Source organism: Sceloporus occidentalis, unplaced genomic scaffold (assembly GCF_023333645.1).
Source record: "Sceloporus occidentalis isolate IW3139 unplaced genomic scaffold, rSceOcc1.0.p SCAF_1, whole genome shotgun sequence".
NCBI classification, from domain to species: domain Eukaryota; kingdom Metazoa; phylum Chordata; class Lepidosauria; order Squamata; family Phrynosomatidae; genus Sceloporus; species Sceloporus occidentalis.
The window spans coordinates 209563335-209685230 of NW_028316981.1; the positions used below are offsets into that span (position 1 = coordinate 209563335).

Genomic DNA, 121896 nt, shown 5'->3' on the forward strand with positions numbered 1-121896 from the left:
TTAAAAATAAAAATTTCCCTTTAAAGTATTGCTTTAGAAAGATTTTTTTTGAAGTTGCCTTCAAAATTCAGTAATTAAATGCTACAAGCCATGTCAAGAAATCCAAAAATCTGTACTTTAAATGCAGATTTCCTGGCAGACCTGGGGGGTGAAATCTGCACTAAAATACAAGGCGGATTCAACATCCCACTGACATCGAAGCCATATCTTTGAAAAGGATCTTAGGTTTCAGGCAGATTGAGGCCTCATTCCCACTACATTTTAAATTGCTTTACAAGTCAATTTGAAGTGGGTTGAATGACCCTGGTTCGCACTTGAACTGAATTGCTGAAGTGATTCGGAGAGGGGGCCCATGCGCTAGACCCATCTAGCCTTCGTCTTTTTGATGCTGATGTCTTCTGCGTCTTTTTGGATGAATCGATTCTGCACAAGTGTGACCCAGATCTGGATTGGAATCAATTTCAAAAATCAAATTCATGAATCAATTCAATGTCAGTGTAAATAAGATGTGGATCACAGTCGATTTACTATAACATGATAACGGGTCGCCAAGTGGGGAAGCGGAAATTAACAACCTATGTCTGCCAACCCTTTGACCCTCCCAGAAGTATGTAAATGTGATTGCAATGACGGACACAGAGAAAAAAACCCCGCTGAAAACTTTAAATTGAACTGATTAATTTGCCATAGTTAACTGTTAACCACAGGAAATTGTTTAAATTTGAATCAATTCATTCGTCAATGAGAACCACATTGTTTATTTTGTTTTACAGCAAGAAAATGTGATTAGGGCAAATGTAGTGTGAACCATATGCTCCTGCCGAACCGATCCATTGATTCGGATCACATAGCAATTTATTTGTAAGTGGGAATGAGGCCCATGATGGAAAGAGAAGAGGCACAAGCTACATCTAAGATGGCCTTGCTGAGGGCAGATTTCATCTGTAGATTATGTGGGATTCATATGTCTGGAAAACTCTGACCCATGGAAGTAATAAAAATATTGTCTCTCCCATCCCATTGGCCTCATTGACATGGGGCAGGCTGCCTCTTGGACAGGGTGATCAGATGTCCTAACCACAAAGGAAGACAAGAGACTTCAAAATGTAGGACATCCAAGAAAAGCATAGGACATAACCAAATAAAAGCTAAAAACACTCAAATAAATGTAAAGTCATGCTTTTTAGTCATGCTAAGACATTTGGAATTCCTCCTGGACAAAAGGCTGAAATTGAGGACATGTCCTGGAAAAGGAGGACATTTGGTAACCCTGCTCTTGGGAGTTTTATTGGAATGGGCTGTGGACTCCACTTTGGTTCCATAATACATTTGGGCAGACCCAAACAGACTGTTTGCTCTCTCTGTCCAAACCTTTAGGAAAGGAATGATGAAGGTGCCACTCTTTCCAGCATGAGTACCATCTATATGTTGAGTCCTCATGTGAACTGGGTGATCTACAGCCACCAGAAGGGTCCAAGCATCCTCAGAGGCTAGAGAAAATAATTTGGACAACAGCACAACACCAGCTGGTGATAGCCGCCACAACAATTCTCTCTCTCTCCTTGCCTGTCCAAGCAGAAGCTGAAAAGCCTGTGACAACAGTGGTCCCTGAGGGATTGGCTTCGTCTGTGGCCGCCAACCTACCCACATGGCTTGAGGCACATCTTTAATGACACATTGTCTATCCTGTCAAGACTTCCATGATAAAGGTGCTGTCTGCCTGACGCTATCATTAATCAAGATGACATAAGAGGTTCAATAGGTTCAATACTTGGAGCTGACTGGCTATGCCTTGGGGCCTGTCATTTCTCATTCATTGAGTCAAGTTTTGGTTTCTGTTACTGAAGGGAACTGGAGAACACAAGATGTCATGATTTAAAAAAAGAAAGAAAAGGGATTTGTGGGAGAGAATGCCTATCATGCAAGGGGGAGTGCGGGGGGAACAGTGGTACTCATATATATATATATATATATATATATATATATATATTCCTATTCCTCTTGTTTCAATATGATTTAGTATAGGAGTTAGAGGTACTGTTCTACAGTGGCTCTGTTTGCTCCGTGGCTCCTTCCCACCTCAATCCAAGGAGGCTGTCCTGGTCCTAAACCAGTGTCTGTCTTCAGTAATGGACTGGATGAGGGCAAACAAGTTGACATTTAATCCAGACAAGACAGAGGTGTTCCTGGTCAATCATAAGGCAGATCAGGGAAAAAGGATACCGCCTATGTTAGATGGGTCACACTCCCCCTGAAGATGCAGGTTCTCAGTTTGGGGGTACTCTTGGACTCAGCTTTGAACTTGGAGGACCACGTCTCTGCTGTGACTAGAACTGCTTTCACACATTTAAATCTTGTGCTCCAGTTGCCCATTCTTTGATACGCCAGATCCGGCCATGGTTGTATATGCCTTGGTTACATCCCGTTTGGACTTCTGTAGTGGTCTCTACATGGGTTGCCTTTGAAGAGTGTTCAGAAAATTTAGCTGGTTAAAAGAGCTGCTGCCAGTGCATTATTTCCACAGGGAACAATGCACCCACTGTTACTCATTTAACACATCTAATTCCTACTTCTCAGTAATTCTTTCCCAGTCTCTTCTTAACCCTACCTGAACCTAACTAACTGTTGTAACTGACTAAACATAAATAGCAGTAGCAATAGCAAGTACATTTCCATATTACTAATTAGTAAACTAGCACTCCCAGAGTGGATTACAATGCATAAACCAATTTATTCCAACAAACTGGGTATTCATTTTACCGATCTGCAAAAGGATGGAAGGCTGAGTGGACTTTGGAGCCCTGCCAGGCATTGAACTCAAAACCTTGTGGCTGCAGTACTGGCATTTAACCTCTTCACCACCAGAGCTCCCTTAAACTCCTTCCCTTTACTGTCTCCTCTTTCACTCCCTTAAAAAAATCCCATCCAATAGTTCAGTCAGTCACCGGTCATTCTCAACAGTATATTCTCTCACCCCACTGTTACAGATCCTTACCTTATTATATGCAGCCATCCCTCCAGATTTGCTGACTTCCTGTTCAAGGTTTTGAATTTCCATGGATACGAAGCCAGGGGGAACAAAATGGTGCCAGCCCCACACATACAGGGCTGTGTGCAGGAGTGCATGGACATTAAAAACAACGGGGCTCTAATATTTGCAGTTTTTCCTATTCGTGAAGGGGGGGGGGAGGATCCGGACTAGATCCTCCGTGAATTGGAAGGGATGACTGTATACTAATCATCACATTCCTAGCCATTATTGTTGTTGTTGTTGTTGTTGTTGTTGTTGTGTGCCTTCAAGTTATTTCCAACTTATGGCAACTGTAAGACAAACCTTTCATGGGATTTTCTTGACAAGATTTGTTCAGAGAAGGTTTGCCATTGCCTTCTCCTGAGGCTGAAAGCATGTGACTTGCCCAAGATCATCCAGTGGGTTTTATGGCCAAGATGAGCATCAAACCTTGGTCTCCAGAGTCATAATCCAATGCTCAAACACTATGTCATGCTGACTCTCATTCGTAGACATACTTTACCTTAATTTCTCTAATAAACACACACACAAAAATTATATAAGTCCAAAACATCACAATAGCGCTTTCATTCATCACTCCTTAGCTGTACTAAGCAACAAATTCTATCTTGCCATGGGGTGGAGGTAGTTTTATTCTGTCTCATTTCTCCCCCATTCCTCTACAGCCATCCATCCTGACTCTGAAGCATGTTGTCCAGAGGACACAGCCTGCTTGCAAAATTCTCTTATTATAACACCATCCTGATCCAAGGGACTTGGGTTTATTCTGATTGGCCCTTAGCTCCTGCACATTTGAGCATATATATATATATATATATATATATATATATATATAGTGGGGGGAGGATTCTCATGCTACATGGAATAGGCAGGGCATCATGTTATTCTTTGCCTCAACTTGCAAAAATTGTCGAAGAGGCCCTGTGAGTGTGGCAGGATCAGTCCCTAGCAAAGTAACATGAACCAGACATATGAGAGGGGAGAGCCAAGGACCAAACGAAAAAAGTGATGGGTATCCATTCTCTCTATATAGAAGAAGAGAGAAGCTGTTTCCACAAGTTAATTTTAGGGTAGGCTTGAGCTATCATCCCCCATCTCATATAGCTCTAATTAAAGACAGTAATTTATTCTTGGGGATGATCTCCACCCCAGCCTATGCTGCTGAAGTTTATCTGTAGCTTTATAAAGAACATGAGTGATCTTGGGTTGCAAATAGCACAGTACAAAGTTCATGCTTTATTTACTCATTTCCTATAACAATTGCAGCACGGAGGAAACCCAAACCCCAAATTAGGAGCTCAACTAAGACTGCAGGGTGTTCTTTTTCAAATTTCACTTAGAATGGCAAGCAGAGCAAGTCCAAATTAGAGCTGTACACCAATCAAAAGATTTAGTTTGAGCTTCAACTTGACAATTCAAAGGTCAGCCTGATTTGACTCAGAAGCTATCCAATTTGACTCAGGTCTAAATGTGAATTTAGATCTAGAGTTATGCCTCCCATTGATTATCAGTGGAAATCCACAAATGCTATAACTGTTTTTAAAGTCTGACAGAATCTGCCAGTATTTGCAGAACTGACACCTGCCAAATGAACAAACAGATACAAAGAGTTTTTGTACTACACAAGTTTAAATGTTGTTTTTGCTTTGAAAGAAATGCCAATGACATTGTTTTCCAAAGAGAAGTGGATAAAATGTTCAGACAGTTGTCCTTTCTGACACGATCAACCCAACCCCCTTTACAAAGAAACATATGCAGGTACTTTTGTGCAAAAGTAGTATTTTGTCCAAACAGCAGTTGGTCTTTTTCCAAAAAGCCCTCTCTTTTATGGGCATTTGTTATGAAAATGATTTACAGCATAGAAGTGCCCTCAACCAAGAAATTTGCTAAATTTTAGTAATATAAGTGTGCTGTTTTTTCTGGAATGAAGGTGTACAACATTTTAAGCTGAGATAAGAAGTTATTTGTTTCCCATCCATCTATTTTCCCCAAGGGGTGGCAATTTGCATGAAAATGGCACATGCCATAGAAGAATTCCTCAGCTAAAAATCTGTGACATTTCAGAAATCTATGCAGGTGATTTGCAGGTATGACTAGTAATAGCAATTTAAGACCTCTTTGTTTCTGTTCAGTTGGCACCAAGTCACAGAAAGTAGAATAAGTCAGAAGAGGACAATAGATATGGAGCAGAAGGACACAGACATCCGGTATTTTCCAAAAAACAGTTAGTGAAATCTAAGGAGATTATTGCATCCAGACATCCTGCTGGGATAGATGCGGCATTGAAAAGTCAAAAGCAGGTGTTATTGCATGCAGCTGTGGTTGGGCAAGTGCAACTCATATGCAGTGTGGACCCCAGCCATGCTTATCCAGCTGCTTTTCAAAAATGGGAGCTTGCTATTTTTGAAAAGTCATTGGATAAGTGCGCCTAAGGTTTGGGCTGCATATGAGTTGCATTCGCCTGGCTCCAGCTGCATGAAATAACACCTGGTCTTAATTTTCCAATCTCGTGTCTATCCCAGCAGAATTCCTGTGTGCAATAATCTCCTAAAGAGATTGTTGCATTAGCTTCGCTGCCGCAATAGACCCAGGATGTAACTTTTTTAAGATGGATCTTATCACATTCACTGATCACCGAGCAGTATGCAGCCCATATGCAATCCGGGTTTCTCCAGGCTTGTCCCACATCTTTTTCAGGAAATCCCATTCCTGAAAAGCAAGAGAAGCCTGGGTTGCATACAGGCTGCATACTGCCCAGCAATGGCTGAATGCAATAATATCCATTTTAAGAAAGTTATACCCTGGGTCTATCCTGGTGTGGGCGGGGCTGGCGTTCCGGGCTGCATCAGGGCGGAGATTCCTTCCCTTAAATCAGGAACACGTGCGTCCAAAAAGAGGACATGGGTTTGCAATGCAACAAACTTAACTTTAATTGAACCAACCTTTCCTTCTCCAGGTAACAGTCAAAGAAAATACAACCACAAGTGGCTAAGGCCTAGGCCCTTTTTGCCCCAACTCCACGGTCCTGTCAATTTCACAGGGAAGAGCCCTCCCTTGGCGAACCAGGACCCCTGCGATGCTTCTCGAGGGGTTCCGTCTCCGCTTTCTCCCTACTTGGAGGCAAGGGCCCAACCTCCCAACGTTCTCCTCTAGGGTCCCACCACTCGTCCTCCAAGTCCGGTAGCTTGCGAGTAGTCCAAGCCTCCGCTTCTGGGAAAGGGAAGTCGCCCTCCTCACGTGGGTCCCGTAGTTGCACCTCTTCATGCAGACCTTGTCGCCAGCGCATCCCTTGGCACCTCAGTGATACCAGGGTTCCACTTCTCCCCAGACTCCGTCGTATCTGCCCTTTCCCTCTCTCGGCCGCAACTTCCCATCCAGCTCTTCCGCGTCCCAGCTTCCCCACACATTCTGGCCCTGCCTCTTTTATTCCCCCAGGGACTATCTCCGCCTCCCCTCCCAACTCCGCCTCCTCTCTCTCCATTCTCCAGCTGTCTCCTCCCTCCACCTGGTCCTCCTTAGCCTCCTCATCCCTCCCAGAAGCTATAACCTCACTACACCTGGCAGCCAAGCTAATGTGATAATCTCCTAAATTTGCTCAGAGAATATCTAGACTTGGTTGGGATTTTGCTACTTTCTGGTTCCTTTCTGGTATAAGAAAGTGCTTTAAAATATCTTGAGTGCCAGATTTTAGCAGGGAGTGATGCAACATCAAGGCAGCATATCCTGCTTCCTTATTGCTATTCTTTAAAAAGAATGCATCTGATTGCTTACTAGCTTTCCAATATTTATTTTTCTAAATATTTCTGCTTTTGAGAAAATGAGAATTTTCAGGATTGCAACTCTGGAACATTGTACTCCTTAGATAAGTAGGAAATCTGAAAAGTATTAACTCCAGAATCTGAGTCAAAGTTACTAAGAACCATCCCAAGACATTTTGCTACTTAAAACAGAAACAGCACATGTGCTCCCCACCTATGCACCAATGTCAAAATACATACTGTCCAAAGCCAACCAAATTATTTTGAAAAAGACACCCAGCACCCCTCCTCATACAAATAAAAAATACAATAATAAAAATGTAATAATTAACAACCCAATGACCCTTCATGGTACCCAAAATCTGCTGAGGTATTGCCTCACCTTTCCACATGGTGGGTCATGGTGTTTTAAAATGGTACAGGGGGTGGAGGAGTGATGGTGTTGGAGTCAAAGGCCTAGGTGTTGTTTCTACTGTAGTTCATTTGGTCTGGAATCTCAATGCTTGCAGAGGCCGCTCCCCTCTTCATCATATGCATTTCTATGGATTTCAGTGAATTTTCTGGTAAAACTGCAAAGCATTTTTTCCTGTGGAGTATAAGGGGTTTTTCAGGGGGGGGGGGGGGGGACTCCTGCAAATCTCATGTGGCCAGATTGCATTCTATTTGACTGGAATGAGGAGTATTTTAATGGTGTAGACATGTCCTCTGCCTTTTGTGAAGCCACAGATCCCTTTCTTAGGCAGACAACATCTAATTTCTCAAAATGTCTCTATACTGCTACATTTGGTAAAACTTTTAGGTGTTGTATGTAAACTCAGCCAATTATAGTCCCAAAAAAAAAAACGTTTTACCTTTGTTGGAGGTGGAAATCTCAAAGAGTTACATCCCCATCCTCATTTTGTTCTTGTCCCCCCCCCCCCCCCCCCCACTATATGATTTTTAAACATCTTTTTCCTGAGGAAGAACCAAGCGGAGCTTCAAAAACTTGCATGATGTGTGTTGTGCATTTTGGTTGGCCAATAAAGGTATCACTCGTGTGAATTTTGCATTTTGGTTTATTTTTTGGTATGGCCAGCAAAAAAAGATGTTTCCTCGTATGCAGAGTAATTTGGTCTTTGAGAGAATATTAGGAAGAATGTACATATTGCAAATTATCCTAATCGCCACTTGGTGTCAGCACCGTTCTTCAAAAGCAACAATGGCTCTTTCTGCATATGTGGGAAGAGATTAGCTATGAGCCCTTTCACACTACACAGTTATAGCAATTTGATTCCACTTTCACTGCAAAACCTACCTTCTATGGAATCTTGGAATTTACAGTTTGGGGAGTTGAGTTTAGAATTCTCAGCCACAGATCTCTAAAACCTCACTAAACTACAAATCCCAAGATTCCAACTGCAGGCTGTAGCCATGGTAGTTAAAGTGGTCTCAAAGTGCTATAATTGTGCAGTGTGGGTGGAAGGAGAGGATGGAAGGCATTACCTATCAAATCATTACCTGTAACCAAGTAATGATTTGATGAGCAGGAGACAAATGAGGAAATAATCGTCTTTTGCAAAATAATTTAACTACTAGTAATAGTGTTGTTTTTTAGGTGGCAAGTGTACTCATTATTTTTGAAACATTTTAGAAGTGTCCTTTGGGGACATTTTAATCTTTTAAAGTATAGTCTGGAAAAATAAAAAAATAAAAAGTAACACATTCTGAAAGTAATGTCTAACAAGTTGCTCTGATGAACTTATAAACCAGGACCAATTTGTTATTTTCTTGGGTGGGAGTGACAAGGTTGGGAAGTTTCCCACAATTTCCAGTAAAATGAAACATGATTCCATTGCTCTAAAATAGTCACAGGACTGAAAATAGGCCTTCCAGCCTTGGCATCAGAGTGACACATTCCAAGAGCCTTATGAGTCTGCCTTAGCAAAATCATCAAAAGAATCTTGGGGCACTAAAACTAAACCCACAATCTAGGATTGTGAGTCCTACAGCATTGTGCATTTCAGCACAGAAAAGGAAAGCATGCAGCTCCTGGGAAAACCGAAGTATGCATGACCACACCGCCCAAACATGATATGTGTGTCTATATCAAAAAGAAGTATCCGGACAGTTCTATGGGGCTTCATTTTCACAGTGCAGATGGAGATACACATCCAAATATGCACTTGTGAAGCTTGTTTCTGTACATGGGTTCCCTTTTCATGGTGTGGGCTGCATGAAAATGGATTGTGGTATATGGTTCTCAGGGAAGGAACACACTTCACTAGATGCATCGTCTGGTCTAGAAAGTTAGTAGGTACCTATACATGGGATAACAACATTCCCCAGAAAAGAAAGGTTTAGATGATAAAATCCAATAGCCAAGAAAATACAAAACACAAAGAATAGAAGCACACATGACTGGAAACATATGATAGTGACTGTCAAAAAGAAGAGGACCAGGAAGCAAGACTACAACTTCCAGGAGAGTTGATATAAGTTAAATGAACTTTCTAGCAATAAAAGAAGTTCAACATTGGGATTTGCTACAGTAAGGTCTGACTCTTCTTCACTGAAGATGTCCAGGCAAGGACAAAAGAGCCATCCATTGTGGATGGTCTCGCTCAGGGCTTTCTGCAATGAACAGGGGATTGGGATAGATAGGTTACAAATAATGCCCCTTAAATATTTTGAGTCTACAGCCAGAGCTACTGTAGTGTACAGTTAGAGCATGTCTGGGCAAACTGCAGACTACAGGCCATATGTGACCCCCCCCCCCCATGGCTGTTTCTGTGGCATCCTAAATCCTCCACGGGTAAAAAAAACACCCTCTTTTGCCCCCAAATGCCCCACCAAGACCCTATGGTGTGTTTAGGGGATATTATTGGCACATTTTGGAGGACCCAAGGCTATTTTAGGCCCAGGAAAGGCCATTCTAAGAGGGAGTGAACAGAAAATGAAAACAAGGTAAAAGAGAAGTAGAGAACCATGTCTTTCCAAGAAGAAAATGCAGGATATAAACAAAAATACAACGAATAATTAACAAACCTCACAAATATGTGAGGCTTGTTCCTACTAAATTCCAAGAAAAATTTTGAGGGAGATGAGCTGCTATACTCAGGAATCCTAGGCCTCATGCCTACGTATAAATAAATCAGTTTGCAATCCAAATCAGTGAATCGGTTCGACAGCGGAGCGTGGTTCACATTACATTTGCCCTGGTTGCATTTTCTTGTTATAAAATAACCCCCTTGTCATTCACATTGCCTAATGAATTGATTCAAAATAGACCTTCTTCAGCGGGTCGCTGATCACTGATCACATCATAGGAAATCGATTTTTCCAAACCGCATCTCAATCACACTTGCGCTGAATCGATTCATTGCAAAAGATGCATAAAAAAATGAGTGTCAAAAAAAAGCCCCCCCCCCCCCATTCACTTCAGCAATTCACCTCAAGTGCAAACAAGGGTCATGTAAAACACTTCAAACGAGTTAGCAAACCAGTTTATAACATAGTGGGAATGATGTAGTAGGCCCTTCTTGTTGTTGTTCTGTGCCTTCAGGTCACTCCCAACTTATGGCTACCCTAAGGCGAACCTATCACAGGGTTTTCTTGGCAAGATTTGTTCAGATGAATTTTGTCATTGCCTTCCCCTGACTGAGGGAGAGTGATGTGCAGAAAGACATGCATAAACACCTTAAAATTCTTGTAGGATTGTGCAATCCAGTACTGAAAAGAAGCATACTGGTCCTGTGTCCCTGTGCTGGACTGGTCAAATGTTACAGGCCCAAAAGAAAGCAAAAGATTCTGTTGCTAATCACTGTTAGGATTACAGACACTAATTAGTATCCATGGCTTTTGTACAACCACTTTCCACATTCTATTCAGGTCAGCAATCATCACAATACAGCTGCCAAGCAAAGGGTGGAATTACCCATTCCCACAAAACATGTTATGAGTTTAGCATTGACAAAATGTAATAAGTTACTAACTGATGATATCTGGATCTCCTGTGAGAAACAGGCCATTCAGTTGCACTCGCACATTTATTGCATTTTAAAAAAAACCTCATATCTCTCTTGTGAATATACTCAATATGAGACAGAAAGAATAAATAAGCAATTTTTAAAGCAGCAGACCATATTTCTGCAATCTAATCTCTTCCCATTTTGGACTACCCCTCCCTGAACACTGACTATGCTGGCTGGGCTTGATGTATTCCAATACAAGTGATGTATTCCAATACAAAACATGCAACTGGATGGCAGTAGATCAGTGAAGGTTACAATAGGTCTTACAACAACAGCTTGGCAAAATTCTCTGCAGGCCAGGGTTCCAATTCCTGCTAGGCCATGGAACACCACTGGGTCACCTTGGACAAGTCACACTCTCTCAGCCTCAGGGCATAGCAATCGCAAACTCCTTCTGAAGAAGCCTTCTGAGAAAACCCCGTGATAGGGTTACCTTAAAGTCACCATAAGTCACAAAGGACTTGAAGGCATGCAGCAACAACAAACCAAGAGAAACATCTATGGAATGTCAAAGGTTTTTGTATTTTTTTTTTAAAGAAGGCAATAAGAGAGCTTTCATCAGTCTGGTACCTCCCAGATATATTAGACTGCAACTCCCTTCCTTCCCTGACAGCACGATTGTGCAAGATAAGAATTGTACCTCAAAGGGCACAAAGAAAGCTCTGTGAAGACTATTAAACTTTGTCAGGTGTGTTCTGCATGCCCCTAGCCATGCAAACCTGTTATTTACACTCAAGAAATGCAAAACTCCATTTCAGTGTGAAAGTGTGGCCATTTACAGTATAAAGCTGCATCTTGAGAAGGGCTATCTTTTCAGCAGGCTGGGATATGAGAGGCAGGGTAGGGACGAAGGTTTTCTGCTTTGTATTTTTAATAGCATGTTTGAATGATGGCTTGCTTTTATATATTTAAAAAAATGCAGGCCCCAATTAAAGGCCAGGCTGTACTAAATGAAAATGCATTTAGAAAGATTATCATCCATTATTCTGAAGCAGGACACAGAACACAATGCCTGGCAGGCTGCCCCAGGAATGAGGCAGAAAGACAAAAACAATGGAAGATTTATCCAAGCCACTGAAAGTGTTTGTGGTTACACTCAGCCAAGCAGGTGTTTTTTAAAATTCACAGAGAATTTACCCATTCTGTGTTTCAATCTTTTGTGGGGGGTTTCTGTTTCAGTACTAAAGTAAAATCTGTCTTCTGTTTTAAAAACAATGTGTTCTGCTTGTAAGGCTAGCTAGTGGCATACATGTTGGTGGGGTACTGAATCTTCTCCATGTTTTAATCTAAAGAGAACTGACCAAAGTGTTGAACCCGAGCCCCAAAATAGCACCTAGGACAGCTTATTCAAAGTATGAATTAAAATATGGAAATAACCCCCACTATCTGTTCTTTTAGTACAGTTGTCTATTAGACATTTTATAAATATTTGGTATTTGGGTGGAGTGAGAGTCGCCCAGGATTAGTCCAGAGAAGATATGAGTTTTGACTGTTTTAGGGCCCTATAGAAGTTTGTCTTTTGGGTTACACACTGTCACACAATTTTCTTCATTATGGTAGTAAAAGAAAGCCATGCCCACATACTCACACACACCATGCTGTGGTTCTGATGAAAATACCCCACTTGGAGTATTTTAAGATTTAAAGAAAAACATAGCCTTAGAACTGCAGCTGATACTTTTAATATATACTGTACTTCAAAGATCTAATTTTAAGACAAAGGTACTTGATTTAATTGAGTTACCTAGTGCTAGGATGGTTGTATTAACAGCCACAGTTTGGTGCATGGCCGTACTTGAGAATGTAATTCTCACTGCTAGTGCTTTCTGCATTTAAGTTCCCTCTGGCTTCACTATCTACAATCACACCCCAGCAATGTGTCCTATATATAAAACCTAAAATGCTAGGTAACACTTCAGCATCTGAAGAAGGGTACCTCTCATCTACAAATGTTTATGCCACTACCTGCTTTATTGTTTCTGCAGCAACAGGCTAACATGCTATCCCTTTGGAGATCAGCACTACTCGTATGTTCATCTAACTTTCTGCCTCCATTAATTCAATGGCCACATTCATGTACCTCAGCAAGTCATTGTGCCACAAGTTGATTTGTTGTTGGCTTGTGTACACTGTAAACCATGCCGTGTTGTGATGTTTGAATCCACCACCATGGCTCGTCCCTACCTTGTTTCCCTTGAAATATAAGATAACAAAAGGGATGGGATAGAAATAAATCAGGAATGAGAAAACAAGCTCTGGTTTATGGAATTATCTGTCTTGCAATTCATGGCTTAAGTCAATGCAAAAAGTGTCTTATCAAAGCATGTACATTACTCCCATTTTGTGGCTCTGATATCAGTGGAGTAATGAATCCACTCTGGGTTTCATTCATCATTTTAAAGGATCTGTCCCAAGTACTGAACCATATCTCCTAAACAGGTTCAACACCTTGGGTAGTTTCTCTACAGTTCAGAGTAAAACCTGAAGTAGATTCACCATTCCCCACAGACAGCCCACCACCCAGTCTGTGAGTAACTGAAATCCAATTATTACTCCCAACTAGCACAGAGCCTATCATAGATCAATGGAACTTGCATAAGTGTTACCAAGTGACTGAGGGGCTCAACAGACCACCCCTTTCCTCACCAAAATGGGGCCATGGCAATTGCACACCGCAGCCTGGATCTGGCCTTTTCATGGTGCAAAAAGAAACCACAAAAAGCAGCTCCTTTTGGTGCTGCAGAAAGAGGGTCCTAGCTGCTGTGGCTTTTTGGTGCTTCTTTGGCACTGCGCATTTAAACACTGCACCAACAGGGTGCTGTGACTCCCCGCACCATGCAGTAGGGCGTGTGGCATGACCCTGGCATGGGGGTGGCCGGCATGCGTACACCAGACCTTCACATTGCCCCCCACACCAGTGTATAATGCCAATCTTTACAGGTTGTAAGTTACTACTATATTGTGTTATTAAGGAGGAAAACAGACCAGCATGAAAAGCCGGTTTCCAGCCGGCTTAGAAATGTGATGAACAGATGCCGCATGCCCCCAAAACACTTGGACATTGCGTCCAGACATGGTCTGGCGTCCAGGCACTCCTGCGGTGCAGAATTTAAACGCCGCATGCCATTGGAGCAGCTTGAAGCTGCCCAGGGGCCACAGCAGGATAGCAAAAGCCACCTTTTTGCCAGCCCCAAAAGGAGCAGCTTTGCCACTCCTTTGCCGCTCTTTTTTCAGCTGGCTGCAAGGCAGATTGGGTCCATGGCAAGCATTCGCTGCAGTCTCAATCTGCCCTCGGAAGGGCGGCTTCAAACCACCCCTTCAGGTCCATCTGTTTTAGCCCTAAGTTGCTAAGTAACAAATCTACAGATCAACCAATGCTAAAATCCAGCTATTAGCTCCTACTAGAGTAGAGCCTATCAAATATCAATGAAACTTACATAAATATTACTAAGTAACTAAGTTATTACATTACTAAGTTACAATGGTGCTATACATAATGGCTGATAGGGCGCCCTCGTCACATGCTAGGGGTTGGCTGAGGGCACACCACCCACACATGTCTCACCGCTAGCACGTGACGAGGGCGTCAAAATGGCAGCGCCCTGTACACATAGGCTCCACCCTTTTGACGCGATGATGGATGCTTAGCGTCTGCATGTCCCGGCACATTTTTGCTCCACGGGGAAGCCCCGCAGTCTGGAGGCTGTGGCTTCCGCATGCAGCAAACCAGAGAGGCAGGAGACCGTCCTTTTTGGGCTGTCTGTATCCCGCCTAAGTAACTGATCTGCAGCTCAGTTAATGCTGAAATCTCATTATTACTCCCAACTAGATTAGAGCCATTGGTTAAATGGAACTTACATAAGTATTACCAATTCAAGTGTCCTCTGGGTGAAAATAACAATTGGACTGAGGCAATACCTTGACACTATGAGATATTAAGGATTTGGAGCTGGAGGGGTGCACAATTGCCATTCGTTTTCTACAGGATGAGATCTAGATCTGCAGAACAACCCAGCTGTCACTGCTAAAACTGTACTTAAAGCTGCACATCATCCTCCCAGTTCAAAAATGTCAATCCCATATTTCTGAATATGCTTTGAAAGGAACAATTTGGAGAACTCTACTCCTTTCTCAAAGCAGGATTCTTCCCACAGTCATCTCTTGTTTACATTTGGGTTCTTTTACACAGGAAGCAGGATATGGTTTGGCATGGATCCTTTTGCATCATAGCTGATGAACTGAATAATCCTTCTATTTGAAAATGGCACAGATGAATGTGAAACCATTTCCTTGATCTCTGTTTCTTCCTTTCTTTCTTCCTCTCTCTCCCCTCAACCCTCAACTCTCTCTCTCTCTCTCTCTCTCTCTCACACACACACACACACACACACACATTTTTGAAAAGGTCATTGGCACCAGATGGCTCCTTGGCCCAGCCTAACCTACAATAAGATAAGAGCTTTATTGATTTTTGTTATTGACGTCAACAGTACTTTCAAGTCCCACTGGTTCCCAGCGGTGCCTAAAGAAACATCCACAGCCAACATTTTGCAAGCTGCAGTGGTGCTGCAGTCACAAATATGGTTGGATCAACCAGGAAAATGGCTGTAGCCCCTGCCGTTCATGACATTATGATTGTTATTAGGATTAATTTGTAGAGCACTTAAATTTTACTAAGCACTTTATGGTAAATTAAGAACAAATGGCAAATCCCTGCCTGAAGGCTTGCAATCAAAGCAGAACAAGCCACAAAAGAGATGATAAGGTACAGGAGGAAGAGAAATGAATGCTAGAAATACTATATTAAAAAGCAGTGTTGCCAAGCTGTTCTCATATTCAATGTGGTGGGATACACAAGTGAGTAAACCATTAAAGGTTATTATAAACCTGGGATACTCATTCTCATGGAGGAGGGCTACCCACTGTTGTTATTATGTGCCTTCAAGTAAACTCCGACTTATGATGGCTCTATTATGTGCCTTCAAGTAAACTCTGACTTATGATGACTCTATCACAGGGTTTTCTTGATAAGATTTATTCAGAGGGAGCCTTCCTAGGCTGAGAGTGTGGTTTGCTGAAGGTGATCCAGTAGGAATCAAAGGTTTTCATGGCCAGCATCCATAGTTTTTTGTGTTTTTTTTCACCAGCATCTGTGGCTGGCATCTTCAAAGAATGCTGGCATGGAAGAGAGTGGGGTATATATATACTGTGTGACCCCAGGTTGGGAGGAGTAATTTCCATGTTAATCTGTGTATTGTTCTGTTGTTGAATGGCAAGGCCTCAGGGTTGGAGAGGGTTGTGCAAAGAGGATTTGTGCCTGTCAGAACAATACACAGATTAACATGGAAATCACTCCTCCCAATCCAGGGTCACACTATATGTGTGTGTGTGTGTGTGCATGCGCACACACACACACACACACCACTAATTTCCATGCCAGCATTCTCTGAAGATGCCAGCCACAGATGCTGGTGAAACATGTCTATTGTTTATTGTACTGTTTTAACTTGCTGTAAACCGCCCTGATCTGTTGGAAGGGCGGTATATAAATAAAAATTTTATTTATTTTTTATTTAACATCAGGAACAAATTGTTCTAGCACATAGCCACAGAGCCCAAAAAACCCACAAACAACTATGTCATCCAGTAGGTTTCCATGGCTGAGCAGGGATTTGGACCTGTATTGTATTGTTTGTTGTATATTGACTATTGAGATGCCTAATAAAGGTTGATGGATGGATGGATGGACCCTGGCCTCCCAGAGTCCTAGTCCAGCTGTCCATCCACTAACCCATACTGGCTCCATGGGTAGGCCACCACATCATGTTCTGGCTTTATCCTCTGCCTGTCCCAATCCATTTATCAGGGCAATTCTCCACATACATTGTTGAACTTCCCAGTTAGAAATGATAGTGGCACGCAGAGAAATAGCAACAGTATACCTGATCACCTGAGTCTGAAAGTAATTTTTGGAATAGAAGAGCTTCTACTTTCAATCAGGGAAAAATATGTACATCAAGCTGTTTGAGAAGTCTGAGGAAACAGTGCGTGTGCCATCATAAAAGTGGGCGTAAATTGATACTGTTGTTTTGTCTTCAATAAAAAGCAGGTTTTTAAAAAAGAAAATCATGAAGAAAATCAGTCAGGGAGAAAAATAACATTTAACAAGTGATTGTTGTGAAGTCTTTTGATGAGGGGCAGGGAAGAAATATACCAAGGGGAAATTTTAGGCACTAGAAGAAGCAAACACATAGGGTGAAAGACAATGCAATCCAAGGAAAGGGAGAAGGACAATGCAATCTGGAATCAGCTATTTTGGGTTGCAAGACTACATCCACCTAACTAGGGAGTTTATCAGACAAGGGAAATTGGAAGTATAATCCAATGGCAATCTGAATGCAATAATGGGGTTTAATGTTATTGTGTGATAGACTACCACACGCAATTTCGTGCAATGGGAAGTCAGTCCGAATGCAATCATGGGGTTTCACATTGTTGCGTGAGAGGTGATCACATGCAATTTCGGGGAATGGCAAGTCAGTTCAGACACAATTCGAATTCACATAAATTCATTGAACTAGCGAATTCACGTGAATGCGTTCTGACCCCACTTTCTTTTCATTCGAAATTAGGAGAAATTCGTCCTGTGTGATAAACTCCTAGGAGTAAGCACCATTAAACTCAGTGAGGACTGATCCAAGTCAACTTGAACAAAGTTTTGCAGTGATTTCCTGCAATCCTGTCCACACAAGCCTATTGAACTTAGTGGGCCTTCTTGAAGGTGTACCGTAAGACAGCAGTTAAAAGGAGCTAAACAACAATTACCTCTCCATAGTCTAATTTGCTTTGGTGGCAGAGAAGAAAATTGGATTGGGAGGGGGAGTATTCCCACTGTAGTTTTACTCACTGTTCTTTGCATGTGGTTTTGAAACTGGTGGTCCAAATGCATTATTATTATTATTATTATTATTATTATTATTACGCTTTATTTATATAGCACTGTAGATTTACACAGCTGTACAAATGCAGGGATAGAAGAGGTAAGAGGCAGAATAGCAAAGGGACCAGTCCCGTCCCTTGGGAGCTTCCCATCTGATTCCAAACATACCAGCACAAAAGTTGTCCTTTGTGAATGCACATTAGCTACATTCTCCCAGACAACCCAAGTCACAGAAAAGGAACTCTTTAAGTCCTTTGAGAAAGTGTCCAGAGGAGGGTGACTAAAATGGTGAAAGATCTGGAAGACAGCAGCTTAGGGATATGTTTTGCCTGGGGAAGAGAAGGTTAAGAGGTAACATGATAGCCATGTTTAAATATTTGAAAGGAAGTCATACTGAGGATGAAGCAAGCTTGTTTTCTGCTGTTCCAGAGACTAGGACATGGACAATGGGTTCAAACTACAAGAGAGGAGATTCCACCTAAACATTAGGAAGAACTTCCTGGTGGTAAGAGCCGGTTGACAGTGGAAGATGCTTCCTTGGAGAGTGGTGGAGTCTCCTTCTTTGGAGGTTTTTAAGCAGAAGCTGGACGGCCATTTGGCGGGAGTGCTTTGATTATATCCTCCTGCTGGCATGGGGCTGAACTGGATGGCCCTTGTGGTCTCTTCTAATTCTTTGATTCTAAGTTATTCTTCTGGCCAAAGAGGCCCTATCAAAGTTCTATCTTTAAGCCATTTAGCTATTCAGCTTCATTAAACTATTTGCTCATTTGCACAGAGAGGTCAGCAGTTGAGGTACCAAAGGGAAAAGCTCTGACAGGGACTCTAATTGCTATTAGCATTAGGTCAAGTAGAATGGAGTTTAGAGAACAGAAAGTGGCTCTCTCAGAGCACCCAAGCCAAGACACCTAGTATATCTAGCTAAGGTATTCTGACATCCAAAACTGAAAATACGATAAGCATGATTGTAAAAAATACAGGCAGAAATTGTGTTCACAGTCCCAAGCAGAGTAGATCTACTGAAACAATTTGAACATATTAAGTCAATACTTATGTGAATTACATCGATTCAGTTGGTCTACTCTACTTGGGACTAAAAGTTGGGTCGATGCTACAATAATTACACAGTAGGTAACCTTCTGTCTGAGGTAGGGAGTTTTCTGATAAAATGATAGCGTGTCAAACCACATGTTTAACATTGGATAGCCTGCCCTAGAACTAGAAAAGTTACTTTTTAAAAAATAATGACTTACTATTACAGTTTCAAGCAGACACTCCAGCAGTTAATTACCAGTTATAGTTTTGTAAAAATTACTCTTTGCTTTTATCTTACTCAAAGGGGACTAAAATTGTAAACTTTGGGTTGAGTTTAATTTGGTTTAGGTTTTTTTTTAAAAAAATTGTCAAGAGTCTTCAGACCATAGCAGATGTTGACTTGTAGTTCAGTATATATGATGGCACACATGAATTGTAGCTATCAAGTAACTAAAACAGTTGCATTCCAAGATATAGCTGTGTTATTCTGGAATATCAGTATACAAAGGGAATTTGTAGCACCTTTGAGACTAACTGTGCAAAAGAAGCTGTAGTGTACGTTTTTGTAGACCTGGCATCTGAGGAAGTAGACCAAGTCTATGAAAACTTATGCTACGGCTTCTTTTACATATATAGTCTCAAAGATATTACAAGATCCCTCTTCATACTGATAAAACAGTAGAATTATATTGCAGAAATATTGAAATTATCTGTAGTCACGTTACAGTTGTAACATCACACCTTGACCGCTGCAAAAACGAATTGATTAAAACTAACTTGTTAGTATAGAGTTGCTGCCAAGCTCCAGCTTGGCCTTCAAGTTGCTGCAAGAATAACACAGTCTGGCCAATATTTTGGGACACCATAATAATTCTTACATCATATATTCCAGGGTTTTCTGGTAATGAAAAAAGCTGCCAAGAGACAGTCTAATACCGGAAACCCAGATTAATCCTCTGTTTACAATCTAGATTGGCAGGGATTCGAATCGCACTCTTTGGGACACTTCTCATATGGTATTCTTGCTCTGCACTTGCTCCAGTTTTTGGTAAGCTGTGACAAACTTACACAACCTGTCACCATTAACCAGGTTTCCACACAGACCAAATGGCATCCTTTCAACAAACCTGTTCATTCATTCATATTTGTCTCCTGGTGCCAAAATATATACAGGTCTTGCCAGATTCATACAAACCATGAGCCTAGATCAATGCTATTTTTATAACCTTTTTAAATATATATTTGTCAAGCAGCACAGACAATACTTCTTCCACAGGCTGAGGAGGGCTAACCTTTTCAGACAGTTGCACAGCTCTTCTATTCCATCAGCAGAACATGATCACATCAATTCATTGACCTTTGAATCTCATGTACTTTTAACAGGAAGTGAGGAATGTGTGTTGTTAAAAGTCTTTATCCATCAAACTCAAGTTGTCACTAAGGATGTCTGGAGACATTTTTCACATGTAGGGGAGGAGGGCAAAGCTACCTAGTGGTATGTGGCCATAATTCACAGGTGTAGCTTGCTCAGCTATAACACACCTGTGGATTCCATGCATATGCATGAGCTTTGATTCTTATCATCACTTTGCTGACATTTGTGTGTTGTTGGCCCTCAAGGTGTTCCCAGTTTACAGCAAGCTTAAGGCAAGCCTATCACAGGGTTTTCTTGGAAAGTTTCTTTAGTGGGGGTTTGCTATTCTCTGAGGCTGAGAGAGTGTGACGTGCCCAAGGTCACCCAGTAGGTTTTCATGGCTATCTGGGATACAATTGTAAGAGGAAAATCCTCAGCACTTAGAATTTGACAATACTAATGCAGAGGAGGGCTCAAACAACCTAAAGGCACCAGATCCCATCTGATCTTGGAAGCTAAGCAGGGTGAGCCCTGGTTAGCACTTAGATGGGGGACCCAAAATTAATCCTAGGTGCTCTAGGCTATATTTTAGAGGAAAGGACTGGAAAAACCACTCCTAAGTATTTGTTGCCCAGGAAACTCCTATGAAATTCATGGGGTTGCCATAGGGTGACTTGAAGGCACATATACACAATGCAGAAATCATAAAGTGAACACCAACAAAAATAATCCATGTAATATGCAAATCAAGAAGAAGAAGTGGGGTTAGTTGACCAAATACAATAGTTAAGACTATATTTGGTATTTTCTGCCACCATCACTCTTAACGTAACTCTGGCGCGTTACAGACCGCCTGAAAGCGGTGGTCTGCCATCGGCGCTGGTTGCTGCATCTGGGAACCACAGCGGCCAAACCACGCGGTTCCTGGACGCAGCAAAAAAGAAGCTCAAAAATGGTGCTTCTTTTTGCGCCCCAGAAGTGGCACCACGAGGCACTAGTCGCACACTCGCGGCATCACTTCCGCCGTACGACGTCGGGATGCTAGGCGTCTGCGATGTCAAAATGGCGGTGCCTGTGTAGAACGGGCGCCGCCATTTTGTACATACCCAGTATGTACTAGGGTTAGGGGTGTGCGTAAAGCATGCCCATTCCTAACCCTAGTACGTACTGGGTATGTACTTTACGCCCGTTTATAACGAGCCACTGACAACTTTACAAGACTTTAATGCAATTAGCAGCTAGGTAGCCTTCTATTGGAGCAACAGTCACTTTTACAGCCAATTGTCATTACCTTGTTGACAGATGAACAGTGCAATAATATAAATACAACCAGTTATAACATATTTAACAATATAAACACAATGTATATCTGTAAGGAAATAGTTCACATATAACTGCACAGTTTATCGAAGAATATGCCACCTCGTCTGTAACTATGTTGGTAGGTGATTATGGAATGAACCTTCAGTCAACAATGTTTTAAGGCATCCAAACCACTACATTGTGTTCATAATCATAACTGGTTATAATTACATTATTGCACTGTACATCTGTCAACAAGGTCATGGCAATTTGTTTTAAAATTAACTGTTGCTCCAATAGAAGGCTACCTGGTTCTTAATTGCATTATAGGGCCTGAACAGACAGGTCAAAATAAAGCTGCTTCAGGTCACTTTGGAGGTATGCTGTTTAAATGACACATGCATCTTAAGAGGTCAGAAGCTGCGCCAAAGCTGCACTTCAGTCTTTAGGACTGCCTCTTAGGAGGCATGTGTCATTTAAACAACACACTTCCAAAGTGGCCTGAAGCAGCTTGGCCTGTCTGTTCGGGCCCCTAGTTACCATATTCAGGGTATCCCTATATTTCTTTGTGCTCAACTTCACAAGATTTATCAGGAAAATGGTCCCCTTCATCTTGGACAGCCATGGTTTTCCCCATTTTACTCGTCTTGCTCATGTGCCTTTAGCAGCAACTCTGATACACCACAGTTAACAAATGAATCTTTTCTGATTAGTTATCTCTGGAATAGAAAAAATCTTCAACTCCAGCTAGGATTGCCAGGTTAAACAAAAATCAGGGCAAAGCCCCTATACCTTAAATAGTTGTATAAAAGAGGGGATTTCATTAAGTGCTGCTTCTCCTAAAGCTCCACCTACTGAAAACCCCTCTTGTAGATAACCCTTAAAGTTACAGGAGCCCTATCCTGTTCTTCATCTGGCAACCTTACCCTGCAGTCTACTTAGCCGGAAGCCTCAAAGTGTCCTCTATCCTTGATGCAATGTGTGGGGATCTGGTTTAAAAACAAAATGGATCCCCCACTGAAATTTCAATATCTCAACCAGGTCAAGAGGTACAGATTTGTGGTAAAGTATGTGAGAAGATAGCTATCTGTATATCCACCAGAACTAGCATAGTGTAGTGGTTTGAGCTTGGACTATGATTCTGGAGGCCAGAGTTTGAATCCCAACTTCACTCACTGGGGTGAGCTTGGGAAAGTCACATTCTCTCAGCCATAGAGGATGACATTGGCAAACCCACTCTGAAGAATTTAATAAGAAAACTTGATGATAGATTCACCTTAGGGTTGCCATAAGTCAGAAATGACTTGAAAGCACACGACAACATATCCATCTGGCTTAATAACAGAACATAACCAGTGTTAACAGAGCTATACTTCAGAGGGTTTTGTTCCATTTTTCTATATCACAATACCCCAAACAGACAAGAAATCTACAAAAAGATGCAACACGCACCAGCTTTTTACACTCCACTAACTGTAACCAAGACGACTGAATCACCAGTTAATATTTGGTGGTCTGGAAATTATTCTTACTTTCTACAGGCAGACAAGAGGTTATTTAAAAGCCTGAAATAAGCCTACCCACTGTAAATTGATATTTGCACACGTTCACAGTTGAACCCAGAAAACGATAAGTTATCTATTGAACAAATATTGGCACATAACTGTTGATTTAAAATGCTGGCAGGCTAAACCAGTTATCTATATATACAGCTGGTGCTTGTGCAGGGTACACAAAGAATCAGTTTAGGCATGCAGTACTAGAGGTGTGGTATAGTCTTCTCAGAGGACTGGAATTTTGCACACATAAAAAATCTTTTAAAATGACCCAATACCAGTGGCAGCTAGTGGCTTCAATATGGGGAGGGGGCACTCTTCTAGATTGTAAAGGTGTTATCGAAGTTATCTCTCCATACAGACATACTAGGGCCCTGACATACTCAGGAGAGGACCTTCTCACAGCTCTACCACCTTCACAGCTATGGCTGGTGGGCTTTCTGAGTGGCTGCCCCTAGACTCTGGAGCACCCTTCCTAGGGAGGACAGAACGGCCATCTTGTTGTCTTTGCATCAGCAGGCACAGATTTTTTTTTCCCATTCATTCCAATAGGCTTTTAGAATGGAAGATTATTAAAGAAAGGACTTTTAAGAAGGTGTTGGATTATTTTAGTTGCACTGTTTCATAAATTGATTTTTACAATCTGGCCTCCCTATCCACACATTTCGTATCCATGGATTCAACCATCCATGGCTTGAAAATATTTTTAAAATACATAAATTCCAAAAAAGGAATTTTGGGACCTTGATTTTACCGTTTTATATAATGACCATCATTTTATTATGCCATTGTATTTAATAGGCCTTAAACACCCACAGATTTTGGTATCCATGAGGCAGGTCCTGGAACCATATCCCAGCAGATACCAAGGGTCCACTGTGATGTTTTTAATTGTGTGTTTCAAATTGTTTTAATATGGTCAATAGTTTCATGATCTTGTGTATGTTTTTTGCTATATTTTGCTCATTTTCATCGATAAGCCTCCTTGAGTCCCAGTTTTGTAGGAAAGATAGGGGATAAATAAAGAGGGAGAGTAGCTGAGCAATTGAATTCAGCACCTTGGATAGCGCCATTAAAACTGGAATAAAACCCAGAGCAGATTGACTGCACCCAAAATGTAAGCCACCAGGTGCCATAGCACACCAAAGTCTCCCAGGACTTGCCACTTCATCACCTGTCTGCCTGCAATATGCCACAGACAAGAGGATTTTTGATGAGGATGTGCAAACAGTCCCCATGCAAATTATTTAGATGGCACAGCTCCAAGAAAAGACTGAATGAACTCTTTGTCCATCAACTCTTTGGTTAGTCCTAATTTGTTGCATTCTGTTCTTCTTGACACTTGGTGCAAGGTGGTCATCATCATGATTCAACTCTCCAACAGATATTTCTACAAAGTTTATCCAGAGCTTATTCAGCACCACAGGCCCAATACGTTGTCTAGCAAAATGAGGAAAGGAAGCACAGCTTGAAACACCATTCATACTCCTACTGAAGTAAGTATTTTGACCAAGATGCCAGGAGAGAGGGCATGGTTATAAATGATAACACTTGCTTTTCAGCTGAGTATGCTGCAGTTACGAAAAACTACTCCAAGGCATGACCATGTCTTGATTTTGTAGAGTTTCGTCAGAACTTGGGTTTAGATGAAGTCTTCTGTTGCAAAAGAAGAGCAATATAGCATTGGCTGCAATCAATCTGAAGAATGTACATTATTTTGTTCCTTTTATAAAAGAAAGAAAAATTGAGCACGTCTTCTCCTGTGATACTTAGCCAAAAGTTGCAAAGATCAAAAGTAATTCATTAAAAGTAAGAATGATTTATTTTATTTCAGTATCAAGAGACAGTGTTGTTTTAATGAAAATAAGGTAAAGGTGAAGAGTTTTGTATAAGGAGTAACATTTACTTTTATTTCTGAACACTGCTTTTTCTGCAGTTTCAAAATGGCTCAAAAGTACACTGTCCTGCTGTGGATTATTTTTGTCACACTACTAAACTGTAATAGCCTTTGGCTAAATGCTATAAAGTGATTGACTTACTAAATCTATGGTTTTTTTCTCCATGATGAAAGAATAGGCTTGGGTCTGTCATAGACTGCTCAGAGATACACCATGCAGGAAGGCTGAGAAGAACTTTACTGCTGCTGCTGAGTGCCTTCAAGCCATTTCCGATATCATGTTTTTTTCTTGGCAAGATGTGTTCACAGAAGAAGCTTGCCATTGCCTTCCCCTGAGGCTGAGAACATATGACTTGCCCAGGGTCACCCAGGGGTTTCATGGCTAGACTGGGAATTGAACTCTGTTTGCAGAGTTGTAGTCATGCCACGCTGGCTCTGCCTTTCTTATATAAGAACAAACGGATAATAGGAACCTTCTGACTGCATCCAAATTCAACAACGTCCAATGCCAGCTAGTGATCAAACCATATAATGATACAGTACTATCCATACAGTGCCCATTATTCACCCACAGTGTAATGCACAAGTAAAGTCATAAGAGGTGCCTTCCTCTTTCTCATATATATGAACACTCACTTAAATTGACCCATAATTTTATTTCATAGAGGAAAGGGGGATGTGACCCATTCTCCCATCTTACAAGAAGGATGTTTAGCCCAATAATATGAACAAGGCCTGAGAGATGTGGAAGGGAGTTATTTCTGTGAAGGGAATGGGAATCCCTAACAAATAACTAATATAGAACACTCATAAAATTGTAGTTTCTATAGTTTATTGTTTGGTTTCCAACTCAGCCGTTCACTGAAAAAAGCAGACATCACTGTTGCAGTTATGTAATTACTGTTCTCTCCACCTGCAACCTCTAAGGAAACCAGTATATCTTATTTCACCGTATTTCAAATGTGGTCAGCAATGTGATAAACCCCACTACATCCTCCTTTTCATCTTAATATGGGGTGAAGGGATCTGCTGCAAAACGCTACACAAGTGTGTGTATGTGTGCATGCCATATATACAAGATAGATAGATTTGTTGTTATGTGCCTTCAAGTATTTTCAGACTTATGGTGACCCTAAAGTAAGCCTATTGTGGGGTTCTTTTCGGCAAGGTTTGTTCAGAGGTGGTTTACCATTGCCTTCCCCTGAGGCTGAGAGCATGTGACTTGCCCACGGTCACCCAGTGAGTTTCATGGCAAACCTAGGAATAGAATCATTGGTTGTGGTCCAATACGCAAGTCGCTACACCACACTGGTTCTCTAGATATCTTGCAATTAATATATCAACTGAACTATTTGCCACTTTCATCCTTGAATTAAAATGTGTATGGTAAGAATAATACTTTTTCTAAAATTGTGTGTTAACAGTGCCATCTGGTGACTCTGAACATAATATTTCCATTCACTCTGTGTGTGTGTGTGTGCGCACGCGCGTGCGCATGAAGCACATGCAAAGAGGTTATCTGTGACTGTCGCTTGGTAACTGCTCTATGCTTGTCTCTGTTTCACATGAAGTATGCTCTCGCTTTCAAAAGGGTAGGGCACTTGAACGCTTACTGTTAAAATCCCATTAAAACCATGTACGCTGGGTATAGGTTGTCACCTTTCATTTGTTCTGCCAGAGCTCTTTTGCCTTTGGCTCTTCCAAGAGAAACAAGGAAGGAAGGAGGGAGGGAAGGAAATAAATAAATAAATAAAATAGTTTTGGGGGGGTGTGATGTGCCCATGCCTTTCACAGTCTCCCAACCATGATGTGCCAGAAAAGAGAAAATGTATCACCGAAAAAGAGAAGAAAAGGGACAGAAATGTTTGCGAAATATGCATAGGCTAATTAATATGTATACAGTGAATATAGAAATAATTGCTCGCATTGACATGGAAATAGAGCACATTGCAATATAGTGGAGAAGACTGTGACAAGGTGACCTATTGGCCTGCTGCCCAGGTACAAACTGCTGATAGGAAAGATCAAGTATTGGAAGGTGAAAACTTCCATGTTAGTGAAGTGATGAATTTGATAAGTATTTCAGTCCAGATATTAAAGGTCTCATATAACATATTGAACTTGAGCCCTCAAATAGGTCTGACACTTTGGCTAGCTCCCTTAAAGTTTAAATTGAAACTAAGAGAAGATTCACCGCTCAGCTGCTATGGGACAACCAGCTGCCACTGATATCCAGGTTTCAGCTGCTCATAACTGGTTCTTGATCTTTAAACCAATACTGAACTGAGCAGCCCTCAAACGCCCTCAAGTTGAGGCCTGACTGACAGCCCTTTAAATCAAGGACCACCCTTTGTAAAACAGGACACGTTGCTACCAACCTAGGGCATCCCAAGCGGGTTCATGGTTGCATTTGATCTGGGCCATGGCCTTGGAGAGACACACCTCTCATTTTACAACCGCAGAGCACAAAAACTGTTTAAGGCTCAGTTTGCCTTTCTTTTTGTTTTACTTTTGCCCACAGGTGTTTGAGCTATGTAGAAACAGGTAGTGGAGCGTTAGGGCTAGCTGTCTTTCAGAGAAACAGAAATGTGTACTTTGCAATGGCAACACATCATAGAGGTGAAATTTATTCAGTGGTCTAACAATTGCAGTTTTGCTTAAACGCCTTTTCCTTATCTTCACCTTCTGTCCCACTGAGGAGTGGCAAATAGCACTTCATCCCCAGCTGACTGCCTTCTTATTAAGCAAACTTTCCAGTGCTTTGTTTAGAGGCAGTTATGATCCAAGGAAAAAAATTGGGTGGCATTGAGAATACACATCCGGAATTGTGTGCCCAGCCTTGGACTTCTTTGTACTGCTTTAGGCTAATATTGGCTAGGTGGCTCTAAAGTCAGAGAAGGAGTAAATCCACTTTGTTGTTTTAGTCTAAACTAATCTGGGAATGAGGATATGATGCTCTGGACTGCTCTTTTAAAATCTAGGCTAAATGTTTCACTGGGTTCATCAGCCCACTGGCAAGGGAACCACCAGCTGCCATGGCTGTAATGATGAAATATAAAACACACCAATCCTTGTAGGATAAAGGATGCTAAGTCTGCTTTGCCCTCATCCAGCAAAACTTGTAACTAGGAGTTAGCAACTGGAAGCCTGAGAGCCATGTCCAGTCCTCAGGATCTACCCTCTTTCTTACTGCCAGGCATTACCTTTCCATTAGGTGGAATGGGAAGACCAAGAAATTATGTCAGGAACCTTACTCAGCAAAGGCCTCACTGTTATTCCAGAGGACCTCACTCTCCAGAGCTGTTTATGTGGCTTCAAGTCACCTGTCAACTTATGGTGACCCCATGAATTTCACAGAGTTTTCTTAATCAAGGAATACTCAGAGATGGTTTTGCCAGTTCCTTCCACTGAAAAGCATTGGAGGTCTCCCATTCGAGTATTAATCAGGACTGACTTTGCTTAGTTTCCAAGATCAGCCTTCATGGTTATCCCAAGTCCTAAAGACCTAGCTCTGAGGAGCCATGGAGCTATGAAAGATATTTTGGAAGGCCAGTTCTTAGAGGAAGACAGATGCTATGGGACTTTATGAGGGTGATAAAAAAGGATGATTAGTAGGTAATGGTGTGACAAAAGTGAGGTGGAGACAATGGGTGACAGAGTTTGCATCACATACTCCCATAAGAATTCCAACTTTCCAAATGAAATTGTCCTTCATTCCCAAATTTTTAGCACTGCAGAGTGAGGCACTGAAAACCATTCACACATAGAATGAATTCTTATATTAAAGTGTTCACATTCCCTTGGTCATTTTGCCTGCCCAGATGGACAGACTCAATTGGGGAGGTTGTGGTCATGAACCTACAAGATCCAGTTCGAGACTGCTTTAACTGCCCTGGCTCAATGCTATGGAATCCTGGGAATTGTAGTTTATTGCGTCACCAGAGCTCTCACAGAAAAAGCTCAATGTCCCACAAAACTACAGTTTCCAGAAATATTTAGAATTGAGCCAGGGCAGTTAAAGAAGTCTCAAACTGTATTATTTCTGCAGTATGTTTTGGGCCCAAGAGATTGCTCAGGGAAACCAGCGCTTGGGGCAGCAGGATCACTTCAACTTCAAACCCCAGACACTACAGTGAGAAAGCCTTGGAGCTGTGAAAATGACCTGAGACAAAAGTAAGGATCTGATGAGAATGGTGAAAGACCCATTTTAGCCACTCCTGTCAGTCTTGCTGTTGTACTAGTCCAACAAGAAAAACTATAATCTATTTGGAGGACATAAAAGCCACTTTCCCAGTCCCACTTCAGCCCTTAGCCACCTGGTTCTACTTTACTTCTAACCTGTCTCTAACCTCAGTTCATCAGATTTTTAAAGGATCCTCCCCTGATCTGCCAAATTTACCCCAAGTCCACACACAGGAGCTTTATTTTTGAAATGAAAAGTTGCAGTCCTAATTATGACTGTGATCTCTTTCCTTCTCATGAAGATTGAAAAATAGCAAGGTATCATCTTCCCAGGAATCCTTTATAGTCTAACCTTACCCTTTTCCCCTGACTTTGTAGTTCTTTGTTATTTGCCGTGATCTCCAACTTTTGTAACAGTTGTCTTATCTCACAGTTGCTGTTTCAGCCCCGTTTTTGCTCTACCTGCCAATCTGATTTATTTTGCCAATTGATTCTAATCCATCAGGTCCTGTCTGTCTGTCTGTCTGTCTGTCTGTCTCTCTCTCTCTTTCTTATTTATTTCAGTTACATATGTGACATCTTTTAGAATACAAATTTTTCCAAGGAACATTAAATGTCATATTCTTCTCACTGTGCCTGTGTCATACTGCAATGTCAGCTACATGACAGATCCAATCAATGTTTGCTAATGATGACATCACAAAGGCAGTTTCAAGTAATGGCAATATTTGCAGTTCTTAATTAGGGTTAGTGAATGTTTTCACCCTCGCTTATGGAGATGCTAACCCAAGACATCACCAAGCTGATCTTTGCAAAAGATAAAGTAAGTACTCCTGGAGAAGTCACTAGACTCATTAAGGCTCAGGTGTAACTACAGCTCCATCTTTTTCTTATTATGTGTTTAGAATTCAAAGACATAGCCATGTTAGTCTGAAAAATCAGTCTGCAAAGGGATCTTGTAACACCTTTGAAATTAACTGAAAGAAAGAAGGTAGCATGAGCTTTCATTGTCTTGAACCTACTTCTTCAGATGCATGTTAGAAATGGAGAATCCAGAGGCAGACCTAAATAGGTTGTTTCTGTGTGAGATTATAAATTTAAATTCAAAATCTTGTGCGTATGGAGATGCGGTGACCAGTTCAGTTTTAATTATGGTTAGAGAACAAAGGCAGGAGGAAGGTGCCGTTGACCAGTTCTTCACATCCCCTTCTCTGTTTCCCACACCACATTCCAATACTCATTCATATGGTTATCCACTCTCCTTGGCTTTATGCAACAGCCTTCCTCCTGCTTATATAGGTCTGTCCCACAATTGTCCACTCCAAACATGCATCAAAAGAAGTACGCTTAAGTCTAAGAAAGCTCATGCTACTTCTTTCTTTCAGTTAGTCTCAAAGGTGCCTTTGCATACTTATTGTGTATGTGTTTGTGTCCTTAAGTCACCTGTAGACTTAGGGGCTTAATAGACTGTCCCTAAGGGGTGGCTTGGAGACGCTCCTCTTAGCGCTGGATCAGGGCTGCAGCAACTACATGCTGGGCCCCCAATCTGGCCTTTCCATAGCGCAAAAGGAGCCGTAAAAAGTGGCCATAGAAAGGGCATCAAAGCCATCACCACTGCAGCTTTTCAACACTCCTTTCAGTGTTGGCTACCAGTCCCAAAGAATAGCAAAATGAAGACACAGCAAATGCAAATGGGAAACCACTCAGAGTTAGGGGCTTTCCCAGCAAATAATGATCACCAATTAGCAGACACTAATCCTCTTTTGCATTAGCCTCCCACCTGAGGCCTGCCATCAGCAACAGAACAATACACATGCAAATCACTCCTCCATTCCCAGGCTCACACAGTATATATATACCCAACTTTTTCCAGACAAGCATTCTCTGAAGATGCCAGCCACAGATGCTGGCGAAACGTCAGGAAGAAACTCTTCTAGAACATGGCCACATAGCCTGAAAAACCCACAAAAATTTTTGGTCATCTTTGCTTGACATTTATGCCCAAATGGTTTCTTGTTGCTTTATTATCTGCTGATTTGTTCTGTATAACTAAATCTTTGCACTTTTTAAATTTCTTACTCCACCACCATCTTCATGTCTTCTTTTAATAAGATTTTTGGGCAAAAGAAGTGCATTTCTGTTTTGTGCATGCTATAAGTGTGTTTCCTTGTCAACCAGCATCTTGATCTTCACTTCTGTCTTCTGTACTGTGTTGTATTTACAAGTAAAGAGTATGAAGGTTTCCCACTGTTGTTGATTCTGTCCAGTTAAGAAAAACAATGTGTACTGGTGTTCTGATTGGAGTTATTATGGAAAACATAATTCTGTGTTTCATTAACCATTGGGTAAAATAGGGAAAAGGAAAGGGGAGGGGAAGGTCACTGAAGGGAAAACTAAAACTCTTTTCATTTGTGGGCCTCTCCTTGGGTCCATTTGTCCTGCATTTATTTTCCCTTCTCAGAATATTCGAAACTATCTCCACCAACATCTGTCATATCTTTCTGAAGAACCAATTTTATTCCAAAGAAAGAAAGAAAGTGTAAGATATAGGTTGTTCTAGAGGTCTCAGGGCAAGGCCAAACCTAAGTTTAGACAACCGCCTGAGGTGACAGATGTTGGGATACAACATTGACAGCCCTGTACCTGTTGCTCCAGATTCTTCCCCTATCACTGTTCACTCAGGCCTCACCTGCACTGCAGAAATAATCCAGATTGCCACCACTTTAACTGTCACAGCTCCATGCTCTGGAATTCTGGGAATTGTAGTTGGTTGTGGCACCAGAGCTTTGCCAACTACAGTTCCCAAAACTCCACATCATGGAACCATAGCAGTTAAATTGGTGCCAAACTGGATTATTTCTGTAGTGCAGTGGATTATTTCTGTGCTCCATAAACTGTGTCCCATAAACTATTTTCTCAGATCGAGTGAGGATTCTGTTCTGTTGCCAATGATAAAGTATGATTTAACTGAGAATCCAGTTATTGTGTATATATGGAAGCAGGGGGTGCCATGTTTCTGATTCTCTTTACCCATGCAGCAAAATGTCTTCAGCCAGCCCTGTTAGAGGGACTGGGCAGTTGCTATGGTTTGCTTTCTTTTGTTATGTGCCTTCAAGTCATTTCCAACTTATCATAACCCTACGGTGAACCTATTGCAGGGTTTTCTGGGGCTGAGAGTGTTGCCAAGTCACCAAGTGGGTTTCCATGACTGAGCAAGGAATCAGTCTCTGGTCTCCAGGGTCATAGTCCAACACTCAAACCACTACGCCATGCTAGCTCTCCAGATGCTATGGTACAGTTGTTCCTCCTTATCCACAGATTTTTTTATCCACAGATTCAAGCATCCATGGCTTGAAAATATTTTTTAAAAGTATAAATTCCAAATAGCACACCTTGATTTTCCATTTTATATAAGGGACACCATTTTGCTCTGCCATTATATTTAATGGGATTTGAGCATCCACGAATTTTGTTATCCATGGGGGATCCTGGAACCAAACCCCAGCAGATAACAAGGTTCCACTGTACAAAGTGGCCAACCAGTTGGTGGACACCATCTTCTTGCTTTCAGTGCCTATGAACTGGCCAGACCTCGAACCACAAAAAACAACAGCCTAGATTCCTCTATAATATTACAGGGTTTTCCTCAGTTTGTGGGGAGTCATTCTCTGTCTGAGTAATTTCATTCATCAGTTTTTAACAGCTGTCTTCACCCACCCTACCCCTAAAGGGAAACTACGGATCCATATTGCCTCAGGGGAATTAACAGAGTGGAGATATAATTGTGTTTTCTAAATGTGTTCATATTTTAACTGTTTTTTATTATTATTTGATTTTTAAAAAATGGTCAGCTCTCCTTGAGAGCCATTCCTTGGAGAAAAGTGAGATTTAAATCCCAAACAAACAAACACGGAGGGCAGCAAATACAATTTAAAATCTGCAGTGATCAGTGAATGAAGAGAAGTCCCTATGGGCCTATTTTGGCATTTTTATACTGAAGATATACCCGCCCTGGCCTGTTTTTCTCCCCACCAGGGTAAAAGAAACAAGGTTTCCTAGAAACACTGTATTTGCACAAACAGATAAGAGAAAGGGCTAAGCAGCAGTCTCTTCCACTCATGATTATTACATTCCAAGGCTGTCTCTCTTTTTTCTTTCTATGTCATGCCTAGTTTGCTGCAAGCAGGCCATCACACAAAGAGTTCATGGTGTCTCCATCTAGTCATATGCTGGTGATACACATAAGTTGCTTTCTCTTTAAGTCATATGTCTTTGCTACTCGCCTCATATGCTCCTCAAGCCCATTTATTCATATGTGCCATCACTGCACTGGATTTTAACTTGTTTCTCTTTCATAGAGACTGACTTCTTCAAAGGCATTTTTATAAAAGCTCCTCCTGCCAAAACCAGGTAAGTACAGGTCTTGAGCAACAAAAGGGCCCTTCTACCTGAACCATCAACAGCCTCTGGAGTGGTTAAATAATGAGTACATTACATTTAACTAAATGTACATGTTGGGCACAAAAATCTGGAGTCTCTTGCTAGTCCCAACCAGAGTTAAATCAATAGAATTTACATAAAGTGTTAACATACTGAGTCCCCCTTGATTCAATTGGTCTACTCTAGTTTGGACTAACAGTTGGATTTAAGCCCAGATGTTGTGATATTTGGATACTTTAATATGTTCTGAGAGAAGGAGGGTTCTCCAACATGCAATTTTTCATGCATTCATAACTTCTAGGCCATTTTCTATGCAATGTATTTTATTTTGTTGTTGAGGACAGTTTGAAGAACCCACCTTGTGCAAAACACTGTAGTCTGTATTCAGAAAGAAATACTATGTTCCTGCTTATTGATGGCAACCCTAAGAGCAATGCATTAAAAGCAAAATTTGCAAAACTTTGAGAGGAGAGGTCTTCAGAATATTTCTTCAGTTTGATTCAACTTCCATGGTATTAATGCCTTTGCACGCACTGCTTTTAATAGCACATGGGACTTGTAGTCCAACCAAAGTAGGTTTTCTACTCTTTGCTTTGAACAGAGAAATTCAAAAGTACACCAGCTCTGTTTTAATTCTTTTGCAAACACAAATATTACTGCATGGAAGTTATAGTCAAACTGAAGAAATATTTCCAAGGCCCCTCCCCTCAAAGGTGTTAATACCAGAACTTGGAAAAGTTGTGGGGAGGGGTTTAATAAGAGAGCTTGTTGGAAAACTTTTGCAGACTGGGCTATAGTCTCCATGTGGTCATCATAGCAGTGCTCACAAAGTGGTTAAAAACAAAATGGGGGGAAGGATGAACTGGTTTTTCTTTGTTCAGTGCAGAACTTAGAAGGCTGAATTTCCAAACAGATAATTTTGTGTGCTTTATTTGAACAACATGCTCTGACCAACTGTGGCAGATGCTTAATATCTCATGTCTAATGTACTATGCTTAATGCCATCACAAGGAGTCACTCCCATGAGAATCCCAGGGACTGTTCTTTGGACTCAAATTTTGGCTCTAGGAGACTATTATGGTTATGGTTATGATTATGATTATTTCTTACCCACCTCTCCCTATAGATCTCTTGACTTGGAACCTTTACTATGCTAGCACATCATAATATTCCTCCCTCCTGTCCTTCACACACTGTCTACAAACCTGCTACACATATTTCCCTCACCCCAGCCCCTGACTATGGCAGCCTAACAGAAGGACTGTCACCCCGTCTGGTTCCATTTACAGGTCATCTACTGGATTCTGGCCTAGCTGGCCTTAGGAAAACTACTAGCGTTCTCCCCACCCCACCACAGTTTTTTCTCTGATAGTATGGGGAATACAGTGGGCCTTTTGTATCCACTGGGGTTTGTTTCCAGGATCCCCCATGGATACCAAAATCTGTGGATGCGCAAGTCCCATTAAATACAACGGCATAGTAAAATGGTGTCAATAATAATAATAATAATAATAATAATAATATAGTTTATTTGTATTTTCCCGCCCCTCCCATGTGGATCAAGGCGGGGTCACAATCAGTCAAAACACATACATCAATACAAAATACATTTAAAATACATCAATAAAATAGTGCAATTAATATATCACTGAGTCCTTGTGGAGTGGTAATGCAATAATTTGTCCAGTGGTGTAATGGTGGTATTACAAAAGGTCAGGTGGATAATCTTGCTGGAAGAGATCCGTCTTAAGTGCCTTCTTGAATGGCTCCAAGGAGGTAATAAGACGGATCTATATTATATAAAATGGCAAAATCAAGTTTGGTTTTTGGAATGTACATATTTTTAAAATATTTTCAAGCTGTGGATGCTTGAATCTGTGGATACAAAATCTGTGGATGTCAAGGGCTGACTGTATAATACTACCTTGCCTTATAGCGCTGTTGGGCCAGTTATGATGTGTTGTTATTGTGTGCCTTCAAGTCATTTTTGATTTATGGCAACCCTAGCATGGGGTTTTCTTGGCATGATTTGTTCAGAAGAGGTTTACTTTTGCCTTCCTCTGAAGCTGAGAGAATGTGACCTGCCCAAGGTCATCCAGTGTGTTTTATGGCTGAACTGGGAATTGAACCCTAGTCCCCAGAGATGTAGTCCAATTGATAGTGTGTATGAATCATCTCACAAAACTCAACAAGCATTACATAGGTGTTTATTATTATATTAGCAAAATGTTGGGATTACTACAGTGCAATATTATTACAGCTTTGAGGGGAAACCACCATCCTGTAAATAGGAAAGACCATAGTCTTGCTTTCTTGTTTACACCCCATTTCTTTTCTTTTTTTTAAATCCTAAAAAGTTTTAAGACACTCACATACATGCACACACAGAATAGGTTGGGGAAAATATGCCCTTCTCTCTCAATCTCACTGATTAAAATTTACCTATAGTAAATAACCAACCAACATCCCTTTCAGCAAAAAGGACAGGTATGCCAAATGAGGTTCATCACATGTCTTGATGCTCCCTCACATCTCCCTTGTGATGTTCATCCAGACCCTGTTACACCAGTTGGGTGCACATTGGGTGCTTGGGAGTGCTCCTGGACTCGTCGCTCCAGCTGTCATCTCAGGTGGATGCGGCGGTCAGGAGCGCTTGTTATCAGCTTCGGCTGATACGCCAGCTGCGACCCTGCCTGGACCGGAGGGACCTTGAAACTATAGTACCTGCTCTGGTAACCTCTCGATTGGATTTCTGCAATGCGCTCTACATGGGGCAACCCTTGTACCAAACCCGGAAGCTACAGTAAGTGCAAAATATGGCAGCGAGACTGGTCGCTGGGTGTTCCAGGTCAGACCACATAACACCTATCTTGAAAGATCTCCATTGGCTGCCAATTTGCTTCCGGGCGCAATACAAGGTGCTGGTAATGACCTATAAAGCCCTAAATGGCTTGGGCCCAGGGGACTTGGAGGACCGCCTATCCCCATATAATCTGACCCACACACTCAGGTCGGCAGGGAAGAACTTGCTGGAGGTCCCAACGGCACGTTATGTGAGGACCTCGCAACGGGCCTTTTCTATCTCAGCCCCTAGAATATGGAATAATCTCCCAGATGAGCTCCGCTCCACCACATCTTTAGATCTCTTTAAGAAGAATCTTAAGACTTTTTTCTTCTCCCAAGCCTTCCCCCCCCCCCCCCATGAGATGTCATGTTATGTTTTACTCCCTCTGTCGATGACCTTGCAATGTTATGGATTTCCCCCACTCAGCTGACCCTATTGTTGTTATTGTGATTGTTTTTAAATGCTGTTTAATTGTTTTATCTTGATGTATTTTTTATCTAAATCTGTACGCCGCTTTGATCAAAGTTGGAAAAATGGGATAAAAATAAACTATTATTATTATTATTATTATTATTATTATTATTTGAATTAGATGGGAATACATCTCTCCATCTTGACACACTAGCCATTACATATGAAAGCCATACAAGGCAAATGCTGGCTCGCGGCTTAAATCCATGGTTGGCTGATCTACCAATTAAAGCTTGATGTCCTAAAAATGAATGTGTCCCTTACAGTGAAATTATTTCTGTACCCAACCACTCCACAAGCCTTTTATGTGGGCAAACTTGCAGTTTGTTCCTGCTTGCCGTGTGCCTTGAATTCCAGCCAAGAGGAAGTAATTCATTGGAGGGAGCAAACAATCAATTAAAAAATTGTAAAACTTTATTGTAAAAACTGTCCTTACATTTATGAACCACCTTAAACTCCATTGCGTCAGATATTTCCAAGTATACCAGAGGTTCCAGTGTTGCCCAGATGTTTTCCCAAATAGCTGAGCAGTTTTCATCAGTTGTCTTGTCAGTTATGTACTGGATTAGCAGAATGTGCTCTCATAAGTGGCAGTGCAGTGTGTTACACACAGGCCTGATCAGCTTGTGCAAATGAGCCTCAAGGAACCTGAGATGAAAGAGCATTTCCTAATCCAGTCCATTATGTATGAATGAATTTGGATTTTCACTTGCCTCAAATGTCTGCAGGTTATAATGATGCAAGCTTTGCTTCAGCCCACATAGGAAAATGGCTGCTTCTTTTTATTATTATTATTTCAGGGTGTGGGGTTTTTTTGGCGGTGGAGTTGTTTTGGTCACAGCAAGGAGAAAAAAATAGCTGATGGGCTGAAAAACTGTGGCCTAAATCCAATCACTGGTCCCAACTAGAGTAGAGCCACTGAATCAATGGGATTTGCCTAAGTGTCCACTTTGTTGTTGTGTGCCTTCAGGTCGCTTCTGATTTACACCACCCTAAGGCATACTTACCATGAGGTTTTGCTTGGCAATATTTGTTAGGGAGGCGGGTAGCCTTTGCCTACCTCTGAGGCTGAGAGAGTGTGACTTGACCAAGGTTACCTCGTGAGTAGGGATTTTGACCCTGGTTTCCAGAATAATAGTCCAAAACTCAAACCATGCTATTCAGCAATTGAATCGGGAGATTTATGGTATTCTGATTGGGAATAGCAGATTGATTAAGGGCACTGGTCTTTACTTTAACAACCCACAAGAAGGAATGTTCTAGGCTAGGATGAGGAAAATCCTACCAATTCTAAAGGGGGATGTTGACTAGGAAGACTAGTAGATCCATATATCATGAAGATATACTGCAGGCAGCCTCCTGTAGGCAAAAGTCTGCTGGGCTCACAGAGTTTTCCATTGTTCAGTTAATCTGTTTCTGAGCAGAGTTATATTAGAACTCAGAGAAATGCTTCCATGCCATCATGAAGTTTCTTTTTCTTCCCAAACAAAGCTTTCACAAGTAAAAGTACTGAAGTATGTCTTTTGTTGAGGGGGGGGGGGGGGAGACTGAACCAACACAAATCTCAAACAGTATGATCCAGTGGTGGCAAGTGTATCTGCTATGGGTTTTCAATGAGTTCGAAGGAACTCTCCAGTGTGCAGAAATCTGTTCCTTAACTAGATCCAGCACCTTGGATAGCTCCTTCAAATCTATTCAAAACCTGGAGTGGGTTTATCACCCACTAACATGGGATCCACCAGCTGCCACCAGTGCAATCCAGTATATCATGGATGGGCAATCCTTTCAACTTGGGGCATAAATCCCAATTCTGAAATGGTCTCAAGAGTCACATTACAGATGTGAGGGATGTAAATGGAAAATGGCCAAAGAATATCTCATTATAGCCTTCTCCCGTGTAATTTATTAACATGCTAAAGTAAAAATGTACAGTCTGCTGGGCATAGCTTCCACCTCCCCTTCCAGCCACTGCTACCCTCCTCATCCAATGTCCACTGATGTCCATTAGTGCTAGAGTTGTATTCACTTGTCTTTTACGGACTTTGGGATTTTGGGGGTTGGGCTCAAACCTGATGCTTGTGGGTTTCCAATTCAGCTGTCTTGGGTCCTGAGAGAGCAGTTTTCACTTCCTCATGAAAAACAGCATGGCACCATTTTACCTCTTTTGTACTGGCTTCTCTTTAACCTAAAATATGATTGTATGTTTAACCCCTTCCTTCTGCTCTTGGTTGCACTCATCACTGCAATGTGTCTCCCTTCCCTGAGACCACCCATGAAAGAGGTTCTCCACCCTGGGACACTGGATTGAATAAAATTATACTTCCACTGTGACTCTGGAAACCAGGGTTCAAATTCCCACTCAGCTATGGAAACCCACTGGGTGACCATGGGAAAAGTCACACTTCCTCAACCTCAGTAGAAGGCAAAGGTAACCCCTCTCTCAACAAATCTTGCCAAGAAAACCCCATGATAGGTTCCCCACAGAGTTGCCATGAGTAGGAAAGGACTTGAAGGCACACAACAAAGTGCACAATGGGAGACAGCATTCCAGACCCTCCTCATACACTCCCAACCTTCCCTTTGGGTGGGAAAGATCTGCAAAGACGTAACTTGAAGCTGAGCATATTTGAAGAGCTTGATGTGATTGGGAACTCTGATAAGACTCATCTGAACATACCATACTTCAAGCGGTCTCCTTGGCAGCCTTTCTCCTCTGAACACATTCTGAAATTTGCATGGTTCATTTATTGCAAATGGCTTCTGGGCTTCAGTGAGTTAAAGTGGGTGGACACCGAGAGTCCAAGGGAGAAATCTAGCAAGCAATGTTAGGTGAGAAAGAAGGAACAAAAGGAGTATAACTGCAAACAAGAAAAACGAGTGTTCCAAGTTCTGTCCAAGTCAATGAAGGCATGTGACACCCTTTATGACCCCATTAAGGAAAAAAACACTCACTTTCCCCATCTTTCCCCAAAGCAAATAGATCTATATCAGACTCCAGAGGAAGTCAAAAGGTCACACACAGCTTTCTGCCTTACTGGTTTGGCTGTTCGGCAGCAAATCTTTTCATTCTTCAAGTCACGGATCACAAGATTGTCACATCCGAAGAGTCTTGGGTATGAAAAAGGGAGGAGAAAATTTCTCTCGCCTTCCTTCCTTGTTCTTTTACACTCTCCTTGACTCTGGGCCAAGGCTAAGATAAGAAGCACAACTTTTCAAAAAGTCACATCCTCTTGTCCTATGCTGCCCCACTTTACATGTAGGTATAAACTAACAGCTGCCATGCATGCTGATCATGCTGAATGTGATCAAAGCAGAACATAAACTGAGGTATTTACTTCATTTGAGAGAAAGAATCAAAGAAAAATATATCCCTGCCCTTCTGATTTCCTCCCTCTTTCTCTTTCCTCCTCCACTTCTTCCCCCCTGAGTATAATAGCATTACCAAGTCTCCCAGAAAGGGAAATGACAGGTCATTTTGCAAGTGTTCATTCAGTTTGGGCTGTATCCACAGACAGAGGAGGGAGGATTTCTTGGCCTTGTGTTATCAGCCCAAGCACCAAGGGACTTTGGGTCACATCCCCACCCTCCAGGAAGGGCACCAGGAAGGAAAGATCAGAAAATTCCATGTAGTTTATATTAAGTTAAAATATGTACATGTAAAATATGTAAAAACCTAATTCAGGGGTTGATGAAAAGGGTATTTTCACAGGATAGTTCCAATGACTCCTAGGTAGTATAAGGGGGTACCTTTCATGAAACAAAAAGTGACAGATGATGGTGCCCCCTTTTTTGAAGGATGTCCTTTAAGCCCAATCTCTCTGATTTTTGGGACTCGTGAGCAAGTCCTTTTCAGTCCCCACTCCTGATCTCCCTAGGTTTTGGATTCTGGGTTTCCAAGGGATTGCCCACAAGTCTGTGGGACACCCGACAGCCACCTTCCTGAAAACCAAATCCTCCGAAGAACGCTGCCAACTTTATTTGCACAAACCTTGGGTCTGGGGGTGGGTTGTCACCCATCTCAGAGCTCATCTCAGGACCTGTGATCACTAGGAACTGTTTCTGGGCCTATCACAATTTCCAGTGGCATGACAACTGGTGGAGACCATCTTTGTTGCACAAACCCAGGCTTCAGGGTGGCATGTGGCACCTCAAAGAGCATGACCCACAACCACTAGGAACAGGTTTAGTGTGATGAAACCATCTCCTTCTGTGTCCTCCTAGGATGTGTTTCTAAAGAAATGAGGACGGACTGCATGAGCTACAAGCCCCTTTATAACTTTGTGGTTCTATGACTGTATAAACTGCCCTTCCATTTATTAAACTAAGCAGGGTGAATTCATATCTACAGATTATAGAGGGACAGAGGTCCCCCTGAAGAGGAGAGGGATAACACTTTCAAGGGGGGAGGGAAGCTTTCTGTTTCAAATAAGGGTGCTTGGGTTGGAGGAATTTCATTTCAAGGGTTCTAGTCCAATTAACATTCCTAACTAGTTTAAGAATGCTGGTCTTGGGTATCACATGATTACTTGTGATCAGCCTCTCTTAATAATATCCCTCCCGTTAGCTGGGAGGGTAGGAACAGTGGATAAAGCCAACCTTAAGTAAGCAATAAGTATGATTTAATAAATTTTCATCTGGGACTAGGGCCTTCCAAAACTCTTTGTTTCAAACATGTATAGAAGACAACTCACAAGTGCAGTAGAATAGCAATGGGATTTTCTTGGCAAGCTTTGTTCAGAAGGGGTTTGCCTTTTCCTTCCCCTGAGGCAGAGAGAGTATAATTTGCCCAAAGTCACTCAGTGAGTTTCTATGGCTGTATAAGGACAGTTTAGGAAACACTTGGTCGCAAGAACTGTAGCATCCTCAAGGAAGATCAATACTGGGAATGCTACAGGAGTACACCAATATCTCATTGATAATGATTTTCATGAATGTCTACTTAGGGACCTGTAGACAATAATGAGAGATCCCAAGCATGACTAACTAGATAGGGCACAAACCTTGTAAATCAGCAAGCTGAATTTGGAGCTGGCACAAGCACACAACACATTATGACGGTGCCGCTCTTGTGCTCTGCTGTGCAGATGCTAAACGTAATCACAAGTGACTAGGAAGGTGAATGCCTTCAACATTATTCACCATTAGGAATAATACCCATTGAAAATTTTAACAAGCCTGTCTGCCCACACATATCACCTGTGACATACCAAAAATGTTAAGATCTTGTGCTGGGGCGCTATTCCATGTAACTTCCTTATCTGAAATGTATGTCTGATGTAATTATGAAGAAGAGAGCTTTTTCAGCAGTAGCTTTGAAAGGCCTTCTCTAGAAAGAAACAAGAAAAAAACTTTGTGGTGTGGCATGTTCTTCTTCTTACTTGTTGTTGTTCTTACTTACTTACTTGTTGTTGTTGTCATTGTTGATAACTTTCTTTATAACCTATCTTTCCCCCTAAACTGGGACTCAAGCTGGCTTACCAATTCAAATAGATATACTGTAATACAGTGAAAACATTCAAAAGATTGACATTAAAACAGAGTTACCTTAAAAACGATTTAAAACATACAACTAAAAATTGGGGGGGGGGGGGGGGAAGCAATTTAAAAAACAGTACTTGCTCCAGCCAAGAACTATGTGTGACATAAGGAAAACATGCCCATGTGCATGGATCACCATCACTTACCTTGCAGGGTTGTTGTCAGTATCACATTATGTAAAGCCCTCTTATTTTACTGTGCTAAACTAAGCGACGTATTTTAAGATGTGTGTAACAGGCAATAAAGTAAGGATTCAGAAGCAATTGCGGGGGAGGGACATGAAAGGAGTGGGTGAGAATGACACATTTTGACATTGAAAAGCTATGCCCGGGGCTTTGTACTTCCATGTGGGAAATAGACTTAGTCAACATCCCATTCAGTGGCACTCCTGGGGTTGACGTTACCCAGTGTGGTCCCCCATTGACCTCCTCCACATCATACAGAATCCTTAGTAATATTTATTGTACTCATGATTCTCATAAATTGTAATTCCCCGTATATCACTGATTTTAATGGAAATGACAGAAACAACTAGCAAAACCAGAATTATACCTTTAAATTATAATACCCTACGCACAGCCTACATGTATGTACAAGTACACCGTTTTGTTTGGTTAGAGTGAAAATTTGGCAAGATGAGATATTTTTAAAGAAAATTTTAAAAGAACAGTTGTAAAAAAAATGTTTTAATTTTCTGCCAAAAGGCAGATGTTTGGGGAGCAGTGGGGTCACCATCCTTAGGGTTTCACCCAGTGTGGTCCACACACCCCACATTCCCTAGTGACATCCCTGTCCAGACTGACATGGCTATGTCTCTGAGGGGTCATTCACACATTGTTCTTTTTAGCACGTCTATACAAATAATCTCACTCACGCATTCCAGTTTTGTTGTTCACACTTTGGAACCACATCTGGGCACACCTCTTGCTCACACATATCAGCACTTGAATAAAGATAGAGTCGATGGTGCAGATGTATTTGAAGCATGTTCACGGCATGCAGAGTTTTATGCCGGTTTATCCCAGGTCTATTCACATCAGTTACTCACAAAGCTGAGAATCCGACTCTTTGAGAAAAACATCCAACGTCTATCATCACGGTTTAGGTGGGGGTTCTGGTAGTGCCCCCCTTCCCATTTAATCCCATTTGAAATGCATGTGAACCACAAAGATTCGACCCGGATTCTACTTGGAGTATTTTCACCATCTGAATAATGCCTGAATTCCACCAACAGTGTTTCTAGTTATTCTCCCAGGAATATTAATTCTCCTTCCCACCTTTCTGGTTCTCTTTGAAGAAAATGCCATAGATACATTCACTCTTTAATCTGTCTCAGACTGACATTTTATTTTTCTCTGTTGCAGGTGTTATAAACTGGGTTTATGAAATAAAGATCTGTTGGCACTGGTATTTTGAAATAGCTGAAACAAATACATTTAAAAATCCAGGAGATTTTAGGCATAAAATTTGAATTAATGCCAGAAATTTATCTATTAAACATGTTGGATAAATTAGATTTTCAAACTGAAAGGAAGCATGAAAGAGTCCTTCTTTATATGATTACAGCTTCTCGACTAGTGCTGGCAGAGAAATGGAAAAAACAAGAAATCCCTACGATAGATGAGTGGTTACTTAAGCTTAACGGCATGACAGAGATGGACCGATTAACAACTATATTAAATCAAGGTGACATTGAGATGGTAAACAAAGAGTGGTCCCCGATTCAAAGATTTAGCAAAGAAAGATGGCAATAACCAGGCCGGCTAAACATAGATATGATAAAAGAAGTTTATTTAATCTTTTATGGAAATGTATGATAAATATGACTGACATAAGAGATACTTTAAATATTATTCAGTGAAAATAAGACTTTTCAACAATAACTGTTGAAAAATCAAGGCACTTATTATTGCAATAACAATGAAGCATGTTAACTTATGTGTGGTAAAATTGACAATATACTGTATTTACTCATGTATAAGTCTATACATTTTAGTCAAAAAATTGACCCCAAAAACAAAGGTTGACTTATCCATGGGTCAATGTTAGTACTTTTTAAAAAGGAACCATGCAATCTGTCCTGGAAGCACTAACCTTCCTCTATTCTCTCATCTATCCAGCTTTTAGGATGAGTATAAACAGTTATGCCTTCTGGAATTTTGTAAGTTCTTTGGCATTGCTTTGTTTTGCTTCATCCTTTAGATCCTTTCTTATGTGGCCCTAAGCTTTGCCTTCAACTTATCCATGGGGCATGGATAAGTCGAAGGCATACTTATAGTCGAGTATATAAGGTAGTCATTTGTAGTGAATGTGTTTTTTTATGTATTAATAAAAATAAATGAAATGAAATAGCTGAAATCTGTAGATCTCACCAGGGCTCCCTGGTCAGAGGAACCAATGATCAGATTTACAGAGGCACCATTTGAATTTCTTGCCAGGCTTATTCTACAGATGGTGAGGTTGTATCTTTAAGCCCCATGGACTTTTGCCAGATGCCAATGCAGTACTTTGTTGTGTGAAGTGGAAGGCTTTCATGGCCGGCATCCATAGTTTTTGTGGGTTTTGGGAGCTCTTCTAGAACACGGCCACTTAGCCTGAAAAACCCACAAAAAACTACTGTACTTTGTTGTCGATGTTGTTTTTATTGTTAGCTGCCCTTGAGTTAGCCCTGACTCACAGTGACCCTGTGGATGAGACACTTCAAAGCCTCCCTATCCTTCACTGCTCTACTTAAATCCTGTAGATTCAGACCCATTACTTCCCTGATTGAATCTACCCATCTGGCATGTGGTCTTCCTCTCTTTCTACTGCCCTCTACCTTCCCCAGCATCATTTGTCTTTACCAATGAATCATGCCTTCTCATGATGTGGCCAAAGTATGATAGCCTCAGTTTGGTCATCTCCGCTTCCAGGGAGCGTTCAGGCTTGATCTGTTCAAGGACTCATTTGCTTGTCTTTTTGACTGTCCATATTATCCTCAGCACTCTTCTCCAGCACCACAGCTCACATGAACTGATTTTTCTTCCTATCCGCTTTCTTCACTGTCCAGCTCTCACATCCGTACATGGTGATGGGGAATGCAATGGCTTGGACGGTTCTGATTTTGACGCACAGTTGTATGTCTTCCCTCTTTAGGATCTTGTCTAGTTCTTTCATCGCTGCCCTTCCCATTCCTAGTCTTCTGATTTCTTGGCTGAAATCCATTCTGATCGATGATGGCCCAAAACGTACTGCAGAAATAATCCACTTTGAGACCTCTTTGGCTCAGCGCTAGGCAATTCTGGGAATTGTTGTTTTGTGAAACATTTATTGCTCTGATGCCACAATAAACTACAATTCCTAGGATTCTCTAGGCAGTTAAAGCAGTCTCAAACTGGATGGTTCCTGCAGTGTGTTTTGGACCAATGTTTGATCCTAAGTAGGGAAACTCCTTAACTATTTCAAGGCAGTAGAGCAAACAAATTGCAAGGAATGCATCTGAGGAAGTAGACTGAAGTCTAGGAAAGTCCATGCTGCCAATTTTTTTCTTTCAGTGAGTCTCTGTCTTCTCTGAAGTCTTCTCTGAAGATGCCAGCCACAGATGCTGGCGAAACATCAGGAATAAACTCTTCTAGAACATGGCCACATAACCCAAAAAACCCACCAAAAAACTATGGATGACGGGCGTGAAAGCCTTCGACTTCACAAAACATAATTTATTTTGCTGCAGCGTTCCCAGAGGAAATATATCCAAATTATTGGGACCCTCGATCCCAAATTGAACCAAGCTTGTATAGTACTTTGAACAAAGAGAACTACAAATTCCATTTCATTGGTTACCTTTGAATTAAACATTTACACCCCTGTATATTCATTGGATACTCTAATATTACACCTAACATACGTCTCCCATCAATCAAACGATTATCTATATGTTTTTCTTTCACTGTCTCCAACTGTCCTGTATTGCATCCTTTTGTTTTGAATAACAACTTAACGCAGGAACCAATTCAGGGCCATGGCCTTCCAAAGGCAAGCATTTGACACGACCTGAAATAGCAACTTTTGCTCTCATTACATGTCGGCACTATAATTTTCAACTCTTGAGCATAAGTATACACTTGTCCCTCCATATTCGCTAGGGTTAGGGCCACAAGACTCCTGTGAATATGGAAAAACTGCAAATAACAAAAACATAATGTTTTTTACCTGAGAGGACACCTCTCTAGGAATCTCTAGGTCCTCCAGTGCAACTCTGGTCAACATCCGACAGACACTGACCATAGAACTGCACTGGAGGAGCTACAAATGCCTAGTAGAGTATTCTCTCTAGGAATCTCTAGGTCTTTCAGTGCAACTTTTAGTTAAAGTTGACCATAGAGTTGCACTGGAGGACCTAGAGATTCCTAGAGAACATATTAATCAAACCCGTGAATAATCAAAGCCTCAAATATCAAAGCCGCAAATATGGAAGGATGACTGTAATTCCAATTCAAATCTACCCTCTACAGTATGTGAGAAGGTCAGTCCAAAATCCTTTATGTATGGAAAAGAAGTAGCAATGCCAGTGTTAACAGTGGTTGTTAGTGAACAAAGACATTGGGGACTGTCCATTGGGTATGGAAATAATAATAATAATAATAATAATAATAATAATAATAATAATAAACTTTTATTTCTATCCTGCCTCTCCGTCAATGACAATCGAGGCGGCTTACAAGTTTAAAAATTCACATATGATCCCATATCCCCATAACCCACCCTCTCAGCTGTATGAAATGAAGAGGCAAGACCAGTTTGGCCATGGAAACTAGCCATCGGTGGGGAGAAGAGATGAGTGTAGGATGGGGTCAGATAGTGTTGAAATGTGCGTAGTGAGTAAGGAAGCCATTATCCCTGTTTGATCCATTGCGGAGGGAGTATAGTTTATGCATGAATTCCAATCCTACTGTTTCTCGCCTTCTCTCATAGAATCATAGAATCGGAAGAGACCACAAGGGCCATCCAGTCCAACCCCATTCTGCCATGCAGGAACTCTCAGTCAAAGCATCCCCAACAAGTGGCCATCCAGCCTCTGTGTAAAGACCTCCAAGGAGGGAGACTGCACCACTCTCCAAGGGAGCAATGTGTTCCACTGTCAAACAGCCCTTACTGTCAGGAGGTTCCTCCTAATGTTGAGGTGGAATCTCTTTTCCTGCAGCTTGCATCCATTGCTCCAGGTCCTAGTCTCTGGAGCAGCAGAAAACAAGCTTGCTCCCACCTCAGCATGGCACCCCTTCAAGTATTTAAACAGAGCTATCATATCACCTCTTAACCTTCTCTTCTCCAGGTTAAACACCCCCAGCTTCTCTGGAGTTCTTTAAGCAGAGGCTGGATGTCCATCTGTTGGGGCTGCTTTGATGGGGAATCCCTGCATGGCAGAAGGGGGTTGGGCTGGATGGCCCTTGGGGTCTCTTACATCTTTAGGATTCTATGATTCCTGTTGCAAAGGGACTTTCGGAGAGGGCAGGGCTGGAGGTGGAGCAAGGCAGCCAGGTGCCCCTGGACCAAGGCTCTCCGATCCAGAGTTGCTGGGTGCCTTGAAAGCTGGAAGAGGAGGAGGAGGAAGAAGAAGAAAGAAAGAGAGGAAGAAAGGAGCAGATCGCAGCAGTGCCACCAACCAGAGCCGGCTGGGCAGGAGGATGGGGAGCCCCGGGCATCTCCGCTCTTGGGGAAGGCAGCAGCAGCTCCAGCAGAGCCCTGGCGGTCCTCACGTAGGTTAAGCCGGATCTTTCCAACGCGAGGAAGGGGAAGAGGGGGAGCTTTTGGTTTCTGAAGCTGGAGGCTGGAGGGAAGCAGGGGGAAAGGACGTGAGAGGCAATGGAGGCAACAGGGGAAACGCCAGGCGTTGGTGAGTGGGTGGGTGGGCGGCTTTGTGGCCAAGGGGGGGGGGTCTTCTTGCTTTGGGCCACGAAACCCACCTTCCTCTCTGCCCTTGGGGTGGGTTGCCTGCCCCCCCCAAAAAAAAACCCTAGATTTGCGCTTTTGCTTGGTGCCACACCAATGCACACAAAAGCCTGTGTGGAGCAGCATGCCTTCTCTGCCTTCACACAAAGAGGGGCGATCTTGGAGCTTCTATGCTTCTCTGGCCATCCCACCTTTTCCCCATCAACAAAAATGCATTTTTAAGCCAGAGAGGAAAGGTTAGGAGCGATGTAGAGCCCTGCGCAGGGCAGGAGATTTAATCCGGGTTGGACCCCGTTACTTCCTCCTCCTCCTCCTCTTCGTCTTCTCCTCCCTCTTATTCTTCATCCACTTATTCTTCTTCCTCTTCCTCCTCCTCTTCTTCCTCTTCTTCTTCCTCCTCCTTCTTCCTCTTCTTCTCCTTCTTCCTCTTCTTCTTCCTCCTCTTCTTCTCCTTCTTCCTCTTCTTCTCCTTCTTCCTCTTATTCTTCCTCCTCTTCTTCCTCCTCCTCTTCTTCTCCTTCTTCCTCTTCTTCTTCTTCTTCCTATTCTTCCTCCTCCTCTTCTTCTCCTTCTTCCTCTTCTTCTCCTTCTTCCTCTTATTCTTCCTCCTCTTCTTCCTCCTCCTCTTCTTCTCCTTCTTTCTCTTATTCTCCTTCTTCCTCTTATTCTTCTTCTTCCTCTTATTCTTCCTCCTCTTCTTCCTCCTCCTTCTTCCTCTTCTTCATCCTCTTCTTCTTCCTCCTCTTCCTCTTCTCCTTTTGTTTTGTAGAGAGGGCAGAAATGGATCGGAAGGAAACTTCCTGGTTTGAGACCGCTTTAACTGCCCTCCTGGCTCAATGCTAAGGGGATCCTAGGGATTGTGGTTGCTTGGGGGGCACTGGAGCTCTTTGACAGAACAGGAGGCAACATGTCTCACGGAAGGACACTTTCCAGACTTCCCTGGCATCATTGAGCCAAGGCAGTTAAAGCGGTCTCAAACGGGAGAGAGAGAGAGAGAGAGAGAGCATCTGCTCAGGGGTACTCTTGTCTTTTGCACCAGAGAAGAAAACAGGGGGGATTTACCTTTGTTTCAAAGGGTGACACACACACATCCCAAGATCAGTTGCATTTCTGGTAAACCCTGACTTGGGGCTAGTTTCAGGGCCAGCTTTGTTGTCTGTTGGCCAAGGAGTCTTGGAGCAGCTGCGAGAGGGTGGGTAACCTTTAGTACCAAAAATACATTTTTATATTGATACTATCCAGACACGAGTGCATTAAAAGAACTTTTATTTGTAAGGCATATGGAAGAGCATGCACACTAAGATAACTCACTCTAACATTCAGTATCCACAGCTAACTGAAATGAAAAAATGAAAGGGGATTGTGGAGTCTGACGGTTGGATTGAGGGTAACATCTACCTGTCTCAAAGGGTATGGGAGGTTTAAGGGCAACAGTCACAGGCCATACCTGGCAGGTCAACTGTGACAAAGAGCCAAGGCTTTCCCAGTAATATTTATACTTTAAAACTAGCCTGAGGCTAAGGTGATTTCACAAGAAACAAAGACCAAAGCCACTGCACTACACTGGTTCCCTACTTTGATAGCAGCTCCTTTAAAGTTTATATTAAAACCCAGAATGGATATCCTGCTCCAATAACACAAATGCCACCAATCACCAGGTCAAGCTGAACCTTTCCTCCATTTGCCTCATTTCCTTTAGCTGTCCTTTTTCCAACTAAGAGCCTGTACAGACCAACATTATACGCTAGTGTGGGGGTGGTGTGGGGATGTGATGTATGCACACCAGCCGCCCCCATGCCGGCATTAAGCCGTGTGCCCAAACGCACGGTAGGGGCCTCACGGCACTCCGTTGGCCCAGTGTTTAAGCGTGCTGTGCCAAAGGAGCATCAAAAAGCTGTTGCCACTGTGGCTAAAGTGCCCTTTCCATGATGTGAAAAAGAGCCACTTTTTGCAGCTTCTTTTTGCGCCATGGAAAGGCCAGATCAGGGCTATGGCCCCGATCTGGCGAGGAAAGGGACGGCACAGAACCACCCCTTAGGAGTGGTCTGTTGAGCTCCTAAATTCTGATACTAGGTTAATCTAGTTGGGTGAGAGTAAAAATCCAAAAGGGATTTGCTTATTACCTCTCTCTCTCTCTCTCTCTCTCCCCCCTCCCTCCTCATACAGACACATGCTCACACGCACCACATCCCTCAGCTTGCATATGTATCAGCTAAAGACCTGTCATCAACTGTTGTATGTAATTCTACTCCAATTCTCTTTATTTGAAATGTGCTCCCACCCCCACCCGAATTCAATTCTATACAGCACTTACTGGTACTCCCTGAGCCAGAATCCTATGGCTTTGTAAAAATCCATGCTGAATCCTGTTCAGCATAAACCATACTTAGCATTGTATTTTGAGAAACTATTCAGACAAAACATTGAAGCATGCTGTTTTGAATTTGTGTTTTAACTTGTGTTTTATTTTTTTACATTGAGCTTTAGTTTAATTGTGTTTTAACTTTTGTACTAAGAGTTTTAACTCTATTGTTTTTTAATATTGTACACTGCTTTGAATCACATGCTATAGGAAAGATGGGATATTAAGTAAGTAAACAAACAAACAAATAAGGGTTGAGGTTACACAGGCAAAAAAATTCAAGCCTCAAGATCATAATCTTTTCCCTGTCCTTCTATGACTAGATTAAACACATGTGGTCACGCCTTCTGGCTAACCATAGTGTGCCATTTCATTCAAACATGGTAAACTAGGATTTGCACAATTCAAGATAGCAAATTATGTTGAAAATTTTATTCAGAAATATGGTTTGGATGAAATGGCAGGTTCTGTATCATGTTTAAGTGTGTGAGACCACATCTCATCTCTGTTCATTTTTTAAAAGACCATGGTGTGATGTTACAAGTAAAGACATTTACACTGTCAATGGTTGGGTTTGCTTGTCACCAACCTTTGGGAGGACCTTGTTTTATAATTTGCAGTAAAGGTGCTGATGCATGTTGCCTAATCGCCCGTTACAGTCAGGGATCCCTTAACAAACAAAATAAATACATCACACATATTCCATCCTTGGTAATCATTGTGATGCTCAACTCAAAATTCAACATGGAACATGACAAAGGAATAAACCAGCAGCACTTGTATAGACATTTCTTAGAGGGACAGTAGTCAGGACAGACTATACATCCGGCTTTGAAGGGGGATTGTTTCTTCCATTTTATTACCATTCAGACATTCTTGACTGTGAACCCTCTTACAAGTATAATGTCTATTTAGGAGTCCCCAGCTTATGTCCAGTATATTTTACTCTCATGAATATATACATAAGATAGAGTAAATGGAATCCTGGGCCTGTTACAGACTGCCAAAATAAAGCTGCTTTGGGTCTCTTTGGAGGTATGCTGTTTAAATGATGCATGCATCCTAAGTATCTGGAAGCTGCACCAAAGCTGCACTCTAGTCCTTAGGATTGGAGCGTGGCTTTGGTGCGACCTCCGGACTCTTAGGACCCATGCATCATTTAAACAGCATACCTCCAAAGAGACCTGAAGCAGCTTTATTTTGGCAGTCTGTAACAGGCCTTAGTTACTCATTCAAAGGCTCAACTATGATTACCGTCTGCCTGCTTGTCTGTCTATCTGTCTGTCTATCTTCCTTCCTTCCTTCCCTGAATTATTTCAGCCCCTCCTAGCCTAGTCTTATACAGGGATTGAGTCCCCACCCACACAATCCTGTTATGGGGTAAATGGGCCATTATCTCACTTCCATGATGTGTATTTTAAGAAGTGTATTTTAAGAAGTAATATTAGCAGGGGAAAGTTTCAGTCAGCCAGGTGCTTCCTCTTTCTATGTATGTTCAATCATGGTCTGCAGAACACAAGTCTAAGATCATCCTTTCATTTCAGAAAAAGCTGAAATAATAATATTCAATTTGTTTAATGTTTCCACCAATGTAAAAACACAGGAAAATGCAAAAAACAAAACCAAACCAAAAAAACCCTCCCAAATAAATGACCTTAAAACAGGAGTCCAGATTAACATTGCCTAGCTGTCTCAATATACATGAGCAAATACATTACGTAATCCAAAATTTGTTCCATGTAATCTAGGTCTGAAGCAATAAAACATGTACCAAAACCTTTCTGGTGCAGGCCGAATATGGGGGAGATGGAAATGTATTTTTTATTATTTTTCTCTTTTACATGCAACCAGCATTTTGGATTCCAATCATACTTTGAAAAACAATCTTCTTATAAAGCTTAGATAAATTCTTACAGAATATAGTACATAAATTCTTCCTTATGTGGAACAGAGAATAGCTTGAAGGGTAGTATTTTATAGGCAGGAATAGGCTGATGTGAGTGCTGGTGTAAGATCTTTGGATATAAGACAGAATTGTTATTTCAATAGCTGAGCAGGGATTTGAATCTTGGTCTCCAGAGCCATAGTCCAGTGCTCAAACCACTATGCCATGCTTGTTCTGTATACAGCAGGATATAAATTTTAATAAATAAAATAAGTAAATAAAAAGTTCTTTAGTCCTATAACCTGTTTAAAGTAATCTCACTGAAATTAATGGGAATTGTAGTCACAAGAATTTCCTTAACTGTTTCTCTGCACATCCCAATTTCATATTCATTTGACCTTAGTAACAATTTTTAAATGATTTTAATATCAACAGACTTTGTATTATGACTTTTTCCTTTACACTAAATCAGCATCAACATCAGACAGGAAAACCCATATTATGATCTCATAAATCCAGAAGATCATTCCTTATTTCTTTACTCTTCATTTGAACTTAACCCTTAGTTTCTTGCCAAAGCTTTGCATTTGTACAAACTGGGAGCCTCCCATCACATTACATAACACCGCTGGGGGAGAACAATCCTCCATAAAAAGTATTTCTGTTTATCTAATTTCTTTTTTCCTCATTCTTCTCTTTTTCCAAGAAACTAAGCAAAATCGAACCCCCACAGCCCAAAATCTTCTCTCTTCCACTCTGCACCATCTCCAATGTCACCAGCCTTCTCCCTGGTTCTTCCCAGACCACCTCCGATTCTCCAAAATCCTCTCAATCCAGCATCAGACCTCCATCCATAACTAACCCTTCACACTCTAAACTGGTTCCTCTGTCTTGATCTTCCATGCCTGGTTGCATTGCTTTTTCCATTCCCTCCTCTGCTTCCACCAGATCCTCAGCTTCCATTTTGCCAGTCCTTCAATCCAAAGTTTAACCTAAAGTTTAAAATAAAGTTCTTAAAGTCTTCTTTCATTGATGTATATTCCTCCAGTATCTGCCACATTGCTGAAATACAATCATCTTCTGTTGCATCTTCGCCATACTTTTATTATACAGTACCTGATCCTGGCATGCAAAGAGTTTCTCCACAGCAGCTCCTCCGATCACTGTAGCAATGACACAACCAGAGGTTTAACCTCCCTTATTATTCAGATTATTTTCACACACTGAGATACCTTTACTAGCCAAAACAGTTCCACTTTCTCAAAACAAACCAGTTCTTTTCGGTAATCCATTTTTCTTGCAAATTGTTCACAAAAACCACCAGTCTTCCAACTTTATCATTTTTCATCATTTCACAATACTGTATCTTTTATCCATGTAGAAACTTATATTTTCCCTTTTTCATAGTTTTATTAGACTTTCTTTTCTCAAATTGACAGTCTGAAAGCTTCTTAGTAATATACCTCAAGATCTCTCATATTAATATGAAAGGCAGGAAACTCACCTAGGCGTTGATGACACCGCTGGGCCAAAGATTTATTTTATCCAGTAAGTCCAATGTTTTTACAAAACTGAACACTTGTGTGAAGTGGGCTGAGCAGATGGAAATGTCCCTGCCCTCCCTCTTGCTCCCAAGAGGCAGTTACAGTCCCCAGGAGCTTGTCAGATTCTAGCTTGTAGGCACTCTCCAAGCCCTCCCCTTGTCTGGGGAGAGAAATCCCTGATCGGAACTTGCCTCTGAACTGATGATCATGCTGGTGTCACTCTCACCCTCGTGGAGCCCTGTGAGAGTAATGTCAGCTGGCCATTGCTGCACCCAGAAGTCCCTGGTCTGGAGGCAAGTTCTCTTGAAGGGGTTGGAGAATCCTCAAAATATTGTCTTGCCATGCCAAGATGATTCTCAAGAATCATCTCAGGAATGGTAGGATTTCATCATATCCCTTGTCCGACTTCTCCTTCCTTTTTAAGCCATTACTGCCTAGCTTTACACTTGGGACATGAAAGCAGCTAAGCCAATGACAGCCAGAGATTCTGAGTCCTCTGGAATTACAAGGGTAACATGGGGCTATTGTGACATTAAAGTCATAAATAATAAGGCGGCCAAGGAAGAGAGCATGAGAGAGAAAGAAAGGGGATGCCCCTAAACCAGCAGGACAGGCCTTTTACGATTCAGAAGAGCCAGCATGGTGTAGTGGTTTGAGTGCTGGACTTTGGCTACCAGGGTTCAGTTCTTGCCAGGCCATGAAACCCACTGGGTGACTTTGAACAAGTCACATGCCCTCAGCCTCAGGGAGGCTCCTCTGAACAAATCTTGCCAAGAAAACCCCATGATTCACCTTAGGTGCAAGCCATCATAAGTGACTTGAAGGCATACAACAACAACAACAATGTTGATATTGAGAGGACCTTAGTTAAGCAGAATCTAATGACAACTACTGAGGCCATATATAATTATATCCCTCTGGAAAAAACATTTTTTCAGTGTGTTCTTGCTTTTTGGATGCACTTTCTAAGCTTTCAGTTATGTGTCAATTGTGCAAATGTATTTATTTACACACCTGCCTCAAGTTAATATTTACAAAGATCCTTCCCTTTCTAAAGAATCAAGGCTCTTCAAATAAGTCAAAGTCCCATGACACAGATCCTTCTTGAATTTATCATTTTATATATTTACAGCTACAGATATTCCTGTATTGCCAAAACTTTCAGGAAGGCTATAATTTAATTCAAAATGTTTCAAGCAAGCAGAATCTAATGGCAACTAATGAGACCATAGATAACTGTATTCCCACGGAAAACATTCTTTCAGTCTGTGTAGCTGCTATTTGGATGCATGTACTTAAAACAAAATCACTATCTGACCTTTTGACCATGTATCAATTGTGCAGTTTATTTACACTTGTGCATACATGCCTCAAGTTAAGATTTACCAAGATCTTTCCCTTTCTAAGGAGTATAGGCTCCTAAAGTAACTCAAAGGATGCATCTGCAGTACTGCAGGATTAATACAGTATGACACTGCTTTAACAGCCATGACTCAATGCTACGGAATTCTGGGATTTGTTATTTGGTGATATATTTAGCCTTCTCTGTCAGAGAACTCTGGTGCCACAACAAACTACAAATCCCAGGATTTTATAGGATGGAACCATGTCAGTTAAAGCAGTGTCAAACTGGATTAATTCTGCAGTGTGGCAGCAGCCAAAGTCCCATGATACCAATCCTTCCTGGATTTGTTATTTTAAGAGTGTAGCTATCTGATATAAGTTAGCAATGCTGGGCCTGTTACAGACTGCCAAAATAAAGCTGCTTCGAGTCTCTTTGGAGGTATGCTATTTAAATGATGCATGGGTCCCAAGAGTCTGGAAGTCGCGCTAAAGCCACAATCCATTCCTAAGCACTGGAGAGCAGCATTGGTTCAGCTTCCGGATTCTTAGGATGCATGCATAATTTAAACAGCATACCTCCAAAGAGACCCGAAGCAGCTTGATTTTGGCAGTCTGTAACAGGCCCTGGTTTATAAACCTGATAAAAACTTTTGTAACTGTGTTTTTGTTTGTTTTTGGCCTTTTAAATGCACATCTAAACCTCTATTGCTGTTTGATGCCATGTATAAACCGCCCCCTTTGAAGGTTGGGGCATCTCCTGCTTGGTTTGATAATAATTAAATGTATATGAAGTATGAAATGTTGACAAGTAATGGAAAAGTGTAGGGAACTTTTGACAAGAAGTGGGGGAGAAATCTTGACTAAAAAAGAAAGGAGCTAAGAGATAGTCAGAAATGTCCTATAGTTTCAAGATAGTTACACTTCCTGTAAAATTTGCAGCTCCATAATGTATTGTGAGTGGAGTCTAACCAACAGTCATCCCAACATGTTTCCTTTCCCACAGGGCCTTAGTCTTTTGTGTCTACTTTGTACAGTCAGTTCATGCTACACACCCCACAAACACAAACCCTTTGACAGACATTTGGAGAGGTTATTTATTTATTTGCCCCAGAAAAGGAATTTAATTTTTTATATATATGGAGGGAAATTACAGTGCAGACAATTGTCTATAATACATAATTATAGCACTCTGATCCCGCTTTAAGTGCCGCAGTTCCTTCCTATGGGATCATGGAATTTGCAGTTGAGATCAGGTTAGAATTCTCAGCTGGGGTGTTCTAGTGCCTCACCAAACTACAAATCCCAGGATCCCATAAGATATAACCCTGGCAGTTAAAGCGGAATCATAGTGCTGTATAGTCGGCCCCCCACATTTTGATTTTTGTAGATATGATTGTTTGCGGGTTTGATTCATACATTCTCTAGGAATCTCTAAGTCCTCTAGCACATCTCTGCCAGAAGTTGACCATAGAGTTGTGCTGGAGAACCTACAGGTGCCTAAAGAAAACATTTCTCTAGGCCCCTGTAGGTCCTCCAGCGTGACTCTATGATCAACATCCGGCAGATGAGACTGGAGGACCTGGAAATTCCCAGAGAGGTGTTCTCTCACGTAAAAAGAATAGTGTTTTTTTGTTTGCAATTTTCCCACATTCATGGGGGTCCTTCACTCCTAACCCCAACAAATGTGGAGGCACCACTGCAACTGTGTAATGTGCAAGGGCTCACAGTGCAGCTAAGACTCATGCAGGTTAATACAGCAGTAAATGGGATTGTGCAAGTACTCACAATGCTACTACGCCCGTAGCAATCCAGTGCTAACTAGGTAAACCCAGCCGGAATGGGTGGGATATGCTTCCAAGTCAGTCCGAACGTAAGCATGTTACCAGTTTAATAGGGATCGCTCTCAAGGCCACCTATAAAATAAAATTGATTTATTAAATAGTGGGTGTGCCTCTTCTGAATGATGTAGCTGTGTAATTTATATCCACATACATGGGAGTAAACTTCTCTGAGCTTAAGAAGACTGCCTCCAGGGACTGGCACAGTGATTCCCGAAAGATGGTCCTTCCGGTGTTTTGGACTTCAGCTCCCAGAATTCCTGACTGTTGGCCTAGGTGGCTAGGGCTTCTGGGAGTTAAAGTCCAAAACTCTTAACACATGTAAGACCAGCAGCACTGGATGAAAATTGGACCATAGCTCTCTCAAATTCCTCATTCCTCCCTTTTGCTTCCCCAGCTACCAACCTTGGTAGAGTTATACCTAGTGCACACCAATATGTATATATATAGTAAAGCATGCTTTGTTCTTCCTACAAAGTAGTATCCACAGAGAATAGGCTGCATCCACACTGCAGAAATAATCCAGTTTAACTGTTCTGGTTCAGTGCTGTGGAATTCTAGGCATTGTACTTTGTTGTAGCACCAAAGCTTTCTGACAGACAAATGTCTAAATGTCTTATGAAATATCAGTTCCCAGTTTTGTAATACTGAGCCATGGCAGTTAAAGTGATGTGAAACTGGATTATTTCTGCAGTGCGGATGCAGCCGTACCCATGTTAGGCTGGCTCAGTATGCAAAGGGATCTTGGAGCAACCTTGAGACTGAGGCCTGTTACAGACTGCCAAAATAAAGCTGCTTGGGGTCTCTTTGGAGGTATGCTGTTTAAATGATGCATGCATCCTAAGAATCCAGAAGCTGTACCAAAGCTGCCCTCCAGTGCTTAGGAATGGAGTGTGGCTTTGGTGCGACCTCCGGACTCTTAGGACCCATGCATCATTTAAACAGCATACCTCCAAAGAGACCCAAAGCAGCTTTATTTTGGCAGTCTGTAACAGGCCTGAGAGCATAAGTTTTCTCTCTTTCTTCTTTTCTAGACTGGCTCTGCTTCCATCAGGTGCATCTGATGAAACATTTTGCATTTTTCCCCTCTAAAGATCCAACACACACTGCAGAAATAATCTGGTTTGAGACCGCTTTAACTGCCCAGACTGAATGCTAGGGGATTCTGGGAACTGTAGTTTTGTGAGACATAATGTGAAACAGCGCATGAGGAGATATAGGGTGCATGTACACTGTAGAAGCAATGCAGTTTGACACCACTTTTGACTGCCATGGTTTCAGTTTTATACACTCCTGGGATTTGTAGTTTGGTCCGGCACCAGCGCTCTTTGGCAGAGAAGGCCAAAGAGCTTGTAAAACCACAAATTTCATAGGATGGAGCGACGACACTTAAAGTGATGTCAAACTGCGTTATTTCTACAGTGCAGATGCACCCAAAAGGTTTCCCACCAATATCCTCCCCATGAATAGCCAGCAAAGGGCGAAAGGTGGTCAGTATTTGGGGAGGGAGAACTGGGCAAGTCACATTCTCTCAGCCTCAGAGGATGGCAGTGGCAAACCTCCTAAAACACTTGCCATGAAAAGGTTTGCCTTAGGGCAAAATGGAGGACAATTTGGAATTCCTCTTGGACACAAGGTGGAAATGGAGGACAAGGAGACCAGAGCTCCTCACTGCAAAGGAGGACAAGGCACCCTAAAATGTAAGACATTGAAGAAAAATGGAGGACATGTCCAAATAAAAGCTGAAAACACTCATAGAAATGCATTACTTTCATGCTTTTCAGTCATGCTGCCCAACATGGAGGACATTTGGACATGTCCTCCTGAACAGAAGGCTGAAATGGAGGACATGCCCAGGCTGTTCCAAAGCATAGAAATGGAGGACGTTCAAGAAAAAAATGTAGGACAGGCCCAAATAACAGCTGAAAACCCACGCTTCTTGGTCATGCTGCTCAAAATGGAGGGCATTTGGAAAATCCTCCTGGACAGCAGGTGGAAATGGAGGACATGTCCTGGCTCAGCACAAAATGGAGGAGGTTGGAGAAAAATGTAGGACCTGACTATATTAACGCTAAAAGAAAACCCTCACAGAAAGAAATGTAAATGCGTGCTTCTTCGGTCATGCTCAAAATGGAGGCGACTGGGATAATCCTCCTGGAGAGAAGGCTAAAATGGAGGACATGATGTGCTGGAAAAGGAGGACCCCTGGCCACCCTGGTCCTGGAAAAGGAGGACCTCGGTGATGGCAAGGGCAGGGACTTGCCAAAGGGTAGGAGTCACTACTGGGAGGGGAAGAAGAAGAAGAAGACTAGAGGCGGCGGGAAGAGGGAGGGAGAGAGGGAGGCCTGGTGGCGGCGCCGAGGAGGAGGAAAGCCCCGCTCTTGCGGCGTGGCACTGCCCTGGAGCCGCGTCAGCAGCCCGGGGAGCCCAGCACTGGGCCTACGCTGCAGGAGGAGGAGGTGGAGGTGGAGGGGGAAGTGGTGGCGGGCTTCTCCTGCCTTTCTCCTTCTCCTTCTCCCCGCCTTCGCCTGAAGGGAGCTGGGCTGCCAAGGTAAAGGACCTCTCCTTTTTGCAACCCTCCATCACTCCCTCCTCCTTCCCTCTCTCTCTCTCTCTCTCTCTCTCTCTCTCTCAGAGAGAGGCCTTATTCTGAGGCCTCCTGGTCAGTGTCATCATGGCCAGCCTCTTCCCATTTGCCCCCCATCCTCCTCCTCCCTCAGAGAGCAAGCAGTTGTGGTGGTTGGGGTGCGGGTGGTTGTGTGCCTTTTCTGACTTTATGCAGGGTGTCCAGATGCCTTCCACCGCCGCATCCTCTTCGCCTCCAAGGAGGACAAAATATATGTGTGTGTGTGTGTGTGTATAGGACATTCAAGACCATCTATCTATCTATTTAAATATATATGTGTGTGTATGTGTATTGTGTGTGTATAGAGGACTTTCAAAACTATGTGTGTGTGCATGTGTGTGTGTATATATATATATATATATATATATATATATATAGTGTATGTGTGTGCATATGCACACACACACACCTTTAGGATGTTCAAAACTATATATATAGTGTGTGTGTATATATATATGTATGTATATACAGGACTTTCAAGGCTCTATCTATCTTGATGTATGTATATATAGGACATTTAAGACAAAATATACATATTGTGTGTGTGTGTATATAGGCCATTCAAGACTATCTTTCTATCTATCTATCTATATATATATATATATAGTGCGTGTGTGTGTATAGAGGACTCAAGACTGTGTACATATCTATATCTATATCTATATCTATATATATATAACTTTCAAGTATATATATGTATATATATAGTGTTGACATTCAAGACAAAATATACATATTGTGTATATGTATGTGTGTGTGTGTGTGTGTATATATATATATATATATATATATGAATGACACTCCAGGCTATCTATCTATCTATCTATCTATCTATATTGTGTGTGTGATTTTGTGTGTGCGTGAGTGTGTGTGTGTATATATATATATATATATATGATCAAGGTAATATATATATATATATATATATATATATATATATAGTTTTGAATGTCCTATATATACATACACACTATATATAGTCATGAATATCCTATACACACACTCTCTCTCTCTCTATATATATATATACATACATACATATATATATATAACACAATGTCTTGAACATCCTATACACACACACACACACACACACACACATATATACTGGATTATTTCTGCAGTGTGTTTTGGCCCTAAGAAGCATAGATTTTACATTACATGGCCATGCCCTCATGCACGTATGTATGTATATACAGTATGTATGTGTGGGAGGACATGGTCACATAATATAGAATCTATGCTTCTTAGGGCCAAAACACATTGCAGAAATAATCCAGTCTGAGACTGGTTTTTGAACTGCCCTGTCGCAATGGTAGGAGTCCTGAGAATGGTAGTTTATTGTGGCACCAGAGCAGCTCCCAGATAGAGGAGGCTCAGTGTCTCACAAAACTACTGGTCCCAGAATTCTCTAGCACTGAGCCAGGACAGTTAAAGAGGTCTCAAACTGGATTGTTTCTGCAGTTTGTTTTGGACCTTAGTCCTGCTCAAAATGGAGGACCTTTTGTGATTCCTCCTGGAATGGAGGACATGTCTGGGGAAAGGAGGTCACCCTGAAACCTCTTAGGTGAATCTGTCATGGTTTTCTGGGCAGGTTTCTTGAGAGGGGGTTTGCCATGGTCATCCTCTGAGGCTGAGAGAGTGTGACTTGCCTAAATGTCACCCAGTGGATTTAAATGGCCCAGTTGGGCTTCGAACCCTGACCTCTCAGAGTCCTTCTTTGGCTACTCTGGACTGTCAATTCAGCTTCCCTTTTGGCCCTTCCCATCTGGACATGGACTGAATTACAGCATGGCGGGTAGACTCACAAACTGCCCACTGCAGCCTTTTTGTATTGAAAACACTGAGAATGCAGTGTGTTATACAGTTTGGCCTTTGTCCCGACTGAGGGTCCATCAACACTGCAGACATAATGCAGTTTGGCGCCCCTTTAAGTGCTGCGGCACCATCCTGTGGAACCCTGGGATCTGTAGTTTTACAGTATCTTTATCCTTTTCTGCCAATCCAAAAATTCTGCAGGAGAGAGCCATGGTGGTTAAAAGTGGTGTTATGGTGCATTATGCCTGCAGCGCGGATGCACCCCTAATGCCCTCCAGATGTGTGAGCTGTATGGCAACACCTGTCAAGTGTCAGTCAGGGAAGATGAGAGATGTAGTCCATGGTCCAAAACGCACTGTTGAAATAATCCAGTTTGAGACTGCTTTAACTGCCCTGACTCAATGCTAGGGAATTCAGGGAAGGGGAGTTTTGTGAGACATTGAGCCTTCTCTGTCAGAGAGCTCTGAGACCACAATAAACTATGATCCCCAGGATTCCCTAGCAATGAGGCAGGGCAGTTAAAGTGATCTCAAACTGGATTAATTCTGCAATGTGTTTTGGACCCAACCCATCCGGTGACTGCTGCTTTGTGCAACCAGCCTTCCTGTTCCACATGGCCTTCGGCTGTCCTCCACCTGCTGCAAGGCTGTCAATTCTTGACTCTGCAAAAGCTTAGCCTCACTTCTGTTACTTAAAGCAGTAAAGGTTGTGTCTCCCTTGTCCAAAATGCTTGGGACCAGAAGTGTTGTGGATTTTGAAATTGGAGATAGGACCTAGCTATAAACATGAAATTATCTCATGTTTTATGTACATCTTATACACACAGTTGTTGTTATCGTGTGCCTTCAAGTCATTTCCGACTTATGGCAGCGAACCTATTGTGGGGTTTTCTTGGCAAGATTTGTTCAGAGCAGGTGTGTCATTGCCTTCCCCTGAGACTGTGAGAGTGTGACTTGGCTAAGGTCACCCAGTGGGTTTCATAGGTACAAAACACACTGCTGAAATAATCCAGTTTGAGACTGCTTTAACAGACTGGCTCACTGCTAGGAAACTCTGGGAACTGTAGTTTTGTGAGGCACTTAGCCTTCTCTGTCAGAGTGCTCTGGTGCCACAATAAACTACAATTCCCAGGATTCCCTAGCACTGAGCCAGAGCAGTTAAAGCGGTCTCAAACTGGGTTATTTCTGCAATGTGGTTTGGACCATAGTGGTTAAAATGTTTTTAGATTTACATTTTTACTCAATGCCTTCTAGGGAATGCTAAATGTCATAAATAAAGAATACTATGGCCTGTTACAGACTGCCAAAATAAAGCTGCTTTGGGTCTCATTGGAGGTATGCTCTTTAAATGACGCATGGGTCCTAAGAGTCCGGAGGTCACGCCAAAGCCACACTCCATTCCTAAGCACTGGAGTGCAGCTTTGGTGCAGCTTCCGGATTCTTAGGATGCATGCATCATTTAAACACCATACCTCCAAAGAGACCCGAAGCAGCTTTATTTTGGCAGTCTGTAACAGGCCTTGGATAGTTTTATAAAGACATTTCTGTCCTATCTCTCAGCCCGACAGGGTCCCTCAAGGTGGTTTACAAACAAACAAAACAAAACAAACAAAAACCCATCAAACTAATTTAAGCAAGAAAATTAAAACAGGCCATTTAAATTGAGGTTCTCCAGCAATTTCAAATGAAAACTATTAAAAGATAGGTGGGATAAAAATGTTTTCACTGCCTGCCTAAAAGTCAACAGGGATGAGGCTAATCCAACTTCCTATGTAAGGAAATTCTGCGACTGCAGCAAAGGCACTATTCCACATTCCTGTTAACTGAACATCTTGTGGATATTGGGATATGCAAAAAGGTCTCAGGTAGTCAGTACATGTGGTCAGGCTGATATATGAAAGGGGGGTAATCTTTCAGCTATCCTGACCTCTAGCACCTGTGGTGCTGAAACAAAGCAGAAACCAATGCAGTGCAAGGCCACTGTAATATTATCCAAATGAAATATGCCGCAGAAAGAAAACTGCACCAGTTGCAGTTTCTGAATGCTTTAAGGACAGCTCAGCATAGAACAGGTTGCACAGTGATTGAGCCATGTGTCAACAGTGGGTAAAATCCATCTTTTCTAGGTAGGATGCAGCTGGTATTTCACCTGAACCTTGGCAAAAAGTACTCCTGGACACAGTAGTCAACTAAGCATCCTTAGCACTCCCAAACAGAGGGAATTCAACCCCATTTAGAATATGCATATTTTCTCATTTAATATCCTTAGTGGCCAACAGAGAGCCAGTCTGGTGTTGTGATTTGAGTGCTGGACTACAACTGGAGACTAGGGTTCAGTTCCCCACTCAGCCCTTAAGGTGACTTTCCTTGCTCTGGGGCCAAGTAGATTGGACATAGTAGTTTGAACTTCAACAATATCAGAGATTATCTGATAATTAATCTAGGCTAGCGGCATCCTAAAATTGTTTCTTTAATGATCTCACAGTTCTTCCTCCCCTCCTGTAACAAAGAATTATAATCTCCAGCACTAAGTTGGTGGTTGATTTCCTTCAAGGAACATGTCCGTTAGGCGGAACAAAATGATGTTCATTCATCAAAATCAACTAGCTGATGTGTTTGTCATTCTCACAGATTTTACCCTTAATTTGGAGTTCAGGTCAAAAGGATCACAGCGAGTCATTGATGCTGAACTTCACATTCTGTGGCCTAGGATGCATCAACTTGTTTAGTATTTGAAATAACTGCTGGATGACCCTATGCCAATTTTCTTTCCTTTTTGTGGGGTGGCCCTGTTTCAGGGCTGGGGAAAACTGTACTTTGTAGACAAAATCATTTTTTCCAAGCTCTGCCCTGCATGGGACATTTACTTTACTACTAGAAAGAAAGATACATAGGAAGCTACCAAGAGGGTTCTGGATCCAGTCAGTCGTGAGCTTTAAAAGGTAAACCAAATCAAGATAAGCATGCAATTGTTTACAGTAGTTAGATGTTTCAGCCTTTGCAGTTATCGGTAACACCGATGTTTAGATTTCAAAATGGACAGTGGGAGTTAAGGGAGTCAAAAGTCCTTGAAATGCTCAGGAAAGAGAGCATTCTCAAGAACATGACCTGATATTATGTATACTAGAAATGTTTTAGGGCAAGATTAAAAATACAGTATAGGAAAGTCTTTATATAATGTGCGCCAAATTGAAGCCACAGTGTTTTCAGTTTTCAGGATATACAGTTGGAAGTTGTCTTTTGCATTTGATGTCTCAGAAATTGACTCTCTGTTGGAAATATTTCTACGTCAGCTAAACTGAAATGTCAGAACGAGTTACCCAAGCCGTTTTGCTGTGACCATTAAGTCGCGTGTGTGTGTGTGTGTGTGTGTGTGTGCATTGGAAACTGTGTTTGTATAGCATACAATAAGTGTCCCTCCATAAGCGAATATAGAAGTACATTTATTGAGTGTCTGGAAAACGAATGTTAATATGATACAGATGAGAGCCAGCATGGTACAGTGGTTTGAGTCTTGGACTATGACTGGAGACCAAGGTTGAAATCCTTGCTCAGTGATGAAAACTGGGTGACTTTGGGCAAATTATATTCTCTCAGCCTCAGAGAATGGCAAGGGCAAACCTCCTCTGAAGAAACCAGCCAAGAAAACCTGTGATAGGTTACTACTACTACTAATAATAATATAATTTATTTATATTCCGCCTTTTCCCAAACGAATCAAGACAGATTACAACAAAAGTAAACAATAAAACAACCTAGGATTAAAAATTAGCAGTTATGAAGAAGAACCATCCCCCTTTCCCAACACTCCCCCCTTCAGTAAAAACATTAAGTAAAAACAATAAAAATAAGAATTAAACAGCAACGAAATTGAAAATAACAATGAAAATGTGCCAAAATATACTAAAATTTCAGATAAAGACGAGAACAGGTTCATTTTAGGATCGCCATAAATTGAAAACAACCTGAAACCAAACACCAACAGTGATGATACTGAAGACATATCACAGCAGTCCTGAATTTTCAGACATTCAAAAATGTGTGATTATCAACATTTTAGTAAAAATGTTGCAGAACAGGGTTTTCTGTTCACTTCAAGTCCTGCCAATGCCAAGTCCTGCAGTGGCTGGAACCCTTCCCTAATCCCATTGATCCTCTGTTGTAATTGCCAAGACAGTGATTAGTTAATTCCTCAAATGTTGAATTTTTGCTTGCCCCAGTGTTAAAGACCTTGCCCCCAAATTAAAAATTGAAACTGCATATTGAGTATTATTTAGGTGCAAATTAAACACCGTGGGCAAATAGCCTAGTAGGCCATTTTGATGTTTCCCCCTCTCCAAATGCAGTTGGATTGATAGCATTTGACATTTCAGATACGCAGAGAAATCTAGTTCTGGGGGACGAAAACTATTACTGTACAAGCTTAGAATTAGTCAAGTGCCCCAGTACAACAGTGTTAGCTGTTGTTAGCCACACTGTAAGATAATAAGAAAGGAAAGAGGTTATGATTGTGAATCCTGAAACCAATGAGGCAATTGAACGATATGCTTTCACGGCTTAAAAGAGTATCTCTTGTTCCTCAGGTGCCACAATAGTAATTGCATGTGTTTGTGCTCAGAAAGGAGTGCTATCAGTTTTTCACATTTGACTATGTTTTCAGGCAACCTTCATTTGCAGCGGTTTTGGTTCCTTCTTACTTGATGCTGCATTCCTTTGCTGTTTTGGCCTTTAAATTCCCCTAACCTTTTATCCTCATATTTCCCCTAAAGGGATTTTTAAAAACTTAATTATTTTGCATGCTTATTTCAACTGAGAGGGTATGACAATACTAGCGGGAGCAATTTATGAGTTAATCATTACTCATTGATCAATGTGGTGGAAGGGGAGGGTTGTGGAAAGGAACTCCTTGTTCAGTGGCGCAACTGTTGATAAAAGCTAATATTTCATCCTTCATTATGATGTACAAGAAATAAAAGGTATACGGATCCTTTGCACTAAAATGATATAGAATGATTGATAGCAGTGCCCAAAATAATACTTGTTACCATAGACTTAGATGTTACTAGAAAGGCAGTCTCCTAATTCTAAAACTCCAATGTTTTGTTGCATTTTAATATAAGGTAAATTTCCTTAGATTTTAAGAATTAATTTGTGGGAAAGCAGCACTTTGAGCAAAATAAAGTTGATCCAAACAGCTCATAGTCCCTGGAAAATCTGTTGTGGATAAAATTGAAGAAAACTATGTTTCTGAGTTTAAATATATATTAATATGAGTAAAATCTTGATACTTAATTATACAACTAATTTTGTCTGTTTAAACTGGATGAAAAATGTTCTTCCAGACTTTGCCCCCCGCTTTGTTTTTGTCTGTGTTTAAGTTAAAATAACTGTGTTGCCACTTTATTTCATTTGTAGCATACGAATTTTTCATTAGCAAGTTTGATCAATTGATGCCTTTGTCTTTGTTTCATGTTGATTACAGTATAAAGGACTGTCTTTTTTAGGCAGTTAATGTGAAGGAGAAAAAATCTCTTCCTTGTATGCTTGTAATTGGAACAGTAAGACAAAGGAGCTCGGTTTTTTGCTTCCTGGAAAATGTTTATGCATAGAGTGAAAAACTGCAGACAGAAACTAGTTAGTTAGTACAGGTCTGTTGTTGGTTCCCTACATAACAATGCAAAATTTAGGCATTTCTTACCTTGTAGAAGGAAATAGAGTCACCACAGTATAGTGATTCAAGCGTTGGACTATGACTCTGGAGACCAGAGACCACAATTTGAATCCCTGCTTGGCCCTGGAAACCCAATGGGTGACTCCGAAGCTCCTTTTGCTAAAAGGCAAAGCCAGTGTAGTATGAAGGTTTGAAGGCTGGGCTAGGGTCCAAAACACACTGCAGAAATAATCCAATCTGAGACCGCTTTAACTGCCCTAGCTCAGGGAATTCTGGGAACTGTAGTTTTGTGAGACATTTAGCCTTCTCTGTCTGAGAGCTCTGGAGTCCCAACTACAGTTCCCAGGGTTCCCTATGTGTGAGCCAGGGCTCAGTTTAAACGGTCTCAAACTGGATTATTTCTGTGGTGTGTTTTGGACCAAGTACTCATGGAGATCACCACCACCACCACCCTGGTGATCTTGGGTAATTCACACTCTCTCAGCCTAAGAGTCAAGCAATGGCAAACCTCCTCTGAATAAATATTGTCAAGAAAACCTTAGGATAAGTTCACCATAAGTCAGAATCTACTTTGAGAGAAGGCATATAACAACAATTGCAACACAGATTACATTTGAGAAGTTTAATGGTAATGTAAACTGTCCTCTCAGCTTCACACTAGAAACCAGGCTATAGTTCTGTTTTAGTTACATCTAACTCTTTATTTATTTATATCAAATTTATTTGATATAATTATATAATTAATAATGAAGTAAATATAAAGATGAGAAGCAAGATAAATACTTACAGAAAACCATGTATTCATATAACATTAACCCAAAATATGCCTAGTCTGAAAAGGGTATGAGAACAGTCCATCAACTACACAGGATCAAATAAAGAAAATGTACAGAGTTATTTAAGTTCAAAGGGTCCACAAATATCTTGACACTTCATCTACTAAATGTTGTTGTGATCCACAGGTCTCCAGAGTCATCCAGTGCTCAAACCACTATGCCATGCTGGTTCTCTTTAAAGCATAATTTTATGAAAACTAGTAGAACAATTACTCATATTTTTTACTGTGAATGACTATTGACAATACTCAGATTCTGAAATATTGGACAAATCTCCCTTCATGAAATAGATAAATTTCTGAATACACACCTTGTCTCTTACTTTAATAGAGATTTGGACAGCCCAGTCTACTACTTTGTTTAATCATGTTGTCATTGCTGTGTGCCATCAACTCATGTCTGACTTATGGTAACCCTAAGGTGAAGCTATCACACAGCTTTGTTGGCAGGATTTTTGTTCAGATTTTTTTTTGCCACTGCTTTGGAGTCCTAGTCCAAAACGTAAATCACTATACCTGGCTTTTCAACCAAGTATTTATTTGGATTTAACTTGAATCCTGCTTGTTATAATTGCTGTATCTCTGTTCATTCACTGCAGATGATAATTAAAAATACAGAGCCTGTTCAATTTATGATTAGTTTTTAAAACTCCACTTGATCTAGTTTTCATCTTCTGTAAACTGGAGGGAAAATGCCTTACTCAAATCCTTAGTGGAAAGAGAGGAGTTCTCCTCTTTTACCAAAGGTGTATGTCCGTGTCTAAGAACTTTATCCTGCAAAATATAGCCATCCTCTGAATTGCATTGGCATTGTGCAGAATTCCATTACAAAATGGTATTAGAGTATTTCATGTTCTTATCTAACAGGGGCATGTATCTAAAGCTTATGTTGTAAAGAATCTGCTTGATGCATGGAGCAATATTTATTTCACAGATTATTCAAGAACATGAGAAAATCAGATTCCATACAAACAGGCTGTCTCACATAACCCATTGTTCCTGTATATTTATTATGGGACACTATTGCTTGCATATCAATATACGGAGAAGCACAAGGCTAATGTCTTGGGCAGGAGGGAGGCCCTCTGGATTGCCAAATTGGAGAAGGGTCTGTCTGTCACCACCCTTCCTCCAAGGAGCTCCCTCCTCATCTTATCACAACAGCCCTTGAGGCCTGGGAGTGTGGATGATTGTGCCAGAATAACTGAGTGAACTTTGCATCTGAAAGGAGGATGAAACGCACTTCTTTCCAATCCCAAATCCAATTAGTTTTTTTAGTACACCACACTGGGACCAATGTGATAGTGTTGTTTCCTATCTTGTATTATTACAGGAACTATATTTCAAGAACCTGTCTAAGCAGAAACAAAAGCAAATAATGGAGAAGAATGGGAACAACCGGAAACTTCGGGTTTGTGTTGCTACTTGTAACCGAGCTGATTATTCCAAATTGGCACCAATCATGTTTGGAATTAAAGCAGAACCACAGTTCTTTGAGCTTGATGTGGTGGTTCTGGGATCCCACCTGATTGATGACTATGGGTAAGCGATATACTGTTGTTTCTTCCTGTCATACTGAATTGGGTGAGGGAAGAAATTCTTTAGATGGTTCTCTTTATCCCAGATTGATCCACAATAGATACTAATCCTTAAGGTATTTCAAACAGATATTACTGCAGTTCAGACTTCATTTGTGAAGTCCAGTAACTGTAAAAACACATTAATGTACACAGGATGTAAGAGCTTTGTTTTATTTCTTAACATATTTGTCTTCATCAAGAGTTAGGGTGGATTCCCCATCCATACCTCAGGTCAACAGGATCAGGCTCACATCTACTGAGCTTCGCAAACAGTACAATATCAGGTCCATCCAGACCATTCATTCAGTCATTATTCTTCCATTTATTGTTTAAAGGAGGAATACTTTTTCGAGCTACTTCAGTCATGCCTTGGGTCTATCATTGAAGCCTTATCATAACTTTGATTTATTAAACATAGCCACTTTATTAGTTGGGATAATGTGTTCTGATAGTCACTGACAGATAAGTGAACACTCTAGTATTATATTAAGTATGAGAGATTAGCAAGCCCATGATGATAACCCCATCAGCACAGCCTTAGTCCATTATATAAAAGATTGTATATTACACAGTGGTTAACCAATAATTCAAGTAATTCAGTTTATTTTTTCAAAGTAGGTGTATAGTCTAGTGCAGACTGTGTTTGCACATACTTTTAAGTTGGTATGAACTGAACAATCGTTTTGGTGCTGTTTTGCAACAGTTTGTTTAGTATTATGCAGTAGTAATGTAGTAGTAAACTGTTTCTTTAAATGAGGAAAACAAATACTAGCTTTCACCTTTCTGGCTAAAATAAAAGTGCAGTCCCTTTGTTGTATAGAATATTACTGTCTCCAGTGGCAACCCATGCTCTCTTTCTACCTGGGGCAGGAGGAGAAGCACTGCTTTCCCATCTTTACAGTAGTGGAAAACCCTTGAAATAAGTTTCTTCCTTTTTCTGAAGTATAGTTTAATTCCTTTTGATATCAGTGGATCTTTTCTAGGTATGACTAAGTCTTGGTCCAGCCCCTTGATCTATAGGTATGTGGCATTACAGTCTAAATATTTCTCCCCCTTTTCCTTTATAGTAACACTTACCGTATGATTGAGCAAGATGACTTTGACACCCACACCAGGCTACACACAATAGTGAGAGGAGAAGATGAGGCAGCCATGGTGGAGTCAGTTGGCCTTGCCTTGGTCAAGCTACCAGATGTCCTCAATCGCCTAAAGCCTGACATATTGATAGTCCATGGAGACAGGTTTGATGCCCTTGCGCTGGCGACATCTGCGGCCTTAATGAACATTCGAATTCTTCACATTGAAGGTGGGGAAGTCAGTGGGACCATAGATGACTCCATCAGGCATGCCATAACCAAGTTGGCCCATTACCATGTGTGTTGCACAAGAAACGCAGAACAGCATTTGATATCTATGTGTGAAGACCATGACCGGATCCTCCTGGCAGGTTGCCCTTCGTATGACAAGTTGCTGTCTGCCAAAAATAAAGACTACATGAGCATTATCCGCATGTGGTTAGGTAGGTGTGTTGCATGTATATACAGTGAGCAACATGTGACTCACCAAACTGTGCAGTCTGCCAATTTTTATGTGTTATCTTGCCAAATATTTGATCATTTAGTCCCAGGTAGTCACAAAAAATTGTTTATATAGTCCATAACGTGTCTGCCATCATGTTTGACAGGTTGCATTTAGTTTAGTGAGCCATAGGTTGTTCAGGCTTACTTTAGATTATGTATTATAAATGGGTGCTGTGCTCTTATGCAGATTAGAGAAGTAGACAAGAGGAAATGGGAAGTGAAGTCTATTAGTATTTGGAAGTGTATATAGAATATTATACTGCCTAAATATTTTAAAAGCATCTGATCTGTATAATCTTGGAATTTAAGTGGTGTCAGCCCTGGCTATTACTTGGCCAGAAGACCGCTAACGTATACCAGGTGCTGTAGGCTACATTTCAGAGGAAGGAACTGGCAAAACCACCTCTGAGTATTCCTTGCTTAAGAAAGCCCTATGCATTACACACAGTATAGTGAATATATAAGCAGTGCACTGTAATAAAAATGCAGCAGCATATATCACAAAGATTTCTAGCTTATTGTACTGATTCAGAAGAACTAAGTCCATCCTTTGGCATTTGACAGGAGATGTTTCTCCTGTATTTGGGGACCAAACTGGGAGCTTTCTCTTTAATTTTATTTTTAGGAAAATTTAAAGCATGTCCTTTTCTTCCTTTCTTTGCCCATTTCAGCATAGATAAACAGGATAACCAAATGTCTGTGTCTTTAACAGTAAATTAGGACACTTTAGTTTCTTCAGGTGACTTGTCAGGAATATGAACAGCTAGATGCAGGTATTAAAATAATGGATGGCCTCATTACACACCCTATTAAAATTTGATTATATCTTTCCTGTGGGTGGGTGGATAATGCAATAAATGGTCCAGTTTATTAATGACTTTGGAAGACTGCCTTACTTCATGGTGGAAGAAATCTTGGTTGATTTTCATAAATGAAATATTTTCAACATTAGTGTTATTGTTATTGCAGTTGTTTTCTTCTTCAGTCCAAGAGGAGTTCTGGTTTTTCTTTCATGTGGTGTGTTTTATTTTTACTTGGTTTTCACAGGTGAGGATGTAAAACCAAAGGATTATATAATAGCTTTACAGCACCCAGTGACCACAGACATTAAGCATTCCATAAAGATGTTTGAATTGACTTTGGATGCCCTCATCTCTTTTAACAAGAGGACACTGGTTTTATTCCCAAATATCGATGCAGGTGAGCGTGATGGATTTTTACTGAATGAGATTAAAATTTGGGATAGAAGCACTATAGCTTTTTTCTTGCCACATCTTTGTATTGCATATAATGGATTCTTGGCGTAGTACCAGCAGCTAAGTTTTAAAGTTGTAATTCATAGCTTTTTTCTAGAAAAGAACATATGACCTAGCAAAGTTAAGTCAAATCCAGCTTGTTTCATTTAGAAAAAAAGTTAAGCAAAGATTTAACTTGCAGATTGAAATGGTGGATATTAAAGGTGCTTACTGTACATAGTCAGCTATAGGTTGAGAAATTTATGCCCCCAAAATTGACCCTAAAAGCCAGGGTCAACTTATATATGGATCGATACACTAATACTGCTTAGAAAGGTCCTGAAACAAGCCCTGCCTGATGCCCTACTCTTCGCCACTCTTTGTGCCTCGAGGCAGGAGTTTGTGCATGTGTGTGTGAAGGAGTTTCCCAATCCAGTTTGAAAGCCTCTCTTCCCATCACAGAAACACCTCTTTTAGCTCCACTTCTTTGCCTTCCCAATCTGATTTGAAAGCTTTCTCTTCTCATCAAAGAAACACCCCATTTAACTCCACTTCTTTTCCTTCCCAATCTGATGTTAAAACCTCTCCTCCACCACCAGGGAAGATGGGGAGAGGTCCAGAGATGGAGGCACGGAAGTGGTGTTTTCCCCTTTCCATCTTCCCTTGAGTTATCCATGTGTCATATCAAAATCCATTATTTTTACTCTGAAAACTTTCTCAATTGATACATGAGGCCGACTTGTACATGAGTATTTATGTGTTGTTCTTTAATTACGGTACTAATGTTGGAAATATAACTGTTGTAGGGGCCAGTAGTTAAATTATATTGTAAAGCCTAGTTCTGTCTGATAGATCATTGTGTCTGCTGGGCTGTTTTACATCAATAATGGAGATGTTCTGATATTTAACAACAAAAATTAAGGTAACTGAATCCTATTAGTACTTCATGCCACTGATAAGGATCATCCAGCAGTTATGGAAGAGTTTGGGTGTAGTAGATTTGCTATTCATGTGTTTATATAATGCTGCTTGTACTAACAATGTTGGTAATAATAGTCATTCTATTAAGATACAGTTGATTCATTATATGATGTATGGTTGTTTTTACCACAGGGAGCAAAGAAATGGTTCGGGTAATGAGGAAGAAAGGTGTTGAGCACCACCCAAATTTCCGAGCCGTAAAGCATGTTCCTTTTGACCAGTTCATTCAGTTAGTGGCTCATGCTGGTTGTATGATTGGAAACAGCAGCTGTGGCGTTCGAGAAGTTGGGGCTTTTGGTACCCCAGTCATCAATCTTGGAACACGCCAGATAGGAAGAGAAACAGGTATCATATTAATGTGGGTTTTTTTTTTTAAATACCATGGGGCCCGAACAGGCAGGCCAAAATAAAGCTGCTTCGGGTCACTTTGGAGGTATGCTGTTTAAATGACGCACACATCTTAAGATGCCAGAAGCTGCACCAAAGCTGTGCTCCAGTCCTTAAGACTGGAGCATGGTTTTGGCGCAGCTTCCAGCCTCTTAACACACATGCAGCATTTAAACAGCATACCTCCAAAGTGATCCGAAGCAGCATTATTTTGGCCTATCTGTTCAGGCCCTTAGAGACTAACAATGTTGCTTTTCACAGACTATAGCCCCCATCTTCTGGAATGGGAAGTATTCTCCTCTGTTGACAACTAGATGTTTGTGCTCATAAAGCTGCCTTCCTATGTTAGTTTTTTAAAGTGTGCCCAGCTCTCTTAATAATTAGAAAGGCTATTGAACAAATGTATTTTACCTTGTTTTTATAAAGTAGCATCCTTTGTAGTAGTTTGCTCTTCAATGAGAGTGAGAAGAAATCTTTTTCATGCAGAAAGGTATTAACAGGCATGTTACAGACAGGCCCATGAGGCGCAGTCATTATGCACGAGGGGCGGCGCTTCCTGACCGCCTTGCCCCTCGCACGTAATGACTACATCAAAATGGCAGCAGCTGTTCCACACGGCTGCCGCCATTTTGACGTAGAGGACGCTTTGCGTCCTCATGTCGTGCCCCGGAAGTGACACACTGAGTGCGTGACTAGCGCCTCGCGGCGTCTTTTCCAGGACCCAGGATCGCACTCCTTCTCTGCAGTGTCCGGGAACCACGCTGTTTGGCTGCTGCGGTTCCCGGATGCTGCAACTGGCGGTGGCGGCAGACCGCCACTTCTCGGCGGTCTGTAACGGGCCACAGTAACATAAAATAGTCTTTGTATCTGCTGTCTGAGTTAAATCACCAGTTGAAGTGGAAACTGGACAGTAATGTTGCTAATGCCTTGAAAACTGGTTAATGTTCCCAGGCAGGACAAACATTTTAAAACGGGAAATGGGATTATTTCTTCTTTTTCCTCAAACAGAACCTGACAAGCAACATAAATAGGGTTTCTTCAGAGTTCTTGTATGTTGGGGACTACAGATATACACACATCCTAGTGGATGTAATAAGAAGAGACAGAGATAAAGGGGGATAGTCTTTCCCTACTGCTGAGATATGGGTCACTCAGAAGAGTTAAGGGCTGCCAGTGACATTCACGTTCAAATTATTTTTGTCTCATCAACTTACTCTGTATTGTGTGTACAAAATTACAATTTCTCTATTAGTTGTTGATTTGCTTGTGCTCTTTTTTTGATAGTTGTCTTGCTTCTACCCCATTTTCACTTTGGTTTGTTTTTAAAACTATTACCTCCCTTCATTATTGAAAAGGTCAGCTATGACAGCTTGTATGTGTGCATGGGGGTTTGTATTACCTTATTTGACTGGTATGTTTTATGATTCCAAAAAGGCTGAATGGGTAAGGGGCTTCTGGGAGCTAAGGGCAAAAGTAGTGTGCATAGTTGTTTGCACCTGGTGTATTTAACCTTCATAACCTATGTGTTCTCCACTATCATTAAACCAATACATGTTGTTGTTGTTTTTCCTGTTGTTGCTGACCATCAAGTCAATTTTATGTAAACCCTATGAATGAGAGCACTCCAGTCATCAACTGCCCTGCTCAGTACTTGCAAGATTGGGTCTGTGCCTTCTTTTATTGAGTCAATACATCTGTAATATGGTCTTCTTTTTCCTCCTGCCTTCCACTTTACCACTTTTACTGTAATTCAATGGTATTAAGGAACACAAGTTGACATATCATAATTTAAAGTTGCTGTTCAGAACTAGTTGTCCTAGAATGGGCCATCTACTGTGGCACCATTTGAACTTGCATTTCTTTAGAATGTCGCAAGTGCCATATGGGCATACTTAGTTATAATATTTTAGTGAAAGCAAAATGAGTTTTTATCATGTTTTCAAGAAAATATAGTATATTCAGCCCTGTGCTTCATCTTTGGTTCAGATATACTCACATTGCCATTGCCAACAGATATTAAAACATCAGCATAATTCTAAATAATTATATTAGTTTGCCTGCCTGCAATCCAGGTGCAATTTCTCTTCATTTTAACTGTAATGTCAGCATTTGTAGCTGTGGATTAGTGCAGGATCTTCCTGTACTAGGCATTTACATGCTGGAATAGCACTGATGGCATTCAAAAGGAAGTACTCTGTTTCAAATTCAGTTTCTTGTTACAATATCATTTTTGTGACTTCTTTTAAAAAATTAAGGTGAAAATGTCCTTCATGTTCGTGATGCTGACACCCAGGACAAAATACTGCAAGCCCTGCATCTCCAGTTTGGAAAACAATATCCTTGGTAAGTTTAGTCATGTAAATGGTTGCAAGAGATATTAAAGCACGTGGGAAAATACTGTGGTTGTAGCAGCTCTTTTCTCATAGCATCACTACAATACAGGCAGGCTGCATCTCCACTGCATAAATAATTCAGGTTGTCGCTGCTTTAACTACCTTGGCTTCACTCTATGGAACCCTGGGATTTCTAGTTTGTTGTGGTACCAGAGCTCTGACAGAGAAGGCTAAATACCCCACAAAACTATAAATCCAAGAAATCAGTAGCATTGAACTATGGCAATTAAAGTGGTAGCAAACTGCATTAATTCTTCAGTGTAGATGCACAGGAGTGTTCTGATCTTAAGCATCAGTAGATAGCAGCTGTGAATTAAACTAGCATAAGATTACATCTGAGAGAGTGAGAAAAGAACCACAGATTCTCCAGTTCAGATCTCCTCTTGGGCACGGTGGCCTCAGATAAGACACTGAAGTCAATCTCACTGGCAAACTGGTTTTTCATTTACAGTACATTCCATTTGACAAAAATAAAGGAGCGGGACACAAATAAAGGAGCGGGACACAGTGACCTGAGGTATAAATACATAATTACCAATAATATTGGTAGTCATTACCAATAATATCTCCATACTTAAAAATAACCAACAAACATGTTTATATAAAAAAGTAATATAATACAGTGGGCCCTTGATATCTGCTGAGGTTTGGTTACAGGACTCCCCATGGAGACTGTAGCTTAGTAAAATGGTGTCCCTTATAAAAATGGTAAAATCAAGGTTTGCTTTTTGGAATGTATATATATTATTAAAAATTTCAAGCTTTGGATGGTTGAATCCATGGATATAGAATCTATGGATATGGAGGGCAGACTTATTTCAAATTGCAGACTTACTTGGTCTTTGGGTGCAGTGCCTAATTCATAAAAGCATAGTAGAAATAACGTGAATAATGTGTGTTTATTGTTGCCTGCTAGGCAAAAAAACAGCTAGTAAGTTATTTAATAAACAGTTGTGCAGTTTGGTGTATAGGTATAAAAAGCTTTCATTTTAGGTCTTCTTAAATCTTACCCTTTCAGCTGAAACAGGCAAGATGTAAATGTGCTTAAGTTAGGCTGAATTGTAGTAAACATTTCAACCCACTAAAAGTATGACTTATTTCCTGATGCAGTAGTATATTTATCTTTATCCTGCTGTGATCTAGAATGAATTAGATGGGATTGTGAGGTATGTTATTCTTGCTTTATGCATTCCTATTGCTTTTTTGTTTTTTGATGCAATAGTTCTAAAATATATGGGGATGGGAATGCTGTTCCAAGAATCTTGAAGTTCCTTAAATCTATTGACCTCCAAGAACCTCTTCAAAAGAAGTTCTGCTTTCCTCCTGTAAAGGAAAACATTTCGCAAGATATTGACCATATCTTAGAAACCCAGAGTGCACTGGCAGTGGATCTAGGTGGAACAAACCTCCGGGTAGCAATTGTCAGCATGAAGGTAAACAAACTGTAACACTGGGGTGGTGCGGGGGGAATGTCTTTGAGGAGAGGGTGAATTCACACAACCAATTTTAAATAATTATTTTAAAAATACTGTAATGATTTTAAAAACTGGCTGGCATCCTTTATTGCAGTTACAGATTCGTAACCTAGCATTATGGACTCGTAACTGCTCCATATCCAGTAAGACTGCAGATTCAGATTCAGTTGGCAGCTGAAAAGACCTCCTTCACCTGATGTGGCTGCTGGCTGTTAAGATGGGCTCAGGGTCTGGACCAGGAGAGATGCATATATAACTCAGTAGCCAATGTAGAATATTAGTGATTATTTAAAAAACTATACAATATGCACATTTCATTTATTTATATGCCACCTTTCTCCTGGATTATAACCCAAAGCAGCTCACAAAAATATAGAAACTTAACAAAAGACTGCAGGTGCCAGGCATCATCTTAGAAGGGGCTCTCATAATCTTTGCCCTCACAGAATAGGGATGCACTGTTAAAATGGCACCTACTACCACATATATATGTGCCTCATCTACAAACTGTGGCTTTTTATTGATTTAATCATGTTAATAATTAAAATTGAACCATCCAACCAAAGCTTAATTAAAACACCTGTCGGCTGGCAACACTGCGTCACATTTTTATTGTGGAGAGCATTGGCCCAATTGTTTCTCTTTCCTCTACAGCGTAACAGACAGCAGGTAAACAGGGACTTAGCTTGGGCCTGTGGTTTAGGAAATGATAGGTGGAAGGAGCACATCCCGCCCTGGGGATGTTCTTGCATACACACAAATGTTTCACTTGGCTCATATGACAATTTGCATGCCATGCATAATCGTGTGTGTGTGTGTGTGTGTGTGTGTGTGTGTGTGTGTGTGTATTTGAGAATCTATGGCAAAGCTACTACTAAAATAGAGGAACAATAAGTAGAAAAAATACAAGAAGCTTAATGGTTTTTCATTTCATTAAGGGTGAAATTGTGAAGAAATATACTCAGCAGAACCCCAAAACATATGAGGACAGACTAGAACTGATCCTTAAGATGTGTGTTGAGGCTGCATCAGAAGCAGTAAATCTGAACTGCAGAATTCTGGGTGTGGGTAAGTTTTTAACAGCAGCATATTTTCTATCTCACAAAATTAGACTAATATACAGCATGTTACTGTGCTAAACGTTTTAGATATAATATAATATCTTGTGGGGAGGGAGGCAGGCTGGCTCCAACTGCCTGCCTGAAGAAGACAAGCCCTCCCTTCAGCCACCATCTTGCGGGGAGAGAGGCAGGCTGGCTCCAACTGCCTGCCTGAAGAAGACAAGCCCTCCCTTGTATTGTTTTTAAATTGTATGGGTGGGTTTTTGTATTGTTGGGCTATGTATTGGTTTTGATGGTGTTTTTGTAAACCGCTGTGATCTACAAGGAATAGCGGTCTAGAAATAAAATTTCATTCATTCATTCATTCATAATTCTAGTTCTGAAGTGACAGACTCTGAGAAGTAGCTAAAGAAAGACACACAAATTCTTTCAAAAATCAGGAGTTAAAGTGAGGGATGAGACATAGTACTGTATAAGCATCTTGGTCTTCCTCCTCCTTTTTAATTGTAAATCCATTTGTAAATTCCATCTATACATCATTCTTTTGTTATCAATTTGTTAATTTTCAAGAAACAGATAAATAATTCAAAACAGCAAGCACACCCCTGAATATTAAGGAACTTTCCAGAACCAAAGTTATTTATGTGATTACTTCCTCCCAAAATATAGCTACTGTGAGACAACACCAAAACATAGGTATTAAAGAAGCATTAGCTGTATTACATCTCCAACAATTGGCTTCCAAGATCAAAAAGGATCTGGTGCTTTTAGAGTATCTAAAAAGATGCAAAGGATGGGAAGAGGAGGTTGTTTGTTTTGTTTCTGTATGTCAGGCTAACAGTTGATGCTTCATTAAAGTTTCTTTGATCACATAATGATTAGTGTGACCTTTCATCTCCCCCCTCCCTTTTTTTTTATATGTGCTTCGGGGTTCAGGCATTTCTACAGGTGGACGAGTAAATCCTCGAGAAGGTGTTGTTCTTCATTCCACCAAACTTATTCAGGAATGGAGTTCTGTTGACCTACGGACTCCCATATCAGATGCTCTGCATTTGCCAGTGTGGGTAGATAATGATGGCAATTGTGCAGCTCTGGCAGAGAGGAAATTTGGGCATGGAAAAGGAGTGGAAAGTTTTGTAACGCTCATCACTGGGACAGGTAGGTACCTTTGTTCAGATCAAAATCTAACACAATTAAAACAATTATCTTAATACTTTGTCATTTGTCTGTGTAAAAGTAGCTTAAAGTGCTCTAAGTTTCCCTTGTGTTTGACACCAGTTTACTAGTTTTTAAATTGTTTGAATAAGATAGAAACTGCCTTGAGCACTGGAAAAACAGGTTTCAAGACATTTTAGATAGATGAAGACATACTAATCTTCCCATAAATTTTGTTTTTATTGTTCTAGGGGAATAAGGAAGTAACAGGTTTTATATAGGGAAGTAAAAAGCTGAGAATTGGCCATTTTAAGGGCCCGAACAGACAGGCCAAAATAAAGCTGCTTCAGGTCACTATAGAGGTATGCTTTGTCAAAGCTGCACTCTAGTCCTTAGGACTGGAGCATGGCTTTGTCACGGTTTCCGGCCTCTTAGGATGCACGGATCATTTCCACAACATACCTCCAAAGTGACCCAAAGCAGCTTCATTTTGGCCTGTCTGTTTGGGTCCAAAGTGTAAATTGGGGGTTCTTTTTTCACTGTATATAATTATTAAAGTGATTGTTATTCCAATGAGATGAAAATGCTCTCTCATCTGTTCCCCCAGATTTCAAGTCCCAGTATATTAAGGTATAGCACAAGTTACATTTCTAGCGAATTTGCAAGTGGTTTTTCTTAAAATTAAAAATGTCTTTCATATCCTGTCTTCTGGTTCTAAGCAGAGCATTCTTGCTCTAGTCTCCAGCTAGCCCAACCACCTAGCTGCCGAAGTTTGGCTAGGACTCCATTCATGTGCAAGTAATCTATTTTGAATAAGCATACAAAACTAGCCTAGGAGGCTCAGACTAGAAGGTTGAGAGTAATTCAGTAATATAGTACTTTATTTAATGTCAGGCAAGCAATAATTGACATTTTAAAATATTTTTAGGAAGTCCTGAAAGAAAAGCAAGTATTTTGAAATTTAGGAAGAGTTCTGTTATGCATAAAAAGGAAGCCTTAGTTTGGAAAATTCCAGAATTACATTCTCATTTGGACTTTAGCATAAATAATTATAGTGAACACTGAGGGGCTCAACAGACAGCTCGCCGAGTTGGGGCTGCCGCAACTACATGCTGCGGCTCCAATCTGGCCTTTTCACAGTGCAAAATGAAGCCACAAAAAGTGGTTTCTTTTTGCGCTGGAGAAAGGGCACCCTAGCCATTATGGTGGCTGCTTTTCGCCACTTCTTCGGTGCAACACGTGTGAACACTGCACCGAAGATGCAACATGATGCCATCTGGCCAGGCAGGCAGAATTGGGGCGGGCAGGTGGTGTTCACCACGCCCCCACTCTGGACTGTAGAGGGCCTAAATTGTAGTAGGTTTAAGAATAAAACACTGAGTATCCCCTTCCATGTGCATCCTTTCCCTCACAGTTCTTAGGCAACACACCATATTCTCATTCCAAATATGGGAAAAGTAAAACTATTATGTGTTGAATCTGAAAGTAGATTGTATGTTTACAGATGCTAGTCACAGAATATTTCTGAATTTATTTATTGCCTAATGTTGTGTTCAGTCTTATATATTAAAATAGTAATATGACATAAATAGTGTAAGGCTATTTGGAACTGATTTTGGAACTGACAATTTCTGGCACTGTTGGGTCTAAAAGCTGGTATGTAGTGACTGATAGAAACAGAAGGTTGTGCTGCTTGATAGTTACTGTGTTATGCTGGCTAGGAAAAAATATGCATATAACTTTTTGTTTCTGCATTTAAGTAGCACAGAGAATGTTGTTTGCCTTTTTCTTAGGTATAATTGTAAAAGCATGTAGAGGTTACAAGTTGTCTACATATCCTCAGGCACTGCAGTTTGGATTAAATTCTTTTGCTGTCTTTAAATTTCAGGTATTGGTGGCGGAATCATTCATCAAAATGAATTGATTCATGGAAGCTCTTTTTGTGCTGCTGAACTTGGACACATTGTGGTAGCTCTTGATGGACCAGAGTGCCTATGTGGAAGCTATGGATGTATAGAGGCCTATGCTTCCGGAATAGCCTTACAAAGAGAAGCAAAAAAACTGCATGATGGTAGGTACTGTGTTGGACAGATTTTTCTGTTTGTTTATATGATGTGCCTATCATTTAAGTGGACTAAAAATGTTCATCTTCAGTACACTCATTTAAATTAGGGATGGACAGTGGTCCCCAAACTGTGCTCTTTAAGAGATTTTGGACTTCAGCTCCAAGAAGATTCAACCATGTTGGCCACTAGTCTGGGGTTCTGGGAGCTAAAGTCCAAAATTCCTTAAAGAGCACAGTCTGGGGACCACTGGTCCAAATTATGAAGCAAAGGAAAATGAGGCCAAAGAACTTAAAAATTCCAGCAGGCATAACTGTTTGTGCTCATACTAAAGTCCGGATGGATGAGAGAGTACAGGGTGGTCAGTGCTTTCAGGACACATTATGCTCTTTCTTTCAACAGGGGGATGGTTCCTTTTTTTTTACTAAGAGTTATAAAGTACAGATAAGTTGACTCAAGTTTTTTCAGTCAATTTTTGACTAACATTTCTAGACTTATACATACGTATATACAGTAAATTGTTAAGCACAGTATTGAGGTCTGCTGTGTATATTTCTGCTGCCTCTTTACAAATGGTCATTATGGCTCAAGGATAAGTTCAGCATTATCAGACATACATGTCCATAGAAAATATAAAAGAATTTAGTGGCCACCTGGTTCTGCATAAGACCAAGGAATTTCAGTACTGACAAGCATGGTACATCATTTTAGTTTCGTTGAGAATATTGTGTAGGAACTTGCCTACCTACAGTGGACCCTTGCTTTACACAGGGGATCCATTCTGGAAGGCTCCCCCCCCCCCCCCCCGCATAAAGCAAATTCTGCACATGCTCAGGCCCTATTTAGATTAATGGGGCATGCGTTTGTGTGCGACACGGCACATACATTATTCATCTAAATGGGGCTTCCTGTCCGTGTGACTTCAAGTCCACATATGGGAAACCTGCTTATAGGGCGGGCTGACTGTACTATGGACCTGGCTTGAGCTATCATTTCCCTAATGCATTTGCATGTGAAATGAAAGCCAATAGGGTATTTCAACAGAATAGTACAACTTTAAAGCAAAAAAACTCTCAACAAGGTTAATGATGTTCCAGTACAGCAAAGACAGGAGCTATGTCGCTCTCCAAATGCAAATGAACTGCAGTTCCCCACCACATCACAGGTGATGATTAGACCTGTGCACATTGCTGCCCACATGAGATTTTATATGAAAAGTTAATGGCTATATTTCCTTCATTTGCTTTGACTGGTGAATTGTACCAGACTGTTCTCATTTCTCAGTCATTATTGCCATCTTTCCATCCATCTTTTTGGTCTATGCAGAAGATTCATTATTAGTTGGAGGGATGTCTGTGAAGAAGGAAGAGGCAGTAACTGGTGCACATCTCATCCAGGCTGCTAAACTGGGAAATCCAAAAGCTGATAATATTGTCAGAACAGGTAAGAATGCAAATGCAAGTCAGAAATCTTTCTTGGACTCCTAGCTAGTGATAAAATCTGTGATGTGGTAACTTGCTTCCTATTGGTGTAGCACTGACCATGTTCAGTGTCAGTGCCAGAGTAACATTAGAAGAAAGAAATGGGCCCTTGCCCCCTAAGTAAGAAGACCTGGGTAAGAAACAAGTGGCCCATACGTAGGGTGCCCAGCTCATGTATCAGTGGAAGAAAGTGAAGCAAATTTTCAGTAAATCTACCAGTCTTCATGTTAATACCTAGGCAATAAATATAGGGAACTGCTGGGAAGAGAAATGAATCCTCTCTCCCTCTGCTGACAGATGCCTTCTGTCAACGGAGAGAAAATATTTGGATACTTCCTTAATCTCTGGTCCCTTTGGGGGTGAACTCCCACTTTATTAGAGTTATGCTGAGCTATGCTTGCTGTCTGAAAAGATGGTTGTTAAAGTAACAGACATTTCAAGGTTACTGATGGTGTGTAGAACCTTGTCATTTGGAACATCTACTTATTGTTGCTTCTTCTGATCCTTACTGGATCTCCAGAACATCAGTCTCTCCCACAGGCAGGCACACAGTGCTTAGCTTTACTAAGCAGTACAACCTGAGGGAGAATTCTTTCTAATCCCAGGTCAGTTGCATAAAATATTAAGGGAGATCCATTAACCAGGCCTCACAGAAATAATGTTTTAAGTAGTGTTTAGCAGCCCTCCCACCCCCAAACATCCTTCCTGGAGTTGTAATGCACTCTAAGGTCTTAGCAGAAGATGAACAAAAGCTTTGTGATGTGAAAGGGAGAGGGGTTTTTCTACCATAATGATGGCATCTCATGTTGAGGGAATGAAAGGTCTTTTTGTTTGGGATTACCGCCCCTCTGCCATCACCAGTTAACTTTGTACTTGAACACATAGTAAGGTAGCTTTGTCACTGTTGTGCAGACTGCCAGCTCTAATCACATGGGAACTGACTTCGTCCAAGACACAGATTGAATATGTAACCATTTATTTTACTTTTCTTTTAAATAAAATTGGCAACTTTTATCAAATAAGAATAGACAACCCTTGGTCTTTCTTTCCCCCTCAAGTTCTGTTTCCTGCTGTCCTAAATGGTCACTCCTCCAATGATTAACTGTCTCCATAATTCCCCTATCTAGTTTCATCTCACTAACGAAGACTAGTCATACTCATTTTCCTTCATCACAAGAGCCAATTAACATCATCTTTTCATGCTTATTTCAGAGCAGTCAACAAATGCATAAGTCACAAAGGACAGTGCAAAAATACAAGCTTTTGGTTTTGCACCATTCTCTTTGAATCACCTTGTATTCCATATGGATTTATCTTGGGTTGGATAAAGTTCTCCCTTGTTCTAGTAGAGTGGTTCTCAAACTTGGGTTTCCACTTGATGATGGACATTTGCTCCCAGAATCCCTGACCATGAGCTGTGTTGGTTTGCACTTCTGGGAAATGAAGTGCAAGGGCATCTTGTGCCACTGTGCTAGTGGAAAGATTGAGCTTCCAGAAGATACTTTGTGATTTTGGTGGATCCTCCTTACCCCCTGAACCATAGATCACTCCATTCACCAGACTCTGGTGTAGCATTTTCTGGCAATTACTGCAGCTTCTGTAAGGAGAACAATATGGAAATACACTTCTGTCATCTTAATTGTGTAAATACATCTGGAATGACCCTGGATTAACACTGCATGTTAATAAAACCTGAGTAAAATTCATTAACCAATTCATAAGCTCTGTCTCAGAAATAAAACCCATTTTATCTTAAAACTAAAAATAGTTTCCCCCACCCCGTTACTTGTGCTAACCAAAAATAATTCAGAAATTTCCCTTTTGGAAAACTCTTGATCTTCATTAGTTTTTGTATCCTAGGGTTGCTTCTACCATGTTTTTAATTGTTAGAACTTTATTAGTTGTTTTCTTGGACAAGTTGATTCAAATTTGCTAAAGGATTACTGGGTAATATGCAGTAGATTAAAAAGGACTTCTGAATCACAGTTGTTTAACAATAGCCTCACACAGATACATTGCTGAGATTAAGAAAACTTGGTGTAATCAGGAGATGTTCTTGTTTCAAGACATATTTCTGGCCTATTCTTTAGTCACTTATCTTCTGCAGTTGTGTCTGGACATCAGGGTTCATGATTTGTTTGTTTTGTAGACAGATCTTGACAATGCCCATCCCTGTTCTAGAGAACTACTAAATATATAAAAGGCTTTTGGTAGAAATAAAATGATACCTAGCAGGGAGTGTTGTCTTCTGAGTCACTATTTGTCACATGAAACAAAATTCTCTTCTTTAAAACCACAGCTTTAGGTAGGGCTGTTAATGTCAACCTGTCACGTCTCATCTAAGCCTTAAGAAGACAATGGCTTTATTCTGGGCAGTTGGAAGTTATGAGAAAGGTATAATTTCCTGTGGTGTTTATGTTCATTCGGCTGTTGTGTCTGAGGTGGTTTAAGAGGCCTGAAAAATCAGAAATGACAGTGAGGCAAAATAAATATAAATGTATGCCAAGTGCAGTAATTATTTTCTCATTGCATTTTTCACCTCTTTAACTAATTCCAGTATTTTTCTTCTGTTTTTTCCTCCTCACAGCTGGACAAGCACTGGGCCTTGGAGTTGTGAATATTCTGCATACCATTAATCCCTCCCTTGTCATACTTTCTGGTGTCTTGGCAAGCCATTATGTTAATATTGTCAAAGAGGTGATCCAACAGCGGGCCTTGTTCTCTGTACAGACAGTGGATGTAGTTGTCTCGGACCTGACAGATCCTGCCCTGCTTGGAGCTGCTAGCATGGTTCTGGATTATACAACACGTAGAATATACTAAACCAAAAGAGTAGAAATTGATGGCAGCAGTTTACAGGGGTTTATCTCTTTGGAAAGACATTTCTTACTGGTACTAGTTCTGTTTTTGAGGTAGGGTAGGAAATCATTGAGAATGTCTTTATGCCTAAATATTTTATTCCTTCTTTTTATGTGCTTTCCCATTTGTAAGCTGGATGATCACAGGATACTAGAAAGGTGATTCATGGACAAGATCATCTCACAAACGTTTATGAAACTAAACAATTAAAGATGCCACATCTAAATTTTCTTCTTCCTGCTTATAGATTTTCCAGTTCCTTTAGCCGGTGCAGTTATTTCAACAGCCAAACATTGGGATAGTCATTAAACAAGGAATTTTCCCTTACAGATGTATATACTGTAATTGGTTCTTGCTTCTGTAGAGTAAAATGAAAAAACACATTCTCTGTTCGATGAAAGTACAACATATCAGTCTAGAATATGCAGTGATTGTATATGTATTTATTTGCTAAATTAATATTAAAAATCCTCGTTGGGAAAAATAGTTGACTGATGTATGGCGCACTTACAAGAAAGCTTCTGAGAACTTACCATACACAAGAATGAACATAGTCCATACACAAGAAGTGGGCCAAAATACTTGCTTTGTCTCAGGTTGCTTATAGCAGTAGAATTACTTTTTTTTTTAGTGCAAACAATCTCCTCAATATTGATATTAAAGAAACTGTCTGGTCTTGCTTCAGTCAGCTCTGTCATGATAGGAATTGCTTGGGTTCCTTTCACTCATTGATTCATATGAGTAGGCATCTGGCTTGGGAGTATTGGGAGACAGGCATATTAATGTGCAAATATATGCCTTGTGAATGTTGGCAAACTACAACCTGCATTTAAACTGGATTTCAGAGATACCATACAATTTTAACAGCACAGATGTTTCTTTGTGCCAATATATTTCTCTCCTTTTCATCTTGAGGGCCTGCAGAGATACCTTTTTTGTTAGGCTGCCTTATGATACACCCACCAGTATGTATCATAAGTTATGTTGAGGCTGCAAGTCTAAGCATGTTTCCTTAGAAGAACTCCTTTTTACAGCACTATGGTTGTGCCGTTTTTAAAAATTGTTTGGAGTTCATCAGTAGTGGTGGGAGCACATGCTTTCAAAATGCTCAAAGAGCTGAAGGTGAAGACTCACTGGGGAGTCAAGGCAGCTGAGTGTCGTGGTATGCTTGAGGATGCTATGCTCTCCTTCACATTTTTGCTTCAACAAATACTGATGTACTTTCACCATCTTGTGCAGTGCAAACCAACAGTGTTTTATTGAATTCAAAGGAACTTGCTTTTGAGCAGACACATTAATAGGGAGAAACATTCTATGTGTCTTCTTAATCCTGTTCTAAAGGCATGTGAAATTGTGGCATGATAAAATATGATTGACACAAACAGAATGGGATGTTTGAGAATTACCATCCTAAATGTTCAGGAATTGTTTTCAGGGTAGCTATGTTACACAAACAAGGAGTTATATGGCACCTCAAAGGCTAACAGATGCTTTAATACTATGAATTTTCATGGTCTGCTTCCTCAGATGCATGGAGCAGAGTTTAGTTGGAGACAAAATTAATGTACCTATGATTGAAGATGCAATAGTATATACACTGTATACCTATCTGAAGCCCCAATACTTCTTGCCTCTGAAGAAGTGGGCTATGTGGCTATAAAAGCTCATGCTGTTATCCTTAAAGATGCCTTTGTGCCATTTTGTTTTAGTTAGCAGTGTATATTAATATTAAAGGCTTAATGGTTTAGGAAATGTAAGATAAAATAGGGCCTGAGTGCCAGAATTCAGTTCCTAGCCTTTCATTGAGCAGTCTGAATTTCATTTAAATGCACAAAATATTTCTGCCTGTATGCAAATACATATACTATAAAATCCTAGTAAAAAAATATTTGCAAAATTAATGAGCGTAAGATCTTCAGGTTCAGTACTGGGTGAAAGAAGTGCAGATATGTAAGAGAATGCTGCAATGTGTCGTCCTCTTGCTTCCAAACTGATAGCTCCAAGCACTTCCTAGTTTAGCACTGGGATTGATAATTATGAAATATGTAGGTAGGCTGTCACTTAGGGTTTGTCTTTAATACGCCTATGGAGATTTGCTATGGTTTCTTGACTTGGAAGGGTAGCAAGCAGACCGGAAATCCTCTTGATTTAGCATTTTGCAAGTACTCAACAAAAATCACTGGCTCATTCTGACATCTCTCAGGAATGCTGTATGTTGCATCTTACACATTAGCCTGGTAGAAAAAAGTCAATGCTACCATGTTTGAGACAGGGGAAGATATATTGTTACCTAAATAAGTGCCTCTTTTTCTACAAATAGAATGGAAAATCTCTATTCTAGAATTATGTGCAATACCTGCCCACATTATTCGGGAGTATGTGGATGAGGTTCTTCACATTTTTATACTCGTTGCCACCCCAGTTCTTGAAGCAGGCTACATGTTCATTATTGTACTCCCTGAGCCCTATAATTGTCAGATGTTACCAGAGATGTTTGCAATGCAGTCACTTGTCAGGAGGGATGGTGGAAATCCCTAGGTGGAAAAGTGCCACATTCAGCAACTTCCTGTATTTTCTCCCTCTCCTTCCTCCATACATAGTCCTTAATGCACAATTTTTTATATGAGTAAGTATTCCCTCTTAAGAGTCTTAAACAGCCCATCAAGCATCCTGGGCATAAAGGTAAAGGTATTTCCCGTTGTCAAGTCGTGTCTGACTATAGGGGGCAGTGCTCATCTCCATTACTAAACTGAAGAGCCAGAATTATCAGAAACTACTCTGTGATCATGTGGCCAGCATGATTGCACAGAATGCTGTTGACCTTCCTATCAGAGTGGTACCTATTTATCTACTTGCATTTGCATGCTTTCGAACTGCTAGGTTGGCAGAAGCTGGGACTAGTGATGGGGGCTCACACCATCATGTGGCACCTGGGCTGCAAAATGCCACAGTAGCCACTGCCCTAGGCATACTGTGCCTGTATTACAGCTGAGCAGCAGACAAATGGACTCAATACTACACTCTCATGTAAATAAAAATCAGGGTATTCAAGTATCTTCTATAGAAGTTTTAAGATGGTTCAGAACTGTTAGGATCCCATATCAGATTTATAAAGCATATGGATGCAGTTTGATAGGTGCTAATATAACGATCAAAATTTCTTTTTCTACCATAGAAACATTGTTTTTGTCCACTGTTTTAGTGCTTAGGTGCTATCAATATGTTTTGCAAGGCAAGTAGATACCAACCTTAATACCTGTGTTACTGTAGTGCCTGAATCAAATCCATACTTTTGTAGTCCTAAGCTCAGTATGATTTCTATATTTTTTGTCTGATGTAGTAAAAAGGTATCACTCTGCTTGAATATAGCACCATTCATAAATAGGTATACTCAGAAGACAGACTACATCAGTGGTGTAATTCTTGATCTAATTTCCTTGTCATTTTCAATTGTGCTCCTTCAATTGGATTTGTTCCTCATTAGCTATCCAGTCTTTCTTAACATTATTTGTATACACTTCTATTCTTCAGATGAATTTTGAAATGTAACAGGTCTGAAGTGAGAAATATAAATACAAACACACCAAGGATCCATACTTACCTTGTTTCCAGAAGCCAGAAGCTAAAATTCTTGTGTTGTATCTTAGCCCACTATAAAATGCTCTATGACTTGGATGGGGGAGCAAGGAGAAAGATCAAGGAAAGAAATGATGTGACAGTCGAAGAACAGATCCATGTTTTGGGATATAAGGATATGTCAAAACGGGTTGTGCCAGCTCTTAGATTAGCCCAGAAAATAAATCAGTTTATTTCAGCCTCTTTTGGAAATAACTAGATTCATTTCCAGGAAAGAGTTAGGGCAGGATTATTTATTGCTAATTTACCTTTTCTCAGAAAAGGCTCTCAGCTAGACAAGAGTGGTGTTTCAGAAAATATTCGAAAATGGCAAGCAATTTCTGGTACCCAATACTGTTGAAACAAAGAAAGATAATGTAAAATAGATAGGTATTTTTAGACTGGACACAATCAAGGGAAGGTATATAGTAGCTGTTTTAAGCTATCCAAAAGGAAACGGCAGAAAAAGAAGCAGAGTTGTCTGAGCTCCAAATAGTAGAACACAAACTACTAGGTTTAAAATAGAGACAAATAGAAAGTCACTAAACACTAGTTTGAAACTGCTCTCCTTTATTAGATCTTTTCTACCTGCCGGCCAAATGCAGGAAATCATAAAAACATTAGAAGAGCCATATTGGATCAAACCAAGGATCAGTCTAGTATGGAATTTTTTTCACACAGAATGGCCAATCAGTTGTCTATGGGATGGTCCCCTGCATGACACAAGTGCAGCATCACCTTGTACCTCATACTCCTTGGCAACTGATACATGAAATCAGGCAATTCCCTTTTAGAGCCATTCCAGTTGGCAAGCATCAGGTGGCAGTTAGTTCCACAGTTTAACACATTCCTCACTGTTATCCAGTGGTCCAACTTCCTTCTCAGCTGGCTTCCTGCTCCTGATGTTACTGTAGTTCTGGATACAATTAGCAGTGTGTTCGTCAATGTCCATGTTGGCGTTCTTGATTTTCTGCTGGTTATTGGACAAAAGAATTTTTGTTCCTGAAGGAAACTTTTCTAACATTTTCATTCTTACTGCTCATCAGCCATACTGGTGACCTCTTGGACTTCATACTTTCTTTTATGATCTGTGATATGCTTTATATATCAGTCTTTATTAATGTCATTTTGAATAGACCCCAAAGTATCGTGGAGAGATTAGAGAAGTTTCTCCTGAAGTCAAAATCTGTGTTGGGAGTTCCCTTGAGCCTAGTTTTGTTGGGAGGGGAGGGGGGGCTCTGATGTGATGCTGGTGGCTACCATGTCTTCTGGCATCTGCTATTAAAAACACAAGAGGTACTTCATGTGCAACATGCTGGCAGATTATGGTCTCTGAAATAAATGTCCAGCTCATGCTCTGATAAATATGCTGTGTGATGTTATTGCTGAACTGCATCCACAAGTTCGCCCTCTGATCAGCCACAAAGTACATATTAGGTTATCCTTTTAGAGGCAGGTTCTGAGATTGCTTTGAGTATGGAATGACTTCAAACAGGCTCCCATACCACAGTCAAGAGCAGCCTAGGAAGCACTCCTGGGACATAAGGGTTGTACTCTAGCTTTCCTACAGGGTCGAAAATATTACTGATTTCTCCCTTCTTCCTGTTGCTCTCTAAATCGGTGCTACTTAAAGTGCTAGTCCCCAAACCATTGGCTGATGGTCCCTGTTGAATTTCCAGGAAAGAAAAACAATTTTGGCCAAGGTAAACAAATTTGGTACCAGTCCCTCGCACATTTGGAGCAAGGGAATTCTGGTCTCTCAAATCAGATAGCATGAGATGCTCTTCTCTTTTGAACTAGTATAAAACAGAGCTTGTTGATTTAGTGTTGAACTGGAAGCTTGTTAGTCCAGTGAAAGCAGAAAAAGTCCAGGCCAGAATATGAGATGGAAAATTATTTCCATAGGAAACAGGGAGTCCAGTTTAGGATGCCCTCCTCTGAAGGATAACATGTTTTAAAAGTGCAGTTTAACTGCCTAACCAGTAACTCATGCCATCTGTCAAGAGCAGCGTTGCCAGACCTGAAAGGTATTGTTTTCTTAGGAGCTAAACAGAAGGTTGAATGTTACCAGCTAGTTTTTTCTTGTCTTGGTGTCAGATATAGCTTCTGCTACTGAAAATATTTTCCCCTTCGCTGCCACTTTAAAGAATTAAGAGCCTTTGAGTTCTAGACCTGACAGCCCTGCTCATTACAGAGCCCTCACCACTCTCACAAATACAGATTACAGGCCACACCTATTAGACCTATACTTTAGGTCTCACAAACTCTGCCATGTATTTCCTCTTACAAACCCAGCTAAGAGTAGCATCCAGCAAGATCAGAGTTTCCTAAATTAAGCTAGCAGATGGAAGATGGGATGGATATAATAAAATCACTGTGCCCTCTGCCTTGTTACCTGGAGTAAAGCCGCAAGGCACAGCTGTAAAGAACAAAATTTGCTGCAACATCCAAAAAGGAAAATACAGTGCTTTACAGGAAAGGGACTTTTTTTTTGCTTTACTTTTTTGCAGGAACAAGATCTTCACTGTTCAAAACTAGGACTGATTTTAGATACACAGGTCACAGGAGTAGTATGTTGGGTATACAGTGGTCACTTTGGCTTTTTAAGTCCTCACACAAGAGTGCTGTTTAAACAGACCTTTAATATCAGTACAGTTGAAAGTGAAATCTCAGTGCCTGGCAGCAGAGATTATGATTCTAGAAATTACCTCCCAATCTGGACACCAGGAGGACACAAATGAGGGAAGAACATGCAATCACAAAACAATGATCAAACTCTAAATACATCATGAGGTTTGGTCCAAAAACAGAAACATTTAAACATAATTAATCCAATTACTGCAAACACAGCTTCTCTGAGTAAAGTTAAAGATATTGCATTTATAGTGTTGTGTATGCCTTCCCTTCAGCGAACCAGTGGAGCCTGCTTGAGTGAGATCAGCACTGAACGCATGCGGGACACATCCTTCGCCTGCTTACTCGACTTGGGGTTAAAGTCACAGAGCCGAGCCACACGTTCCCACTCGGTGCCAGGGGACGATTCATCAACATCATTCACAAAGGCTTCTTCAGCTGCCCTAGAAGCAAGGCAACACCATATTTAACCTCAGCCATGCACATTTCCCATGCCTTCTCCCATGAACTACCTGCTTCCTTTTTATTTCCAACTTCATGGGGGGGGGGGGGGAACCAAATTGTAACATCTTGAGAGTGTCCCACTCCCTCTACCCCAGAACTTCCTGACAGAAAAGGAGCAGTAAGTAGTCAAGACACACAGGAATAGAGGAGTGTTGTGTAAAATGTTGGGATACAGGTGTATGATTTAAGAGAGGAGTGCAGTCTCAGACTGTTTTAAGTAAAAGATGGGGTTCAAAGTTATCTCAGAGTGCTTTAAAAGCACCATCCAGTGCCCTATGCATAGGATTATGTGTAATCACTGAATTTCTTTTTACTAGCAGATCACAAATACAGTTCACATAGCTGACAGCTATCTGTGTTGGATGATACATACTTAAGATTTATATGGAAACCAGAGCACAGAACTAAGAGGTGTGTCGGAGTGGGTCTGTGAGACCCAATTTCCTTACCACACATGATGCTCAAGGTCTGCAGGGGGCACAAGTTAGTTTGACACAGCTGAAGCTAATTTTCCAGGGGGAAAAGATGTGCTAGGGATGAGTGATAAATTAACCTTTATTTTTTGAAACCATTGCTAAGACTTGCAAAACACAGAATAACACTATATGACAATTCTATATCCCCACTCCTATAAGGAAAAGCAGAGCTTCCCAAAAAAATTAAAAGTAACAACTCTCACGACTGTTAAGTGCTATGGATTTGATGGTGCAGGCTACAGCAAGGGGCATCAATGAAAAGCCAATTCAGAGGATACCTGTCTGTTTGTTTCATCCACTTACATATGTGCATAATGGACATCTAAGAGTCAACATAATCTTTTCAATACTGGTATGCTGCTGTATTGCTTGAACACAAAAGGAATTCCATTTTTCAGTAGCTAATTATGAAAATAATGAAGCCCTGGGACCAACACAGAAGCAAGAGGATTTAACCCAGTTCCCAACCCCCAATTATGGGAAAGGCAGCCCTCAACTAATCCAACAAGCAGCACAGGAAAAAAAGCAATGGAGATGAGTCCATGAGGTTCAGCACAGACCACAAGGATGATTGAATTGTACAGACACCACTGATGACAAGGGTCACTACAACACTGCTATTGCATGGGACAAGACATTTAAAGGGCAGTGAAGAGTTTACTTAACTGTTCTAGGCTGTAGCAAGGATGGTTTATGTTTGTGCTTAAAGGTGAAGAGAAACAAAAAAAAGGAGAGTTTAAGTCAGATATAGAAAATGAAAATGAGCATAATGCAGATGATAAGTAAAGCTGGCCAGGCATGCACTTCGCAGCAGCACCAACAGTTGGGAAACCTCCCACCAGTTTTATTCTTCAGCACCTGCCCTGCAGATTTCCTTCTCTTCCTCCTGCCCCACTGGCTATAAGAAATAGTCTTTCTCATCAACTTCAATGGCAAATGCAAACATAACCTGTAAGTCCAGCATTTCAAAAGTCTGGGATTGTTCTAGCTCATCTATCCCCATTCAATGACCTTTAGTACATGGCTAAGAACAGACACATGCTTGCAAAAACCATCCCGCTTCTCAGGTGCTGCCGTGCACACTCCTAGTGGCACACAGGCCATGAAACTGGAAATACTTGATAAGACTGGAGCCCTCTGCTATAACCCTAATTCAATTTGACAGCACTGCCTCTTCCCAAATGATGCCATGTCAGATAAGTAGGGCCTGCAACAGCAATTTCCTTGTGTCCTGATCTTGCCACTGAAGTAGCAGTTCGTAAGTGACTGTTGTACTTTACTCCCACCTCACTTCCTTCTCACTGCTTAGTGGTAATGACCATTTGGTAAAACTGCTGCTTGCTCCAATGATGTTACTAATTTATCTCAGCCAGAAACAAAGCGCATGGGGATCACCATGATCACTGGGGTGAATGGGTGTGACTTTCTAATTCAGAGTATCAACAATCCAATAAAATGGCCAAGTTTGTAGAAGTAAGTAGGCAAGCCAACTGAAATAATGTAATCTCAGTGTAAAAAATATACACTTCCAGAAGACTGGAGTTGTTTTGTAGTGGGAGAAAAATCTGGCCCACATATTTGTACTTCGTAGAAGCACTGGTGTATTTTGGACCACGTTGATACTAAAGGATACTAGTAATTTGCTTACTGAGTTTCTTTACTGGTAAGTAATTTATCTGAAATATATTACAAAGTCTTCTGTGCTCAGAAGATTCCTCCTGTCCTGTACATTTAACTCATGGCAGGAATTTGCAAAAAAAAAAAAAAAGAATAAACCCACCTCCATTTTTTTAAAAGGCCATCTTATTGAAAAGCGTTGTAGTTACAGAGAGGTACAAATGGAGCTGTTATGGTTTTACATATTCTTTGCACTCTAAACAACTTGTCCAAACAGCACAAGAGGGCAGCACTGAGTAGGAATGTTCTAATTTTGAGATTTCTAAGTATCATTATATCAGTGTATTAAGCACAAATCACAACTGCACTTTGTTAAGTATTTAGTTTTCAACATACCTTGGGCTACTTTTTTTTTTTTTTTGGAAAGTGCTACAGAGCTCAGTGATGACTATCAGCAAACAATTTACATTTCTACCTTAATATTTCAGTTATGGCATGGAAGATCAGCCTCAATATTTCCTGAAACGATGCTTTTCTCTGGGTTGCTTTTTAAGGTTTAGGATTAAGAATATTGTACTGCATAACCCATTGTCCATCACAGGTTTACAAGCTACAACCATGCTTAGGCTAACCCACAACCACTGTATTCAAAATCCAGATGGAAGCTGTAACAATTTCTCACTGAACCTTTTGAAATCCTAGTTTCTTTTCAGTTCTGCTTGTCCTACTTTCACTATACCTTTGATTTAAAGTCAGCAGGCCATTGAGGCGCAGATCAGTTGCTCACTGACCAGATGGGTTTGCTAAGATTCTCGCTAGCTATCTCCAAATTTCAGTATTCCTTCCTAATTTATAATCATACATTTCCCATGTTATGGATGAGACCCCTATTCCCATTCATAACCTGAAAGTCCAAGACAATTTTCTTCCAATCTGATATACCACAGTACATGTTTCTCTGCTAGGAGTGGTTTGCTTTGGCATACTTTGGCCACAATAAGCATCAGAGATTAGAAGTGTTAATTGAAACTGATGGATAATGGAGCGGACAAATAACCAGTAGTTAGGCAACATACACATAACCAATCACGTCAGCGAAGGGTTGTTTGTAGAAAGCTTCATCTGCCACCCTGGGTGGCAAGTGGTCCACAGAAGAGGCAAGCGGGCAGGAGAGAAAAAGAGAGGAATAAGCAGAAGAAAATACAGTTGAAGAAGTATTAGGTTTAGTATGTTAAACATGTAGCATATTAGTCTGACCCTAAAAATGTTAAGAAATTGCCAGGGAAAGGAGGGAAATTGTTAAGAAAAACAAGCTAAGCACTGAGCTGCTGGGTTGAGGAACACTTTGACCCAGTGCAACTATAATACTGACTTCCATCACAGCATGACTTGTAGATCAAGCCAGACTTCACATCACTTAGAGGCTTTAAGTTTTAAACTACAAAGACATCAGACTAAACCAATCACCCTAGTAGTAGTTCAGGATTTCTTAATGCCAAGAAAGGAGGAAATTGGTCCTGAAAGCCCCATCAGCTGCAGCTGACTACTGATTTGCAAGCCATGGTTGTTAGGGAGTCATTCTGTCTGGAACAGGCCTGTCAGTAAACTGTGCAGGTTGAGAAGAGGCAATTATCTGCTCCCCATGTCTTCTTTTTCTGCAGTTTGCATTTATCACACAGAGGTTAGCTAGGCAAGTAACAGTTTCTATTTCCAATGTGGAGGGCTGAGGTGTTGCCAACATTTGCAGGAAGAAGTAATTCTTATCTCTTGTGTTGGACATGAAGTTAATTATCCAGACACTACAGAATTCCTTGACTGCCTCATTCAGGAATGCCAAGAATGGAGTAGACATTTAACCTATTAGGTTAAGTGACACAGGTCTTTTTCTGGGTTATGAGGAGGGACAAAAAACAGAGCACGTAAACCAGTGTTTTCACTTATTCCATCTTCCTACATATGAAAGAGCAGGTGGAGAACCAGGATCACCTGGATTAAAATCCAAGATAATTGGACACCTTTTGACAAAGCACTGTCTTCTTTACCTTTTACGCTCTTGTAGGGATGTAAATTTTTGTAAATTTTGTTTGTGCAGGCAAGAAAGAATAATTTCACAATTTTTCTCCTTGCTTGCAAGGAAGTAGTTTAAATTGAATTTCCAACTACTGAAATTCAAGTACTTTTTATTATTACTTTTTTATCTTGTCATTTTGTTTAAAAATAGCACTCAGGGTAGCAAACATAATAAAACGAAAGAAAATTGCGAAAATCAGTATGATTATCAAAAAACATTTAAAACATCAAATGGAAAAGATGCAGCTTCATACCTTATAAGGCATGTACTATATACTGCTTTCTCATCTCTAGACCCAATGCTCAATCCCCCAAAGTTTAAATATATAAACAAAACAGTTAAATAGCTGTACAATGGGCCCACCACATTCGCTGGGATTATGGGCACAGGACTCCCTTGAAAGTGAAAAAAAACACAAATAAAAAATCACTCCTTTTTAAACCTGAGAGATCACCTCTCTAGGAATCTCTAGCTCCTCCAGCATAACTCTGTGGTCAACATCTAACCAAAGAATCATGTTGGAAGACCTACAAATGCATAGACAAGTGTTTTCTCTAGGATTCTCTAGATCCTCCAGCACAGTTCTATGGTCAATTTCCAGTAGACTCTCTCTGGAGGACCTAGGTATTCCTAGCGAGAACATATTAATCAAATCAGCAGATAAAATCACAAAAATCAAAGTCACAAATGTAGAGGGCTGACTGTATAGAATATTCCTTAATCACAGGTCATTACAGTGCATGATAGACTTAAGCCCAATGAAATCAGTGGCCTTAAATATGAACTGGACTACAGCCAGGATTGATTCTGTTGTGTATTGTATGCATTGCTGCTGCTCACTATGAATCTCTTATCAAGGGTATGTGTTAGATTTAAAATTAGCACCTTTGCCCACTAGAGGTTCCAGGGGAAGGTTACATTAAACACAGAACAGTACTCTCTTTACTCCCTCCTTTATGGTACAAATAATAGGAATAATTATTGAAATTCTTACTTTGTATTGGTTCCACCTACAGATACTGGAACTCCATAGCCAATGGCTTAATGTTTTGGAACAATCCACTTAATTCTGGCAAGAGGTAGCTTAATCATCATACAGAACAAGTGCATAGCTAATGCTGTCTCTCTGCAACTCCGGAACCAACCATGCGAATGCATGACTTCTCCACCCCATCTCTTCCTCCCTCTCTCAGGTGGATTTCCCCTTACTTCTCTTGTTGGTTTTATCCATGATTCATCATTCTATCAATTACAGATGGATAACAAATTTCTTCCTCAAAAAAAGGCAGAGTTAATAAGGGAAGCATTTCTTTAGCCTTGACTATGGTTGTCATCTGTACAGATTTTGTGCTACTCCAAAGCTGAAGTTGACCTGTGAAGGGTCAAACTAAGTAGGGGTGGGAATTCACATCATAGGTGAGGGGAAAGTGATGGGTATCCTTGAGGCTGGCTCCCCATTTGCTAGTTGTGACTTGTAGGGAACCAAAATTATGGCAGCACTGTAAAAGCCAAAGAAAGACAAGAATGCAGCAGCTGTTCTGCAGCCACAGTTTTATTCTTCCTTAGCAGAAACAAGAAAACAAAAAACACTGCAATCATTCTTACCTGTTGCTGACTTTTGTTTTCTGTAGCTGTTCATCTTGCCTTGCATACCATTCCTCCAGCTCCTTTATTGCTTTCTCTTTCCATTCTGCTTCTTGCTTTCGAGAGTTTGCATCTTTAAAAAGGCAGACACAAGAATGTGGCTTACACACTAACATTTGCTCTGGGGGAGAAAGTATAGCTAAGATTCCATGCAGTACGTAATCCAGTCTTTCGAAGCCACAGAGCTATTGGAGGCAACGAATCACCAGAGGAAACAGAAACCAGAGTTGCAAATGATGTTCTACAAGTGTGGGGAAACCAAAATTAAATACAAGATCATCTAGGGCACTAACAGACATATCCAGAAGTTTAATCCTATGAATCAGCTCCAATGACAGATGCTCAAGAAGTAGCACAACTTCACCATTTCTACCCTTCCTTCAAAATCTTTATTTTTTTGATGACCAATATAACAGCAAAGTCCACAGAATGAGATACTGGTAATCTAACTTCCAATTCCTCAGAAACTGAGTTTGTTTTAAATTACAGCCTCTGGCCTTCACATGTATGAAGTTGTTTATGAATGAAGATACTTCTATTGAAATCTCAAAGGCCAAAGGTTCTAGTCACCAAGATCTCCCTGGATAAAGTACTCAGGAAACTAATGCCTGTTTTTCACGCACTAAGTATCACAACCAAGAAATAAATTATATAAAATTTATACATTTGTATTTCATGAGGTCCTCATTTGGGATATCCTGCCAAAAATGGCAACTGTGTATTTCATGCTTCAAAACAGACCTGTCCATGGGAAGCTGTACAACAGGCTCTTCACCACTTCAGCAATGCCACTGTCCTCACATGGTGCCACCACTGGGTTGTATTATCAAACCCTGCTGCCATTAGGCCCTGCCACTTGGGGGAAGCTATTATCCACCACAAGAGCCAAGTTCCCCTGTATCCAACATTAAATACATCTGAATCAGGACACTGGTTTTTAAAATGCACCGTTGCTGGACAATCAATTAAGAGCCTGGAGGCCAAAACAGCTTGAAGATCTTTTCCTTCTGGTTCCTAGCATAGCCTCTGATTCAAAGCATGTTCAAATGAAGTCTCCCATGGGAGTTCCAAGCAGTCTCTTGAACCCTCTCCTTCCCAGTATAAACAACAATAGAGGCTCTGACAAACAGCTCAGTCCCATGTGTAAGTGGAGACATATCCAACGGGAGGTGACAGACAGAGGACCTTATCGCATTACACTCTTAAAACGGGGCTATGTCGCTTTAACTGCTGTGACTGCCTCCTGTTGCATTCTGGGACTTGTAGTTTAGGAAGGGGCATTTAGAATATTCAGCCAGAGAGCTCTTAAGCCTTACTGAACTATAAAACCCAAAACGCAACAGGAGGCAGTCAGAGCAGTAAAAGTGGATTAGCCCTGTTTTAAGAGTGTGATGGGGTAAGGTCATAGATTCCACCCAGGTTGGGATCCCCACTGAAGTAACGGGCAAAGGAGCCCTAGCTTGTGAACTGAATGCCATTGTTCCATCTAGATATGACTGATTCAAAATACTATTTCTATTAACAACTGGGGCTGAAGGACAAATGACCCTGGACATTACCAAGTACTTCTAGACGTTCCCGTTGCTCCTCTCTCCATTTACGGATACTTTCTGGTTCTGTCTGGAGACGATCGGCTTGTGAAATAGCAGCATAGCAGTCTGTTGGACCGTTGCTCTCCTGAAACAGGCAGACAAAAGACAGGAATTTTAACAAGCTTCACTGAATAACACATGCTTTGAAAGTAGCACTACTTTCATCAAAGAAATTTAAACATAAGGAGGATGCAAGAGTTCAAGATTTGGTGGACAGGACTTGACTGGATAAGGTTACTAGCACAGAAAGGCTGCTGTACAATGGTTAAAACAAAACAAAACAAAACAAATCTTTGAGTGGAGAAAAAGAGGGCATCTGAATAGTCTTTCCTTTCTAAAGAAATTATCCATCCAACTACCTCTCCAGATACTGAAGAAGCTAAGTGATAATAGTGTCTATTCCTATCATAGCATTCCTCAAAGAGGTCACAGCCTATTATAGAACTTTGAAAACTGAGGAAAACACAACATGGCAGTGTAGAAGTGGGTGTCAAAATCTTTTACAGACTAACATTTTACTCAAGGAAACTTGATTAGTATATTTAGAGCATCCATTTCTGAACTGGATTTGTTGCACTAATACACAGAGAAAACAACTCTCTCAAAAAATACTAGTATCAAGTCTTGCATATGGCATAACTCAAGCCTCTAAGCCCTCAATGTCTTGTTCATATACTGCTTCATTTCATGCAGAATCCACAAGAGCCAGCCAAAGGCTACCTGTAGTAGTACTGTTCTTTAAGCTTCTTTTTAACATTTTATTTTGAACTGTTTTGAGAGTTACTAGTTTAATCACATTTTAATGTTGCTTTTTTGTATGTTTTAATTAGACTCTACTTGTTTTATTTATAAGCCATCCTATACAGTCTCAGTTTTGGAGAAAAGGCAGGGTACATAATAATGATAATAATGACGATGACAACAACAACAGAGGCTAGCATGTGGCTAAATAGTTATTTAGCTACAAAAAACACCTTCACATTAAAATGGGCAGTGAAGTACAGAAATGAACCTAAGTAAGTATTCAAATAACACAATAAAATACTTTATATATCATGAAATGTTACCTGAAGCAATTTTTCTGGGTTGGCACTCTTCTGCCATCTGATTGTATTCAAGGTTGGCAGTTTTCAGACTAACTCATGAAATATTTCTTTTATCAGTTTGTCCACCAAGGAATCTCTGCAGGCTGCAAAAATCCTAGGACATGGTATAGTACAGATGGCACACTTGCCATGCCTGTGAGTCCCAGATCAATTAAAAGTGTACCATGGAAGATAATAAACTGTCTTTATATTGGTGCCTGCAGGGGGAAAGCGGCAGTAGTGTATAAGCTATTTTGAAGATGAGTTTGGCTGCCTTTGCTGACTTTCATAGAGAGACATACAGATTTTCATGAGACACAATTTGAAAGACGCTAGTCTAGTTTGGCCAAGAGGTAAAGCCCCCATTGAGGTTATGCAGAGTAGAAGAGCAAGCTGGATTGCAGTTCCTCCTAAATTGTACAGGCTATGATCTGGAACAGGTGGGGAAGGAAATAAAAACTGACCTAGACAACAGCAACAGCAGCTGAGACACACACCCTTCTCTCAGCGCCAACCTAAACTTCAATTTTTAAGAAAATTAATTACCACTCATTATTTTAGAAAAAGAAACACAGAACATGGAGCTTGGAGTTGGAATGATATGATCCAGAATCACCACCTGGATGTTTCTATAATAGTCACTGTCTCCAAACTATTATGTGACATGTATTTTATGAGTACTTAAAGACACACAATTACATTACTCGCAGACTCTTTTCTGTTACCCAGTTCATTTAGTATACTATCCCATCCAGCCCATGCTGTACTGATTGTACGCTGAACTACTTTTGAAATTTGCTTCTGTTAAAGTCATTCAAAATACCTTTGGTTTTTAAACCTTGATGCAAAAATAATGTTTACTCATCACAGCTTGCAGCAAAGACAGTTTTAAATATGTTCATTAGGTAATGTGGTTTAAAATGCTATATATCAAGTTAAGTAACTCCTCTGACACAATGTACATGCACGTGAACTATGATATGATAGTATGCTCACTCGTTTGCATGGAATTTTGTCCTCTCATCAGCAGTTTAGTTTTATTTAACTTTATTATTTTTATATTTTTATTTTTTGCCTTTTTAGAGTTTTTATTTATTTGGTATATACATTATATTGACTATATACAATAAATCAAGGGGTATTACACAGTTTCAATTTATGCCCAAAGTAATTCTTCCCTCTTCCCTTACATAGTCCTCTTATAAGTGAATTATTGTTTCACCAAAGTTTTTTTGTTTCCCTTTGATTTCTCACACTTACCCATCCACCCTTTCCCCCCTCCACACCCATCCATTCCTGTTCATTTATTCTTTATAAATTCCCTTTCGTCTGGCAGCTAATTAAGCTTTTGTTACCTGTATTCTTATCTAGCTATTCTCCGAATAGACCACCTATTATATATATATCCAGTCTGTGGTTTAATTAGTGTATAGACAGCCATACAGCATCATTTCATTTTCCAAATCTTTTAGAATTGCTTCAAAACACATCAGTTAATCTATTTTATCTTTCCTATTCATTGCTAATTGTTTGGTAACAAAAGTAGGAGCAAGGTTATTCGTTTGTTATTTTGCCTTAAATACTACTAACATGTTTAATGTTTCTGTCTGGTAAAATGTTATGTCTAAACATGGGAGGGTATTAACATCAGGTCTGTATTTCTGCGTGTTTGTCTAAGTTTATGAGTTTGTCTTTCTATATATATTTATTTCCAATATTCTTTGCAAAAGTTGTTAAACAAGCCCCAATCTTTATCCATATCGTCCATCCACTTTCCATTTAGGTACATTGTTAATTTATCAAGCTCTAACATATCTAAACTTTTCCATAGCCATTCATCTATTGATGGAATCTCTTTCTCTTTCAATTTCTTGGCATACACCAACCTTGCAGCTGTTATTAAGTACAGTGGTACCTCGGGATACGAAATACCCAGGTTACGAAATTTTCGGGATACGAAAAAATCCCATTGGAAAACATTGTTCCGGGTTGCGAAAGTTTTTTCGGGTTACGAAAAAACTTTTGGTGCTTTTCGGCGCGATTTCACACGGAATCGCGGCTTTTCCCCATTAGCGCCTATGGGAATTCGGCTTGCGAAAGCCTTTCGGGTTACGAAATTGACAGCGGAACGAATTAATTTCGTAACCCGAGGCACCACTGTATAGGATAGTTTTCAGATGTTGTCTCTCTTCTTTATCCGCGATCATATTTAGAAGGAAGTATTCTGGTTTGAATTTTAGTTGAATATGGAGTATTTTTTGTATTAGATCAAGGATTTTCCTCCAATATAGCTTTGCTTTGGGACAGGTCCACCATAAGTGATATAGGGTTCCTTGGTTCTTGGTACACTTCCAACATGTTCCTTTTTTCTTTTTGTTAATCTTCACCAATTTGTTGGGGGAAAGGTACCATCGGTGAATCATTTTGTATAGGTTTTCTTTCATGTCCATTCATAGTGTCAGTTTGAGATCTTGACCCCAAGCTCTCTCCCAATCTTGCAGCTTAATAGGGTAACCAATGTTTCTTGCCCATTTTATAGTACATTCTTTAATGGTCTCCTGTTCCATTTCTCTTTGCAGTAGTAGTTTATATAATTTAGATATTGTGGACTTTTCAAATTTTAAGATGATTTTGTCTAACTCATTATTCTTACTGTTGATACCCTCTAGTTTTAGGTCTGTTTTAAATTTTCTCTAACTTGCAAATAGGGAAACCAGGAACATATATACCCATCATCTTCTAGCATCTTATTGGTCTTTAAGATTGGTGTGTTATTCTCCCAGTTAATTAAATCTGAATATCTTATTGGATTTTTTGTATCTGAAAGTATTTCCATCTTTCAGGTTTCTTGTGGGGATACCCAACCTGGTAATTGTCTGTAAATTTTTTCTTTGATTTTATTCCAAACTGATAAAAGTGATTTCCTAATGATATGATCTTCGAATTGTCGGTTAACTTCTAATCTTTTGTACCAGAGGTATCCATGCCATCCATATAATTTATTGAAGCCTTCAAGATTTAATATTTGTTTGTCTGTAAACGTAATCCAGGGGATTAACCATGTGATTGTACAATACATAATAATATATTTTCAAATCAGGGATCCCAAATCCACCTCTTTCTTTTGCATCCTTCATAATTTTCCATTTTATTCTTGTTTTTTTTCCCTCCCACACAAATTTTGAGATTTCATTTTCCCATATTTTAAATATTCTTTCATTTTGGATTATTGGCAAATTCTGGAATAGGAACATAAATTTTGGTAAGATGGACATTTTAATTGTCTCAATTTGGCCCATTAATGAGAAATTCAAATTTTTCCATCTGGCTAGTTCCTCCTTAAATTTTTTCCATACTGCCGAGTAATTGTTATCAAATAGTTCTGAATTCTTGTTTAATAATGTAATTCCAAGGTATTTTGTTTTTTTGCATGTTTGGCAACCTGATATCTTTTTCACTTTTTCTATATCTGTTTCTGACATATTCAATGTTAGTATATTTGACTTTGTTCTGTTAATCTTCAGACCTGCATATTTACCAAGTTCTTCTATTTCTGAAAGGACTTTCTGTATGCTTTCTATGGGGTCTTCCAAGATTATAGCCAAGTCGTCCGCATATCCTCTAATTTTGTACTCCGTTTTTTAAACTTTTGCTCCCTTTATTTCTTTATTATTTCTTATTTTGTTTAACAATATTTCTAAGGTTAGGATGAACAATAAAGGCGATAATGGACATCCTTGCCTCGTTCCTCTCATTATTCAACAAGGTTTCGTCAATTCTCCATTTATAATGATCTGTGCAGTTTGTGTTTTGTATATTTCAGATATCCAATTCATAAACGTGATACCTAAATCCATTCTTTTTATAACCTGAATCATAAACTTCCAATTGATGGAATCAAACGCTTTCTCCATGTCAAGGAATAAGATAGCTGCTTTTGCACTGGGGTTTTTACCATAATACTCAATTAAGTCGATCATAATCCTAATATTTTGTTTTCAGTGTCTGTTTGGTAAAAATCTGCATTGGTCTTTATTAATTGTTTCTTGAAGTATTTTTTTCAATCTTTTTGCTAGAATGGAAATGAATATTTTATAGTCCTGATTTAATAAAGAAATAGGTCTATAATTGTGCGGTTCAGTGGGATCTTTATTTGATTTTGGGATGAGAGTTATATATGCATGCATCCACAATTTGGGAATTCCATATTGTTTTATAGCATTAAATGTAGTATATAATAATGGTGCTAATTCGTCCTGTAATTTTTTATAGTATGATGCGGTAAAGCCATCTGGTCCCAGTGTTTTGCCAAGTTTGAGTCCTTTAATTGTTTCAATTATTTCCATCATTGTAATATTTGCATTAAGTATCTCTTTTTGTTGATTAGTAATCTTGTTCAGAACAAATTTTCGGATATATTGATCACATTCCTTATTTAAATCTTTACTTAATTTTTCCCCCTGGTATAGTTTCTTGAAGTAATTTTCAAATATTTCTTGAATTCTTTTAATATTATGTGTAAGATTTTTCCCATCTCTCATTTCCATAATGAACTTTTTCTCTCTTTCTTTCCTTAGTTTGTATGCAAGTAATTTTCCGACTTTATTTCCCGATTCGAAATATCTTTGTTTTGTTGCTGTAAGCTTTTTCCCTACTTCTTCTGTTGTTAGTTCTTTTAGCTGATTTTGTAATATTTTAATTCGGTTCAATATTTTAATATTTGCCTGGTTTAAATTATATTCCGTCTCTTTTTCTTTAATTAATTTGTTGAGGTTTTCCATCTTCTGATTCCTTTTTTTGTTCCTCTCTATATTCTTCTGTATAAAGAAACCGCGCATTACCACCTTGGATGCTTCCCATACATTTAGAATTCCAGTTTCTTTATTTAGATTTTCTTCTATAAAGTACTTCATTTGATCTTTTGCTTGTTTTAGAATTTCCTCACTGTTTAATAGATAGTCATTAAGTCTCCAGGTCCTTGTTTTCTTTTTCTTTTTTTAGTTTTATCATTATTGGATTGTGATCTGATATCTTTTTTGGTAAAATTTCTGTTTCCATTATAGCTTTATACATAAATGATGATGCTAGAAAGAAATCAATCCTGGAAGCAGACTTGTGATGTTCTGAAAAGTACGTGCATTCTTGTGATTTTGTGTATTGGGTTCTCCAAGGATCTAACAGGGAAAGTAGCTCTAATGATTGGAAAAAAGTTTGGGGAAGTTTTCTTTGATCTTTTTTAATTTTCCCTTTGGAAGATCCTCTATCAATCAATGGGTTCATCACTCCATTCCAGTCCCCCATTATTATCAGGTTTTCATAATTCAATTGTGTCACTTTAGAGAAAAAATCTTTTTAAAATTTCTTTTGCGGGAATATGGGTAGTGATGTATATCCCTACTCCACTTTTCTTCTTGTTCCTTGCTGCTACAAATAATTGCCCCAGTTTGACATTCTTTAGATATTTTATATCCTTATCTCTGATGTGTGTTTCTTGGATGCTTGTTATTTCACATTTTTCTTTTTCAAAGAGATAGAAGATTTGCTTTCTTTTGTGTGGCGAATTCATTCCCCTGACATTCCACGATATAAATTTGGTCATTTTGTTTATCCCATGTAAGTTAATTCAGACAGATATCCAATTTTTAAATCCCAGAATTTTATTTATTCCAATTTCCTCTAATTCTTCCAAAATTTCCTCCTCATCAATGTTTAATTTATTTAACTTTAAACAATGATCTATCATCCTTGATAAAGAAGCGGGCTTATGTGGCAAATACCATTCCTTCAGGAAGTGCAGCAGGTTGGATGCAAAATAACCTGAAGGACAATGTAACTGCCTGGCAAGCAATTCAATGACCAGTTCTACTTAATTGTTATTGTACAGTTCACTTTTCTTCCATTTACCTGGTAGATATCGCCATTCGTCACTCCATCAATTGCATCTGTAGAAAAAGAATAGATTTGCATTAGCTCCTTCAGCAAGAAAGCATTTCTATAGACAGTGTATGAGTGAAACATATGCAAAAAGGGAACTGAAAGATGGAGGTTTTGCTAACTGTATGAATGGTGGCTTCAGCTCTCCTCAATAGAGTGGGTACACTCTATAGTGGCAAAGACCCTGAAAGTCCCAGTTTCAGTGTTCACCTCAACCAAGAATACACTTTATAATTTTAGCTAAGATACTATGTGCAATACAGCAATTACAAGAACCCTAAAAAATAGAGCAAGCAAGGTATGATCCTCCAGATGTTGCTGAACTATATATCCCATCATCTTTCATCACAGCCAGGCTAATTGGGTGTCATCAGAACTAAACTCCAGCAAGATCTGGTGGTCCACAAGTTGTCATATGTTAAAATCACCATGACACTATATGTGGTGGACATGTCCACAAATGAAAAAGTTCTGGTTAAATAATCATATGGCCATACAAAGAAATGCTCAAATTTCACTACCCCTGCTCCCCTGAACTCTATCTTGTAAACATAACTTTAATACTAAACAGGGAAGAACAATCTAAATATTGAAGAATATTATTATAGCCACCAGATTAACAACTGCTAAAAAATGAAAGATAAAGGACTGCCAGAATGGCTACAAAAATTCAGGAGATGAGGGAAATGGACAGACTGACAAACTTCTTAAATGATAAATCAATATAAAAAGTAGAAAAAGAATGGCAACCAATTGTGGAATGCTGGAAACAAATGTGGAGAGTGAACAAAAACTTAATACAAATATAAACAAAAATTTAGCAAGGGTTATATCCAAACCTCTAGATGTACGAATGTACAAGGGGAAAAATGAAAAATAAAAGAGATAAAGAAATTGGATGGAAATTTGATAATAACAAGGAAAACCACAAAAGAACTATGTTTGCATATAGGTTACTTTAACTGTAATAATATTGTATGATACCAAACTGAGACACATCTAATTCAAGTGTAAAAACATTATTGTTATACTATCTGAGGTGAACTAAGCAAGATTTTGTAATGCTGTATAAAAGGATTAAGATCAGGAAGTTGTAAGGAAGAAATCTGGATGAATATAAGTGGAAAGAAGAATATGTGTATTTGCTTTTGAAAGTGGAGCTAAATATAAAAAAATAAAATCACCATTACAATTACAGTAAAGCTCCTTGAATACTGTAGTTTAACACTAGCACTCGTTTTATAAGAACAAACACGGCTCTCTTCTCTCACTTACACCTTGCACAACAATCCCAAAGCTTAAGAGCTTTGCCAGTTGTGAGATACAATGAGGGTGGGTAAACTGTAATACATTAAGAATGAATGAAAAAAAAAATCAGATAGTTCTATTCCAGAATGAGAGGCTGACACAGTGAATAATCATTCTAGGAAGGCTTAGGAGCAATCCACAACAAATGGGTTATTCCCTCACACCAGCAGATCTAGGCAGGAGACGCCAAAATTCCAATTCTGTTAGGCTCATGGACCATCTCACCATCAGTTTAATCTTGCTTACAGTACATTAGAAGTGACATATGCACAAAGAATGGCATTGGGGTGTGTGTATGTGTGCAGCCCTTAAGTGGGAGTGGATTGTTCTTCAACCTGTTTAGAATGATAACTCGCAATAATTGTCAACCTCTTATTCTCAGGCTGGGTAAAGGAAGAAATGGGATATACCCAAGTTCCACTTCAAGCATAGGAATGGCTGCTGTCTTCTTCTACTTCTGCTTGTAGAACAGATCTACCAAAAGCTGCCTGACTTGACTTAAACTTTTATTTTCTAATAAAGTCGATGGCTTCTTTCATTCTGCAGCTTTACATACCTCATCTAGATGACAACACTGTACACTGTAGTTGTGCAGTAAGCACAGATTTGCAGAGACCTTGGCATTTCTGTATAACCATAGCCTAAGTATATGCACCTTTTTATACATCTAGAATACATCTGCTTCATGTCCTTGAGTAGAAAGACACAGATAATGCCTCAGCCCACCAAATGGTTTTTGTTCTCTGCAAATAAACCTTAAACCACTCCTTGCATCCAGAGAATGCCACATTTTTTTCAAGAAAATGAATCAGACTGGGGCAAAATGTTGGCAACCATAATGACTGAAGCCAAGACTTCGCTGCCAGAGAATCAGGACCAAAAGATGGATCTATTATTAGTGACAATTTATTATTTTCAAATTTAGAGAAAGTTGAATTCAATAATAACAATAACGATGCTAGTTCTAAAACCTACTCACCAAAGTTACAGACACTCAAAATACAACTTTGACAGTAGCCTCAAGGAAGTTTCCTTTCCTTCAGGAGGTGTTAGGGGGTTGTCCTTGTGCCCCAATATTCTCCATTTCCCCATTTCTTTGTTAAATCTAATACCATGCTTAAAATTTAGAAAAGGTTGGAGAAATGGTTTCAATAGATTTTGGAAAGGTAAGGTGAGCAAGAATAAAAAAGGGAGACCTGCTGCCAAGGCAGAAAAAAAATCAAACTGTGGGAAAGGGGGAAAAATCAATGAACCTAATGGAACTGGAATTTTAGGTTCTCCAGCCTAGATCTGCTGGTATGAAGGAATAATCCAATTGTTGTGGACCCTTCAGCCAACCTGAGAATAAGTGCATTCTAGCATCTGGAGAGATCAAGAGCATGCATGCAATTTAGAAACAATTATAGAAGCTGATAAATGACACTGCATCCTGTTACATAATTTATAAATTTAAAATAATTAAATAGAGCAATAAATATTAACCAAACTGAAAATAACATCCTGTCTGTAGGCTTCAAACACAGGATTACAGGCCAATGAAAACTGTATTTCAGACTAGGAACTGTACTGGTAAAACCAAATAGTAACACAATGCTTGGCATCATACATACTTCAATGGTGCAGGCTTAATGCCTACATTATTTAGCAATGCAAGTGTAACAACTGCTGACATACAGACAGGCCAAAATAAAGATGCTTTGGGTCACTTTGGAGGTAAGCTGTTTAAATGATGCATGCATCCTAAGAGTCTGGAAGCCGCACCATCATTTAAACAGCATACCTCCAAAGTGACCTGAAGCAGCTTTATTTTGGCAGTCTGTATGGGGTTCATGTTTCCAAATTACCATGAGGTCAGACATAGGAGGGAGACTGTGCTCCAGCAGTAATACTGCATTCCCTTTCTTCCAGGGAAAAGTAGTGTTATATATAGATCTGTCTGCCTGAATCATTTCCATCTGCTAAGAGCAAATGTGAGCCAGCAGCTATCAGAGCCACCAAAGGGAGCAAGCTGTTGCTTCCAAACACTAGCCTTCTTCAAAAATGCCAATATCCAAAGTGATCTAACCTTTCAGTTATGTGAAATATTAGTAGATTGGGAAGGTGAAAATAAAGCTTGGACCAACTGTGACCCAGTAAACTGAATGGAGCATTCCAGTCCCATAAGAAAGCTATGGGAAATTACAGCAAAGAAACATAGTTTTACAGACATCAATTTCAAGAAAATGTATTGAAGGAAACAGAACCAGCATATATTAATGTATATACCAAACTCCTGTTTATGTCTTATGCATCCCTTCCCCCTTTTCTGTTGTTTGTAATGTCTTCCTTTTTTACAATCATATTGTAAAAGTCCAACTACTTTTTTTAAAAAGAAAGATAATATTGACAAGCTAGGTATAAATCAGGTAAAATGTGTAAAATGGATAAAGGAGTTTAACAGATATATTTATTATAGTACAAAAGAACAAATTCTCACAAACCTAGGAAGACTTAAGGAGTTGGAAATATGAATTTGCTTTTAATACATCAGATATTGTATCAATTTATTTAGGATTAAGATTAATTCACTGCAGAATAAGTTATATTCATAAGATTTTTACACCATGCTAAGGCAATGTGGTGCAGTGGTTTGAGTATTTGATTACTGAATTTCTATGATCTATTTGGAATAGCGGTTTATAAATAAAACGTATTATTATTATTATTAGGACTCCAGGAGAGCAGGGTTAGAATCTTCCACTCTACCATGGAAACCACTGGGTGACCATGGGCAAGTCACACTCTCTCAACCTCAGAGGATGGTAATGGGAAAAACCCTCGCCACAAAAAAAAACATGATAGGTTCGGCTAAGGTTGCCATAAGTCTGAAATGACTTGAAGGTACACAAGAACATCCTAGATTTTAAAAACAAATCAATTTGAGAAGCCATGAATTTTAACTACACATGGAAAAATGGCACAGCAGTGCCAGCAAAAGCCACATAGTAATGGCTTCTTGTTCCAATTGACTGGGGAAACTACAAAACACTTGCAAAATCAAGGTTCTGCTTTACTGGTAACAGGTAAGATAATGGCTAGGTTAGACAGGTTAGTACTGTGTGCTTAACATTGATTGGTAACTGTTAAGAGAACTGATGATTTTATTCAATTGCACTGTTGCAAGTTTGTGTACTTCACAGTTTCTTACCTAGTATTAGTGGCATATGAGCATTTCACTTTTGCTTTTTTAAAAAAAATCTTGGGTAGTAGGAAAAGTTAAAAAAGAGGATTGCAGGACACATTCACAATGTTTATTTTTAGTGAAAGTAAATCACACATGGTATGAAACACAGGAGAGGGGAATCCTTTCCTGCAGAAATGGCTGCCTCAACCTTAAGAGCAACAACTACATCTACAAAAGGAAACCTAGAAAGCAGTTGCTTAAGATTCATAGTGTCTGAAGTATAACAGGCAGAATTTGGATTCTATGAAGGACCTCCTATCAAACAAAAATGCAACTCAGACCATATGGAACAGGAGATGGAACACATTAAGGAGGTTTATGCTCCAAGACAACCATTGTCACTCTGCTCTTCTAAATTGTTCTTTTTCAAACAGAGGTGAGCAAATTTGTGCCTCTCCAGACAATATGCGTCTGCATTCATGCCTTAAAAAGTTGCTTGTCAACTTGTAGTGACCTCAAGAATTCCATAGTGTTTCCTTAGACAAGGAATACTCAATGTGGTAGCCGACAGCACCTGGTATTCCTTTGCGATTCATCGCCCAAGTACTAATCAGGCCTGACCCTGCTTAGCTGCCAAGATCAGACAGGATTTGGAGCTTGTTTAGGCTTCTCCAGACAATGCTTGGCTATAATTCCCATCTACCTTAGCCAGCAGAGACAACAGTGAGGGATGATGGAAGCTGCTGTCCACCAGAATCTGTTCTCCATTTTTGACTTAAGAATGCAGCCAGTAATAGATAGCTGCTGAGCCCAATCATCCTACTGAAGTCATCTTTTCTCCAGAACTGGAGCCAAAAGTAGCTTATTAAGCCCTGCATGTAATTCAGCAAAGTAGAATTAAGGCATTTAAAAGTGAGAAAAAAATATTTTGGAAGGTGAAGCACACTATGGACTAACATGCCACCATATTTTAATACAAACCAAAGCAGAGCCCATGCCAGCTAAGGGCGAGTACTTTGGAATTTTATGTTATTTTAAAAAATACCCAATTGGGACCATTAACTGACATGACAATAGAGAAGGACTGAATAGGACACCAGAGCTCATGTCAATTTTGAGGCCAATTTTTGTTGTAGCTTGATCAAAAAAAGGCTGTAAAACAGGAACCCTGAAAGATGATGAGCTAAGATATTTGGGGGTTTTCTCCTCACTCTGCTGACATGACTACTGAGGCCACAGCCTAATGCTCTCATCTCTGTGCATATGTTTTCTGAACCCAGAATTAGTTTTGTGTTGGAGTCAAGGTTATTGTGAGGCAGTGTTCGTAGTCCAGTGAACTATGCATCTCAAGTTGGAATTGGATAAGCCAAACATGGCAGCCTACCATATCAGGCAGATCCAAGTGTGCTCTGGTAGGCACCACTGAAGAGGGATGGGACATGATGACATGGAAATAATCTACTGTAGGTTATATATTTGGGGGTTTGAGGTTTTTGTGGGGGATGAGGGTTGCAGAAGGCAGTATGTGATGTTTCTAGATTATTCAAGCATGTACATCCTGATGACATTCATTGAGCGAATCACTGTCCAGCAAGTAGATATGTTAACAAGGCCTGGGTGGTAACATTTCAATAGCTATTGTATCAGTAGCTACTATAAAGGATTTAGTATGATTGCTTGTTTATTTGTTTTAAATAATGACAGTCATACTGAAGCTTTTAGCTCCAGTATAGAATTATTTTAATACTTTCCCTTTGCCATTTCAATATGCTGGGACACCCAGTACTAGAAATGGTAATTTTTCTCCATCCTAACACCAATCTTCCCCAAAGTGCTACCCTCCAGATGCTAGACCACAATGGCCATCCCCAGCAATCATACATGGCCTTGTTATATAGGATGGAAGTTGTAGAGGGAACCAGGTTTGGGAAATACTGACTTCCATCAAGTAATTCCCACTTTAACATTTCTGAATAATTCAGCTAAGACACTGAGAGTGAGTCATCCACTCTTGAAGGATAAACCAAAGCATCTTTTCATAGACGCCTACTCCTAAACCAGTCATTTTTACTATGCAATTTTTCTCACACTGGCTTCAGCTCCACGAAGACACCAGCATGCTACAACTACTGCCAGAATAGCAAATTTCCTTCCAGAAAGGAGTACAGCTTGGCACATGCTACACACTTCAAGAACATCAAATGAAATTAAGATGCTTGAGAGGTTTAGCGTTATAAAAAGTAAATCCACAAATCCCCAGCTGCTCTCCCTGCTTAAGTGCTTAAAATTAATGACAGTGCAAAAAAGCAGTTTGTCTGTATGCAAGTAGTTAATTTCCTTTGTATTAAGAAAGTAATGGACAGTACTGTATAAAATAATTGAAGAAACTATTCCAAATCTTTGTTATTAAAAGTTAAACGTACACTACAAATTAAATATGGGGCTAATACTCTCAACTGGAGAGACAACTACTGCAAGACATATGTTGAGCATGGAGGCAGTCATAATATTTAACTAGTTCCATTGCCTTCCCCAACCCTCCATTTTTAAATCAGCTTGGGCAGTTCAGCAGAAAGGCAATTTGTACATAAAAAAAGATAAATCCAGCTTTTTAGGGTGTCGGATTATAATTTATATGATTAAAATTAACTGGCATTATCCAAGCATGTACAGTATACAGGAAAAACTGGCACAGCATTTCTTTTGAAAGAGGATACTTTCAGCCAAACAATTTTAACCATGCCTACTCACAAACTCTGTAGAAAATATCCCAGGTGTGCAATAGTTTTGTTGTTAAAAGCCCCATAAAAATTCCCCATTAAAAAGGATCATATAAAAAAAGGATCATGAATGAGAATCTCTGTATTTTAAATGTATTTCAAGTCACCCAAAGTGATTTAAAAATGGAGGGATGGTGATGGTAATGGAACAAGTTAAATATTATTATTTGTAAAACCTTACATCACTACTGCTTAGATTTATCATGGAGACTTTTCCTGAAGTAAAGTTACCATTACTGTATTATGAATTTTTGTACCACATTTTCCATTGTGTTTCCATTTCACCAAACCATCTGCTTTCCCAATTCTTAGGACTAAAGTACATTCAAAATTAGAAAGACTCAGCACCTTCCTGCACTGATGGAAGTCAACTAATTAGGAATCCAAAGACTAAAAATGAATGATAAAGATATATGATGGCTGAAAATGTGGTTTGTAGTTTCAGGCTGAAATGATAAGCTACAGCAGGAGATCTTTTTGTGTTTTTGAAACCTGAACACATGCAAACCATAAACAGGGTTGTAAAGCAAGGTTTTAATTCTATGGATAGCTTGACTCTATTTCAACAAAAGCTTTTTTAAACAAAATTCTTATGTCTCTGAACATGCTTTATTTTAATTTTTGCAAGGTAGGTTGAGTCCCAGTTTTGGGGTAAAAATAGCATATAAATGAGTAGTAATAGAAGCAGCAGTAAAAAAGCAACCCAATCTAAGAGAGGTTAAAGCCCTCCCCGGAGGGAGCAAGCTTGTTTTCTGCTGCTCCAGAGACTAGGACCTGGAACAATGGATGCAAGCTACAGGAAAAGAGATTCCACCTCAACAGTAGGGGGAACTTCCTTACAGTAAGGGCTGTTCCACAGTGGAACACACTTCCTCACGAGTGTGGTGGAGTCTCCCTCCTTGGAAGTCTTTAAAGAGAGGCTGGATGGTCATCTGTCACAGGGGATGCTTTGATTGAGAGTTCCTGTATGACAGAGGGTTGGACTGGATGGCCCTTGCGGTCTCTTCCAACTCTACAATTCTATGATTCTATACAACGTAAACCCACCAACTGAACCCCCAACAACACAATTCAATCAGCTGAAGCACAATGGCTACTCAGCTAGGGGAAAATCCCTGGGGAAGATTGTAGCTATTCAGTACTGAGCTACCATGGCCAATTTAAAAGCACAGAAAGGGACTAGTAATGTCTATATAGTCTTAAGCCATTTTGAGGCAAGACAGGAATTTCTTCTCTATCAGTGGCCACTTTCCACAGACATGGACCAAAACCAGCTATGGGCAGATTTAAGGGTAGAACTGGATCACTTCCTCTGGCCTCCCAAACTCAGCAGCCTTTTCCTCTCTTCCCATCCTCCCTGCCAAGGCTACCAGGAGGAGGACTGGTTGCTCTTGCCTTATGATATAGGTTGAGTATCCTTTATACTCAATTTGTACTATATTGCTTTGGGCCAGATGTGTTTTTGACTTTGAAATGTTTGCACATACATAATGAGATACCTTGGCTATGCAACCCCCAGTCTAAATATGAAATTCACTTACTATTTTCTATACACCTTATACACATAGCCTGAAAATAATTTTATACGTAATATTTTAATAATTTTGTGCACAAAACACAGTTTGTGTACGTTGAACCATCAGAAAGCAAAGGTTCCTGTCTATCTTAGCCACACATGTGGGCAATTTTGGAGTATTTCAGATGTCAGAATTCTGGATAAGGGATACTCAGTCTGCACAAGTTGAGCACCACTAATGTAGAAATATGAAAACCTCCAAAACGCAAAACTTTTGGATACTAGCCACCCACTTTAGTCTTCAAGGTGGCAGCTGTGGAACCTGTTTCTTCATCTCTTAGATCTTCAAATCTCTCCCAGCCTTGCATCTCATACATAACATAAATAGTGAATTAATGAAAGATGAGGCTGGGAGAGAGACGAGCAGAAGCCCTGCAGCCACCTCTTTGAAGGAAGATGTGGGCAGCTGACAGCAAAAAGACATGAGGCTGGAGAGAGACTCGAGGGCCCAAGAAATGACAGGAAACCAAGTGTAGCGTTCTGTGTGAATCCACAGCTCTCGCCATTTCGAAGATCCTAATGTCTCTCTCCAGCCTTGCAAATACAGTAGTTTTATGCTATTTGTGCATTCCAAAACCCATAAAAATCCCAATTCCAAAATGTTTCTGATCACAAGCATTTCAGATAAGAGATACTAAACCTTTACTAATAAGAGCAATGGGTCAATTGAAAACTCGGTGGGCTTAGCTGTACTTCAGACTCTTCAACTGTTTGTTTTTAAAATCAATTGCATATGTTATCACTTCAGGGGTCTTTCTGAGGATCGACAGTATACAGTAAGTAACATTTTAAAAGTGCTTTGGAGGCAAAACTGTTTGCAGTTACTCAGATGATCACAGCTCATTATTTAGCACATAACTGGCAAGCTGTCAGAAATAATTTAGAAGAGCACAGAACACTGTTGTACTTGCAGCTAAGATGACACACAATTGCTCCCATGTGAAGCACAAGTCAGCCTAGATCTACTCAATCTGCATGCTTTTATAAGTGATAATTTGGTTGTGTGGACAGGGTCGCCAAAGGTTGAGTTACTGCTCTGAGATAGACAGGGAAGGGATATAAACAGAAAACAAGACAAAACTAAAGGGCTTGATCACAAGGAATAGCTGAAGAAATTATGTTACACAAATCTGAAATCTGTGTTTTGAAAAGCCTGGAAGGAAAGGTGGGCTTTGGAATAGGCTTTAAAAGAGGAAAACTGTGACCCAGAGCAGCACCATGGAGCTAACACTGCAAAAGGCTTATGTATAATCTGAGAAGCCAATGTTCATAACCGTGAACTCACTAACTCAACAAAACATTAAAAGCAGATATGACATTACTAGACTTATATGGAGCCCTCTTTGACATGTAGGCATCCTCCTTTCATATTTCCCTTCCACTACCAAAAAGCCCAAGAACCCCAGAAACCCCATTCTGGAGGACTGAGCTTCTGCCTAACCACCCCAACGGCTGTTTGGTGTGCTGGAAGGAACTCAGTGCTGCTTGGGGACAGATCCTCTCACCCTCTTTTTCCTTGGAGAATGGCTGCAATGGTGAGGTTAAAACTAGGTTTCTTAAAGCCTCCATCATACCCCAAAGATCTGCAGTGAAGGGTGATGGAGAACAAGATTTTCTCTATAACTGCATATCTAAGGGCTCTGGCCACCCACTCAAAATCCTACAAGACCACCAGAGAATAGTAGTCTCCTTCTTTGGGGGTTTTTGAACAGAGGTTGGATGGCCATCTGTCGGAAGTGCTTTGACTGTGTGTTCCTGCATGGCAGAATGGGGTTGGAGTGGATGGCCCTTCAGGTTTCTTCCAACTCTCTGGCTCTGATTCTATGATCATCCTGAAGGAGAGTGATGTCCTTTAGCCTGGGCCTTACCTCTGCACTCCATAGATGAGCTCCACAATGCTTACTATGTACTGCCTCAGCCAGGCTACTATGCAGGGCTACTGTGCAAACTGAAAAGGTATCATTCTACTTTGAAAACATGAGATGTCTTACATGAACAGGGTTTATTGGTGATATTCAAACAGACCTCCCATCCCCAGAAACGATAAAGCCAACTGGTTCACCTGAGAAACAGAGACGGGGAAAACATTTCCAAGATTGCTCATTAAGCCTCTTGCATGGCCAAGGACCCATATGACCCAGGTATGCTCCACAGTGGAAATCTTTTATATAGGAAGTAAGACCTTTAAATGGACCCTGGTCCTGGTAGAAAGTGAGGTGGCATGGGGTAAATGCCAAAAAAGAACAGGAATTTAAGAGTCAAGATATGACCACAAGCATTAGTGAAGGATAAGGAAAAGAGGGAGGTTTTAATCTAGTTCTTCTCCACAGCCATCTCAGCTGCTGCTTAATGACCATTCCTCTTCTCTAAGAAGCCCAGGGCATGATTAAAAGGAATGAAATTATTATTATTCAGTATTCTTACCACAAACAGGAAGAGATGAGGATAGGGAAGAGCTCAGCGTTTCTGGCCTTAAGCATAATTAATGCCTTGGCCCATCTCTGGATTAATTCACAGAGACATGGGCTCCCTCTGTGGATGATGGGCTGACTGAGAGAGGGGGAAATCACTTAAGCCTAAATCTACAGTATGTCCACACTACACAGTTATAGCAGTTGTGTATTACTAGCGTGGTGTAGTGGTTTGCGCGTTGGAATGACAACTCTGGAGACCTGGGTTCAATTTGACGTTTGAGCATAAAAACCCACTGGGTGACCCTGGGCAAGTCACATACTCTCGGCCTCAGAGGATGGTAAAGTTTAGGGTTAGTATCACAAGAGTGATAGATACTTTTATTGGGCCAACCAAAATTGCACATTATACATGCATTCTGGGTTGGCCTCATAAAGGTATCGCTGCCTTGTGGATTTTGCACTATGCTCATCTCTGCGAGTGCCATGGCTCCAGTTTACAGGGGGCCCTTGGGTCTTGCAGACTGGCACCGCCTTCCTCCAGGACTAGAGAACTCTAAAAGGGGCCTCCTGGTCCCTTCCCAGGATCCCCCAAAACGACGCTGAGGTAGTAGATACCCGAAGGCTTGCAATTCAAGTGTGTGTTAAAAACCCTGTAGCGCAGACACAGCCTGGGGGAACTGGTGGCTGAGGCGGGATGCGCACACCTCCAGACTCTAACAACACACTTAACCACCATGGTAAAAAAAAACAACACCACCATGCTGCAGGAATAACCCAGGTTGATACCACTTTAAATCCTAGGGCTCAACGCTGGGAACTGCAGTTCTGTGAGACACTTAGCCTCCTGTGTCAGAGACCTCTGGCGCCACAATAAGCTACAGTTCCCAGGGCTTTCTAGCAGTGAGCCAGGGCAGTTAAAGGGGCTTCGGACTGGATTATTTCTGCAGTGTGGTTTGGACCTACAAACCCTCAGTGTCGGGGGATCTTGGGAAATGTAGTTTATCGTGGCGCCAGAGCTTGCTCTCTGACAGAGAAGGCTCAATGCCTCACACTTCCCAGAATTCCTTAAACACTGAGCCAGTGTGTGTATGTGTATATATATGTGTGTGTGTGTGCATGTGTGTATACACACATACATACATACGTACCTATATATACATATATAGGTACATCCATATACATATGTGCATATATATATATATACATGCACATATATATATATGTACCTATATACACACATCTGTGTGTGCCTATATATATATATATGTACATATATACATATATGTGTGAATATGTGTGTTCATGTATACATATATACACACACATATACACATTCATACTTATACGTACATATATATATATATATATACATGAACACATATATATTCACACACACATATATATATGCACACACAGATGTGTATATATAGGTACATATATGTGTGTATACACACATACATGTATGCACACACACACACATATACATACATACCTATATATACATATGTAGATGTACTTATATATAGGTACATCCATATACATATGTGTATATATATGCACATATATATGTACCTATATACACACATCTGTGTGTGCATATATATATATATATGTACAGATATATATATATGTGTGAATATGTGTGTGTTCATGTATATATATACACACACATATACACATTCATACTTATACGTACACACACATATATATATACATGAACACACATATATTCACAGATATATACATATATATATATATATATGCACACACAGATGTGTATGTATAGGTACATATATGTGTGTGTGTGTGTGCATACACACATACATGTATGCACACAGACACACATATACATATGTACCTATATATACATATGTAGATGTACTTATATATAGGTACATCCATATACATATGTGTATAGATATGCACTTATATATGTACCTATATACACACATCTGTGTGTGCATATATACATGTACATATATATACATATATGTGTGTTCATGTATATATATATAAATGCACTTTCATGCGTATACGTACATATATATATATATATATATATCTCTCATATCATATCTCCACGTGTCCCCCTCCCTGCCTCCCTGCCTCCCTCACCGGCGGAGGAGAGCCCTTCCTGGCCTTGCATCATCCCGGGGGGCACCTCGCCGTTCTCGAGGATGTTGTAGCCCTCATCGTTCTCGATGCCCGCGATCTCGTTCTCCTGCTGCGCCAGGAAAGCCGCCGCCGGGTCCTCCTCGCCGCTGCTCCCGCCTCCGACGCCGGCTAACAGCGCCCCGTTTCCCGCTGGAGGCGGCGAGGAGGAGGAGGCGGCGAAGACGTCGAATTCGGCCATGAGAGAGAGAGAGAGAGAGAGGGAGGGAGGGAAGAAAGGGGGGAGGAGGAAGACCCAACGGAAATAACGGCCGCGGCGCGCTCGAGGCTAGCAATTGAACGGGCGACTTCCGGTCTCTGCAAAGTCTCCTTCTTCTTCCTCTGAGCTCCCTTTACTCTTCTCTCTCTCTCTCTCTGTCTCAACTCCCCGGAAATGTCCTCGAGTGACGGCGCGGCTCGGCCAATCAGCGTTGGGGGAAAATTAAGGCGTCCACCAATCAGCGGGCTTCCACGTGATCTCCTTGCTCCCGCCCCACTAAGGCTCCCGCTTTGGAGAGGCGGCGTGGCCAACCCGCACGCGTTCCTTCTCTGGCCTTGGTTGCGTCACAGGCTGGGGGCAAGGGGGCGTGGCTTCAGCGCCTGAGGAGGCGGAGTTACAGAGAAAGAGAGAGGGGCGGCCGCCATGTTGTGGCTTCTGTATACACTTTTCCTATAGACCGGAAATAACAAAAGCACAATGGCTTCTTTTTTACCTCAGAGGATACCTCTCTAGGAATCTGGAGGTCCTTCCTGAGAGGACACCTCTCTAGGAATCTTCCTAGAAATCTCTAGGTTGACCACAAACCAACTCTATGGTCAACATCTCCAGGCATTGACCATAGAGTTGCCATGGAGGAGTTACAATTGCCTAGTAGAGTG

The 121896-nt window shown here is 40.4% G+C and overlaps 2 protein-coding genes across 8 annotated transcripts; one reads left to right on the forward strand and one right to left on the reverse strand.

The window, feature by feature from the left end:
- The first annotated feature begins 47845 nt into the window (after positions 1–47845).
- On the forward strand, positions 47846–88354 carry GNE (glucosamine (UDP-N-acetyl)-2-epimerase/N-acetylmannosamine kinase). Of its 4 annotated transcripts, none has more exons than XM_089488716.1 (12): positions 47846–48088; positions 69537–69745; positions 70851–71302; positions 72411–72563; positions 73712–73924; positions 76222–76309; positions 77582–77792; positions 78773–78902; positions 79832–80053; positions 81939–82121; positions 83440–83556; positions 86182–88354. In XM_089488716.1, exons 1-12 carry the CDS (start codon positions 48017–48019, stop codon positions 86415–86417), a joined length of 2286 nt encoding a protein of 761 aa, XP_089344842.1. In that variant the 5' UTR covers positions 47846–48016; the 3' UTR covers positions 86418–88354. The 4 variants fall into 4 exon arrangements, with proteins under 4 accessions (XP_089344842.1, XP_089344844.1, XP_089344843.1 ...); XM_089488718.1 differs by lacking the exon at positions 47846–48088 and adding an exon at positions 48151–48225; XM_089488717.1 differs by lacking the exon at positions 47846–48088 and adding an exon at positions 59365–59523.
- Positions 88355–92690: 4336 nt separating this feature from the next.
- LOC149323300 (clathrin light chain A-like) lies at positions 92691–121540 on the reverse strand. 4 transcript variants are annotated; one of them, XM_089488720.1, is made up of 7 exons: positions 120982–121537; positions 107596–107633; positions 100574–100691; positions 98976–99087; positions 96376–96429; positions 94349–94384; positions 92691–93145 (listed from the first exon to the last, which is right to left on the reverse strand). In XM_089488720.1, the coding sequence occupies exons 1-7, from the start codon at positions 121217–121219 to the stop codon at positions 92974–92976; spliced, it is 768 nt and encodes a 255-aa protein (XP_089344846.1). In that variant the 5' UTR covers positions 121220–121537; the 3' UTR covers positions 92691–92973. The 4 variants fall into 4 exon arrangements, with proteins under 4 accessions (XP_089344846.1, XP_089344847.1, XP_089344848.1 ...); XM_089488721.1 differs by lacking the exon at positions 94349–94384 and having other exon boundaries at positions 120982–121540; XM_089488722.1 differs by lacking the exon at positions 96376–96429 and having other exon boundaries at positions 120982–121538.
- Positions 121541–121896: the final 356 nt, after the last annotated feature.

Excerpts from the sequence above, each read along its gene's own strand:
- GNE (XM_089488716.1), top strand. The coding sequence starts at position 48,017 with ATGGGGAGCCCCGGGCATCTCCGCTCTTGGGGAAGGCAGCAGCAGCTC. Across the intron at positions 69,746-70,850 it reads CACCTGATTGATGACTATGG|TAACACTTACCGTATGATTG; the intron begins GTAAGCGATATA and ends TTTCCTTTATAG. Across the intron at positions 77,793-78,772 it reads TAGCAATTGTCAGCATGAAG|GGTGAAATTGTGAAGAAATA; the intron begins GTAAACAAACTG and ends CATTTCATTAAG.
- LOC149323300 (XM_089488720.1), bottom strand. The coding sequence starts at position 121,219 with ATGGCCGAATTCGACGTCTTCGCCGCCTCCTCCTCCTCGCCGCCTCCA. Across the intron at positions 99,088-100,573 it reads GGAACGTCTAGAAGTACTTG|ATGCAAACTCTCGAAAGCAA; the intron begins GTAATGTCCAGG and ends GCCTTTTTAAAG. Across the intron at positions 94,385-96,375 it reads GCTGACGTGATTGGTTATGT|CACAAACATAAACCATCCTT; the intron begins GTATGTTGCCTA and ends TTCACCTTTAAG.